General features: G+C 42.2%; 3 protein-coding genes and 1 long non-coding RNA gene across 17 annotated transcripts in view; 2 read left to right on the plus strand and 2 right to left on the minus strand.

Annotated features, from left to right (window-relative positions):
- Positions 1 to 3,198: 3,198 nt before the first annotated feature.
- On the minus strand, positions 3,199 to 7,754 carry LOC310686776. The gene is made up of 2 exons (XR_014516106.1): positions 7,072 to 7,754; positions 3,199 to 3,330 (listed from the first exon to the last, which is right to left on the minus strand). It is a non-coding gene; the product is annotated as an uncharacterized lncRNA (long non-coding RNA).
- Positions 7,755 to 12,546: 4,792 nt separating this feature from the next.
- LCORL (ligand dependent nuclear receptor corepressor like) lies at positions 12,547 to 73,125 on the plus strand. Of its 10 annotated transcripts, XM_083520508.1 has the most exons (9): positions 12,547 to 12,746; positions 31,659 to 31,724; positions 35,762 to 35,841; positions 36,048 to 36,177; positions 38,889 to 39,143; positions 43,034 to 43,124; positions 53,221 to 57,950; positions 60,865 to 60,911; positions 61,685 to 63,514. In XM_083520508.1, the coding sequence occupies exons 1-9, from the start codon at positions 12,626 to 12,628 to the stop codon at positions 61,742 to 61,744; spliced, it is 5,580 nt and encodes a 1,859-aa protein (XP_083376634.1). In that variant the 5' UTR covers positions 12,547 to 12,625; the 3' UTR covers positions 61,745 to 63,514. The 10 variants fall into 10 exon arrangements, with proteins under 10 accessions (XP_083376634.1, XP_083376631.1, XP_083376633.1 ...); XM_083520505.1 differs by lacking the exons at positions 60,865 to 60,911; positions 61,685 to 63,514 and adding an exon at positions 66,326 to 73,125; XM_083520507.1 differs by lacking the exons at positions 60,865 to 60,911; positions 61,685 to 63,514 and adding an exon at positions 66,326 to 73,125 and having other exon boundaries at positions 43,037 to 43,124.
- A 755-nt stretch (positions 73,126 to 73,880) lies between these two features.
- On the minus strand, positions 73,881 to 114,182 carry LOC310686772 (condensin complex subunit 3-like). 3 transcript variants are annotated; one of them, XM_083520520.1, is made up of 23 exons: positions 114,018 to 114,182; positions 111,603 to 111,709; positions 109,213 to 109,422; positions 108,095 to 108,323; positions 106,632 to 106,777; positions 99,202 to 99,286; positions 97,998 to 98,190; positions 96,516 to 96,656; positions 95,724 to 95,864; positions 93,660 to 93,783; positions 90,913 to 91,002; positions 88,650 to 88,829; positions 88,193 to 88,303; positions 86,403 to 86,522; positions 85,211 to 85,343; positions 85,065 to 85,165; positions 83,660 to 83,841; positions 82,602 to 82,776; positions 80,805 to 80,966; positions 80,053 to 80,248; positions 77,849 to 77,935; positions 75,802 to 75,874; positions 73,881 to 74,448 (listed from the first exon to the last, which is right to left on the minus strand). In XM_083520520.1, exons 2-23 carry the CDS (start codon positions 111,705 to 111,707, stop codon positions 74,343 to 74,345), a joined length of 3,090 nt encoding a protein of 1,029 aa, XP_083376646.1. In that variant the 5' UTR covers positions 111,708 to 111,709; positions 114,018 to 114,182; the 3' UTR covers positions 73,881 to 74,342. The 3 variants fall into 3 exon arrangements, with proteins under 3 accessions (XP_083376646.1, XP_083376645.1, XP_083376644.1); XM_083520519.1 differs by having other exon boundaries at positions 77,849 to 77,932; positions 85,065 to 85,343; XM_083520518.1 differs by having other exon boundaries at positions 85,065 to 85,343.
- Positions 114,183 to 124,929: 10,747 nt separating this feature from the next.
- The window catches only part of LOC310686770 (protein FAM184B-like), an 82,924-nt gene continuing 63,674 nt past the window's right edge, over positions 124,930 to 144,179 (plus strand). For all 3 annotated transcript variants that reach the window (XM_083520515.1, XM_083520516.1, XM_083520517.1), the window contains exon 1: positions 124,930 to 125,266. In XM_083520515.1, coding sequence (XP_083376641.1) covers positions 125,126 to 125,266 — 141 coding nt within the window. In that variant the 5' untranslated portion in view covers positions 124,930 to 125,125. The remainder of the gene's footprint in view (positions 125,267 to 144,179) is intronic.

Consider the following 144,179-nt stretch of genomic DNA (forward strand, 5'->3'; position numbering starts at 1 on the left):
TTTACTTGGTCAATATTGAAATCATCGCAATGAACCAAGAGGATTAGAAAGACATCTTCACACCAACTTGGAGGCTGTATGCTCGCCTAAACAGGCAAATCCATGTACAAATCCCCATCTAGATAAGGAACCGTGTGAATGGCAGACATGGAGTTCCTCTGCATAATCCAGTTGATGGGGCTACACGAATGGATCCCTTTTTAAAAGCCGCAAGAGCTGTTGAGCAGCTGTGGGTTTCCCTCCCCAGCACTGCTGCAAACAACAGAAAGGATGTTTGGGTGTGCCTACTCCCATCTTCTTCCTTCTCTTCTCAACCTGGTTTTGCTTACGGTATTTTTCGCTCCATAAGATGCACTTTTCCCCTCTTAAAATCTAAGGGGAAATGTCTGTGCATCTTATGGAGCGAATGTATGGTCCCTGGGGCTGGGGGGCGACCCAGGCTTCCCTCACCAGCCCCACAAGCTCGGGGAGCAGTGGAAAGGCTGCACACAGCCTTTCCGCTGCTCCCTGACCTGCTCTTTGGGTCGAGCAGCTCTGGGGTAGCCCGCAAACCCTCCGCAGAGCAGGGGGGAGCCTTCATCCCGCTGCCCTGGGGAGGCTTCGCGCAGCTATCCCTGGCTTTTGCGGGAGGTGGGGGAAGGGACAGAGTGAGGCTCTCTCACTTCCCCCACCTCCTGCAAAAGCCCCCAAGAACCGCATATATTTTTTTCTTGAATCCCCCCCCCCAAAAGCCTTATGGAGCGAAAAATACGGTAGCTACTCCTTGGAGGAATTCCAGTCCTTGCATACAGTCTCTCCTCTTGCACATGCCCTATACCAGCCTCCAGAGTCTAGCACAGGGGTCTGCAACCTTTAAGACAAAAAGAGCCACTTGGACCCGTTTCTGAAGAAAAAACAACAACTGGGAGCCGCAAAACCATTGCGACATTTAAAACAAATATATCTCCGGAGCCACGATCTGACAGCGGGCGGGAAGGTGACGTTGGGACGGTGCATAACTAACGCACGCACCGCCTCCATGCGACGTCACAGCCAGTACAGCGCCAGCCACAGTGAGGAGTGTTGGGGCGCAAAATGCACCTCCTCCCCTCGCTAGTATCCGCCCCGGAGCCGCAGCAAAGATGTAAAAGAGCCACATGCGGCTCCGGAGCCGCAGGTTGCAGACCCCTGGTCTAGCAGGAGCATGCTTCTGCTGCCATAACAACTGACTCATGTACCATGGGTCATTGCTTCACTGGCCCTTCTTTCACCAGAGCCACTGTTTGCTCCCATTGGCCCTGCACACAAGCACTAATCAAGCCCATTGGCCAACCAGGAAGTACAGACTGAATTATCCTTTCTACTGAGTAGCTTATTGGATCTGCATTACTATCATTTGAAGAGGGCTCTGTGCATATTAGCCCCAGATGCTATAAACATGCAAGTTGGATCTGGGTATCTGTCATTTATCCAGGACACTCAGTAATAAATGGGATTTACTAGTAAATGTCATCACTGAACATGTTATTTGGTTGAATTTGGAAATTATCCCATCTGGCTAAGTAAATGTCAACATTTACTGGGAGTACAAGTACTTTTCTAGTTACTAGTAGTAAATGACAGAATGTTCTGACATTTCCCCCTCTCCTTGTAAATGCTATGATTTGCTAATAAATGCTAGCTTTTGTTAACCTTTGGACATTCGCTGCAGTAGATATCATAAACATGTGTAATATAATATGGAAAGTTGTTTCCTTTGATTCCAAATACTGCAGGGCACATTAAGTACATGCCCAGTTCTGCACACTTACGATTCACTCTACTAATAAAGCTATATTGTAATTGAGTAGAAAGATAAATTATATAGATTTGCAATTGCAGTCTCACACTCAAAAACTGGGGGCAAAATGTCACAATTTTACCAAACATATCAGCCAGGAAATATGGACTGTTCCTAGGAAGAAAGGCCATCTGGAATCTTAGGAGAAACAGTGGATCCATTTTGAGATTAAACATGTTTTCTTTTTTTAAAAAGAAACTGTTATGGCCAGTTTAAACACACACACTTTCAGTGTAAGTCAGAGCAGAACAAGCTGTTGCAGAATAAAATGAATGCAATGCAGAGCCTTTAGTTGCAGCAGGAACAGAGTTTGGGCAGTGATCCTTGGGGTTAGGATAGGTGTTACAAATGCAAATGTCCCTATTGGAGGCTATATTATTCCAAGACTCCTCCACTTGACTTATTTAGACCAGTCACATCCAAAGCGTTATGAAGAATGCTGAAGCACGTGGCCATTTCACATGGGAAAATGGAGTTCAAGCACCCTGGTCCTAAACAATTCAGCATTGTATTATGTATATGTTTGTGTATATATGTGTACACAGGTAATTTGCAACTTATGCACATTTAACTTGCATACATTCAGCTTTATGTGCTCAGCAAATTTAGAAAAATAATAAAGTGTGAGCAGAAAAAGGATAGTTGTCCACGGAAAAAGGACTTTGGCAATCCTACCTGCCATTGAACCCAATGCGTTTTTTACATGCTATCCCTGGAATGAAACTCCCACATAAGTTGAGAATCACCTGTATCTCTCTCTCTCTCTCTCTCTCTCTCTCTCTCTCACACACACACACACACACACAAAATGTATATTCTATTTTTCCTCCCCGTGAAGGAAAATAATGACCCAGTACCTTAAATTGTGCCTGGAAATGTACTGGTAACCAATGCACTGGTTAATATGCAGTTTATTTATTTGCCTACCTATCTGTATTCTGCTCTTCAGTATATGTATTTCCAGAGCAGCTTGCAAAACACCTGGGGACGGGGCTTAAATGAATGGTCATATTAAATGCCCTATTCTCATATATACACATGCTTTCCACTAGAACATATATTAATCTATGAGAACCCTTAAAAAACAAAAAGACTGTTTCCTCTAAGACAATAGACCTCTCTGTTCAGGAGTCCACAGCAGATACTAAAACCTGGACAATTTTTAAACTATTGGGACTGCTCTGCTCCAAGTGAGAATACATCTATTGAGAAAGAGCAGGTGCTAAAGCCAGCCTGTTCCAAAGGTACAGGTGCACTGGAAAACATCTGGTTATAGCAGGCTAAATCCCACAACATGATGATGTAACTGTTGCATTTGATAACTCTGTAAAGGTAACCTGATTCCTCTACCCGCTTCTCTACCAAAATAAAATGAATGAGACTGTAAACTGTCCATTTACTTTGCCGGCTACAATGCAGATTTACTTTACAAAAAAGTAGGTCTGGTTGATTTCTGCAATTGTTCTGGAGCAGGTATACCATTAGCCTCTTATCTATTCCGTTCTCTTGGCCTATATAAAAAAAAACAAAGGCAGTGAGCAAGCTTACATCAGTGCCATGGTGAATCTTGAACTACAGACCTTCTGGGAGCTGGAGTTTATCCATTATTCCCGCCTCAGAAATGGGCACCCTAGCTCCTAAGCAGCTTAATCCATAAATATTGTTTTAAAAGAAAGAGGTAAGAGCAGCCAGAATTGTTTTGCATTAAATGGAGATATGCCATCAGCTGTAATGCTCTATCACTCAGGGGGGAATTGCTCTATCAATTCATCTCCAGTAAAACCCCATATACCATGCAATGAGTTAATTAGCATTGCAGCAAGTTAATTTAAAACTGAAAATGTCAATTAGTATTGGAGAAGGACAACTCTGATCCTAAACCTCCACTGACTTGCAGCTATACTCATTCCTGAGAATGGCTTCGGGGTTAAACCCCAAGGAACAAGCCGTACCTGCTACCTTGTGGGACATCTTTGGAAGAATAAAAAGCTAAGGAGTAAACCCTACACAAATCCTGAGTGGAGTCCCTAACATGGTTGGATAGTGTCTTGTAAGCCTCCTTTTGGCAACTCCTGTAGCCAAGCTGGTGCCACACCTATTGCTCTGCTTTCCTTTAGACCACATCAATGAGGTCTTGTCATCTCAGCAGCCCAGGGCCTCCACACACACTGCCCAGGCTTGGCCCCAGAGATGTCCCTTCGGTGCTGCTAACACAGCAAAAACAATGCAGAAGGCAGCAGTTACAAGTTACCGGTCTCTGCACAGTAGGTGCTGTGATTCTCCAGCGGTCTGACTTCACCCCTGGAGGCGCATTCCATTCTCTCTTGAGACAGATGAATGCCAACAACAATTAGTATTGGACTGAAACTGTACCCCCTTGATTTCACCACTCTGCACCTTGCACCACTTGTCTCCCCTCGGATTGGTCACTGAACTTTTCTTTTTTTTAAAAAAAAATAAAATTAACAATTTCAACATAACAAAATATCAAAACATCTCATATTCATCATTCCCCCCACCTCCCCATCAAACCCTCCCTCCCCCCCAAGACTTCGCTCAGCTCACTTGATTTCTCAACTCATATTGTTCTCTGCATACTGTAAAATTGTATAAATCCTTATATTATCTATCTACTACGTTAACAATCAATAGATTGGTGTATGTTTATTCAAAACTTGCCAAGGAGTCCAATTCGTTTTGTCGTCTTTTTAAGTAATATGTGAAAATTTCCCATTCTTCTTTAAAGTCACAGTTGTCCTTATCTCTCAGATTGTATGTTAATTTAGCCATTTCTGCATAGTTCATCAATTTCACTGAACTTTTCTGTCCTTGTATAGCTTTCCCTTTCTAGCTGCAAGCTTGCAAGCCTATGTGTCCTTGCTCTGCTAAGATTCCTGTAACTCACCTTGGCTTAGCTCTCTTTATGCCATTCCTTCAAACTAGCTACCTTGGCCTGATTTTCTTCCTCTGGAAGATCCAGTTGTTGCCTAATCCTTAGATGGTTCTGATCCTGCAGTGAAATACGGGACTCTCCAAAGTGTGATAGCTGTAGGCTTGGGCTTCTGGGAATATAGGTGGCTAGGTAAGTGATACTAAAGTCTGAATTAATTGCTATTCTAAAATGGGCAAGATCCTGCCAGGCTTTTAATTACAGGAGTCTGTGAAATAGTCTGATGATGAAATATCCATTGTCAAATAGTCAATAATGCTACATTACTCTTGTTGACTAATTTGACATTTCCTTTATGTATTGGTAGGGATGCGGGTGGCGCTGTGGGTTAAACCATAGAGCCTAGGGCTTGCCGATCAGAAGGTCGGTGGTTTGAATCCCCATGATGGGGTGAGCTCCTGTTGCTCGGTACCTGCTCCTGCCAACCTAGCAGTTCGAAAGCACAAAGTGCAAGTAGATAAATAGGTACTGCTCCGGCGGGAAGGTAAACGGCGTTTCCAGGTGCTGCTCTGGTTTGCCAGAAGCGGCTTAGTCATGCTGGCCACATGACTCGGAAGCTGTCTGCAGACAAGTGCCGGCTCCCTTGGCCAGTAAAGCGAGATGAGCACCGCAATCCCACAGTTGTCCGTGACTGGACCTAACGGTCAGGGGTCCCTTTACCTTATGTATTGGTAATTGTTGCTGAAACAAGCAGCATGTATAGACAGCCTAAACAAGAGCCCCAGTACATATTGGTCTGATCATGCTCTGGACTGGCTGTTAGCTTTGCTGTCAAACTGGCTGCTGTAGGGAAGAAAGGCTACTCCCTGGGTGCTCTACTCCCATATTTGAGAGTTTTTTCCCCTGGGGCTGGGGGCGGGGGATGATCAATAAGAAGGCTCTTATATCCATTACTTCTATTTATTTTGTAATTTTTTCCCCAAGCACTTTAACACAAAATGCTTCCAGGGCAGCTCAGGAGAATTAAAAATAATATCTGGCTATCTAGCTATCAAACATGCCTCCTGTGCACAGATTCATGTTTCTCTGCTTTGGGTCCTGTTTGGATATCTAATATTAAAGTGCAATTAGTAGTGTATCCTCTGTAGGGCTTGCCTCAATATATTTTCTGCAGCCGAGTTGCTGTGGTGATGACATACTTAGTTATATAGCCCCTCTGCAAGAACCATATAGTGGTCCTATTTCAAACCATATTGTTTGAAATGAACTAAATCTACCACCAGTACCAAATGCCACGAATGGTGCTATCATCTGAACTGACATTTACCATGGTGTACATAACTGTAAGATACTAAACCTGTGACTCACATTGGACTACATTATCACAAAGTTGTAGGAGGCATAATTGTACTACAAATTTATATGTTAAACAATGGTACATCGCAAGACAAATGCCTCGCAAGACAAAAAACTCGCTAGACGAAAGGGTTTTTTGTTTTTTGAGCTGCTTCGCAAGACGATTTTCCCTATGGGCTTGCTTCGCAAGATGGAAACGTCTTGCAAGTTTGTTTCCTTTTTCTTAACACTGTTAATACAGTTGCAACTCATAGAACGCGGTGTGGTAGCCTTTTTTGAGGTTTTTAAAGACTTTGGTATTTTTGAAGCTTTTCCAAAACTTTCCCGACACCGTGCTTCGCAAGACGAAAAAAATCGCAAGACGACAAAACTCGCAGAACGAATTAATTTCGTCTTGCGAGGCACCACTGTACCAGATTTGCTATCCTGATTCTTCTCTCTTCGTTCACACCCTCCCCAAAGAATCCTAGTTTACAGTGATGAGAACTGTCTCGAATCCCTAGTTCCCCTCCCAGACCCCAGGGTGCCCTAGAGGTATGAGATATATTCAGGCATTCAGTCCATATAGTGAGGAATTTCAGAAGCGAAGAGCTAGACCATGACTGCAAACCCAATCTCTCCCCATTCTCATGTTGGGGGAACACCTGCAGATAGGCTCCCCTTGTGATGTGGAACATAAGGGAGTGTGAAAATCCTATATGCATACCTGCTTCTATAGATCCCCCCCATGGGTGGTAGGCGTGGGTGGCAAGTCTAATAGGAATATGATGGTAGGAAAGAACCAGCTGACATGTCTCTCTCCCCCTCCTCGCCCTCCTGTACACATTTAGACTTACACGGCAGAAATTCCTCAACAGGTCTACGGAATAGTTATAAAGCCCGTTTTAAGTTTGTAGTACAGATGCACCCATAGTGTAGGCCTTGTCTATGAAAACATTGCTAAAGGAACATGCTGACAGAATACTGCCCTTGAGTGTTCTATATAGAGAGGGTAGGATACACATACTTTTAGGTGAGCTCTTCAGGTTTGCAAGCGTGCCATGGGCCCCCAAAGGCTGATGGCTCCTGCTTTTAAAAAAGACATAGTCAAATGTGTAGTTACAAACCTGTATATAAGGTCCAATTACTAGAATGAGGAGGTAGGTAGCAGGGAAGGATAGCAGCGCTTCAACTCCTCCACAGCATGTGAAATAACAACAAGCACACTAGCTGGTTAATTTAGTATTCAGGCTTGTGAACCAGAAAGGAAATGTACCTTCCCCCTTCCACCAAGGTAGAGACTGGAATGGGGAAGAGGAGACTAAAACAGGGATTGAGATAGTAAGGGTAGCAATTCTCATAACAAAACTTTTTAAAAAAAACTTCCATAATCTCCTCCAAAGTAGGTAGAGGTACCGAAAAATGGGGCAGTTTTTGATTAAAAAAAGAAAAGAAATAATTGGCCAATTAATGCTAACAAATAGCAGAAGAACTGGCTCAGTCCTAGGTTTCAGTAGCTACCAAATGTGGTAACTGATATTCCTCTTGGGATTAGATCTTGTGATCTTCTCACTGCCCTTTTTAATTCATATAGTATAATATTTATATAGCATCACCAACATGCACTAGATGTAGTATAGAATGATCATGCAGAATCTATGAGACACAAAATCAACTAACCTACTTGCAACGTGCAAAGCTGTTCTTGTTCATCAAATCATCTTTAAAGGAAGAATGGGTTGAAATGCAATGCTGAGACAAAGGTCAGTAGATTACTAAGGCTGAATCCCATATATCGGGAATGAGGCACATCCCATTGTAAACTGTGGTGTTTTCTTCCAAGTCAGGCTACAGGATTACTGTATGTGCCTCAAACAGCTTTCTACAGTAACAGGCAGCTAGTATCTGGCTGCTGCTAATCCCCTGCTATAACCACAGTAAAGTTTGAAGGTGGGGGGAGAGAAAAGCCATTGTATATGGTTATACTAGCATAATTCACGAGGCATGCATCTGGAGCAGTGACAAGCCATGGTTCCTGCGACAGGTAGATGGACTTCGAGAGCAAAGGGGGAAACGTCAGGTAAGTAAACAGGAAAAAGTAATTTGTACTTGTCAATGAATAATCCCGAGAGTCAACCACTGATGTATGCAAACTAAAAACAATAGTATTTAATCTTATTAGGCAGTTTGATTGAACATCTGTGTCTTTGTGTTGCCTTTTCCCTAGCATAACATAGTAGTCATAAACAGTCTTTACAACATCTGCCTGGTAAGGGTTTTAAGCAAGATCTTGAGTAGCCTCTTCAAATGAACAAGTTAGAAATTGGGTTGTAAGAGGATCTCTTATAACACTTGACCCCCTAACATGCTGTTATGAGTACTAGAAGAAACTAAAATTGATTAAGTTGGTGGTTCCTGGAAGGAATATCTATCCCTGTATATTTCATTGAAAACTGACGATGTGTGCACATTACTAGCTTAAAACACAGCGAGGTCATTCTTTTTCTCAATTCAGGTCAAAACTGGTTTGGGGAAAACTGCATCAAAACACTGTGTTTCCAAAGAAACAACAGAATATATATGGATTGCAGCCAACGTTGTGTGCACACCACTTCCCAAACCATACCACATGGAAGTATTCTACTATGAATCTTCGGTACATTGTTGCAAAGCAGGAGTATTTGCTTCCAAATCCTGGAGGAATATGAAGCTCAACTTGTAAAAAAAGTTTAGTGGCCTAAATGTAAGTGGAGAAGACCTGCATAATGTGTAGGTATCACAGCAAATCCTGTTTCCCTCATTGCAATCTAATGGCCATTAATGCCTAGCTGGTAGGATGATGTTTTCTCCATGAAGGGGTGGGGTGGTGCTTGCTGAATTTCTGCCTACATCCAGCTGTTAAAGATACTTGCTCTGCTTTGCAAACAACACAGTTAACCTTACTATTGACTATGAGTTGAATCACTACAGCAGAGCTGACATATACTGGGATAAATATTATGAGCCATGGCCATTTCTAAAACATTTGTTTGAAGGAAGAGGGGCTTGTGGTACTCAGGGGAACTGTGATGTGCTGCAGCCACTTGCAGCAAAGCCCAGAACCACTCTGAGAAAATGAAGACGGTGTCTGTAGTCTCACCCAGCACTCTACTGATCAGGGCTGGACTGCGTACTTACAGTCTAGTAAAATAGCACTCATTTCCACTTTGCTCAAGGAGTGTCTGATTCCTTATGTCCTACCTTGATCACCAAGGCCCCTTATGGGGGACTTCTGGCAGTTCTCAAAGTCCCTGAGATTTGGCTGGCCATCACTAGGGACCAAGGCTATACAGTGGTACCTCAGGTTACATACGCTTCAGGTTACAGACTCCGCTAACCCAGAAATAGTACCTCAGGTTAAGAACTTTGCTTCAGGATGAGAACAGAAATCGTGCTCTGGCAGCACAGCAGCAGCAGGAGGCCCCATTAGCTAAAGTAGTGCTTCAGGTTAAGAACAGTTTCAGGTTAAGAACGGACCTCCGGAACGAATTAAGTACTTAACCCGAGGTACCATTGTAGTGTGTCAGACCCTACCCTATGGAACTCCTTATTTGCAGTTCAGCGGGAACCATTCCTCCCTTTAGTCACATACCTCTTGACGACTGTCTTGCTCAGACAGGCCCTTGTAACACGAATTTCTTTTTAACCCAATCACTATTTGATGCTTCAAATGATGTTTTAATGTTGTTTTATGTATCTTTGTTTTTGTTGTTAAATATTGTATAACAGCTTGATATGTTTTTTAATGAGAGTGCTCTTTATAAATTTGTTAATAAAAATCTTATTTAAAAGGCAGGTAGGGATGTTCATTTCTGCTGTTACCACTGCCACTACTTAATAAGCTTATGTGAGCATGGAATGGCATTAGGACTGTACTGAGGGTGGGGACTGGAGGGCATCTTGCCCAGAGTGATGGCACTGATCCGCACAGTCTGTTGAGAATTGAATTTTCAACTTGCTTCTATTCTTTATTTTATTTGAAAACTCTACTAAGTATTTTTTTGTAATATGAACTGAGATAACTGCATTGCAAACTTTTGTTTCACCGGTACTCATGGCAAAAGGGTACTCTAGCAATTCTCCCCTGGTCGGTCCCTGCTGACCTCCCATAACATAACTGAGGATGTTATTAGTAGGAGGATCTTGTGTCCTTGATTGTAGCTGGCTGGAACTGATAACTACTCCACAGCATATGTCAGGTGTTCGTTGTGATCAACTGTCCAATAAGATAATGCAGAAAATCACAGCCACATGTGATGCACCTTATATTTGTGATTGTCAGTTGTTTAATTGTTGTAACCTTAGGGTAAAAGGTGGGTAATAATTTACTATTATTAGTGATAGTACAATGCTTTGGTTTAAGAAAAGGATTGGTTAACATCCTTCCTAGAGAGGAATAAGTATGTCTGGACAGAATGTGGTATTGGCCTCCAAACTACACTTTCCTACCACAGTATCTGTTAATGAACAGCTGCTACACAGCACAAAAGATTCTGGGACATTTTCTTAGGTGTGCACTCACTTCACATTTCACACATATCACCATGAAAATACCCCCCAGAAGTCGGAATGTTCCTCTTTTGTCAGTACACTGCAATGAAGATCATTAGTGCATTTATAAGTTATGTTTCATGGCGCTCACTGAGATGATTTTAAGGACCCCCTTCTGCCTTCAAGTGTCCCTTGGAATGCTATTTGAAAACTATTGACAACTCCTACAGCTGTGGAAAAAAAAGATTAAGGTACTTCTCGTTTATAATGCATTTGAAATGAATCCACATTTTTCAATCAACTAAACATAAATTGGGACGCAGGTGGCGCTGTGGGTTAAACCACAGAGCCTAGGACTTGCTGACCAGAAGGTCAGTGGTTCGAATCCCCGCAATGGGGTGAGCTCCTGTTGCTCGGTCCCTGCTCCTGCCAACCTAGCAATTTGAAAGCATGCCAAAGTGCAAGTAGATAAATAGGTACCGCTCCGGCAGGAAGGTAAACGGTGTTTCCGTGCGCTGCTCTGGTTTGCCAGAAGTGGCATAGTCATGCTGGCCACATGATCCGGAAACTGTCTGTGGCCAAATGCCAGCTCCCTCGGCCAATAAAGTGAGATGAGCGTCGCAACCCCAGAGTCAGGACCCCTGACCATTAGGTCCAGTCGTGACCTTTACCTTTACCTAAACATAAATGGGGGGGGGGGGGAGGATAGCAATGAAGCTCCTAGTTTCATTAGTTTTGTATTGTTCTTTCCCCCCTTCCTACTGAATTGTCCTCTATTGTGTGCTGTTAATTTTCCAGTAGCTTTGGTTATGTTTTTTTTAATTGTTTTTGCATTTTTCTTACAAAATTGTACATGCATAAATAATGATGCATGACATGAGTAAGAAAAAGCTGGTCACTGGGGGACGAGTAAAATACTAGCACTTTGGGTACAAATTTGTGGGCAGCTGAATGTCTGTAATTTGTGTTGATCAACTGGTTTGTTTTATTTCTACACTACTTAATATTATGGTGAGATCATGGTAGATTGGTGTGAGCGTGTGCAAAATAGTACCCAGATCCCGTGATCATAATCTGAGCCCCTTCTTTGTGTGCCTCCTCCACAAAAGGACTGGAGGGTGGCACACAGGAATTGGCCTTTTCTGCAGTGTTTCCCCATTTTTTGGAATCCTCTCCCCAGGAAGGCTCACCTGGTGGCTTCACTACATATATTTTAGGCTCCAGGTGAAAACTTTTTTCTTCTCCAAAGCCTTTGGCTATTCAAACAATCTAAGGCCTTTAAAAATTTGTGGGAGGGATGGGGGTCATTGGTTTGTGTTTTATTCTGGCTTTTATTACGTAATTTGCGTTTTTATCTTGTATTTTTATGAGCCTTGTTTTTATAGATGCTGAAAGCTGCCCAGAGTGTCTGGGGAAACCCAGCCGGATGGACAGGGTATAAATAATGAAATTATTATTATTATTATTATTATTAATCGCTGAGATGCACAGACGAAGGGCGGTATACAAATGTAATAATTTGAAGAGCAGCAAACAGCAACCAGATTTATGCAGTTCGCGAAGCTGACAAGGCTCGCGAACCTCTAGGTCCGCCCATCTCGCAGCTGCTACAGGCAGGAGGCCCGCCCTTTGGCGCAAGGGCTTCTGGGGTTTGTAGTCCGCAGGGAGGAGGCCCGCCCTTCTGTTTAACGGCTTTCCACACAGCGCATTACCGGCCCGGGACCCGCTCGCCCGCCGCTGGCAGTACGGAACGGCTGTACCTCCTGCCTCTCTCCGATACTATCCGCTCAGGCGCTTTGCTTCTCCCCGTCCTCCTCTTCGTTCTCGCGGGTTCGGAAACCTGAGCGAGGAAAAGGCAGCCGCGAGCGAAGGAGCCTGAGGAGAATCTGAGGGGAGCGAGAGAGAGTAGGCGTGGCGAGCGCGCGCTCCCTCGTATGCAAATGAGCGGGCGTGCCGCGTCGGGCGCCCTCCCGCTCGCGCGGGCTCCCTCCCTCCCGTATGCAAATGAGCGGGCGTGAGGTCAGAGGCAGACGGGAAAGGGAAGAGGCAGAATGGCCGCCGCGGCTCCCGCTCCTGGCGCCTCGCAGTGCCGGAGCCCCCGCTGCACGGCGGAGCGCAGGGGAGTCCGCCGCGAACTCGACTCCTGGCGGCACCGGCTCATGCACTGTGTGGGTAAGGAAGGCGGAGGGGAAAGGGGCTGAGGGAGGGGGGTGTGGTGTGCGCGGGGCGGGGGGTCGGCCGGTGGAGAGGAGCCGCCGCCGTGAGGGAAGCGCCGTGAGGGAAGCACGGCCAGCGCCGAGTGCCGGCCGCCAACTCCCCCTCAGGGAAAGGCCTGGAGGGGCGGGGTGGGGCACTTGCCCGCCGATTTAGGCTCCGCCACAGCCGCGCTGAGGAGGGCGGATGAGCGGCGGCTCCTTTTGTCCCGGGTTCCCTCCTCAGAGGGTCCGTCCCTGTGCGCGCCCGCCCCTTTAAGAGGGGAAGCCGCTCGTGCGTTGACGGTTGGGATTTGAAGTTTCCCCCTCCCTCCCTCCCTCGCTCGCTCGCGCTGGCCTGCGCCCGCCAGCCTCCCTCCCTCCCGGGGTTGTCATAACAACGGCAGTTCTCGCTCCTTTCTCCCCCTCCTCCTCCTCTCCCCCATCCCCGGCTATCCTGTGTCCAGGGCGGCTTATAGGGTCGGGTCGGACACCGTTGTTCTTCTCTCTCTCTCCCTCTCCGCTCTTGGAAAACTTTTCGACAGCTCCGTTGGCTGCAAAAACCACGTATTAGCTGTGGATTTGGTGGCCGGGTGTGTGTACATGTGTTCACATAGAGATTTTCGTGTAGCGTGGGTTGGTGGCGCGACTCTCGATTTCTCGATCCTTAGGGTTGCTTTTTCCTGCAGACCTTTATCCAGGTGTTGGCCTTATCCCATTCGGGTGGAACTGTTAACATAAGATGAGCAGATCGTACCCAAGGGGAAGTTGTACAAGCACTATCAAAATGTGCAGCTCCCGTTTCTTGCAGGGACATTTCCAAGTGGGTCGTGCCACATGTTAGAGATGGGGAGGGAGGAAGGAAATGCCATTTGATTTTTATACAGTGCCGTAGTTCCAGTAGCAAAGTGATTTGGGTTGGTCTTTCCTCTGCCTAGTGCTGCTACTTAAAGATCTTTGGATATGATTGTTGAACTACCTCCAGATAGCATTTTTGTTCAGAACTGTGTCTTCCAGTTTTAGGCTTCAAGAAGGCATTTTCTCTCTGACAGTGTGGGGCATCTAGGTTGGCATCATTTAAATTTACATGAAGCACATTGTCTTGCAATTATCAGTTGAATCTCTTGAAGTCAGTACTATGCTGGCTTCTGTTCATTATGTGGCTAAGAATAAAATGAAAGTGGTTTGGAGCAGTGTTGGAAACTCAAGATATATAAGCTAGGTGCAAAATGGCTCCTTAACCCAAGGTTACAGTCGCCAAAACAGAATGTCTGGTTGGCATTTTCGTGCAAGATGCTCTAAAGACTTGTTTGTCAAATGATGGACTGACTGATTGATTCTCAGTTAAACATCTGGCTAGTTCAGATCATAACCTTCAGCTAGGTTAAGAGCTTTGAGAGCTTAAGAAAAGTCAGTCACATACATACATACACATACACACATACACAGTCACATACATTGGCCTATTTCAACCTCTTATTCTTAATGTTGGCTGCTCCTGCTCAGGCTGCACAGGAAAAGCATTTTGGTTCCAGAAATTCATTCCAATTGTGCATCTAAAATATAACAGAATTCTACAGGATGTGGTTTTAGTGTGTGAAAACAGTCAAGATCCAATGATCCCAAGGCATCCACCTCCAGATGGCAGAGATTGTCAGGTTCCCTCCTGGCACTCGGGCATCTTCACTTGGTCTCAAGTGGCCAAAAGCCTGCCCCCTGGCTAATTTCAAACACTTGTTTGGAGAGATACTGATGTATGAATTATGTTTGGATAGCATTAAGCTGAAGGATTGCTTTTTATTATTTGGGGCCTCTGTCAAATGGACTTTAGCCATTCTGCTAGCTTTATGCAGTGTTTGAGTTTCGTGTTTTAATTTGTTCGAAGCAGCCCAGAGTGTCTGAGGTAAACCAATTAGATGGGTGGCATATAAATAATAAATTATGATTATGATTATTATTATTACTATTATTTGTGTGGAGTAGCATAAGCAGCTGAGAACTTGCAAATTCTGGCACCTCATTATTTTCCACTACATTGCTGCTTGCAGATCGAAAGCTCTTTCACTCAGATAAGAAAAATGATGGGGAAGCAAAAATAAAGTATGGACATTCATATGATCTAGTACAGGTGGTGGTTTCATATTCAAAGGTACTCTTGAAAGTGGGGGACTTTAATTGTCTATGGAGCCTACTTAAAAATGGTAGAAGCGCAGTCTTCAGGTTGCCCCGCTTCTGTCTAATCTATTGGCAATACAACTTTTATAGTTGGGCATCCTTCCTTCCACCCTTTATCCCTAGAAATGACATATTATTTCTAGTTTACAAAAATGTGGAGAATTCAGAAGCAGTGCTTATTGTTTGTAGAGCAATTGCTATGTCTTGATTAAGAACAGAAGAGCCTGCTGGATAAGGCAAGTGGCATCCTGTTCTCACAGTAGCTGAATAAATGTAGGAAACCTGGAAGCAGGACTTAAGCACAAAAGTTCTCTCCCCTTCTATGGTTTCCAGCAATGGTATTCAGAAGGATTATTGCCTCTGAGTCCATGGAGAACGATCATTGCCATCATGGCTAGTAGCCCTCTCCTCAATGGCTCATGACTCACATGTTGGCTATTTTTACCTGACAAACATTTCTCCCTCCTCCACACTTTCATTCAATATTTTTGGAAGCGCAGAATCAATATTTTAATATCCAACTACTGTGTTGCCCAACTGCCATATGTATTTGAAAGATAACATGGACAAGATCCTGGTGAATCATTAGAACCATTACACCATCTTTCATGTAGTACTGGGTACCTTGGTTGTAAACTTAATGGAACAAGTAACTTGGAATATGTCTCTTGCAGGACCAGTCAGTAATGTGCACAAAAAGCCAAACTTTTGGAGTTGGCCTGCAGAATTTATGTGACAGGAAGTTATGAGAGCAGAAAACTTGAATTCAGAAAGAAGTAAAGTTCACTGTGTGTCACATAAATTTGAATAGTTAATGATGTGCAATTGAGGATGTTGTTCTGAAATTTTCTTACTGTTAGAAAACTGGTTCCAGGTAGGGCTGGGTGATATCTAGATTTCAACTGTACGATATATCACCAGCTAAATATCACAATATCTTTATTACAATATGTATCGGCTGTGGCGGAGGGCCTTGCTGGGCCTCCCTGCAGGGACAGAGGGTCCCCCCCGTACCTCCCCGCAGCAGTGGAGGGTGTGGCACTCTTCCCTGTGGCAGCGGAGGGTACCGCGGGGCCCTCCTCCACCAAAGGGAGGTCTGGCAAGGCCCTCCGCCACCACAGATATATATTATGATATATCAAGATATTGTGATGTTTAGCTGGTGATACATCATGATATTGAAAACCAGATATCGCCCAGCCCTAGTCTAGTGTGTTCTCTGTATGACCTGTTTTGCTGTGGCTGGTTGCAACCCTCCAGATACCAAAAATTGCAAAAAGAACCAAATAAATTCTGTCTGTAAAGTTGTTCACAAGTTTATAAAGATACAGGTTTTGGCAAACTACCCCCTCTAGTTGAGTAAAAGAGGTTTGGTTCTGTAATGAAACTGCAGTCACATCTCTTCTAGACAGCTTTTCTACTTGATTGCTTTTGTGTGTGTGTTTTAAAAAAGTTGTCATTTGTGCACAGCATTTATCCATCTTTAGCTAGATCCCCCATCTTGTCTTCATGTGCTTTGTAATCGTGTTAAAAAGTTCCTGGACTGAAATCTAGGTTTAAGGTACCATTTGGCTCCTAGCTTTTATCAGCTTCTAACACTGATCTTCTCAGTCTCCTCTTTTTCAGGCTAAACATGCCCAACTCACTCAACTGTTCCTTATCAGCTTGGTTTCCAGACCATTGATCACCTTGGTCTCTCTCCTGTTCACATGTTCCAGCTTCTTTATATTCTTCTTAAATTGTGGCCCCCAGAACTGAAAACAGTACTCCAGGTGTGGTCTCACCAAGGCAGAATAGTGTGGTACTATTACTTCCCTTGACTGGGACAGTTGATGAAGTCTAAAATCAGGGTAGATTTGATTTAAATCAATTCGATTTAAACCACTAGTCAGTAAGACTTGATTTAAATCAATTTTTTTACAGAAATACTCATTCTTGCTGGTATAATCTTAATATTTACAACCAGATAGTTTTATTTTTGGAATAATAAATTTTCAGAGTACTTTTTACAGTTATATAAAAAATTACTGATTTTGTTATACTATTAGAAATACATAGACAGATAATTTTGAAATTATTGTGAGGTTTAATAAGTTAACTGTTTATATTTGGACAACTTTTCTGCTGTACTTTATTGGAAGGAAAAAAATAACTTCCTTAATAACAATTTAAACAACTAAAACAGTTAACATTATAGCGTATGTATCCATGTTTGTTAACTGATGTGGTTAAACAAACAAAAACTTAGACTGAGTTTTAGCACACATGAAAAACTTACAACAAATCCTGATTTCCTGATGAATAGCCTTTGTACTGTAATGTAACTTAAATAGAAAACTATCTTTAGAAAGATTTTTCTTCCAAAAGCGTTTTAAAAATCCAATTTAAATTAAAAAATGATTTCTTTAATTAATTTTTTAAAAAGTCATTGATTTTTGTCCACTCTGCCTAGCATAACATTAGCTTTTGTTGTTGTTATTGTGGACTCGTGTTAAGCTTATGGTCTACTAAGGTTCCCTAGATTCTTTTCACATTTAGGTCTGGCAAGCCACGTGTCCTCCATCTTATATTTGTGCAGCTGATTATTCCTGCTTAAATGCAGAACCTTAAATTTGTCCCTATTGACATTCATTTTCTTAGTTCTGGCCCAGTTCTCCAATCTGTTAAGGTTGTCTTGAATCCTGTTTCTGTATTTTGTGGCATTGACTACCCCTTCCAGTTTGGGGTCATTTGAGATTTGATGAGTATCCCCTCAATTCCTTCATCTAAGTCATTATGGGCCTGGAAGGGAACCCTGTGGCATCCCACTTGTCACTTATTTCTAGGATGACGAGAAATCAGTAGTGAGAACTCTGGGTTTGGTCAGTCAACCAGCTACGAATCCACCTCACAGTTATCTCGTCCAGTCCACATTTTAGTTATCTCCCGCTTGGACTACTGCAATGCACTCTATGTGAGGCTACCTTTGAAGGTGACCCGGAAACTACAACTAATCCAGAACGTGGCGGCTAGACTGGTGACTGGGAGTGGCCGCCGAGACCACATAACACTGATCCTGAAAGACCTACATTGGCTCCCAGTATGTTTCTGAGCACAATTCAAAGTATTGGTGCTGACCTTTAAAGCCCTAAACAGCCTCAGCCCAGTATACCTGAAGGAGTGTCTCCACCCCCATCGTTCAACCCAGACACTGAGGTCCAGCGGCGGTTCCCTCACTGCAGGAAGTGAAGTTACAGGGAACCAGACAGAGGGCCTTCTGAGTAGTGGCACCCGCTTTTGTGGATGTCAAGGAAATAAGCAACTTCCTGACTTTTAGAAGACATCTGAAGGCAGCCCTGTTTACGGAAGTTTTTAATGGTTGATTTTTAAAAAATTGTATTTTTAATGTTTTGTTGGAAGCTGCCCAGAGTGGCTGGGGAAACCTAGCCAAATGGGCGGGGTATAAATAAATTGTTGTTGTTCTACCGGCTTTTTAGCAAGAATAACATGGTAGACTTTGTCACAAGCCTTACTGAAATCAAGATATACTACATCCACAGCATTCCCTGATCCATCAAGCTTGTATCTCTGTAAAAAAAAATGAGATTCATGTCATGTTTTTGAAAAACCCTTGCTGGCTCTTAGTAATCATAACATCCTTTTCTAAGTGCTCACAGTCCGACTACTTAATTATAACTTGAAATTGTTAGCCTCGAAGTAAATATTCCACAAATGAAGAATTACGCTCTTTCTTCTCTGCATCACTGCAGGGTTTGTTTGTGTGTGTTTTTTTAAAAACCCTCTAAATTAAATCCTTTCTCCCTCTGATCCGGAGTGTTTTCTCTGTACCATGTAGTACATCCCCCCCCTTTTTTTTTACTGCATCCCCATCACACACCTCCAGCCTTTAGGCTGAGTGGCAGATGCTTGGGGCATGGAACAGACAGAGCTATGTGTGCCAAGCAATCTGCCCTGCATCTCCTAAGCTAGTTTACTGTCCCAGAGTGTAGTGGAGGATGCCTAGCTAGCAGACCAGGGGTCAGGGATGATGGGAACTGCAGTCCAAAAACAGCTGGAGACCCAAGTTTGGGAAACACTGACCTGCCAACCTGTGCTTCTGAGATCTGCAAAAGAAGCCTTGATGGTGGTGCCCCCAACAAGAACTGTGTGTAGATAGATGACTCAAGAGATTATCTTCTTTGCAGTGGTGCCCCATGTGTAGAACTTTCCCCAGGCAGGTAATTCTGTCCCCTACATTATCGGCACTAGAGTAAAGATATTTTTGTTTACCCAAGCCACCTGGTCTTCAAGTGACAGTTTGGAATTAAGAAATACCCACAAGCTACATACCTGCTTCTTTGGGGCAGTGCAACTGCTCCAAGAACAGGTAGGCTTTCTAATTCCCAGACATGCATATATATGCTTTAAAGTTCTTGAACGTTGCCTGTTTCTTAATGTAAGTAGCTTGGGGGGGTTGGTCGGGGGGGGGATAGATAGAAGCTGTGTTGTTGAGTTCCACTTATCTTGGGGAAAGTGGATAAAACATTTGTGGGCAGGGATGATAGCATTTGGAAGAATACGCAACTATTCAGATACTTACTACTTCACTTTAACACTGGCTTTTTTATTTATTTTTCAAGCCATGCAATTCTGTCAGAAAGCTGAAAGTGTAATATTAAAAGAAAAGACAAAAATAAAGTAAAAAAATAAAATTTGTCATATTTGGTGTCTTGTAATAGGTGCTACTCCACTCTTATCAAAATCTGTATTTTGTCTGCTTTTATTGAACTGTTGTACTCGGCTATAGTATTCTATTTCAAGTAACAGTAATTTTGTTAAAGACTGTTCTGTTTTGTTTTAATTGTGAGATAACTGTCAGGTATATCAAACTATTCCTGTTAGGAAAAGAAGTCTTGGGCTGTGTTTTGGAATTCATTCACTGGTGTGGTTTGCTGGTAAAGCGCTTGAGGAATGTGAAGATCTGGGAGATTTGGAGCGTTTCTTACTGTATTTACCTCTGAAATTGGATATGGAAAATGAGTTTCACATTGCAAAGCCAACATTTTCAGGTATCTAATCTGGCAATGTGCCAGGCTTGCTGCTCATGGGTTTTGTTTTTGGAGGTGGATGGGGATAACCATGAGCATTGGTTTGCACATAATGCAAACAAAGTCTCTTGTTTCCTCCCCAGCATGTCAACAGCAGGAGCAGGACAAGAGTGAAGCAGAGATTTTTGAGCAGCATACTGCAGCACACTGCTGATTCATTTTAAATCATAGTTTATTTTTAACTAATTTAACCAAATACAGTACCCCAGCTTCCATTCCCCCCCCCCCATTATATTTGCAGCAAGGCTGGATATTTGTCATCCTCTTGGTTGAGAATGTAACAACATTTTATACCCTTAATATTATCTTTGCTATCTTTCACAGTTTGCCTGGCATAAATATCCTTTGTTTATTTGGAATCTAAATTGATTAATAATACTTAAAAATTAAAATTAATTCTGCAGAAATCGAAGGATCTTTGCAAAATAGTAATTAAACCATTCAGAATGTATTAAAAGTGTGTAGGTAGAAGCTCTTCACTTCTTGATCTTCTCTCCTTTCCAGCTTGCCTGCTCTAGGTTTTTCTACCTACTTACTCTCATTCTGCTCCCTCCTCCTTTTCTTACCATTTTTGTGCCTGGATCCTAGGGAAAAGGAAGTCACTTGCTTGTTGAAGTCCGACTTCAGCGGAACTTGCTGCTAAGTAAGTGTACATAGATTACAGCCCAAGCCCCTCAATTTTCCTCCACTCCCAAATCTATAATTTTGGTTACGGAATGTCGTTCAAGTTAATTTCAACTCTCCCCACCCCCGCCAAAAAACAAATTCCCCTTGCCACCCTCTTTGGAACTCACCTGTGTGCTCTTCTTTCCTGCTGAGGTGTATCTCACTTATTTCCTATCAGCCTATTCAAGTTTCTAACTTTGCAGGGTACTGTTGTCCCAAGTCCAGTCGGCCGCTGAAAGGATCCCAGGGAGAAAATTGAAGTCACTCCTGCCACTGAAAGAGTTCTGGATAAGTGTATTAAGCTTAGAGCACTGGTTCCCACTTAGCTAAGTGCTGTTGACCCCCTTTTTCAAAAGCCAAGCCATGGCCTCAATACTTCTGAAAATTTTGATAGCTCTGTGGTAGGGCTGGGCGATGTTGGTTAAACTGTGATTTTGGAAAAAAAAACTGCATTGGCCCCAGCCGGCAGGGTGCCGGGTGAAACTGCCGCAGCTTTCACCATGGGAGAGCTGCGCCTTGCAGGTTGTGGCCAATACTTGTGTATGACCGGCAAGGGACTCTGGGCTCCTTAGGCAGGCTCCGTGTGTTTAACTACCTTAGCCTTTACCCGTGCGGGTGCACTGCCTCTTACTTTCACCCCAGGAGGAAAGACACAGCCCACCCTCCCGGGTGAAGTCTGCAAGGAGTGGGGTCAGGGCTCTCTCAGCTGGGAAGGACAGGCTTCACGTTTCCCAGCTAAGCAGCCCCAATCCCACTCCTACTCTTGTGCAAGCAGGAGTGGAGGTGGGACTCTCAGCTGAGGAGGTGGAACATTTTAACAGAGCCCCCATTCTGCCTCTGGCTCCTGCGAACCGGTGGCGGGTCAAGGGCTCCGTAAAGTGCTTTGCTGAAGGGAGGGCAACAGCACGCTCCTCAGCCAAGCAGTTTAAGGAAGTGGAGGGAAGAACAAGCTTTATCGGCAATTCGCCAGTGCAGCTTGTTTCTCCCTTTGCCTGTGCTGAGTGCGATGGCGGTTTCACCAGCAGTATATCACTGGTGAAACTGCCACTGCTTGGGTCCCTCTGCCTCCAGCTCCTGGCTAGTTTGTTTCTCCCTCAGCACACTGGGCGCTGGAGGCAGAGGGACTTGAGCGGTGACTGTTCCACCAGCGATGGAGTGAAGCTGTCATCATGGTCTCCCCTCCATACTGATCCTGGGTGATATATTGATATAACACCCAGGCATACTCTATGGTCGTTTTTGTTATGTGAATGGTACCACGCACCCCCTGGGTGAGTTACAGAGATCCCCTGACGTTTGGGGACCTCTGGCTTAGAGGATGTGTAGGTCAGAGTGTGCATACACCTTGTCCAAAAGTTGACCTTTGATCTCTTTTCATTATTTCCTGACTGTGTATAGGTACCATAATAAGCTAGATGAGCTCCGAGTTTTGCGCAAAAATTTTGGGGCGCTGTATGTCTTCTATAAACAAATAAAGGCTCTTGCTCTTTTGGTGTTCCTTGCTAATCTAAGCCTCAACCCTTCTGCTGTGTTCTGTCACTCTTCTGAGTGACCATGTCCAGCATCTTCACTACAGACACACCAGGACCTGTAGACCTATAAAAGATTAATTAGGTGCTGGCAAAAAGAATGCTGGCATGTTTGTCAATACTATATGGAACTGGAAAACCAGTCAGATAGAGTGACAGACATGAGAAGACATGATGATGTCAAAGATCTTCCATGAACTTGGATTTACATTTGTTATGTATTGGGGGTTGAGTAGGGAGTCCAGCCCATGAAACCATTAGTGGGAAGATCCTGCCAATGCATCTAATGAGTCTAATGCCTTGAGCAGGATTTCAGCTGCTGATTTTACTTAGGAAACATATTCAGTCGCTGCCCAGGAGAGGCTGCGCAGCGATCCCGCTTGCTTTTCCTGGCTTATGGGATAGCCGCGCGCAGCCTCCCCCGGCCAAGGGGAGTCTTCATCCCCTGCCCAGGAGAGGCTGTGCGTGGCTAAGGCTCCCCCCAAGAGCTGTGCTCCCTTTAAAGAGCACACGGGAGGGCTGCCCTTCTCCCTCAGAGAAAAGCCCCAAAGAGCCGCACACACACTCCACGCGGCTCTTTAAAGGGAGCCCTGAGCAGAGCCTCCCACCTGCATTCGCTCCATAAGACGCCCACACATTTCCCCTTACTTTTTAGGAGGGGGGAAGTGCATCTTATAGAGCGAAAAATATGGTACACGGTAAAGGTACCCCTGACTGTTAGGTCCAGTTGTGGATGACTCTGGGATTGCGTACTCATCTCGCTCTATATGCTGAGGGAGCCGGTGTTTATCCGCAGACAGCTTCCGGGTCATGTGGCCAGCATGACTAAGCCGCTTCTGGCGAACCAGAGCAGCGCACGGAAACGCCGTTTACCTTACCCCCGGAGCGGTACCTATTTATCTACTTGCACTTTGACGTGCTTTCAAACGGCTAGGTTGGCAAGAGCAGGGACCGAGCAACAGGAGCTCACCCTGTCGCGGGGATTTGAACTGCCGACCTTCTGATCGGCAAGCCCTAGGCTCTGTGGTTTAACCCACAGCGCCACCCGTGTCCCCTATATAATAAATAGATATGGGTAAAAGAGGCCAGTCCTAGGCTCTGTAAACAGATTTAATACACAAACAGATGTTTCCGCTTTCGTTAACAGTGCATGACACTTTTTCAAGGCTTTCAGTTGTTTTCTTGAATGTTGCTGAGGGGTATCAAAAAAGACTTCGTGAGCCACATGTGGCCTGTGGGCTGCATGTTGGACCACCCTGGGCTATGCTCTGCCTCCACTGTCAGAGGCAGTATGCTTCTAAATACAAGTTGCTGGAAACAGGAGAGGAGAGTGTTCTTGTTCTTGGGTCCTGCTTGTGGGACTCCATCAGTCTGCGTGGCCATTGTGGGAAACAGGATGCTGAACTGATGGATCACTGGCCTGATCCAGCAGGCTGTTATTATATTCTTAATAGTAATATGTTCCATAGCTTGAGAATCATTGGCTCACTATTCCTAAATTGGGCTTGCTGCTGAAAGCTCTCTGGCTCAAGTTTTCTGCACATAAAACTTACACATTTCCCTGAGCATTGGAGCAGGTAGCTCTTCCTAAGCAGTGGAGGGTTAGAGTTTTGTCATCCTTACCATTCAGATCCGTTTTGGGTATTGGTTGTGCTTCATCCCTCTGCTGGTCTGATTGCCATTTGGTGTGCTGTCCTGCTGGTAGACATCTTGTGTCATTATAGATGATCATACAGGTGGCTACTTAATTCAAATTAAACTGCTGCAAAGGCCTGCAGCATTAAAAAAGTATTTGAGACACCTGAAAGTAAAAAAAAAAAATGAGGATGCCTGCCAAATCTTTGCTGGAATAGTGCTCCACAGCATAGGACACTGCAGACAGTACCCCTATGGTCCCGCTGCCCCCGGACCTCTTTTGAAGCAAGGGGCTGCGGGGAGATCGCTTCTCCCGGTGCTCCGAAGCCGGGCGGGGGGGGGGAAGACCTGCCCCAGCCGCCCTGCTTCGGAACGCTGCTCCGAAGCGGGGCGGGGGGCGGGAAGACCTGCCCCAGCCGCCCCGCTTCGGAACGCTGCTCTGAAGCGGGGCGGGAAGACCTGCCCCAGCCGTCCCGCTTCGGAACGCTGCTCCGAAGCGGGGCGGGGGGGCGGGAAGACCTGCCCCAGCCGCCCCGCTTCGGAACGCTGCTCCGAAGCGGGGCGGGGGGGCGGGAACACCTTCTGAAGGCGGGCGGGGGGCGAAAGTCTTTGTCCCCCCTGCCTGCCTTCCCAGGGGCTTTTAAATCGCCCCGGACAGCGGAGAAGTCCTCCGCTGTCCCGGGGCGATTTTAAAATGCCGCCCGCCAGCATTTTAAGATCGCCCGGACAGCGGAGAAGTCCTCCGCTGTCCCGGGGTTTTTTAAAATGCTGGGGGTGGGAAGAAAAGCCCCCCCCCCAGCCTTCAGAAGAGGTCCGGGGACAGACTGTCCCCGGACCTGGTCTGAAGGCAGTTTCCCTAGGAACGCATTAATTGATTTTCAATGCATTCCTATGGGAAATCGTGCATCGCAAGACGAAAAACTCGCAAGACGTAGAGACTTGCGGAACGAATTAATTTCGTCTTGCGAGGCACCACTGTATTATTAACCCATGCTACTTGTTTTCCAAGTCAAACAGAAAATGAATGTCCCTATAATTAACATGTCACAGAACTGAGATATAATACTTTAGGTTGTTTATTGGTAATTCAGCCAGACATTATAAGAGTTTTCTTATAGTATCATAATCACCCTGTTCATACTTCATGGGTACCCAATTTCTATATCATAGTTAGCAGACTGGAATGTGCTTCCTGCTTCCTGCTTACCTTTTCTGTCTCCTGCCATGGGCCATAGCCAATACTGTAATCTGTGCAGAAATGTACTGATTCAGATTGACGCTACAAGTTGAAACAGTAGCCATAGCTCAACATTTTTCCATATGTGTATGTAATATACAGAGGAGTCACTGCTTCAGATTTATATCTTCATGAACTTTACGTCTTGGAAATGTATGTGTGGTGTATTTCCAATACATTGGCAAGTTTCTTTCATAATACGCAGAAGATGGAGGAATCTGTAGCAGAGGAGGAGAAATCTGAGGCCGTGTGTGACCTTGCCATTGTTTTACAGCCGTAAGAAATCTACGTGGCAGATTTCCAGATTACATTCTTAGACCTGAAGATGTTCTATATTCTTTTAATATTTGAAAGTACTTTTATGACTTTGAGGGAACCAGAAAAGAAAACTCTGTATTTAAACTTTTCTTGAATTTGGTGGTGAGGGCATTTGAATATCTTAAAACAAGCCTTTACATCTTCTAGTGTTACTCTAGCGCCACCATGAACTCAAAACAAGATAATGTGCTGAACATTCGGTATTGGGTGCATAACTAAGTTGATGTGCAATGTTACCTTAATTTTCTTCTGCATACTATATAGCATTATTATTTCTGTGATGAGATATTCTCAGAAACTGAAAGATGTGATGGAGCCACGTTGATGTTTAGATCACTGAGTCCACAGAATATGACTTTATGGCACAACAAGCTTTAAAAGTTCTTTGGCACTTCCTCCATTAGTATAACTCTTTTAAAAAAAGAAGTCCAAATATCTCTTCCACACCATCTCAAAAATAAAACTACATTTGAAGTCGCCACTCTGTATTCTTTCTTTCTTTCTTTCTTTCTTTCTTTCTTTCTTTCTTTCTTTCTTTCTTTCTTTCATATGTCTTCTACATCTTTCATTGGGGAGTAGAAGTTGGCAAATACAGGTGGAGTGCATGTGAACACTTTATGATCTTATAAAGTTAGTTAGAGTTGGCACAATTGTCAAATACGGACAATTGATTGCTTAGTATTTGATCTTGGTCAAATATGGTTAAATATTCAAAGAACGAAATAGCATACCTTTTTGAAAACTCATTAATGGTAAAATTCGTTAGTAAGAGTGGGAGTGAGGGCAGCAAAGGCATGAGAATGCAAATCCTGCAACAGTCCAAGGCAGATCTGCTACTGTCTCACTGATAAAGCTGGAGCCATCTTTACACAGGAACATAAGCATTCATCAGTGGCCATGTTGAGTACACAGTGTGTCTTATCTAGGATCACAGAAACTTTGGTTTAGAGCAGTGTTTCTCAAACTTGGTCCCTGACTGCTGTTGGACTACAACTCCCATCCCTGACCACTGGCCTTGCTAGTTAGGGATGATGGGAGTTGTAGCCCAACAACAGTTAGGTACCCAAGCTTGAGAAACATTGGTTTAGAGTTTGATTTGGCCAAGAAGATCATTATGTGATGTTGGCCTCTGCTTTCCTCCACCAGACCCTTCTGCCCTCTGCTTTGTTAAAAATCCAGTTCAGCACTGAATGATACGTTCGAAAAATGTGAGACAGAACAAAAATCAATATTCATTTTGAAACCTGCTGCTTTATTTCAGTAATGAGAAGTCTGTGTCCTTCCAGACATTTTTGGGCTCCTCCCATCATCTGCAGTTAGTGTTAGAAACAGAGATGGAAAAGCTAGGAGCCAAAGGATCCCAGAACCTGGGTTACAGGCACAAAACCAAAATGGCTAGTCACCCCCCCCCCAATGCAGCAACACTTTCTGTTTATTTTTTTGAAACACATGAACTAATACACAATTTACATCAGTGACAGTTTGCTATTATCATATTTTTAAGAGCAGCTCTTAGTTGGATACCACAAACATCAATGGGGGTCAGCCTCAGCAATAGTTGTCAGCCATAAGTATATAAATGTGGGGGTGGGGGGGTGTCCGTCTGTATTAACTCAATATGTTATGTTGCAGCTTCAGCAAGTACCGCAGTCACAGTTAAATATGTCTCTAACAGTATATCAAACTTATTAGAAGAACAGGCCTAACAACACAACCCTAACCATAACCCTAACACAGAAATAGATCCTACTGAAATACAGTAGTGCCTCGCAAGACGAAATTAATTGGTTCCGCAAGTTTTTTCTTCTTGCGAGTTTTTTGTCTTGCGAAGCACGGTTTCCCACAGGAATGCATTGAAAATCAATCAATGCGTCCCTATGGAGACCGTCCGGGGGCAGAGGGGAAGCGCCGCGGGCCTTCCCCTCTGTCCCCGGACCTGTTTTAAAGCAAGGGAAGGGGCAGCGGGGAGAATCGCTTCTCCCCGTTGCCGCCCCTTGGTTCAAAAGGGGTCCGGGGAGAGGGGAAGGCGCGGGCGCCTTCCCCTCTGTCCCCTCTTTTGAAGCAAGGGGCGGAGGGGAGAAGATCGCTTCTCCCTGTTGCCACCCCTTGGTTCAAAAGAGGTCCGGGGTGCGGGGGCAAGCTTCGTTTTGCGAAGCAAGCCCATAAGGAAATTCGTCTTGTGAAGCAACTCGAAAACGAAAAAACCTTTCGTCTTGCGAGTTTTTCGTCTCGCGGGGCATTCGTTTTGCGGGGCACCACTGTATATCAAGGCAAATGGGATTGGGGTTGCAACCTAATTTACTATTTTTGAGCAGTAACTCTCCACTTGCAAGAATCTTTTTTTTTGCAGGACTGCCTGTACAGCTGAGCCTTCAGAATCCTGTTACATGAAAGGTTCTGGGTACCTGGGATGCCACATTTACCATGGCAAACCAAATATGTAAATGTTACTGCATTTTGCAGGCCTTTTAATATACAGAATTTGAGAATCTCACTAAAAGATTAATGTTAGCACCATCCCCTCCTTCTCCCTTCCTTGAAGGCTGCCATGTCCTCTCGAGTGTTTTCTTGTCCCAGCCAATGTGAGTCCAATATTATGAGATTCATTACAATAAAACAACGAGGTGGCAGACTTACAAAGTGGGTTCAAATGAGTCTTTAAAATGCCATAATATTCATCCTAAATATTATTCCATAGTATTCCTTTGAAACATTGGGGGTTGGGGGAAGAGAGAAGGTCCCAAACATCTCCAAAGCATCCTTCCAGCAGCTCATTATGTAAACCAGAAAGGAATGCCCACAAATGGAGGAAATAAACTTGTTGCTAAAATAACAACAAAGCAACCTCCCATTCTTCCTTGATTCCCCCCCCCCCCAGCAAAGCTCATTTTGCTTAAAGAATGTCCATACAAACCCCTTCTAAAATAAGGGGGTGGGGGAAGATAACCACCTGGAGGAGAAAGAAGAAGGGGAGACAGACCAAATCATGCCTTTCCTACCTGGGAGCAAAGAACAGAAAGCAAACTGAAAAATGTGTGCCTCATTAACAACAGACAGCTTTTGGAATCCTCAGGAGGCTGGGAGCAACCCAGGCAGTTTGCTTTGTCTCCTGTAAAGTTGGATTCAAAGCTTCCCTCCTACCCACAAGAGATAAGTAACCCATTTAAACACGTGAAATAGCTTCACAGGTGGATTGTTTACTTATGCAAACAGTTCCACAATGCAGTGTCTCTAGCACCGGGGTCAGCAGACTTTTTCAGCAGGGGGTCGGTCCACTGTCCCTCAGACTTTGTGGTGAGCCGGACTATATTTTGGGGGTGGGATGGGAAATGAACGAATTCCTATGCCCCACAAATAACCCAGAGATGCATTTTAAATAAAAGGACACATTCTACTCATGTAAAAACACGGGCCTTAGTTTGCCTACCCATGCTAGGCTAGCATATCAACAATAGTTGTTAACATCTGCCCTTGCTATCCTGCAGTGGAGATTACTTTCATGGGCAAATGAGGTGACTGCAATTCTTAACTTGGTCACTAGATGGTGATCTTAAGTTGCAAAAAAACCCGAAAAGTGGCCAGTAATTTCGGACTGTGTGCAGTTGGCATGGCCAGTGGTCAGGAATGATGGGAGTTGTAGTCTAGCAACATCTGAAGATCCACAAGTCCCCCTGCCCCCAATTCATTCCAAACTGGTAACAAAAAATGATCCTGGCCATTGCTGCCACCTGCTACTCAGGTGGAGCAGCATCCAGTAATGTCCCCAACTTAAGCTGCAAACCTTCAGAGGATGTGTGACACCATCAAAGACCAGATTTATTGAAACTGGTCATGAATTTATTGAGTAAGTTTCTGTTAGTTTACCATCATGTATCCCAAAATGCCTCTTTTCTATGGGTAGCTAGCTAGAAGGGAAGGTTAGTAAAACTATGCAAATGTTAAAGATGCTTTCTGTTTTAAAACATTTACTGTATGTATATAATAAAACTGTAAGCAGTTGTGTGCTAAAAGACTTGCCCTTTAAACTCTTTTCAGTCTAGGTCTACTTTCAAACAAAGTTATAGTTGTGTTCTCTGCAACAAGCAGCATATGAATGGAAATTGGAGCTTTTGAAATTTTGCCTACCTCTTCAATGTTTACTGTCTTGCATATATCATTCTAGTATGGGAAGGGGCAGTATCTCTGGTGTGGGACATGTGTTCCTTCTGGGTAGTTTGTGCGCTCAGCTCTGGGCTCCAAGAAGCAAAATAGAGGAATGGTATTTGACTACTGAATGACATTTATATTTTCCTTTCCTGGTGTGGTTAATGCTGCCTTCTAGATTGCCTCCATTTTGGGCAAGCTGTACACTTCTTTGATTTGGCTTCCTGTTGTCTTTATAAACCATGCAAATGATGGCTGTCTCAAGAGGCTAGGTTATCATAACAGTAGTTTGTAAATAAAACTACCTTTACAATGTGTTATGACCATACATAGTAGCAAAGGTATATCAGAAGGGGAGCTCTGGATTCCTCCATTCATTAGGCTTTTAGCATATGCAATATAGGTAATGTTTGGTGATCCAAAACGTATGTGCAGCGTAAATATATGCTATACACCAGGGTTTCACAAACTTGGATCTCCAGCTGTTTTTGGACTATAACACCCATTATCCCTAGCTAGCAGGAGCAGTGGTCAAGGATGATAATTGTAGTCCAAAAATAGCTGGAGACCCAGGTTTGGGGAAGCCCTGCTTTGCACATTCTGCACATGTAAAATAGGAAGGTAGCTACTGGCCTTTCACTTATATACCAAGCCAGTGACAGTTGTGTTTTAAACTTACTGTATATGGCAACAATCACAGAGCTCCTGAGCTGGAGAAGAAGCTATTTGTGTAACATAGGATCTTCCTCATCCAGTTTCGTACCTTGCCCAAATCAGCTATTAAACCATGTTCCAAAATACTTAAATCTTAGAGGTGGAATGAGTAACAGCATAGCCTTGGTGTGTCCACAATTTAACTATCATTTGAGGGAAGAACAAAAAGGAGGCAGAATTCATTCCACTCTGTATATAAATCGTAGCTGTCATACTAACTTTGATCTTGCAAACTTTGCCGAACATTATCAAATAAATAATATAGATATCCAGTTAACACATAATATTAAACCAAACTGGTTGCGAATTCTTAAGAGTATTAAAATGTAAAATACACAGAAGAGAGATAATGTAGTACTGCAGTAAGACAGGGTTGGGTTGTAATTTTACTTCAGAGAAATATAGACATAAACTTTGTAAATATTGAAGAATTGAACAATAAAGAGATCCTCTTATTAACCAACAATCCATATAATATGTTAATCCTAGCAGTACTATCTTTTAGGATGTGCCCAGTGCTGCCTGGATATTTTTAGAAACCAACAAATATTGTGAATTTTAAATGGATAGTGCAATTTGTGAGTTTGGACCCATCATGCCAAAAATTATGTCTAGTTACTCCAAAAGCATGTTTCAGTCCACCATCTTGATTAAATATGAATCAAACATCCGAATGGCATCTTGGTGGTGATGAAGTCTTCCATCCCCACCACTGGAGTACAAGGACTGGGTTTGGTGATGATATCTCAAGACGCAAGCAAAACTATGTCAAATAAAGGGCAAAGACAAGTTTCATTGACATCCAGACTTCGACAAACAGCACTGTCCCCACCTTAGAAACCCTCTACCAAGTATGGCAGTGTTACCTACACAGGTATCTAAACGTATAGTGAACAAACAAATGGACAGACAAAGCTTTCCCCAAAATATCTAGTAGATATCTTGGGAACAAAGCTCTGGAAATTCTATTTCTTGATCCTACAAGCCACAACATTGTGTGAAGGGATTTCAGAGATTTGGTGGGCTGGGACACACAATTTTAAGGGGGTGCAATTCACTGGAGTTCTCACACAAGCCATGATCTCTCCCCCCACACACCCTAAATGCTCTATTCGGAGATGCATTTGTGGGCTGGGGGAGATTATGTACAAGGTTATCAATAATGTGGATGGTGCCATTCTATCAATAACTCTACTCCCCCCAAAAATACCACTTGGAAGAAGACATTGGAAGGGAAAAAGAAGATACCCACTAGCCAATTAGCACTGAGAAGAAACTCCATTTAGTGTCTTGTCCCCAAATGTAATTATATACTTTTCCCACTGCTACATTTGTGTAAATAACTTTTTGATGTAATTGTAAAATGTTTTAATTTTTCTTTTTGGTAGGTTTTGAAAGTATTTTAGAAGGGCTTTATGGACCAAGGCTACGAAGAGACCTCAGTTTATTTGAAGGTAAAAAAAAGTTTGAAGTGCTTAAAGGCTACCTTTAAATAATGTGACAATTTGAAGCATGTTTTTGAAAAATAAGGAATTGTGCTGGGGAATTTTAGTGTGTGTTCTCTTCTCTACAAGTGCTTTTCTATTTCTTTTAACCTTGATTTAAGAGTAGTTTAACGTCCTTGATTTAACATAAGTGTTCCTGATATTTTGTTCACCTTAGAATATTGACACTGTTGAGTTTCTTTTTGGGCTGTTACCTAATGAAAGGAAAAATAGGAATCGGTGTACTGCTAAGATTATTTTTGAACTAATTAAATATGATAACAGTAATGATTTTGCACCATTGTTATCATAACTGAATAAAGTCTCACTTTTCTGAATCCTGTGCAAATGTATATTTGTAAAAATATATTTCTTTTAATAAATTATTGTTTAATTAAAAAAAACTTTTTAAAAGAGAGTTGGTGCAGTGGCTGAGGACTAGATTCCAGAGTCAGCAGAATCAAGCAGTAAAGCTTTCCCCATGTTATGGCTTCAACCCTATCGCTTCTGCCATGAAAAAAGATGTTAGCAGGGAAAATAACAAGAGACTTCAAAGAAGTCAGGAAAACTACTTTTTGGGTGCCTTGTACATCAGTCTACTTGTTCTCTGTGTTGGGATTTATTGGTTTTTCTCTACTGTGATTGGGAACTGCTTGGAAATGAGTTGTCTGGACAGGGCAGAGAGGAATAGAAGTGGCCATGGTATGCATATTCCAAGGCAGGAGCAGATAGGGCTGGGGCAGAGAGATAGGCTTATGGGCAGAATGCTGGTAGACGTTTGAGGGTTAAATCCCCTTCCCCATCTCATTGTCCTAGCAGCACCCCTTTTGTTTTTAAGCTTCTGTTTCTCAATTCAGGTCCATTAATAGATTTCATTCTTGATTAACATACTAAGCTAGTGTTTTATCACAGAAGCCTGGTCAGATGATGCTGAGTTAAAAGTCAGCTTTATCCACTGGATTTTTCTGTGTTGCAGTATCTTAAACCTAGAAGATGGGTAGTGGAGATTCTGTTGCAATTTCACCATTTAAAAATTCTCTGGCAGTCATTTTGAATGTTCTTAAGGGTCAGTGTTAGAGATAAAACTGGGCTTCTGGTGGATGTATCACCCAATCTGCAGTCCAGCAGTCTTCCTACCTAAGTTAGCTGGACGGTCTTAGTTTCCCAGGATTGTTTTCTGAGGGATTTCATCTATGCTGAGATCTACCGGTACTTGTCATGATAGTATTTCATGATCTCCATGACAGCTATGAGTCTGTCTGTTAATATCTGTCACCACTCAAGTGTCTGGACACGGTCTTGCTTTCATGTTTTGTGTTGATTGGGATGACAGTGATCCGAAGGTGGAATAACTTGTTATGGTTCCTTTGTCATGGCTGCAACACTACTTGGTAGGGTTTAGGCTTAGTGGACTTCCCCTCCTCTGTAGATATGGTTACCTACCTAAATACGCCACCTGCGGAGACAGACAAATCAAACTGGTTTCCTAAAAGTTGTAGGGGATTTTCATGCCGCTACAGCTGACATTCCTCTTGAAACATAGTGATTTTTGGAATTAGGAAATGGTCCAAGATGCTGTATTACTCCTGAGTATCCTTTCCTGTTGGAAAACACAATGACAGGAACAATCAAGGAAAATTTGTGAAGCATTTCACCAAAGACAGACTAAAGCCATTTCAAGTCTCCTCTCATTTTATAAGTTGTTTGTTTAATTTAAATATTGATAGACAGCATTTTCACATCTTGGTTGTGAAGTCAAGACAGTACCTCCACTTATCTTCATCTTGAACAGCAATATGAAGAACATAATAGTGACCTAACTTAGAAGATTGGAAAGGTTCTCTGAGATAATGTATATGAGGATGGCAAACATGCCTTCCCCCCTCCAGCTCCAGAGGATGCTGAACTACAGTCCTCATTATCCCATTATGACCATGCCGGCTAAGGCTGATAGGAGTTGTAGTTCAGCAAAATGCAGAACTCATTGGTTCAGCATACCTGATGTTTGCGGAACTCAACACTCATAAAAAGCATTATAAATGCTAAGCATTATTATTACTTTCATATAGTTTCACTGACATTCTTCTTGAGGGAAAGGAAGATATTAATTGGCCAGTACACAGTGGTCATCTGTCAATACCCATTTTACAAATGGAATGGCTGGCCTCTTTGAAATGCCGTCCTGGTGAGATATGCCTAATGCCAACTTTGTTTTCTTTTAGGCACCAGGCAGAAATTAGATTGATGACCCAATCATTTAAAACATTTTTACTATCTTGAATAGCAACCCTCATTTGCTCACATTTTAAACACTCAATTTATTGCACTTCTACCTGCCGTTTATTTTTTTTAATTGTTGTTTATATGCTGAATAGTTTATTGTTCTTTGTGTTGTTTTTAGTCTTTGTAAACTGCATTGAAAGGCAATATATAAATGTTTTAAATAAATAAATATAAAAAGAAAAAATATAAAAAGAAAAAAAATCTGTAAATATTTGCTTAAGAGAGAATACATTTTACTTTACGTACCAGCCTAGCAAGATATACAATCCTGCCATCTAAACATTTTAGAGCCCCATTTATTTCAGTGAAAAATATTTAAGAGATAAATGAGGTATCAAAATGTTTACGTTTCATAAATCAGGATGATTTTATATGGAGAGATCTTGAAAAATTTGACATGATAGAATTTAGTGTTATTATGAGTTTTCTCCTGCTACTAATTAAAGACAATAAGGTATAGTTCAGTTGGAACTAATTTATGGTGACACAATTATTTTCTTTAATTAAATTGCCCATCCTAATTTAGATACAGTATGGGAATTTCTAGTTTGGTGCTTTTCCACCATATATACCTGTTGAATTTAGTCCCTTTGGGATTTCTATAGATTAATAGGTGCTAGAAAGTGTTGTTTTATTTATTGGAGTGCAGATTCCAGCCAAGAAAATACACAGTGCTGAGTTCATTTGTTTAGATCTTTAAAAAGCCAACATTTTCTCGAGTAGCAACTCAATTGCATTGCCCTACCAGCATCTGCTGCTATCTTGCTTATGCTGTCATGCCCCTTGTATTCCCCCAATTGGTTGACTAAGCAGGAGCTGACAATGGCATTTTCATCACCTCCTTAACAGAGTACTAGTCTGCCTTCTAGGTACTAGAAAAAAATCCTAGTGTTAGAAACAGAATTAGCTGGTGCTAGACTCTTAGTCTTTATGCTAGTGTGTTAAATTTTGTAAACAAACACAACCCAATCTGAATGAAGTATGGAGAAATATTCAAAGTTCCTTAAAGCAAATACAGTGGTACCTCGAGTTACAAATGCTTCAGGTTACAAACTCCGCTAACCTGGAAGAGTTACCTTGAGTTGAGAACTTTGCCCCAGGATGAGAACGGAAATTGTGTGCCAGCAGCGCAGCAGCAGCAAGAGGCCCCATTAGCGAAAGCACGCCTCTAGTTAAGAACAGTTTCAGGTTAAGAACGGACCTCTGGAACAATTTAAGCTCGTAACTACAGGTACCACTGTAACTTGTGTTTCACATATCCAATATTAGAGGGGAGAATACATCTCAGTGGGTTCAATAGAGAGTGTTATATTGGAATCCTATGCATGTTTATTCAAAAATAAGTTTCATGGGGCATACTCCCAAGTTAGGTAGAGGTAGCAGAGGTAGCCAACATGAGGGCATCCTGGGGTTTGGGATTGCAGCCTTAGTCATTCTTAGTTCCCACTGAAATCTGGAATTTAAGTTTTGTCATAGTTACTTGCACTTAGGCTCCATTGAATTAAACAGAAAAAGTCACTAATCTGCTTGGGCTCCAAACTAATACAGTATATCTTTTTGAAAACAATGTACTGTGTACATATGCAATCTTCTCATGGTGACAGCTCATTGTAAAAGTATCTCTTCTTAAGAATAGTTAAACAGATAATTGCCTTTGGTAGTAGTCAATTATAAGTTTCTTTAACACTTTATTTTTATAATTTTCTTTTAATTTCCCCCTCTAGACTGTGAACCAGAAGAAGTGGCTGACTGGTCTATGGAGGAAAAATGTTCCTTTTGTAATTTACATAAAGACGCAGTCAGTGTGAGTATGTGTGTTATAAATTGTTGAAAGAGATGGTTTCTAATATATTTATTAAAATCTTATTTGAATTCAAATTATTTTACAGTATAAAAGATCTGATGAATGCATATTTTTAAAATGGAAAGCCTTCTTAATCTTAGTCACTATTTGCAAACTTTTAGAGCCATAATTTACCCATATTTAGAAGTGTTCTTTATACCTTTCAGGATCATACAACAATTATTGGTTCTTTGCAGTCAACACCTACAGAGGAACTATCATCTCAGGGCCAGTCCAACACTGATAAAATTGAGTGCCAAGCAGAGAATTACCTAAATGCACTCTTTCGCAAGAAAGGTAATATTACTTCAATTGATGTCATAATTGATTGTATTTGTCTAGTAATTCTTTTGAATCACTTTCTTTTTTATTTTTATTAAGTACAAATGTACAAAACATACATATTTACAACAAAAGAAAATACAAAAGAAAAAGAAAATACACATAACCAAGGAAAAAAATTAGAGAATCACTTTCAACACGCAACCCTGCAATTGGATATTGCCATCCCTTCGCAATTTTCATATGTTCTGTTTGCCATTGCCAGTCTGTCCCAGTGTAGCTTTATATTCTTCTTTATTTTTCTTTTTAAAAATTTAAAACCTTTTCTAATGGTAAGCATTTCTGATTCACTTACCTTATGAAAGCTACTTTAAGGGGGAACTGGTTATGGGGTGGACCTCCCTTTGGGTTGGCATAGAACTGTATGTAGGATGGTTCTGTATCTATGCTGGAGCTACTTGTGGAGAGCAAAGGGAGAGTAGTTTGCAGTAGTCAGCCGCTGGAACACATACCCTTCATAGAATGCATGACTGTGACTGTTTCCATAATTTCTTGCCTTTTTGAGCAAATACAGTGGTGCCTCGCAAGACGAAATTAATCCGTTCCGCGAGTCTCTTCGTCTAGCGGTTTTTTCGTCTTGCGAAGCAACCCTCTTAGTGGATTAGCACTATTAGCGGTTTAGCGGCTATTAAAGGCTTAGCGGCTATTAAAGGCTAAGCGGATTAGCGGCTAAAAGGCTATTAGCGGATTAGCGGCTTAGAAAAAGGGGGGAAGGCGGGGGGGAAACGGAACACTCGCAAGACGTTTTCGTCTTGCAAAGCAAGCCCATAGGGAAAATCGTCTTGCGAAGCAGCTCAAAAACGGAAAACCCTTTCGTCTAGCGGGTTTTCCGTCTTGCGAGGCATTCGTCTTGCGGGGCACCACTGTATACACTAGGCTTTTCAGTCAAGGGCATGGATGGTGGTGTACACCTCTGCTTTCCAGGCATTGTTTATTTAGCACATAATATATAACTGCAATATTTCCACGTACATGATTTTCTGCCTGAGAATCCAAGAGTAATGGCAGCTTCTGGAGCATACCAAAATTATGCATCAGATCTTGTAGGGCTAAACAAAAGCCAATCAAGTGTGGGTACCTCATTTACTTTGCAGGAATTTCTAGATCTAATAATCTTCATGTTGTCTTCAATTTTAGTTTGTCACCTTTCATGTAATATATGCATGACTGTATACTCTTGTGCCAATTAGAGCTGGGCAATGTATCAATACATTGTCAAAAATCAGTTTGAAGTTCACATTGTGGTAACACTTTCATAATATTCAACATGGCGATATATCGCGAATCACAATGTGTGTGTGTGCTATGTAAAAAATTGTGATGTGGGGAAAACCGTGAAGCCAGTTATCACGGTGCCTTCTGCCCCTGTTACTCTGTACCATAAAATAACAGTTGTAAAAATATGTTAATGGTAAGTAAACATGTATCCATTTTATAACCCTAAGTCAGTGATGGCCAAACTTGGCCCTCTAGCTGTTTTGGGACTACAATTCCCATCATCCCTGACCACTGGTCCTGTTAGCTAGGTATGATGGGAGTTGTTGTCCCAAAACAGCTGGAGGGCCAAGTTTGGCCATCCCTGCCCTAAGTAATAGCAGTTTCCAGGACATTACCCCGTTCACCTCTACATAGTTACATCCTTAGTTCAGACATCGTGTTATATTGGTATATCACAATGTTGAAAGCCAGACATGGTTCAGCCCTAGTGACAATTAAGCGTTTCCTACTACAGTATTACATGTTTCTGCCTATTTTTGCAGTAGCAAACATTAATCCTTAAAATCAGTTTGCAAGTGGGGCAGGGATATATTAATACCTTTTTTTTTTGTAAGCTACATTGAATGGAAAAAATGGTGGGATATAAATACTTTTTGAAAAGTAAATGTCTTGCTCACATGATAGCAGTAATTCAGAATGCATGGGCAAAGTACTTTCTGCTGGGTACGAGGGTAGGGGGTGAAGGTTGTCTATTCATGGAAGTTTCTCGTGCAAGATTCCTGCAATGCAGGGGGTTGGGCTAGCCGACTCTTGGGGTTCCTTGCAATTCTATACAGTTGAGGACTTTCTAGCCCAGATTTTCTGTATTTTGAGAGCTGAAGAAGCAGCTGCCTCTTCGGCATTGAAGATCTTAGAGCAAAAACTAGATAAATATTTGACTACAAGTGCGATTCTCTTGTGTATATTTGTATTCTTTCTTTGGGATTTTAGCCCTTGAGTGTGTTGAGCTGACAGGACTTACAGAAAATATTGAATTAACTGCTATTATTTAAATAAGTGAAATCTGTAGAGTATAGGCCAAGGGTCAGCAAACTTTTTCAGCAGGGGGCCGGTCTACTGTCCCTCAGACCTTGGGGGGTGGACTATATGGGGGGGGGGAATGAACGAATTTCTGTGCCCCACAAATAACCCCAGAGATGCATTTTAAACAAAAGGACACATTCTACTCATGTAAAAACACGCTGATTCCTGGACCGTCTGCGGGCCTGATTTAGAAGGCGATGGGGCCGAATCCGGCCCCCGGGCCTTAGTTTGCCTACCCATGGCATAGACCGACAACTTTATAAATGTTCCATTGGAGTATTAAGTCTTGATGCAGACGGATAAAGCAAATGCAGTAAATGTGTTTATTCTAATTCATATGTTTATTTGCTATTATTTTCCTACAGATCTTCCTCAGAACTGTGATCCTAACATTCCCTTAGTTGCTCAGGAATTAATGAAAAAGATGATCCGTCAATTTGCAATTGAATACATTTCAAAAAGTAGTAAAATGCAAGAAAATAGAAACGGTTCGTCATATGAAACAAGTCTGATATGTAAAGGTATCCAAATGAACCAAACAGAAAATTCATTTCAGGAAGAACAGGATAGCCCTCTAGACCTCACTGTGAATCGAATACAAGAGCAGAATACTCAGCAAGGTAAATTTCTTTTTTGTTGTTTGTTTGATGTGATTAGAAATGAAATTCTTGGAGTTTTATGATAAATAAGAAAGCTATCTTGAATACAGTTTCACTTACTATTATCTATACAAAACAATTTGTAAAGATAGGTGCCACAATCCACAGATCATACATGATTCTCTTGCACGTATGACTGCACCATATTTAAATGAGCAGATTTTAAACACACCTGTTCACATTGAGTTTTTTAAAATGAATTGAGAACCTCTTGGAATATATCTCTCAAGTAGTTGCTGGAGTAGGGCATTTAAAATGTAACCAGTTTGTAACCAGTTGCTGTGGGAGTCATCCACTTCCTTCCTTTGCCACCAGCACTTCCCGTAGACTCTGAATCCAAGTGAAAGCAAGCAAGAGGGAAACGAGATTACAGTGGTGCCTCGCAAGACGGAAAACTCGCTAGACGAAAGAGTTTTCCGTTTTGGAGGTGCTTTGCAAAACGAATCTCCTATGGGCTTGCTTCGCAAGACGAAAATGTCTTGCGAGTTCCTGCGGGGGTTTTTTCCTTTCCTCCCCTTTTTCTAAGCCGCTAAGCTGCTTATCAGCTGATCTGATAAGCAGATAAGCCGCTAAAAGCTGCTAATAGCGCTAATCCGCTAATCCGTCAATGGGCTTGCTTCGCAAGACGAAAAAACCGCTAGACGAAGAGAATCACAGAACGGATTCTTTTCGTCTTGCGAGGCACCACTGTACTGTGCTTATTGTCCCACACACAGCATAAGAAAAGCACTGATTTTTCTTCGCTGCTGCAGCTCCTAGATACAAAGGCCCAGTGAGAAAGTCCAGTGAGAGAATCACAGCCACTGTATCAGGTTCTGTGGCATTTGCCTTTAAAAACCAGTAAAAAGAGAAAACAAATTGATGGGAGGGTAGCCAGCCCTAGCTTACTGCCCCTGAAATCGCATGTGCTGGCTACACCTGCAGTGAAAATTGCAGAGGACAATATAATTTGCCACTTGGGTGCTTACCCATGGAAAGCTGCCAGCTACTTAGTGCAGGCAAGTGGCAAATTACAAGACTGAATTGCGTTATTTCTGCTAAATGTGCTGTCAGCCACAAATGAAGATTGAAAGTATAGTTAGTTGGGCATAATGATTAACCTTGATGTTCTTTCAGAGTTGTAGGCATTGTTCTCTGTTTTTGTTTTTTAAAATATCCCTCTTAAGTTGACCATATATCCAAATCAAACCAGGAAGGGGCAGCTCACATGAAGTTCATTTGTAATTTAGTTCTAACCAAGACTTCATGAAAGAAATAAGGAGATAGTTCTTCCAAAGTCAAGTCACTGATTTCAGTGAAAGGGAGTTAAGTATTGCAGCTTCTCCATGTAAATTAGTGCATCTTTAAAGTTATTTATTTAAAAATGCAGAACAAAGAGTTAGTAGTAACCGTTTTACTTTTCAAAATGCCATTAAAGAGAATTAATACTGAGCAAGTTAGCATCCTTAGGTCTTAATTATCCTTTGTTGGATGGATTAATATATGGACTTTTGCAGACACAAAATAAATTGTTGGTAGTATATAAATGTCTTGTCCTTATTCCATTGCTATAACCTCTTTAAATAGAAGGAATAAGACTGTTCACAGACATATACTTATTTAGTGAAAATTTATTTTGTTGTATAAATTTGCCTCTTTTTGACTTTCAACATTGGGGGTGGAGGTTTGTAGTAGGAGTCATACTTACCTGTGTTAATGCATCTTCTCTACAGCTGCTGTTTTCATTTTCAGAAAATGCCCTTTCTGAAAATGTGGTTTTATTCCAAGCAGCATGATGGGGTTGGGGATTGCAGCAGCTGTACGAATGGGCCATGAAGCAGGGGATTTCTCTTTAGCCTAAATTTTAGATATCTTAATGAGTAGAAGAGGAGTAGGACTGCATTGAGCAATGAAGATTGAGGGAGTAAAACTTAATACCCTCCGGGTGTGTACAATGCCAAAGAGCTGGCCCTTTTGAGCAGTGAAATGGGTTGTAAGCATGTTATTGATACTTCCATTGTACAATAGAACAAAGTCAAATGGCTGAAAATGCTGACAGGTATAAATTTTATATATCATATTAGCAATGGCTGTTATAAAAAGTAGTTATTAAAGACACTTATTGAAATAATAGCTTGCACCTCAGCCAGGCAGATGAAGATGATATCCTATAGGCCTCAGGAGTGGGGATTTGGTCCAACTATCGTACTGGATCCTTAATTTCCTATCTGGCTCTGGGTCAACTTTGACAGGTGCCCAGAATTGCAAATACACCTGTTCACCACTTGCTTTGGTCAGACCTTGCTATTCCCCCACATTGCCTATCAAATACCTGAAGAGTACTAATGACCAGGCACTTCTCAGGATGGGTTACACTTATACTCATTTCTGATATCTGAAATTTAGGCTAAAGAGAAATCCCCCATTTCCAACCCATTTGTTCAACCTACACTTTGAAATGGCTGAGTATCTGTAACTATCTGCCAAGATATTCTCTTTAAAGCTATATAATTAAGGATATGCCTCCCAGTGCTTTTCTGCTAAGCTGCAGCATTTTTCCTAAGTTAAACATGGCATGCACCCAGGGGCGTCTTACCCATAGAGGGGCACCAGGGCGCCAAGTTCTGGAGGGCACCAGGGAGGAGGCAGAGGCTGGACGTGGCACCTCCCGGCATCAGCTCGTCGCCCTCGCCTACCTCCTCCATGCCGCGCCAAAGCTGCACCCATAGCCTCCGTCTGCCGTGGCCACTGTGACATGAAGCAGCCAGTTGAGCCGGGAGATGCCACGTCCAGCCTTCGCCTCTTCCCCGCTGGAGGAGCCGCCCTCCAGCTGCTGCCCGGCTCCTCCAACCCCGTCAGCAGCACCGTCCTCCCTTAAAAACTCTGGGGAACGGGGAGGGGGGTACGCCACCAGAGGGAGCTTTGCATCACGGCGCCGGATTAAAGCTACCAACTATTGTGCCACTGCCATGTAATTATGAATATGGCAATATGAGAAGTAGCTTTCTGTCATCTCATTATGTAGCTCATTTACTCATCTTAATGGTATATATTCTAATTGCATAATTTATATATATCTGCCATCAGTTGAATGTAAAACATATATGTAGCAGAATGAGATGGTAGGATGGGCAGTATCATTTCAGGTTGCTGGTGGGCAATCACATTTTTAAATGTTCCTGTGTGCAAAATCTTCTTGCTATTAGAAGGTTAGCATATTATGAAACAGACTGGATTAGTACCTTTCTCTCTGGTATGCTAGGCTTTAACTTGCTGAAAATCTTTAAACATGGATAGGTAAAGGTAAAGGGACCCCTGACAGTTAAGTCCAGTTGCGAACGACTCTGGGGTTGCGGTGCTCATCTCGCTTTACTGGCTGTGGGAGCCGGCGTTTGTCCGCAGACAGCTTCCAGGTCATGTGGCATGGATAGGGGACAGTGGTGTAGCGTGGGTTGTCAGCACCCGGGGCAAGGCAAGTAATTTGCGCCCCCTAACCCGTGGATTTGCACCCCCTAACCCCCAGATGTTGCGCCCGGTGCAGCCGGCCCCCCTGCACCCCCCACGCTACGCCACTGATAGGGGAGCATTAAAAAAGCATTCTTCATCTCCAGGCATTCTCATTCTGCTGCATGTATAGATCAGGCTTGTATGTGGAACTTGGAACCCTATTTGGCCCTGGGGCTGGGGACATATATGACCTGCACCATAGGTCACCAACCTTTCTAGATCTGTGAGCACATTTTGAAAACCCTAGAAACTGTCATGGGCCCTATTAGAGATAGCTTTTTGATGAAAAGGAACATTAAAATGAATTTTGTTACTGTAAAGGAAACCTATTACCTAAGTAATCCTTATACTGTTTGCTCTTACAATAGGGGATGGAGTGCTAGATCTTTCTACAAAGAAAACAAGCTTGGAACAGTCAGCATATGATGGATCTTGTTCTGAAAATTCTGTGTCTGGGTAAGCAAATAAGCATTATTTTTGTTTTGTTAAACGTAATAAATGGAAATTAAATTTTAAGCTTGAAAACATATTTCTTTTGTAACCAATTTCTGTAAAATGTTTACTGACACATGTTTTGCTTTTGCCAAAGAGTTTCACTCATAATTGTGTGTTCATATATAACTCATATGTTTCATTTTGTGTTTTTCACATTTTTCTGTTAAAGAAAAGTTATCAGAACAATCACCAAACTTTACTGAATGCTTACATACATAAGGAAACTAGGCTATTGAAGAAAATTTATTCTTCATGATTTAGAGACAAAGAAAAATATTTACATTTTAATAGTAGAAAGTTTTTTTAAAAAACAGCTATACTCCTTATTATTTCCTAATGAAAGAGAGAGCTCTTGATGGCCATTCTTGCATTTTGAAACTATCACTCGTGTCATGCTGCTGAGAGACCCATTTATTATTAGATGTTTAATGTGCTGAAATGTACTATTTACTGAAATAATAGTTAAATAACAGATTTTATAATTTTAGCATCCTTCCATCAATAGCAGGCTCTTTTTGTCAATTGTGCTTTTTGCAAACTTTTTTTTAAAAAAGACTAACAGTTCAATAGAATTATTCCATGTTGTTTTAAAATTGCTTGTTTTTTCAGATAGTCGTGGAAAAAAATAGATCATTTTATTAGCAATTAGGATGTAAGATTAGGACTTAATTGCAAAACTGAAAAAATAGTTGGATGTCTTAATATGTTTTCTGTTAGTAGTTGCAACGAAGTTTCTATGAGGGGGTTGACTCTTTTATTACTTGTTTAGCGGTAACGTCACGTTTCTACTAACAAAACTCCTTTTGGATGGGGGCATTCAATGGATGTTAAATTGTGTAAAGTTTTTAAGTGTTACTCTGCAAGCATCTGTCAAAAGGGAATTGCAAGCAGATACGAAAGTTATCAAATACTGAGCTAGGATTTAAAGTTCTTGGAAGGGCTGCTGTAGAAGCTGGGGTATCATTTTTGACACATGGTCCTACCAGAACTGTAGCTTTTGCTATGGTAATCAATAGCTACCACATCTCAAAGACTTAAAAGTATCAGAAGCAGTGATGTTACCTAAGCAAGGAGTATAATAAAGGAGTGGACCCTTCCCTTCCATAGCTGTGTGAGAGTCTCTCATGCATCAGTTCACCATCGTTTCATTCCATCCATCCAGGAGACTCCACAGACACAGAGAGGACTATGTGGAAAGAAGTGCTGAGTTTGCAGATGGTTTGCTCTCAAAAGCGTTGAAAGACATTCAGTCCGGAGCACTGGACATTAATAAAGCAGGCATACTTTATGGCATACCTCAAAAAACTTTACTTCTCCACTTAGAAGCCTTACCAGCAGGAAAGCCTGCACCCTTTAGAAACAAAACTCGAGATTTCAATGACAGTTACTCTTACAAAGACAGTAGAGAAACTTGTGCAGTGCTGCAAAAAGTAGCCTTGTGGGCAAAAGCTCAAGCAGAGCGCACAGAAAAAAGTAAACTCACTCTACTTGAAACCTCAGAATTAAGATTCCCAACAGCTTCCAGTTACCTCCATCAGTTAACTCTACAAAGAATGGTCACTCAGTTTAAAGAAAAAAATGAAAATGTACAATATGAAACTTCAGCTCCAACAGTACAGTTAAAAATTCCTCAGCTAAGAATCAATGCTGTGCCCAAACAACAGCCTGATAGTGCTGGACTTCTGGATGTTATGTACCATGTTTCCAAAACCCCATCAGTCTTAGAAGGATCAGCTCTTCAAAAATTGAAAAATATACTCCCAAAACAGAACAAAATCGAATGTTCTGCAGCTGTAACTCAGTCAAGTGTTGATTCATACTTTCTGCATGGGGACCTCTCTCCTTTGTGTCTTAATGCTAAGAATGGAATTGTTGATGGCACCTCTGAATCCACAGAAGATGGTTTAGATCGCAAGGATAACAAACAGCCAAGGAAAAAGCGTGGTCGCTACCGACAATATGATCATGAAATAATGGAGGAAGCTATCACAATGGTAATGAGTGGAAAAATGAGTGTTTCCAAAGCACAAGGAATATATGGGGTACCTCACAGCACTTTAGAATACAAAGTTAAAGAAAGATCTGGAACGCTGAAGACTCCGCCGAAAAAGAAACTCCGATTGCAAGACACTGGGTTATTTAACATAACGGATTCAGGGACTGGCACCTGCAAAAATAGCAGCAAGCCTATATAGTTTCATTTGTTAGAAACCTCTGTGTGCGTGCGTGTGTGTGTGCGTGTGTGTGTATGCGGCTGTGTTCAACATACACACATGAGAAACAGAAAAATTCACTTAGACAGAAGACAAATTTTACAGTTCAGAAACCACATACATGCCTTTTTGAAGAATAACTTTATTCAGGGTTTTCACTGTGGACAAAATGATAGAATCGATCACAATTGTGATAGTTTGTATTTAATATAATCCTTGTACAAATAAGTGAAAAAGATTCAGGTTTTATTCAGTAGTCAATAGCATAAAATGTTTGGAATAATATGTATTTGTCATGTGAAACATTTTTTTTACTGATGAAGAGTGACCCTAGCCATTCAATAATCCATCTTATTAAGGAAATACATGATTAATACTTTGAAGACATTTATGCCTCAGAATTTTTCAGAAGTTGCAAGTAGCTGAAAATAATACAAATCAAGGGAAATTTAGGGGACAGTGCTAGTTTCTTAACTTGGAAACTGATGTGAAGTATTAGCTGAATATAGAATTTTCTATGGAAGAGAAACTACATAAAGGCTAAACATCTGATATAGATAAAGTTTCATTTTAAAAAGCGTGTGTTAGGTATAAAACTTGGTTCTTTTCATTTTATTGTTGGTTTAGCAAGAAATTGGTGTTTACAAAATATATACTTGTGAAAACTGACAAATTTAGTGTAGCTATAGAATGATTAACTATTAAATAAGATGGAATACTAAAGGCATAAAATTAACTGTTTTCCTTTAGTGTGGAAAATAAGCTAACTTGTAAGGGTTAAAGATGAAAGTTGGAATGCAGATTAGAGCATGTTCATAATGTGCACAGAATGAGCTTGAGAATGGTTATTTTGGTTTAAGTGTGCTGATTAGTTAGTTGGTGTTATGACTACTTACATTTTATTTAAGGATTGTGTAACACTCCTACTGAAAAACCTCACTTGTAACAGTAATGTATTTGCTGCTGTGACATTTCAGAACTTTTTACTTTATCAAAATGAACATCAGGTTTTCATTTTGGTGGGCCGATACATCATCACTTTGCTAATAACCAAATTTACAGTTCAGGGTCTTATAGAATTACAGATATGAAACAGTGAAACTGTTTTGAATCTTCAGTAACTAGAGATTATTTGTATATTTACTGTTTGGAAGCCGGGCAGTTCATTTTAAATATATAACTTTTCATAGAATCTCAGAGGACCAGTTACCTTTAGATTACAGTTTTTTAAATGAATTTCAGAGTATTCGTACTGGGCATGATCCTTCCCTGCAAGAAGAATCCCTTTGTGTTCACAGATTTACCATGCTCCACTTGGCTCTCCCAGCAAGCACGCAAGCAGTGCACTAAGGCAGCCTGGGAGATGGGATCCCTGTGTGCACCTCCAATTTTTGCAAGCACCAGAGCTTATGTAACTTGACCAAGTGGGGCTGTGTGAACGTCTGGGACACACGTACACATCCAGTCCCTGAAAACCATCCACTGTGCTACCTGTGAATTCACGTGGGCTCAGGGCGTAAGCAGAGCAACAGAGTTGCTTTTGAGCCCTATGGAAATTCCTTATGTGTTGGCAATGTGCCCCCTAAGGGAAGGATCATAGCCACTAGATTTTATACTATGTAACCTGGGTATACTGTCAAATCATATCTCATATTAATGGAGACACCCATGGCCTTTTTCATTGAAAAACTAGATTTTTATGGGAAAGCTTACAATTTTCAGACACTGTATTTTGCCATGCATGTGTGACTGAACACGTTCTAAGCAACATTTTGTGTAAGGTAATATTATTTCGACTCTGTGAATTATACCATCTGAATTCACATGCCGTTATATTTTAAAAGTATGCTATCCACCTCAGTTGGTAACATTTCATAATAAACTATTGAGAGGGGAATCAGCCCTTTCTTATTGATATTTTAAAAACTGGAGTGACAATATAAAATAAAGGTAACAAAACTGGCCTCTTAGTTCCGTGCTGAATCTTCTTCAGCTCTGTTGCGTATTAGGAAATCTTTTCAAAGCAAAATTCTGTATTAGAGAAATTAAGAGACCGTCAAACATCAGGTGTCCAGGTCATCTTTCGTTTTGAAGAACTAAGCCATATTTTTGTCAGGATTAAGATGATTGATTTCTTGTGTCTTTCCCAGTAGAAAAAAAAGATTACAGGTTTCACTGTCTTTTCTAGAACATTTTACTTGGAGAGCTTATTGGGACTTAGTTTACTGCTTAATACATGAGCTGGGATCCTTCTTAGACACCATCATTTCCATCCTTCTCACTACAGTTCCTTGCTCCCCCTGAAAAATGGTTCCTGAGGGTCAAGACCTTCTGGACCACTGTGTTACGTGACATAAGGGGGGATTCCACTGTGAGAGGATTTCCTACTGATGCACAACTTCTTAGATCTCAGCTTTTTTTTTTTTTTTTAGTTTCTCAGACAATATTAGACTTTAGTCAGAGATATATATATCAAAGACATTACAGTACACTTTTAATATCATTTTAAAAGGTGGCCTGACCAAAAAAGTAACAGGATTCATAAAATCAGGGATCATTTTTGCTATTGACTTTTAACAGTGGTAGTTTTATATGTAATATTAATTTTCAGCATTTTAGTACTTGTATTTATTTTTGGTCAGAAATAGTATATTAAAATATTTTTTGATAGTTTGTAGATAATGCTCAACCTGTACGTTTTAAAAAAGAAATGTAATTATTTCTAATGAATGGTCTGAACCTTTGATTATACAACTGAGGAAAGGCAGGGAAATGCATAGACTCCCCTTATCCATCCCTAATGTGTTCTTTTAAAAAGGTTGTTTAAGTTATAATTTTGAAGTACTTTTAAATTCAGTTACCAGATGCTACTAAGAAATTGACAAGTCTCTGAAAATACATATTTCAGCAGACTTTTAAATGAAGGTGAAAGCAAGCCCTACATGCTTTCTACTTATTTGAATGTTTCTCAAGTATTTTATATTAAAAAAAAAACAGTGCCTCTGTTTTTAGAACTACTGCTCAGTAAAGTTGTTTAAACCATTTCTGGTAGCTAATGACTATTTTATATTAAATTAAATTGTATATTAACTTTAGTAATACTGTTTTTTTAGTTGTTTACAGTACAAATACCTGTATTTGTGTGTTTTTTTTAATTGCAGTATTTCCATTGTTGCAGTAATTTAGTAAAACTCTGTGGCTGCCTTGATTTTTGACAGATTTTGTTAATAACTGATTTCTAGGCAATTAGTTCTATTTATGCATAAATCAATTGCACTATAATTCATGAATTATTTATTACAATATTTTCTAATGAATTCCATGTATTTGTCTTGTGTTGTAAATGTACTGTAATTCTGTTTCCTCTTTGTGTTGTTATATTTCTAAATCTGATTGTATGAATTTGTTAATGTGTTTCTATGTTGTAATTTTTAGTAAAGCACTTCAATGCTTTTGCACATAAATTTACAAAACTGATGTGTCATTGATTTGCTCATTCAGTAAAAAGAAAAATACTTTTATGTTGCCTCATTTGATTTAATCCATGGGCAAGACAACAGTGGTATAACAAGAGCAAAGTTGCAATAAGTTACAATTTCACTTTTTACACACTTAGCACAAACATTGACACAGGGCAATATTTTTCATATATGGGCCACTGCCTTTTTGCGCAGATTCCATTTATTTAAATGGGACGTGTGCAGGAGAACTTCTTGCTGGATTTTCCCCCATAGTTAGGGAAACCGATCAGTTCTGATCTGCAAATTTTACAAATTCGTTCACATTTATAATCAGTTTCAATTTCCAGTATCTTGTAAAGACCTGTATTTTAATTGTAGACCAGATGAGGAAATCCATATTATTATAACATGCTCTTTTAAATGCCCATTTAAAGCCAACAGATAGCTTTTAAACTTTTCTTCACTTTGTGGTAAAACAAAATGCATAGGACTAGTGGTAAATCTCATTGCAATTTCCCCTTTAGTGTCAAAACAAGAGTAAAATACAGTGGTGCCTCGCAAGACGAAATTAATTCGTTCCGCGAAAAATTCGTCAAGCGAATTTTTCGTCTTGCGAAGCACGGTGTCGGAAAAGTTTTGGAAAAGCTTCAAAAATCACCAAAAACCTCAAAAAAGGCTACCACACCGCGTTCTATGAGTTGCTCCTCGAAGTCAAGTCGCAACTGTATTAACGGTGTTAAGAAAAAGGAAACAAACTTGCAAGACGTTTTCGTCTTGCAAAGCAAGCCCATAGGGAAATTCGTCTTGCGAAGCAGCTCAAAAACTGCAAAACCCTTTCGTCTAACGAGTTTTTCGTCTTGCGAGGCATTCGTCTTGCGGGGCACCACTGTACTGTTAACTGTGTAGCCTAATCTATGCATGGCACTATATGTGCAGCGAGAAACAGTATTGGAAATTCAGTAGAGAAGCTAAGCTATTCTATGTATGTATATGTGTCCTCAGGGTATATGTATGTACCACCTCTTGTTTCCTTTTCTACAGTCTTTTTCACTGATGGGAATCATACCTTTAGATACATTTATAGTTTATTTCTCTGCCATTCTTGGTGCCCTAATAACATGAAGCATGTCATTCTTTCACAATTAGGGGCTGACATTTATATTTGAAGTGGAAAGGTCTGAGAAATTCATACAAACATTTTTAATGCATACATTTACTTGCAGAGATGATTTACTTTGTAAAAGCGAATGACTGGTATCATGCCAATCTAAATTATTGTGCTTGACTCTTCAAGTTTATAGAACACATTCTGAAACTGAATAGTTTTGCAAGATGACATTTTTCTTGTTGTAACCTGGCTGTTAGGAAGCATGGCCTGACTTTTTCCATGGCCTTTTCAGTAGGAGGTAATCTTGCACATAAATTGATAGTTTTAAGGGAAGAACTGCAGGGGGGGCGGGTAAACAAATTACCCAGGATAATGGGGATGCAGGAGCAGAGGCAGCAGAAGGGAGGGCCAGCAAATGGCCCCTCAGTTCCACCTAACAAATCCCCCCCCCCATATTTTTGCTAAATTAAGCCTGATTGCAGTTTTGGATATGAACCCTCTGTCCATTAGTTCTCCCATTCAAATACCCCTACATTAGCATTGTGATAGAAACATGGTGTTGGGAATTATGTTTCCTTTGCAGTACTTACTTATACTGTGAATCCACCCTTAGGACAGCTTCTTGAGGGAAACCTATCTACATTTCCTGAACACGGGTCTTCTGTAACCCAGTGCAAATCTTGGGTTTTTCTTATATCAGTCGCTTACTGACCTCTAGAGATCGTCTCCATTCATAGATGGATAGACTATGGCTGCTGAAGGGATTTAAAGCCCCATCTAAATCATTGAAAAGTCAGAGTACTGTGAGACTTTTATATATGATCAATAACAGGAAGTTTTATTGTTTCTGTGTCACACTTATTTGATAAGAAGTCAATTGTACCAAACCCACTTTGCATCACCGACACTACAATCAACGCACTACAGTTGTACATAAACATAAATGAGCTTCGATTGTAAAGATTTAGCTTATTGGTCCTTTTAGGCCACCATTACATAACCTGACCAGCAGTGGTTTTCCAAAGTCTCAAATGGAGGTCTTTTCCAGCCCTACAGCCTCAGTTATTTTAGCTAAAGACATAAAATGTTGTATTTTATGTACGCTTCTAGGTATGTTCTCTATCACTGGGCTTTGGGTCTTCCTTTCTTTGGGACTACTTCACAATTGTTATTCAGAGCTACTTGAGCCATCAAAAGAATATACTCTTGGTAACCTAGGAACACTTGACATGTAAATTTGGAGCTTTTAATCTGGTAACAGGGACTGGAATAGTGTAAATCTAGAGAAATTCTATATTTTTAGACAAGAGCAAGACTATGCTTTACAACTTCTGAATCAACAGCAATACTAATGCTACATGTGATCTGATAAGGTATATCTAAAAAAAAACATTCTATAAGGTTAAAGCTATAAACACTAAATTTTAGAAAACAAAAATGGACAGCTAGTGTCATGTTCAGAGTTTGGTGATATGTTTGAATACATACTTTTCTGAAACAGAATTATAGTAATATAAGTTAACTTCTCTTAATCAGTACTTTTAAAAATATTGATAGATGTTAATGATTGAGGTTGCAATTCAGGAATGTTGTTCTTAAATCTGTATTTACTTTCTGCTATGAGCTATTAGCTTTTCAGTTTGAATTAATGATTAGGTAAGTAGTAACAGTTTTAAATATTATGTAGTTAGAGAAAATATTTAACTGATTATTTTAGTTGAAGCCCTACTTAGATCCATATAGATTTACTCTAAACTATAAAAACTACATTGATTCCCATAGATAGATAGACTTGTCCTATAAATTGAAATATATGTGCACTTGGTTCCTTTTCATTGACTCAGTTGTACAGTGACTTTAAAAATGGTACCCACTACACACAGTTGTCATGTTGTGGGCACACATAAGGGCTTTTCCATTTATTTAAATGAAGGACAACATACCGTATTTTTCGCTCTATAACACGCACCCGACCATAACACGCACGTAGTTTTTAGAGGAGGAAAATCCGTAGGCATGCCACCCGTAGGCATTCACTCCATAACACACACAGACATTTCCCCTTACTTTTTAGGAGGAAAAAAGTGAGTGTTATGGTGCAAAAAATGCGGTAGTTCTAAAAGACCAAGAGTTGACTCTGCCCTTGAAAGGAATGAGGAAAACCATTCATGTAAAGTTTTGAGTGAACTAAAGCAACACAGGGTCCAAATTCATATATGCAGGGCAGACTTTAAAAGAAAAGCCAGCGTTTTTACACAGTATCCATTCAATTTTATTTTATTTATTTTTTTATGTTTAGCAGACTGCTGCCTGTTTAGAAAGAGATTGGAAATAGTAAAGTAAAACTTTTTAAAATAATACTGATTTCTTAAATTCAAGATATAAAACGAAATACCACATTTCTCACTTAACCTAAATAAGCGTCACATGAAATTTAATATTAGTGTTTTACTTCCAGAACACATTTTTTTCAGAGTAAGGGTTGCTTACCAAATGGCTAATTTCCTGTATGGAAATATGACATTCTTGTAGGAAGCTCATTACATCTTGAATATATTATTATTTATGGAATTTATATACCACCCTATACCCGGAGGTCTCAGGGTGGTTCACAGAACAAAATCAAAATATAAAACCACAAAATATATAATCAAAATAAAAACAAATATACAGTCATGTCTGATAAATTTAAATGTGTATGTTTTGCTCCATGTACTAGTAGGGGAAACCATCAACCAACTGAGGGTTTTTTCCCTGCGCTGTGTGCTTTTGTAGCACAAAATGTACTTTTAGAACTCACGAAATTTGCTATTAAGACATGATATTTGTATTAGAAGTTGGCCATGTGTGAAGCGGCCCAGAGTCCTATTGATTTAAATGTAATTTACTTATAGTTAAAATGTGATTAGGATGACAACCATATCGTGACTATTGTTTAAATTAAAATATTATCTCACTGGAGTAAATGAAGGCTTATTATTTCTGTGGTTAGACTATTTTATGGAAGGTGCAGTTGCATATTTTATATTGGAGAATCTATCTGACTAAGAAAACAATTTATTAGCCAAGCTTGAGTTTTTCTTACTGTTGTATCACATAATGTTAGCAGATTCATTAATGTTGTATGTGTTCCATACAACGTATATGCAGAACCTCAGTGGAAGTGTAACTTTTGAAATAAGAGTTTTGGTACCTTATCAGAATTAATCTTCAGTCATATTGTGCCATATTTAACTGCAATTTCCTTTTTGTTTTGATCTGCTTTTCGTTTTCAGTTCAAGTGCAACAGATGGTGCAAAATCAGAGGAAACATCTAAATTGGAAAGAGGAAATTCTGCTCTAAGCAAAGTTTTGGAATCGTTGTGCTCTTATCACGGGCATCAGATTTTAGCTATGTTGAAATTTTTAATCCAAGAATCGTGTATTCATTCTGTTGGCAGTTGCCAGCTGCCGCAAACTATACATTCAGAAGCATCTGAAGATGATGTGCACATTCCAGTCTGCAGTTGTGATGGCAACATGCAAATGAAAAGGTGCTGTTTACAAAATCAAAGACCAAATACCTGTTTGCCACCTCTGTCAGTCTCTGTGAAAGACTTAGATCGTTTGTCGTGCCAGTCTGTGACCGTTGGATATGTTAACACAGTGGTAAACAAAGGGAATCCTGTGCCTTCTAGTCCTCCTAGGTGCTGCCTCAAACAGTTAAAGGAGTGTAAGAGCCACGCGGCAAGAACAGCACTTTGTACAAATCTCATTTCAGCAGGGCAAAAGATTAACAAAGCTAGCAGAGGCCACAGCCCTTCGCCACCTACACTATCACCTGTGGAAGCTGACGAATATGATTATTTGGAGGAATCAGTTGAAGGATCTCTAAATAGACTTGAAATGAATCATAATCAGCCTCCTTCCCTGTCGCGAGCTGAAAGACGTTGTTCTGTGTGTGAACCGAAAAATAAATTATGCATTGCAGAAGTGGCCGGTAACGTGGATAAGACTTTTCTAAGTGCAAATCAAGAAACTAGCCTTATAAATTCTGATAAGCTTGAAAAAATTGAAAATGCTGCCGCCTTTCAGGACTTAATGGATAGAATTAATGAGAAATTAAAATCAATTGAAACTACTGATACAGCAAATCTTGCAAAATTATCTAAGAGTGATGGGAGAACAGAATCTGATCTTAAATTACAGAGCTTCATAACCTCTCTCTTACATGATGCTAAGGCAAATGATTATAATTTTATGGAGTTGTTGAGCCAGCATGACAAAGAAGCAGAAAATAAAATTATCCAAACACGATTTCGCAAACGGCAAGAAACCTTACTTGCACTGCATAATTCCCCCGATTCATCACTGTTTAAAAGACAATCGTTGCAAATTAAGAGAGAGATAGCCAGTCTGGATGAAACCTTCATAAGGAAAAAGGCAAATTCAAAAAGAAATGTGAGAAAAAATTACAAACTATCACCAAACAAAAATGAAAATCATAGCACATCAAAAGATCATTCTTTACAAATTAATGAAAATAAATATCAGCTATTTTCTCCCATTAAATCAAAGTCTTTGCCAATAGGTCAAGAAGAGACAGTAGAACTACTTCTGAATAATTCAGAGACCAATTCTGGTTTAGTAGCATTTTCAGAAAATACTTCTACAGCATCCCAAAGCAGCTTGGCTAAAATACATGGAAATTGTGAACTACATATGGATCCAGTCTCTCTGAAGGGAGATGATGATAGGATGTTGGACAGGACCAAACATAATGTTATTCCTCCTGTGTGGTGCTCTGTGTATGTGACAAACAATTTTTTATTTCAAAAATCCTCAAACGGGAAAAAACCTAACTGCATGGAAAGAGAAAAAATGCTTAAAGATTTACAGGCCCAAACGTGCAGCAATGAAGATATAAACAAGATTGTTCGAAACACAAATCTACATGTTGTTGTAGAGCGTTTGGAAGACACAATAAATATGGCTCAAAAGACTAAAAAGCCATTGTTTAATAGTTATAAAATATCCAGCAAACTGAAAGATACGCACAAGTATGAAGCCAACAAGAATGCTAAAAACGGTCTTCTTATTAGCATGAGTGAAAGTGGAAGTACGGGACAATATGTACTGTCACAGGCTCATGTTCCATGTAGCAATAATAGCAAACAGGAATGTCTGCCAACAAAAGAAGAAAAAGTGTCTGATGAAGGATATAAAAGCCTTTTGAAATCATCAGCATTCAATTCAGATACGTTGACTTACCATAATGAGGACTTGCAATCAAGTTCTGATGTGGGAGATAATTCTCCAGCACTAAATTACACTAGTCCTATAAAACTTATGTTCCTTTCAGAGATTAATAGTAGCGAAGGAGTGAAATACACACTAACCTCTGTAAATGATTCTGCTAAATTAAACATTGACCTTTATTCTCTTCAGCGGAAAACAAGTGTGCTGGCAGAAAAACAATTGGAAGCTGTGGATCCTGGTAAAACTGTTTCTCTTGAAAACAGCCCTAAAAATGAAGTAAATTCTGTTTTTCCTTCAGTAATTGCTCATGAAACAAACATTGGTGAGCACAAGCCAAATGAAGATCCTGTAGAACAAAGTGGCAATGGATCCTCTCTGAAAAGAAAACCGGGCCGACCAAAAAAATTAGGTCCTCAAGTTGTGAAGCAGATTAAGCGTCCAATTGGCCGACCGCCAAAGCCTAAGGTAGATGCTGAAAATGCCAATAATATAAGTGATTCCATCAGTGCTAGGAAAAAAAGCGTGAGCTCCAATGCAGAAGTTCTAGAGGACAGTAATATTAACAAGAACATTACTGTGACAGTGGTCTTTGGAAGGTCACGAAGGACTAAGAGGTGTGTTTCTGAAAGTAGTTTAAATGTAGTCAGTTTGGTACCAAGTCCTCACAATCATGTTGTATGTGAATCTGATCAAGTGAAGCAAAACTCAGAAACAAGGAATAGTTTGCCAAAAAACAGAAGTATGCAAAGCTCTATTGAACGCAAGACCTCTGCATCTGGCTATGAGTATGTTAGACCTTTAGAGAGCAGCCCAGTGCTACCATCCCATTGTAGCAATATCGTAAGACCAAAACAGAAGCCTTTAAATATAATTCGAAAACCTGGTAGACCAGCAAAAGTAAAAATATCTGGCATATCAGTGACTGTTAACCAGATTTCATCTCAGGAAAGAATAGTGAGTATTAACAGCTGCCTGCCTCCTTTAGAACAAGAGACTGTGTTAGAAAAACATGGGTCTCCTAAGAAGGTTGATCAACAATGCAATAAGTTGGATGTATCAAAAAGCTATTGGAATGATAAAAGTAAGGATTTTGCAGATGAAATTATTACAATAGCGCCAAGTAAACCTGAAATCCCTTTGAGACAATCTCTTAGAGATAGAAGACCATCGCTGCCTTTCTTACAGTCCTTAGCATCCTCTAACTCGCTGTCTTGTAGACGTGCCTTTCTACACAAATCCTATAAGCTCTGTTTGAAAAATGCTAAGAATCAAAAAATAAAACATTCAAACATGGCACCCAAAGATACCTCAGGAAATAAGGCCCCAGAAAAAGCAAAAAAAAGTTCAGAGAATAATAAGTTTAGATTTGTTAATGAAATGTCGTCAGATCCCACCATTTCATCAAATTCTTCCCTCAGATGGTGGGATCCTTCCATTTCTAATGATTCCTTGTTAAAAGAACTAAATAGTAGATATGAACAGATAACAAATACTTGGTTGCACGTGAACGGAGAAGAATTTGAAAAATGCCTCTATGATGAGCGGTGTCATATTGAACAAGACTATAGCATTAAAGTATCAAAGCCTTTGGACTCCTGCGTGTTACAGCTTGAAAACTCTCCTATAAAAATGCTTTTCCAGAAAAAGTGTAATATAGATGAACTGTGCACATGGTTTATGCAAACTACGGAAACACAGTCACTGGCATTAGTGAGAAAGGCGAATGCTCGCAATCCTGTTGAAGTAATCAGTACACGGCAATTTAAAATTGGAACAAGACAATGCGATTGTAATACTAGTCCTTTGAGAAAGCACTTTAAAAAATTTGCACTATCCACGCCATCGAAATCGGCGGGAAAGATACAAATCCTCCATAAAATAGTCAGGTCTCGAGTCTTAAAGAGGAAACGTAACTTCACTTTAGCGAAATTAAGAAGAACCAAATTTGAGAATTTACAGCACGATCGGTGGAGACAAGTGAAAAAGCTGTACAATCATGGAACAAGTGACTGGAAATCGAAAAAGCAGCATTTGCGATTCTTCTGCCAAAGCCAGCGTTTTGCTAACACAAGTCAGGAAATTAACAACAAAACGAGCACAAGCCACGAGAATGGTACAGTAGACACTAAATCGCCCGCAATTCTTGTAGACTCTCAGAGTAGCACTTCAACTGGAAATGAAATCACAGGTGCATTTTATCAACAGAAAACACAATTGACAGACCTCAGCACAAAGCCTGGCTTGACAAATAATTGTAGACCAAGCGCACAATCCGTAGATCACAACCAAAAAAATATCGGGAAAGCACATGCCTTTGGTGAAGATGACTGGAAAGACAAAACCTTTAAGGATTGTAGAATATTTTTGAAGAAAATCAACCCATCTGAAGAGCAGCATTCTTTCAGTAGCACTGTTGTTTGCACTCCGGAATCTGTCGATCGTAGTGCCAGTGACGGCTACTTTCAGGGGAAAAGGCACTGTACTTTAAGGTCCCATTCTGCTAAGCAGAGAACGTCTGACAGATGTGAGAAGGATGCTGAGGAAGCTAAGAATTTCAGCTTGGTTGAAGACCTGCATATTGAGCAAGACTGCAAGAAACCAAGCAAGCGTGTCACTTTTGAAGATGGTCCTGCCGAGGTCCCTAAGAAGACAAGCAAGAGGAGGAAGACGCAGTACAAGCTTACCAACCTGAATATCAGAGAAAGGAATACGAGGCAATTATGCAGCACTGGCCAAGTATCAAGTTGTTACTCAAAGTACCAACTGGGTAAGTTGTATTTCATCTCCCCCTCACCCCTATACAAAATCTGTATTAACTTTCCATTAAAATGAGACAAGTGAAAATGCTCAGTACAGAAGAGCATTCTTACTATTTTTACAAAAGTCAGGAATCTACCATTTTAAACGATGCAATGCTAAAAGTGTTTAGCACTGCTTAATGTTTCGCTGTATAAAATTGAATTTCCCATTTGCTTTGAGAGTGCATTATTTTCAAGCAGGAATTCCCAAACTGGTCTGCAAATTACAAGCTTCATTGAGGTCTGCGTTCTGTCTGTGGATTTGTGGTTGAAGGATGAGAGATGGCCTATCCGTCACCTTAAATATACTGATTTATAATTGTGTTAATTGCTTCTTTTATTTCTTCAATTGTATTCTTATTGTGTTGCAATTTGAATTCTGTGGAATATAATAAAAATACAATATATAAGTGATATAAGAAGCATTACTAATGCAATTACTAACCATACAACATCTCACACACTGCAGTTGAAAAGCTACAACAGGCAGGAAAAGCATTAAGTGGTCTGCCAAGACCCTCTGCAATTTTCAAGTTGGATGTTTTAAAGCATTTTGAGCACAGTCTTGAAAAAGTTAGGCATATACTAAATTCTGCTTCCTTTCAATAAAGTTTAAAGCACACAGTCTTCCTGAACCAGGAAGCTTGATGTATGTGCAGCAATGAGACTTCCTTACACAGATACTATGGGAAAAGCATCCACTGGGATACAACTATATCCCCTCCCTACTCTGATAGAGCCCAGTATTATGAAAATAGACTGCTGACCACTTTAGCAGCTGTGCATGTCCATTCTTGGAAAAAGCACTACTTGGTGTAATAGTCTAAGGAATCTGAATTCAGACAGAGAACTAACAGTACAGAGCTGAAATCTTTTCGTTATAAAGGCATAGTTAGAAAAGAAGGTTGGGTGTGTAATTAAAAATAACATTTAATATGGGTATATAAGAAACCAAAGAAGATAAAATTTAAATCTTGACTAATTGGGGGGGGGCTAGTTTCCAGTTATTCAGAATCAGAATGGCAAATTGTAAATTGCAGGGAGGGGAGACACAACCAAATTATATTTAAAAATGCAGAATTGTGCTAAATTGGGGAAGAGGCTAAAATGTTTAATTGCTTAGCTTATGTCCCTTTTCATTTATCTGTATTATTTCCAAGCCTATATAAACATACTGGGTGGGGGCGGTGGAGGGATAACGTGCATATTTTGATTTCTTGAGGACTCTATCTTGAATGTGTCCTTATGCAATCATTTTGAACCACACTGGTGGGGGGGGGGCGGGTTAGGTAAATGAACTGACTATAGCATGAAGTCATTGTTATAAAATGAGCTGCCCATTTTTATATTAATGTATGTATAAAGAGCTCTCTCATGGCTGCCAGTTTTCTTGGTAGGCTAGAGTTTGCCAGATTGCAACCCCCCCAAATCTTGCCTGTTTATTTAAATCCTAAAACAGGATTCAACGCCCATCCCCTTTACCTATTACAGCAGCTATGGGGAAAATGAAGGAACCAGGAACGAGGCAAAACGATATTGTAGCCACATACTCTGCATTTAAAGGGGCCGGCAGGACCTCATGTTGTAATCTGGCAACTTTAGATATATATATTCTTGTGGTGGGGTGGAAATTCAAATTACATAGAAAGCACAGGTGTGTTAAAATTGGCAGCGGCAACAAAATTCTGCTTACTATAATAGCTACTTTTTCAGGCATAGCTTTGTGATATCCTTTTTAAGAAAAAGAAACTGATAACTTTTTCATAGTCTTTCATTATTTCACTTGAGACTTCTGTTGTGTTGTTTTTGTTCTTTCTCTGTTGTTCATGGTTTTCCATACTTACTAGCATGTAAAGGAAACAAACCATTGCTCGCTGGACAGTGCTGTAACCAGAGCAGACATCATGTCAAATCTGCCTCCGTTTGTAATCCAAAGCTCTGATGGTATTAATTTTAGGCACATAATTAGATTCCACGTGCCCTCTTCTAATGACCGTAAGAAAATGCCTCACTTTAATGTACATAGTCCTGTATTTAGAATATTCATGCTCTTTCCAGTATTATTATTTTTTAAGTACCAAATCGGTGAATAATAAAACTAATTCAGAACCAAGCAACAATTCTGAAACAATTTAATATTCAATAAAACCCCATATTACAATTACCAAGACCAGGAATCATTGAACTTGCATCAGAGGCCCAGGGAAATGTGAGTAATTAGATAGGCTTTAACAGCTGGCAGAAGCTCTCCAGAAGCCATATCTCGGTGGGGAACTTATTCCACAGGCTGAGAGGTCACATAGAGAAGACCCTCCTCCAAGTTGCCACAAATGAAGGTCTGTAAGGCCTCCTCTGAAGATATTAATCAATGGGCAGAATGGGAGAATGACATAGATGTACAATAGCATTAATGTGAAACTTCAGTAATACAACTTAAAGTATCTGTATTGCAGTGCCAAAGTTCTAGTATCAGATTTTCACCAACTGTTTCATGCAGTGGTACTTTTAGGAAAGGGGAGTGTTTCGGTGCAATTATTTTTCAGGGCACCTGTATTTTTGAACAGTTGATTGCTGCTATGCAATTAATGTCTATTTTTTATAAGGAATTAACAATGCAAGCCTCTATATTTTTTACTTAGAAGCAATTCCCATTGACCTCAGTGAACTCTGAATTGCCATTCCGCTTCATTTGATGACCCCATTTTTTCTAGTATTATCTATTTTCTTCACCCCATGTATAAAGAAAGCTATAAAGCCCTTCTCGTTATCCTTTACTCGCCTTATTAAAAATAGAAAGGGCCAAATGTAAATAACCTTTCCTCATAGAAGTGTTTGTTCCAGCCCCCTGATCATTTTAGGTGCCCTTTTCTGCACCTTTTCCAGCTCTACAATATTCTTTTAGAGATGCAACTATATCCAGTATTTTGAAGGTGAGTGCACCATTGATTTGTTTAAAGAAATGACATTGTTAGCAGTTTTATTTCTAAACCCTTTTCTAATGATCCCTAGCATATGGAATTTACATTTTTCAGGGCTGCTCAACCTTTTAATTCAGCTGCCCACCACACCCCCAAGAGCTGTTTCTCAGTTCAGATCTTGTCAGTGTGCATCATGTTAAACTTATTTACAATGAATTGCCTTTGCTGTATTCATTCTGTTTGGATAGATCTTTTTGGAGCTTGAAAACCCCCTTTCATCTTTACCACCCCAAATAAATTTGGTGTTTTCAGGAAATGTCATCATCTCACCTAACTAGATAATCTGGGTCTGGGTGGTGCTGTGGATTAAACCACAGAGCCTAGGACTTGCCGATCAGAAGGTCAGCAGTTTGAATCCCCACAACAGAGTGAGCTCCCGTTGCTCGGTCCCTGCTCCTGCCAACCTAGCAGTTCGAAAGCACGTCATAGTGCAAGTAGATAAATAGGTATCGCTCTGGCGGGAAGGTAAACGGCGTTTCTATGTGCTGCTCTGGTTCGCCAGAAGTGGCTTAGTCATGCTGGCCACATGACCCGGAAGTTGTACGCCGGCTCCCTCGGCCAATAAAGCGAGATGAGCGCCGCAACTCCAGAGTCCAGCCACGACTGGACCTAATGGTCAGGGGTCCCTTTACCTTTACTATAGCTCCTGAGGGAACCCAACTTCTCTCTCCAATGTGAGAACTGAACATTTATTCCTACTCTTTTGCTTCCTGTTCTTTATCCAGCTACTGTTTCATCCGACGGCTTGCCCTCTTGTCACATTGGGGTCACAAAGGAGTCTTTGAGGAGGAACTATCAAAAGAGTATTCAAAGTCCAAGTTCGTAGTCTGTATGGCATTCTCCCTGTCCATATGCTAAATGACATCTTCTTTACTTGATCTCTTTTAAAAATGTATGTTACATTTGGCCGTTTTCCAGTCTTCAGGTATGGAGCTGGTATTTTAGGGAAAAGTTGCATAGTTTTGTTAGCAGACCAGCAATAATAACATTTGAGTTCTTGAAAAAAACTCAGGAGGGATAACATTTGCACCTGGTGAATAGTTAATTTTTAATGGGCCAATAAGATCTAGAACTCCTCGTTGCCACTAATTGTCTTATTTTAATTTTATTATTTTTATTAAATTTGTATACCACCCTTCATCTGTAGATGCATATAGATCTCAGCCTTAGCTGTTCACACTTTCTTTGTGAACATACCAGTTTGGAGCTGGTGCTGTTGTACATCTTCCACAGTGAAGATGTACACAAAGAGTCAATTCAGTCTCTCTGCAGTCTCTTTTTCTTCTTTCGGCACCCCTTTCACTCCCTTGTGATCCAGCAGTCCAACCACCTTTGTGGCTGGTTTCCTAGTTCTGATGGTAGTTAACTACATTTTCTTAATGTTTATAGCAATGTGCTGCCCAGATTCTTCTTTCGGCTCTCTTGTTTGCCTGCATTTCTTTTGCCAGTGTTTGTGCTCCTTTTTTGTCTTCCTATGGGCAAGGCTTCCATCTTCTGAAATAAGGCTTCTGTAATAGCTTCCTTGATTCTGCTCATTAACCACACTGACATCCTGACATCCTCAAGGATTTGATGCTACCGTTCCTGATCTATGTGAGCTTCTATTCTTGCAGTTGTTTTGGAAAGAGTTAACACTTTTGAAGGTGCCTTTCAACTTCATTTTTACTCCCCCTTTTATCTCCCCCTTTTACCATTTACCAATCTGCTCCCTAAATCTCTAGCAAATAAAACAAGTCTTAGCCTCTTCCCTGACATCCCATCTACAAGATATCTGGAGTAGGGCTGGGTGATATATCAATATATCGTCCAACACCGGTTTGAAATTCACATCTTGATAATTGTTTCATCATAATTGAGCTGGCAATATATCACGATTCACAATGTGTGTAAGGGTTAGGCGATATCTGGTTTTCAACATCACAGTAACTCATCAGCTAAACACTGCAATGTTATCACCAGCTAAATATTGCAGTCTACCACAATGTCAGAAATAAGGAACTACACAGCGGCAAACAGGACAATGTCCTGGCAACTGCTACTACTTAAGGGTCTAAAACGGATAAATGACAATATTATCAATCATCAACACTCAGTTTCATCAGCAGACAAGCCAAGATTCATCCCAACTGGACTTTTGGTTTTGGGCTTGGCTACCAAATGGTGATATTCAGGACAATCAGGACAATCCAGAGTACGGTGATGATAATCTGGGACTGCCAGCAGACCTGCTGGGAGGCAGAAACAGCAGTGGCAGAAACAGCTTGCCATGACCGCAGTACGTGTTGACAGAAGCAACGACAACCTGCAAGGCCTGGCAATGGCAGCACAATCAGTGGTGGCCTGCGAGTCCTCGTGGCTTCTGCCACCATTTCCTGCCACCACTGCCATGACGATGCTTCGCAGGCTGATTATTGTGCCCCTGCTGCCAGTGCTTCTGCTGCTGCCAGGCTGCTGCCGTTTGAGCTGCCTCGTTGGCCTGCTGGCCAGATGATTTGTATTCACTGTCATCATTTATCAGTTTTAGACCCTTAAGTAGTAGCAGTTGCCAGGACATTGCGTACGGCATTGGCCAAAATAAAAGCCGCAGCTTTAAAATTCAAGGGTTATTTGCTGGTGCGGCCCATCTCCTGGTACTATCGCCCTGAACTGGCGGCTGGTTCCAAGCACGCTGCGCACCTGCTTCCCGACACTACCGCCTCCTGGCACTACCTCCCCAGGCTGGCGCCGGGGGAGGCTTGAGAGTGGCGGGCAGGCTATGTGCCATTGCCCCGTGCTCCCAGGCACGATTTGCCTGTAGCCTCCCTCCCTTCCTTCTAGTGTAACATGCATTAGAATCCCAGCTCATATGCAGAGTTTTAGATAAGACTTGCAAAAGAAAGCTACAGGCATCCCTAACTGGATTATTTGCCTTGTCTACTGTTTCGCTTTTCATCTCATTCTATTTTTATTTTTTTTTCCTCGTTCTGTTTTTTGTTAGCTGGGAACTTGAATCTGCCCCGGATGCTCTTGCTGAACTGGGGACAAAAATCTTTTTCAAAAGTTTCAATGCCAGCTATTTTTCTGCAGCTGTAGGAAAAGATAGAAGCAATTGGCCTTATTTCAAATACGTTAGCTTAGAGTGTGAAATATTGGAACTTACTTAAGATGAGATACTAAAACAAACACTGGTATATTAAGATGAAATACTAAAACTACATAATTTCTGTTAACTCTGATACCCTTTGTGGGGGGACTAAATAGGCTACATACAAAATCAAGTGGAAAGGGAACAATCAAGCCAAAGTTACTCAGTGGGCAGTATAATCAGAGAATTGTAGGGACCGTGAGGGTCATCTAGTCCAAACTCCTGCAACGCAGGAATCTTGCTCAACATGGGGCTTGAACCCGTGACCTTGAGATTAAGAGTCTCGTGCTCTACCAACTGAGCCATGTTAGTAAATCCATAGGATTTTGAAATGCTTGCTTTTAGCGATACAATGCCCTGAATAGTTACATTTTGCCTATCTAAACTAGGAGCAGATTTGACTGTCTCTTTAACTGGTCACCATACATTGATCTGTGTAGCTAAAGACCTCCAGGTCCATCCTTGCTTGGCTCCCTTCATTCCAGCAGCCTCACTTAGGTGGTGGAAATGATTTTCTTGCTGCTCTTGTTAAACAATTGGGAATCAGGAACACTTGGCAATCTCCTGCAAATCACCCTGAGATCTATCTGTATACAGTGGTACCTCAGGTTACAGACGCTTCAGGTTACAGACTCCGCTAGCCCAGAAATAGTACCTCGGGTTAAGAACTTTGCTTCAGGATGAGAACAGAAATTGTGCAGCAGCGGTGTGGCGGCAGCGGGAGGCCCCATTAGCTAACGTGGTACCTCAGGTTAAGAACGGACCTCCAGAATAAATTAAGTTCTTACCCCAAGGTACCACTGTACAGTTCTGGAGGTCCATTCTTAACCTGAAACTGTTCTTAACCTGAAGCACCACTTTAGCTAATGGGGCCTTCTGCTGCTGCTGCGCCGCCAGAGCACAATTTCTGTTCTCATCCTGAAGCAAAGTTCTTAACCCGAGGTACTATTTCTGGGTTAGCGGAGTCTGTAACCTGAAGCGTATGTAACCCGAGGTACCACTGTACAAATGGGAAGGCAGGTTTATCGGAAGTGGAGGAAGAACTATGACTTGAAAAGTTTGCTTTCTTAATTTTGGTAGTCAGCGCTGTGTTTTTTGTGGCTTACCTTACGGGCAATGAAGCCTGATAAAATGTTCAAAAATGGATTAGTGGACAAAGATGTTATTAAGGTGAATTTAGGGGCTACCACAGCTGATGCTCAAGGAAGACGCTTCTCTGTTCATCAGCTGTGGAAGCTGGAAGGGCAGCAGGGCTTTGTTGAGCCGCTGACCTGATATATGGGGAAACTTTCCCACACATCTGCTAAGCAGCCGCAAAAAGCCTCTGGCTTGCAAGAAGGCCCTCCTTGGAACCTAAAGGGGACAACCAACCTCTTTGGGCTCCGGGGAAGGTCTCATTGGGAGGAGGTGCAACAGGGCTTTGCTGAGGCTCTTCAGCCTTCTGGCTAACAGCTGACACATGGGAAAGTGGCTACTGTTAGCTGGAAAGCCCCACTGCACCTCCAACTCGGAAGGAGTCCTCTTTGGGCCCTAGGAAGGGTCGTCTCGTGAGCCAGAGGTTTGTTGAGGCTGCTCGGATCAGCTGCTCTCCAGATCACACTTTGTTGTGTGTGAGCTGTGCAAACCCCCATGTGTCTCCAGCTCCTACAAGCCGGAGGCACAACGGGGAGCCTTGACCAGCTCGGCTGAGGTGCAGGGAAGCTTTCAACAAGTATCCGGCTTGCGAGGAGGGAGCAATCTCCAGGGGTGCTCCCCATTTCGCTGATGCACACAGGGGTTCAGAACATAACCCCTGTGTAAGTGGCTATCTCAAAACAGAGATATTCATTAGATGATGTAAATACCTTAAATTGATAATTTAGGTAATAATATAATTGAGGCAATAATATAAAGGCTTACAACACTATGTAGGTGGCTCCCTTGCAAATCACTGACAGACAAATCCTGAATTTGTAAGCTTTGGACAAAGGCCGGGCCTTACATCCCATTGACTTCAATGGAAAAGATTGAAGAGCATGCATGCTTAACTTTTCCATTGAAATTACTAAGGCCGAATTATTTAATTTAGCTGAACTATAAAGAAAAACAACATTTGACAAAAATTGCAAAGAATATATTTGTACTGATTAAATGGGTTTTTGTACCATCAGAACCTTCTGCTAAATCTGTGAATATTCTGAACGCACACACCATTCATACGAAAATGTGTGAAGTCCGGGTCTTAATTTTCTCTTTTTTATAGGACCTCTTAAACCTGTTGGACTGCCTTTGCTGGGAGGATTTGCAAGCAGAGCTGTTGAATACTCCATGATCCCATTTCAGTTGCCTCTTCATGGAAGCTCCCAAGTCTAACAGCAAAACCCATGAATCATCAAGATGAGTCCGTCTGTCTTGTAGTCCCTGATAAGCATGCAATACTGTGAATGATTGTAAAAACTGAGCAAGCCATTGCTGTAATAACTAAGCAAAACTGCTTTAAAGAGCTAGACACTACCTTTCTGGGGGCTGTTTGGGTTGCTGCCTGGGGTAAGAGCTTCTTCTGATGGTCAGGCATAGTCTTCACAGAAAGTGGCCTGGGGGACTGTGCCTATTCGTAAGCTTCTTATGACTGACTTCTGAACATGCATGCCAAAATCTCTTTAAAATGGTTAGCCATTCGGTCGTGGTACCCAGAAGTTGCATGCTGGGCAAACTGGCTTCCTAAAATTCCAACACCCCCCCCCCAATGCAGAGTAAAATTGCATTGCTGTGTTTTTATGTGACATTTTGTGCGTATCTTAAGATCTATGTGCGTGGTGTTTTTTTTTTCAAAAGAACTTTGGAAGCAACCCTGCCGAAAATAGCAGCTTCAGAAACCTCTCTCTGACGAAGTTGAGATTGCTGTAATGAGCCCTATTTTTATGTATATTTTTTCTTGGTGTTAAACTTAGCTTTTTTTTTATCTGCAGAGCTTCCTTAAAACTGTCCCTTTGGCAGACAACTTGGTTGACAAGTTGTTTGGTTGGTAAGGGATCTTTACTGGATACTTGGACTTCTGCACTGTTACCTCACCTGAGACAGACTAGCGGGAATGTAACTGTGGAAGCTATGGACTTTAACTAGATGTCATGTGGAGGACTGGGGTTAACATTGTTGTGTCCTTATTTACCTTAGGGTCGAAAAGGTTTCCCCCAATCTCTGACCCAATCCAGCTCATTAAGCTGGACTCAGGTGAGCATCAAAATAGGTGCACACCTGCATTGGCCTTGCTAGTAGACGCTTGCTTCTCTGCACAGATTCCCCCAGTCCAGGACTACATACTGAGTGCAGAGGGAACTGGGAGTGACTTGAAACAGTTTTGTTCTCGATCAGGACTGATGCTACCCCACGGTGATGACGTTTGTGTAGCTTGAAATGTGTAGGGTCCCTAGATATTATTCCAGTAAGAAATCTACCTCTGCACCGAGCTGTCAATTATTTTCATGTACTTTTGATGGATTTCAAAAGTCTCCAGGTTCATAGCTTGGGGGGGGGCAAGTTCTGTAGATTCAGTGGGGGGAAAAGATATACTTCCATGGAGGCTAAAATATTTCCCTCTCTCGCCCCTCCCCAGAGCTAGACCTGCCAGGCTTTCATCAAGCAGAACAGACAATCATGTATAGCTTGGTTCATATTGTAGTCTGCAGCTCTGCTCTTTCTTCCCAGTCTGAGGTATCTGCATGGAAGCACCAAGAAACAGTGTAGCAAGGAGTTTGTGCACATGTATATTATTTGGATGGTGTTTCTTTAGTACTTGAGCATCGCAGTTTATGGTTTAGCTTTGCTTGATAAGTTCAGATTTTTCGGGGGGGAGAGGGGACGTTCAATCCAACATTGTATAATCGCAGTAGGCATTTCTTTTTTAAAAAAATAATAATAATCATGTGTTTCAGCTACTCATCTTGCAGATTATATTTTAAATAAATGTATAAAAATGCCAGAACATTTTAACATTTTGTAATGATTCAACCTGAGTAGAATTAGGATTGTTAGATTTGGCAAGAGTAACTATAGGGTTAATCCATCACAGGCTGCTTTTTACAGTATCTGTTTCCGCAGAGTTACGTAAACCTTTGCACTAGAAGGTATAGTTATGCCATCTATAGTGAAAAGGGCACTTATATACCTTTTGTCAGTCCCATTGTGTCTTTGCCCTGGTATTTCTGCTCAGACGGCCCAAGTTATAAATCTTCAAGTACAGTTATGTTCACCAATTACATTATTTCCCTCACCAGCCCAATGGGGAGAAGGAAATTCTTTTTCCCCAGCAGAGGTTGATGGAGGGATTCCATGAGCAGAGTATGCACAGATCCCTGAATGTGCATGGCTGATAGATATAGGGGACATCATTCCCCCAAAGCAGCCATTTGATACAGTAGAATGGTCTGCACAGTGCACATAGAAACCTGTCCACAAATTATCCTGTTCAGGACTATGCCATCTTTTTTAGAAGTCAGGTACTGCCTAAGATAGAGGTTAAATCTAGTTCATATTTACAGACCAGGATGCGCATGCTTATATATAGGCTCTAGAAGTATGCATTGGGTGGAATGCAGTTACCGTATTTTTTGCTCTATAAGACTCACTTTTTCCCTCCTAAAAAGTAAGGGGAAATGTGTGTGCGTCTTATGGAGCGAATGCAGGCTGCGCAGCTATCCCAGAAGCCAGAACAGCAAGAGGGATTGCTGCTTTCACTGCCCAGCGATCCCTTTTGCTGTTCTGGCTTCTGAGATTCAGAATATTTTTTTTCTTGTTTTCCTCCTCCCAAAACTAGGTGCGTCTTGTGGTCTGGTGCGTCTTATAGAGCGAAAAATACGGTACTTTACTCAGTGTAGTCCTATGGAAATGAAAGGAAGTGACTTAAGTTAGGTCACTTAATTTCACTGGATCTTCTCAAGAGTAAAATGAAGTTGGATAACACCCTGTGCATTTGGCCATGCAAGAGCTTAAAGTGGCCTACAAGGATGCATTGAAAGCACAAAGCTCAAATATAGAGTAATACATATGTTTGGAGATTAGTAATACAGCTTGCACTTATGTATTTTTGTAAATAAGCTGATTTGGCCATAAAGGATTCTTGCTTTCCATGGGATCTTTAGGTTAGGATTGTCATGAATGTTAATTAGAGCAGGATATTATGCAGTTACAAACCATGGCTTTCTGGGTCTTGGTGTTGGCAACTACGCTCTGAATTATTATTATTATTATTAATAGTAGTAGTAGGTACTACCTATCCTTCACCCTAAGGTTTCAGGGTGGGTCACAACCATTAAAACACAGTTCTTAAAATAGTTTAAAACTCTCTGCAATCACAGAAATAAGATGGATCCTAAAAATATACATATTGGGTATCAAAAGAGGTGTTTACAGCATTTGCTAGAGCGGTATGATTTAGATGTGTGGGGATGGAATTCCACAACTTAGGAGCTGCAATAGAAGATGCCCTCTCCCGGGCTGTCGCCACCCCCAAGCTTCTGAGGGTAGTGGAATAACAAAAAAGGCCCCCTCTGCTGACCTTAACACCTGAGAGGGTCTGTAGAGAAGTAAATGATATTTCAGGTATTTGGGACCTGAGTAGTTTAGGGCTTTTAAACACCTTGCACCTTGGATTGGGCCTAGAAATGAACTGGCAACCAGTGCAACTGTTTTAAATCGGGGTAGTATGAGATCTGAACTGGTAGCACTGCATTTAGACCAATTGAAGTTTCCATGTTGTCTTCAGGGACAGCCCCACATTTTGCAATAATCCAATCTGGAAGTTACCAGAGCATGGAGTACAGTGGCCAAGTCATTTCCAACCCAACAGAACCTTAACTGGTGAACCAGCCAAAACTAGAAAAAAAACACCCCACACCTAGTCCTCCTAAATCCCAAGCCTCCAGTGCCACCATTCAATTCATGAGTACCTGGTACCCCATCCAAGACTTTTGAATGTAGGCCACCGTTTTTAAAAGTTGGATTTTAATGGTTGGAATTAACTGATGGTCCCCTTTGGCCTTTTTCTCAACGGCAGACATGCACTCATTCCTGTAAGACTTGTGCAGTTATATTAGACATCTGGATGCTTCCACCAGCCCAGTTCCTATACTGTTTGATCTGAATCTGTTCTGAGCATGTACACAGTTTTAGGTGTAGCAGCTAGCATAGGACTTATATGAGTTAAAATCTCAGTGATGTCACTGGCTTACTTACGAGTAGTCTTGTTCATAACCTGTCGCACCAGTGGTGTATAGCTAGTGACCCATCCTGTAGATTCACGACACAGCAGCCTATACTATAGTTGTCCCCAAATGCAACTCTTGACATTTCTCCATAAAAAAGAAACAGCCACTCATTTATAGGAGAAAATAATATGTAGTGTAACTATACCTTTCAACATATGTGCAACTTAACATACTAAGTAAAATAGATCTTGCTGCTGAATTGCACAGAAAAGCCAGGCTCTTTATAAGGGAATGTCATGGCCTGGAATCAGTGTTCAATGGCTAGGGGCATTCCTTCATTCTTCTTTTTGAGCTAAAATTATGCAACTGGTAGTAAGTTCATCTGAAAGGTGCTAAACCTGGGCACTTCATCCAGTTACCTAACAAAATATTTCTGTATTTTGTGTGGGTTTTAGTGAAACATTGAAAATGTTTGCTGGCAGATGTACAGGTGTGTTTAAAAATACTGTTGAGTATAGCATCTGGAGCCTGTACAAACAGCTTAGTTCCAGTTGAGTTTCAGTTACCCAAGTCTATTGGAAATATAGTAAGTGTGCAGAGGTACCAAAGTCCTTCCCACATACCCTTTGAAATATTTGCAGAAATCACTTTCAAGCACTGCACTCTCAGACCATCAATCCATGCTACTTAGATTAGCTGCAAAGAAGTCTAATAGTTGCCTGCCTCTTCCATCTACTACTGCCACCAGAGAATAAACATGATATAGAAAGTATAATAATTTGAAGTGTACAGGACGGGCTCTACATTAAAAGCAAGAAAATACCCTAATGTATAATTGCAAAACAAAAATGGGGTTGGAACTCATTAACTGTAAGTGTAAGCCAGGGGTCTGCAACCTTTAAGACAAAAAGAGCCACTTGGACCCGTTTCCGAAGAAAAAAAACCTGGGAGCCGCAAAACCATTGCGACATTTAAAACAAATATAACACTGCATATATTGTTTCTTACCTTAATGTCCGATCTGACAGCGGGCGGGAAGGTGACGTCGGGACGGTGCGTGACTAACGCACGCACCGCCCCCATGCGACGTCACAGCCAGTACAGCGCCCACCACAGTGGGGAGTGCCGGGGCGCACAATTTGCCTCCTCCCCTCGCTAGTATCCGCCCCGGAGCCGCGGCAAGGTGTAAAAGAGCCACATGTGGCTCCGGAGCCACGGGTTGCAGACCCCTGGTGTAAGCAATCCCTCAAATCCTATACGAAAGGGTTCCCCAACCCTCAGAAGCTTTTGTTTTTTTGTGGGGGTGGAGAAGAGAAGTTCTGCAAAAGTCATTCTGCTTGTGGCTCTCAGGATCCAACCAAATGTATTCCAGAATTGTCCTCATCTCCCCGATTACTGGGAGAGGGTTATGCAAGAGCATACATACATCTGTGCCTTACTACAAGCCAGAGAGCCATGTGTTGTGCAATTTGCAGCAGACTTGAGAAAGTTGTAGCTTTTCCTAAACAGAGATTCACACCCATGACTGCACTAGACGTCTGCACTAGAAGGCAGAATAGACATGTATTGCAGTTCCAATACATGCACTGAGAAGCCCAAACAATTTTACCATTGTTAAGTTATTTTATATACATGTCTCTAGGTGTACTGAGTAGTAGAATAAGTCCGTAGCTTGTAGAGTATTCCAGCGCTGGAAGCAGACAGTTTCTGCCTCTGCAAAGCCCAAGAGGTTTCAACGTTTTCCATTTTTAGAAGCGTTAATTAAAACTTTGCTCGAAACCACTACACCCTCGTGACGTTTTCCAGATAGAGAAGTAGGACACTGCTAATCACTTTGGAGACTCCTGTTCCTGATTGGGAAATCCAATTTCATAGTAGTTGTCAGATGGGATCTGTGTATGCTCAAATAGCTCAATCCAATAGGACAGGGCAGCACTTGGAAAGCCAATGAAACCTGATATTCTGGACAGTGCAATAAAATTCAGGTTGCTGCATCTACTTTAGATGATAGTTTCAATTTTTAATCTAAATTTAATTCCTGTCCTCCCTCTAGCCAGTTTCTACATATGAAAAAAAACAGAAAACTGGAACATATTTGACACAAGATAAGTACCCAACCTGTGAAAATAATGATGTGCCTTAAATCTACCCATGGAGTAGAAGCTAAGTTTCACAACAGCATCTCTGGTCAGCTGTATAGTTTTTAACCAAAAGCTCAAAGATGAAGAGAACAAGGAGTTTGCAGCTCTTCTTGCACTATTGTTTTGTACATTGTGTGCAATTGTTTTTTTCTGCCGAATAAGCATTTTTGATCATGAGATGACATGCTGGGGTTGTGGCTTCATAGTAAACCATGAATATTGTTAGTTGGCTGTGACTCTTTGCATGTAAATACGAAACAACTTCAGTATAGGTCATAAGAATGAGAGACTGTCTTTTTTACAGTATGCTGTATTTCTTTCTATTCTTTTGCCGCTAATGATATATTCTCTGGTTTTATTTCGTGCACAGATGTTAATATATTTATGTAACGTGATGTGTAAAAGTTATTCATACATTCAGTAGATAGTTTACCTTGGTGCAAAGCTGTATAAAAATGCAAAGGGTTTTAAAAATCTTACAGATTATAATTATTAAAATGTATGGTATGCTTTCTAAATCATAATTTTCACCTATTTCATCTATGAAATGTATGTCATTTTTTTAAAAAATAATAATCTGAAGGGCCATTGATTGTAGAGAAAACAGACTCAGTCATTTCCTAAGCCTTCATTTTATCAACATTTTGCTAAGTGTTTGGTGATGGGGGTGAAAACTTGTAGAAATTACATCAAACTAAGATTAAAATGGTTATAAACTACATTCTGGATTTTCTGTCTTAAAATGGTTACATTGTCTATAGTTTGTTTTAAAAATAGATTACTTGATACTTCTAGCACACACACAGAAGGCAGTCCTGGCACCATGTTTTCAAATATGGAGCATGTTATATCCTACAGCCAGTTTAAACAATCAATCAATATAATAAATCAACCATTCAATATTCACTCTACAACCAAGATTTCAAAGAAACCCACCTCTTTTCCAAAATACTGCTAATAAATTACAGCCGCATTTTATGCCTTTACACAGCTTTAAGTATCATGAGCACTAACTTTTTTTCCACCGAAACGTGACAGTTAGTGGATGAGAATTCTAGCACACAAGGTGTACGTACCCAGGACTAATGGATCAGCCATCTCTATCACTACTCCCACCACCAATGATTTCTTTTTAATAACAACAGTATGAGACACCAGAAGGCAGCCCTGTATAAAGAAGCTTTTAAAGGTTTGATGTCCTACTATGTTTTTATATATGCTGGAAGACACCAAGAGTGGCTGGGGCAACCTAAGTCAGAGGGGCGGGATAAATATAATAATAATAGCAAGGTACAGTGGGCAACTTGAACTGACCTATGTTTCAGATACATCTCAAATATAAAGGCAATAAGTCTAAAATGTTAAGGTTTCAGACTTCTAGAATTTTATGCCAGTCCGATCTACCAAAATTCTGCATATTATGTTTATAATCCCACTTTTACCACCACCTTTGAAGCCAAAATAATCTTACAGGTAAAGATGAGCAACATCCAGTAAATGTCCTTTATTTCATCTGTTAAAAGAGTAACTTCAACAGTACATTTATACATTTTGCATGGTAAAAAAAAACTGACCTATAATCCATAAATAGGTTAGCACCTGCACCATATGCAAAAAACAGGATACAGCTTGCAATTAAGCCAGATATGCAATGTAACCTCATTAGGTGGTACTATTCGCAAATCATCCACATTGTGCACTACTGTCAAATCTTTAAAAAAAAAATGCAAGTCAGAAAAAAACTCTTCCAAAATTAAAGAAGAAAGTATTTGTCTTTGCATACCCAAGTCTAACCATTTACTGCATGTGCACACACAAAAAGGATTAAGCAGAAAATGAGTTACCGAGCAGGTATGCTTTGCTTTGTTTTTTACATACAATTATTTAAAAGTGGGTTTACATCCAGCTGCACTGGTCTACTTTTCGGTCTGTTGAATTATTTGTCCAGAAGCTTGGAGAGATTCATTCTGGTTTTTTCAAGAGCTGTTGCTTTTGCTCGGCGTGATGGTCTTGCCAGTGAAACAGATTGTTGATCATCTTCACTGCAAAGTAACAGGGTTTAGGAATCATTAATCCACCATTTTAAACTAGAAGCAGCACTCATTTATTTGTGTTATTGCAAATTATTGTGTGAAATTCAGCCTTCTTTACCTCTGTTCTGGGTCATATGCACCTCTGCTTTATCTGCCCATTCCCACCCCCAGCTGGGGTGAAACTACAGAAATGGCCATATCTTGCATCACCACACAAGCAGCACTCGCCTGGGACCAGCATGAAAGTATCCCAATAAAGCCTAGGCAGGCTGGTACTGGTAGAGGCCATACAGACCCTAGACCCTAAATTGTTCCGGACTTTCTAAGTGGGTCTGATAACATGCACAAGCTCTTTTGGGAAGAAGGGCAGGTTGCAAAACAAATTAACAATATATAATATAAGCCGCAAGTGTGGATCCTGCAAGATCAGTACAGTGGTGCCCCGCAAGACGAATGCCTCGCAAGACGGAAAACTCGCTAGACGAAAGAGTTTTCCGTTTTGGAGGTGCTTTGCAAAACGAATTTCCTATGGGCTTGCTTCGCAAGACGACAATGTCTTGCGAGTTCCTGCTGGTTTTTTCCCTCCCCCCCCCCTTTTTCTAAGCCGCTAAGCCGCTTATCAGCTGATCCGATCAGCAGATGAGCCGCTAAAAGCCGCTAATAGCGCTAATCCGTCAATGGGCTTGCTTTGCAAGACGAAAAAACCGCTAGACGAAGAGAATCACAGAACGGATTCTTTTCGTCTTGCGAGGCACCACTGTACACGGTTACGTAACACCTACCGTATTTTTCACTCCATGAGACGAACTTTTTCCCTCCTAAAAAGTAAGGGGAAATGTCTGTGTGTCTTATGGAGCGAATGCACTGGATGGCAGAGGGATCCCTCGGCTGCCACTGCAGTCGCGAGCTGAGGGATGCCTCCGCAGCCGGAGCCATGGCTCCCGTCCGTCACTCGCTGAACGACAGCCGCTGACACACTCTGCGCAGCTCTCGCTTTTCTTGCTTTAGAGCAAGAGCCGTGGAGAGCGTATCACCGGCCCTTGCTTTGCTGGCTTTACAGCGAGGTCTCGCCTACATAATGGTGACCCAAAGTCCCAAATGATGGCAGCACCAAACAGCTTCCTATACATGTTTCAAAGCACTGAGGGAACTTTGTAGCCCCTGCAGGGTCCCACAGCTCACTGCCACAGGGTCAAGTCACCCAAAGCTGCAGTCCTGTTGTATATATGTAAATCAGCAAATGACTAAACAGATCAATTTAGCTGAATGTCTGCTGGTGGGGAGATGAGTGAGAATTATAAATGTTTGTCCAATTGAAACAGGAGTTGCTGCATAAACATTCCATGTTTGCACACAAATTACCTTTCACTTTCGGACTCCACAATTCTGTTATTTCCTCTTCTCAGCACAGACTTCTCTTCCGTTTTTCTCAGACCTAAAAGAACACAAATTACTTTTTTCTCCCTCAAAGACTGCCTTTAAAATTGTAGAACTAGTTTCTCTACCCATTTTCACTGCTCCACCCGCAGAGTCCCTGCAAGCACATTCACTGTACTGGCAGTTCCTGACACAAAGTCTCTTTAGCATGCCCGGCTTCTAGCAGGTTGTAAGACTACAGCTCCATCAACACTCAAAGGCTGAACAGGGTCAAAATGAAATCTTCTCTAATCTAAGGGACAGTTCTGTAAGCCAATATTAGAGGGCTTGTAAAGGCCTTAAGGACTATAAAGCCACAAATGTATCTTATCCAATATGTGTTACAGTAATAGCAAAATTATGTGAATGTCTCCGTACATTTTGAGTCACTTACAGACTCATTGTTAAAACTGTGTTTATGGAAGACAATCCTACTCGGCTACAAGTGATCACCAAAGAAGAAGACATTTTGATCATACAGCAACACAGTAACAGCAGCTTAGATGTACAGGCAGCAACAAGGAGGATCAGAATTTGAAAATAATGTAAATATATAAAAATATTAGAATGGGAGACTAAAGATGAACTCATCAAATGGGCAATGACAAAATGAGCAATAGACACTGGGCATATCATTGAAATCTTAGCTTGGGGGAAAATATGGAATAAAGCAATGAACTTTTCTCACCGTTATCAGATAAGAGAAAACATGCAAAAGATGCATTACAGGTGGTATTTGATGCCTGGCAAATTGGTCAAAATGTGTAAAAGAGGTTCCACACTCTGCTGGAAATGCTTAGAAGCAGAGGGATCATTTCTCCACCTGTGGTGGCAGTGCAAATACACCTGGAAATTTTGAGTTAAAAAAGATCTTTAAATTTACTTTCCCTAAGAAACCAGAAGCATTCCTTCTGGACATAACTGGAGATGAAGTGATAATAATAATAATAATAATAATAATAATAATAATAATAATAATAATAATAATAATTTTTTATTTGTACCCCGCCCATCTGGCTGGGTTTCCCCAGCCACTCTGGGCGGCTTCCAATAAAGATGAAAAATACACTAAAATGTCACATATTAAAAACTTCCCTGAACAGGGCTGCCTGACTATGCAGATTTAGCGAGCATAAAATATGAAATCAAAATAAAAAACAGACAATGAGTGGGAAAACTTCGGGGAATATCTACAAAGATATGGCATTAAATTTAACGTTCAAGTAGGGGTAATCTTACGATCAACAGTTGATAACAATGATATGGAAGGGGGGCGAAAGAGGATGGGTAAATTAATGGATATCCAGGTAGATAAGATGTACCTGAACTGCCATGGAAAGCTGGGTGGTGAAGTCTATGTGAATTATTGTACAAGGATGAAAATATGATCTGTAAATATAAAACTGGAAAAAGCCCATAAACAAACAAATAAAATATTTCTGCCCACAGCAGCAAAATAAAATGATGATGATGATAAATGTACAGGCAGCAACTGTTTTAGGCGAGTCCGATATGCGCGTGACCACACAAATGTGCTGAACCCGGAAATGACCTCAAAACGTCACAAAAAGGGGCACGGCGGAACAGGGTGAGATAGGCTTACACTTGTAAGACCTGTGTAAATTGCTTGCTGCCTGTATAATTAAAAGAGACAATAGGAATGATTGTATACTCATGAGGGTGTGGTAGAGGGTTGATGGAGGACCCTGTGAGAGAGACAAGGAAATGTTGATCTCCAGGGTAAGAGGCAGGTAGGAGAAAGGAAAGATCCCAGGTGAGAGCTGGGAGGAGCCACTGTCCTCTGTGGGTTATATGAGCCAATAATTACTTTTAAGAGAGAACTTTATATTTTACTTATTCGGTTTGTATCTTCTGTAGTTCTACTTTTACTGTATTATGGGGAAATCTTAAGTAAAAAAAATATTTTAAAAAATGTTTCTAAGCCCTCACAAAACAAATACTATTCATATATTTACAGGAGAATATTAAATACCTTTTGTGGTTTTCTTTCTTGAAGATCTTGACACTGCAGTTGTGCTTTCTCTCTCTTCAGTTATTTGAGTGGTTTCTTTATTTTCTACTTAACACAAAGAACATCAAAATCGGAAATTAGTATCCAAGCATCCCTAAACGCATTTCTGAGATTTGAAGTCCTTTTCACACAAAAAAATGTTTAGGATCACAGGCCCTAAATTTAGGGGGCAAAAATCCAATTGAAAGTTTTACTGCACATGTCCCCCCTAAAATGGCACGGTGCCCTCTGGGGGAGCCCTGAATCAGCCCCATCACTCCATGCCACCCTCGTGCTCCCAAGCGAGCTTACGAGACAGTAGCCAGTAGGTACCCCTTCCTTCCTTCATTTCTTCCTTAATTTTTATTAAAGATTTTCTCTGGTTACAAAAGTATGCACTTTGTCTCTCTTTCAGGTTGTAACATCTTTTATACAGATCAGTTACATTTGATGTGAAACATTAGTGTTGTATACAATACAGTGGTACCTCGGGATGCGAACGGGATCCGTTCCGGAGCCCCGTTCGCATCCAGAAGCAAAAGTAACTAGCGATGGCACATCTGCACACGCACACGTCGCTTTTCGCCGCTTCTGCGCATGACGTCCTTTTGAGCGCATGCTCGAACACGCTCAACATGAAGCATATTCAACCTGAGCTATGAGTGTATAAGGTTGGGGGAGAAGAGAGGGGGAAAGGGGTGGGTGTGATGGTAAAACTTAACATTCTTTTAGTTTGCCAGTGTCACCTGGATAGGTTCTTTTTCCATTCATTTATTATTTTTCCTTGGCAGTGAGAAAGGCTCAGGGGCAAGGGCACAGTTGGTTGTCTTTTTCACAGTAGTGATGTATGGAAGTGAGAGCTGGACCATAAAGAAGGCTGATCGCCGAAGAATTGATGCTTTTGAATTCTGGTGCTGGAGGAGACTCTTGAGAGTCCCATGGACTGCAAGAAGATCAAATCTCTCCATTCTGAAGGAAATCAGCCCTGAGTGCTCACTGGAAGGACAGATCCTGAAGCCGAGGCTCCAATACTTTGGCCACCTCATGAGAAGAGAAGACTCCCTGGAAAAGACCCTGATGTTGGGAAAGATGGAGGGCGCAAGGAGAAGGGGACGACAGAGGACGAGATGGTCGGACAGTGTTCTCGAAGCTACCAGCATGAGTTTGACCAAACTGCGGGAGGCAGTGGAAGACAGGAGTGCCTGGCATGCGCTGGTCCATGGGGTCACAAAGAGTCGGACACGACTGAACAACAACAACATTTGACTGCAGCGAGAGTTCTTTGCGTATGTGCTGGAAGAGAGAGAGCTTGTTGGGTCAAGTTAGCCATATCAATCCGTATGCTTTCGAGAGCAGCTGCCTTGCAAAGCAAAGTCAAGGCTGGCGACTTCCAGGAAGATGGCAGGCACCTGCAGCCTCAACCAGAATTTTGCTGCACATCGCCATGTAAAAATGTGGAGGGGGGGTGGATGTTGGCACTGTTGAGGTTCAAATCCTCACTCATTTGTGATGCTCAATGAGGTAACCTTGGAACAATCATCATCTCTGAAGCCAAGCTATCCAACAAGGGGAGAGAAGAACCATGTAGTCATACCTCATGTTATGTCCGCTTCGTGTTGCATCCTGCGGCAACCCGGAAGTACCGGAACAGGTTACTTCCGGGTTTCGCCGCTCATGCATGTGCAGAAGTGCTAAATCGCATCGCGCATGTGCGCAGATGCGGCCCTTTGGCTCGCGTCAGTTCCGTGTTACGGGTGGGGCTCCGGAACAGATCCTGTCGGTAACACGAGGTTCCACTGTATTCCGCCTTGCGTTCATTGACGGAAAGGCAAGATATAAATATAGCAAAATACAAAAATATTTAAAGGATGTACAGATAATAAATGCCTCCCCACTCATTTCAGTGGCTCTTGTGCAGAAAAACCTTATTGGACGCTCTCCTTGATGCAGAGGCAATACAGAATCAGGCATAAAGTTGAACAGTTTTCTCACAGGTTAACTTGATTTATATTGCAATCTTGCATATGTCTACTTAGAAATATGCCTCAATGATTTATTTCCACATAAGTGGGTACAGGGTTGCAGCATTAGACAGCAGACACTCTTTACATTAGACAGCTATTCTAGAGAGAAGAATTAAAAAACAACAACCAGAGGTCTTTTTTAGTTTATTGTTTTTACATTACCTTCTCCATTCTGGTCAGCGGAATTAGATATTCTGTCATTATAGTGGTGTTTGTCGGGGCTAGCAGTGTCTTGAGTTACTTGAGAAAGGTCCGTTTCCTGTACCTCTTCAGAGATGCCTCCATTAATTCTGTTTTCCCCGTTTATGTTGCTCTTCACTTTTTCTATCATTCGTAAACACATTTTATCGTTCAATTTCTACAGTGAAGGATAATGGTGAATATTAATACAACCTTAAATGGTGGGAATTAATTATAAAGTAATTGTGCAATGGGCATATATCAACATAACAACACATGCATCTTTTTCTCCATCTTAGATGTGAAGCAGTTTAAATTAACTTCAGCTTTAACTTCACACAAAGAAGCCCAAGTTAATAACTGCCAATAATCAAACAGCAACATGAGAGATATAGGAATGTGCTGGAAAACATTTATACCAAGGTTTAAAGTCACTCATTTTAATTCTATGGGTTTTTTTAGAATCGGCAGAATAAAAGCAAATAAAGGCTTATCATCAACAATACGTGTTTTCCAAAATGAAGTTCTCCAGGGTCATTTATTAATTACTTGACTCAGAGGCAACTTGCACCATAAAAACCAAAGTTATCTCACATGGTCAGGAAGTTCTTGTTTTAAAGGATCTCTCCTATTCAGTTAAGTTCTACTTATGGCAAATGAAGCTAAGGGGCTACCATTTAAGCACTATTCCACACACACACACTCCAAATTTAATTTAAAAAGTGATTACCTACCCCAAGGATCTCATCTAATAAAACCAGCAGGTCTTTTGTGAAGTCTTTATTAAGTTCTAAGGAACTCAGAGCTTTTACATAGATACGGACATCAGGCGCACTTGGATCCATCAAGATTTCATGGCATATTTTCACTGCCAAATTATCATGAACTGTCAACCCCTGGAAAAGGTAATAGTACGTCATAATATCTGACTGCATATTGTTTAAGAATTTCCTTTTTAAAATAATTTTTGAGTTTTTGAAAAACTTGTATACGTATAAAACAAAACGATTTCCAACATTAAAACAGAGTTCTTTCGAACCCTCAGACCTCCTCCCCTTCCTCCATGCATTCCATCTTTAAGATTAAATTAACTGCCTCTTTTACCCTTATCTATTTATTATATAGGGGACACAGGTGGCGCTGTGGGTTAAACCACAGAGCCTAGGGCTTGCCGATCGGAAGGTCGGCAGTTCAAATCCCCGCGACAGGGTGAGCTCCTGTTGCTCGGTCCCTGCTCTTGCCAACCTAGCCGTTTGAAAGCACGTCAAAGTGCAAGTAGATAAATAGGTACCGCTCCGGTGGGAAGGTAAACGGCGTTTCTGTGCGCTGCTCTGGTTCGCCAGAAGCGGCTTAGTCATGCTGGCCACATGACCCGGAAGCTGTAAGCCGGCTCTCTCGGCCAATAAAGCGAGATGAGCGCCGCAACCCCAGAGCTGTCCGCGACTGAACCTAATGGTCAGTTTACCTTTCCCTTTACCTATTTATTATATAACCATAATGACCAAAAAATAAATTTAAAAAATCCACATTACAAGTGTCTTTATGGTTTAAGAATTTTCTGCAGTTACCGTATTGGCCCGAATATAAGCCACACCTTTAAAATTCAAGGAGGGGAAAAGAAAAAAAAGTCTGGTGGCCTTCCCCCCTTCTTTTCGGCAGCTTGGGGGAGGCTTGGCACAGGGTAACAGGCAGGTTCCAGCAAGCAGCAATGTTGCTCCCGCTACCTGGGGCAGGGTCCTGCAGCCTTTTATCTCTGACGGGCTAACGGCCGGTCCTGATCCCCCGGTGACTCACTTCCCTGTCTCACCTGAAGGCGAGCACTCCTCCTGCGTGTACTCAGGGCTCTCCTTCTCTCAGACCTCAGTCTCCGCAGCTCGGGAGACGTCGGTGGGTTACTAGACCCAGAGGCCGCCTCAGCCCCCCCCTGACCTAATTGGTAGTGGAGCAGCTGTAAGTGATGGCCCAGCTGAAGGCAACAAGGTAATCCCCGCATCTGGAGCCAGGGCAGACTCAGGCCCCTGACTTGGCCCAGCTGGTGCTTGTTGCAGGGGAACCTGTGCAGACTGGGGCTATTCAGAATTGGGCCCCAGACTAGGTTCAGATGCCGCCTGGGGCAAAGGATCCGGTGCAGACTGAGACTCCTCTGGCTCCGAGTCAGAGTCCCAGGCCATCACAGGTACCCGTCCTGTCCGCAGCTCCCAAGCCACCGAAAAGACGGGGGAAGGTAGCCAGCAAAGCGACATGGCTCCTTCTCCCCAAAGCAGCACAACCTTACAAAAATTGGCCTTGCCTTCCAAGGCCGGAATGGAGAGCACCCCCTCCCCAGATGCCACCACAAGGGCCGTCGGGGGTGTGGGACAACGGCGCCCCTCCCAACTGCGGCTCCCAAGCTGCCGAAAAGGGGGAAGGCTGATGGGGAAAGAATCAAATATTGAAAATTCCTGTGCCACAATCATCTTGTAGCATTTACCAGGTATCAGGAGGCACTGCTCAACCTCAGCTTCAGCAAAATAGGATAGGACTCTGCATACCTGGTAGTTCCGTGAATTCTTAGCGCTGTGATCCAGCCCACTTGGTCTTGTCAGGTCCACAAACAACTCAGAAACATTTGCTGCATCAACTTCAGACAATGGTGAAGATGCAGGAGCGTTAAACAATATTTTTAAAGTTGGAAGAAAAGCTTCTCCGAAGCATTCCTGATTTGTCCTGGATTTTTAAAATGGAGATGTTAATATAATGCATTACAAGAAACATTCCAGAAAGTATGTCCAGATCTTGTAATACACATTCAAGGGAACTTGTTTCATTGTCTTGTAATTTCTAGGCTTTAATGGAGGACAAAGTCATCTATGCCTCCCCCATGCACATTCCCAATACAGTGGTACCTCGGGTTAAGTTCTTAATTCGTTCTGGAGGTCTGTTCTTAACCTGAAACTCTTCTTAACTTGAAGCACCACTTTAGCTAATGGGGCCTCCTGCTGCTGCCACGCCGCCAGAGCACGATTTCTGTTCTCATCCTGAAGCAAAGTTCTTAACCCAAGGTATTATTTCTGGGTTAGCGGTGTCTGTAACCTGAAGCATATGTAACCTGACGCGTATGTAACCCGAGGTACCACTGTACAGAAGAAAATATACCTTTATAGTCCTGTAAAACTGGGCTCTTTGTTATCAAAATTCTACTTCTAGAAACTGTAGGAAGCTCTTCCAAACTCAAGTGAGGAATAAATGAAATATTGGGTTCTGCCCAAGCAAATTGGATAGGGAGGTACAGTTAAAAATGTAGAGTGGCCTTGCCCAGCACACTAAACCAAGATAAGCTACTCACGGCAGCTAGGCATCTGGAGGACAAGGTTAGAAAGAATGAGATGAGACTGCAATCCTATGCACACTTACCTGGGAATAAATCCCACTAAACTCAGTGGGCCTTACTTAGGAATAGGCATGTATAGGAGTGCACTACACTGTCAGGCAACTTTTCTCATAAAAGCATGAAAACAAACTTTTTTCCTCCTGTTGTCCAATTATGTTAAATTGAAACTGGTTAAAATGTAGAAAAAGGAGGGGGAAAGTGGAGTGGCGAGAGTCGTACCTATTTGAGTAAGCAAATAAAGGGAAGAAAACGCCTAGGGAATGTCGGAGACAGGTATCTTCTTCAGTCACCGGATTATACCACAACAAAACAAGTCGAGAAAGCAGCTTAGCACTAATCAGTCGCCCAGAGAACATGAGTTTGGCTAGGCCCTCAGCAGATACGGTCCTGAGTTCTGAAATCTAGAAAAAGGTTTTACTTAGGGTTGCATTTGTTCATTTAGCCTAGAAAGGAAAAAGAGCGAGCTATTTGGGTTTCGTTCAGTAAGATTAATACAACAGCACTTGACAGCCCTCAATCATCTGTGGTCTGGGATCACTCATACAGTAGATATATCAGCTCTATAAAAAGCAACAGTGTAAAGAAGAAACCATAAATTGTGACACCCTAGCACATCTTCAAAAGTAAAACGTCTCACACGTATTACACAGCCTCTAAAACAGAGTTTAAAGGGGATGGAGGCAATTGCACTGGGTGACCCTTTGTAATGTTTTTTCTCTCTCCAGAGATGGTGAACACCCAACATGGTGGGTTATGCTGCCCTCCTGTGGCTAAAGATGGGGAAAGCAGACTGGTATTTGTCCATCGGACAGGTATTGCTCAGAGGTGTTGAAGAGACAGCATAGATAGGAGAAAAAATAGAAAGGCAGCCAACTGGGTGGACCTATGTGTTTGCTGCAATGCCCTTTTTACTAAGTTTCTGTAGTTTGGTTGATTGTTTTACTGCTTTTCAGGCACTAATTTCCTTACACGAGTGTAGTCTGATCCATTCAAATGACTGAGGTGATGGAGGCATGGCCAATGGACAAAGGCCAGTCTGCATTTCCTGCCTTCAGCCACAAGATGGCAGCATAACGCACCATACCATGTGTTCAACACCTCCAAGACAACACCTGTCAGACAAGAACCAATTGTTCTTTCTCACTACCTCGGAAAGGGCTGCCCCACTGCAAACTACATTATCTTCCCCAGAGAAGGTCCATTATCATTTATTCTAACTTTCTTCATCTCCACTGACCTAAATTAGTTCACAGAGAAAATATATAAAATCAATTTTTTCCCCTAATGCTAATTCCAAACTATGAGGTCTTTCCACCTTTTATCTTGGAAGCAAAAGTCTTTAACGTACTAATGTTATCTAGGACTGTGAGCTCCTCCTGCTGCCTGTCCTGGACCCAAGAAATAAGGAAAAGTAGTGAATCTATGTAAACAAACATGTAGCAGCAACAAAAATGTCTTTTCTAAGTCAGTTTTACATACTTAGCTCTGTTGAAATAATAAGCTGCAAGAATATAAACATACCAGTTGTTGCTTTCATATTTAATAGCCAACATACTTCTATCCTTTTGTTAAAAAAATACAATAAAACCCCATGTATTAATATTAGCTGATTTCATGACCTTACCTCACTGTCTAAGAACCCAGAAAGAAGCTGAAGGAGATTGTGGGTAGTTGCAGTTTCTTCTTCAGTTTCCTTAGTCACCTCATTTTCATTCTCTTCATTTCCATTCTTTTCATTTTCATTCTCTTCATTTCCATTCTTTTCATTTTCATTCTCTTCATTTTCACTTTGGGCACATTTTCCCTTTTTTGCTTTGAAAGGTTCCATCCCAAACATCATCAGTTGGTCAAAGACAGCCTTTAAAGCACTTAGTTTTACCTTTATTTCATCAATTTGCAAGACCTGGCATTAGAAAGATGAACAGGATATCTGAATTCATAAATGTGACCAATTTAATCCCCTTGCCTTCAGTGTCAGTTTTGCACACTATTGTCTCTTAATCCCCCCTCCCTGAAAATGCTAATAAAGGCAAAGGTAAAGGGGCCCCTGACCATTAGGTCCAGTCGTGACCGACTCTGGGGTTGCGGTGCTCATCTTGCTTTATTGGCCGAGGAAGCCGGATTACAGCTTCCGGGTCATGTGGCCAGCATGACTAAGCCGCTTCTGGCGAACCAGAGCAGTGCATGGAAACGCTGTTTACCTTCCCGCCGCAGCGGTACCTATTTATCTACTTGCACTTTTTACGTGCTTTCGAACTGCTAGGTTGGCAGGAGCAGGGACCGAGCAACGGGCGCTCACCCTGTCGCGGGGATTCGAACCGTCAACCTTATGATCGGCAAGTCCTAGGCTCTGTGGTTTAACCCACAGCGCCACCCGCATCCCGAAAATGCTAATAACCCCAAGTTATAAAAAGATTAAAAAGCAATATGAAAAGCTCTACATTCTCAGGTAATAATGAACGGTTGGGGGTTTGTTGTTTTTCACTTGGTTAATAGCTGTACACAACTCCCAAATTTGGAGATACTGCAAGCTCATCTCTAATTTGTTTTTGCGGTCCTTCAACATGAAGTGGTGCCAAGGTTGGAGATCCATTCTTAACTCCACTGATATGTGGAAAACTACAGCTCTGCAGCTCTCTTTCTCACTAGGGTATAAAAGTAACAACCAATCACCTCTTAATCATCCAATTGGAAGGAAAGATTTCAATATGCAAGAGAACTTGCCTCATCATGACACAGTAAGAGGCTCGTACTGAGCCAAAAAAGCAAGTCCAAGTTTACTAATATGGGGGTCAATTGTTGATATGCCAGGTTCATCAATTAGCAAATCGCTTCCCATTGCACCTTTCCATGGAAAGATATGCAAGTTAAACGAGTCTTTACACCCCACCACTTTTCAAAGCAATAAAGTTTCTTAATTTAAACGAGATAATGTAGAAAGGGCACAATGTAGAATATTTACCTGCAACAACAATGCAAGGTGCTGGCTTGCAAATTCTTCGCTCTGCAAACCACAGCCACCCAAACATAAAACTGCCAAATTTCTTACAGCTGGATGGATATTAGTAACTCCTGGAATTATCTAAACAAACAGTAATGCACATTTCATGTAAAGCTTGACATAATCTTCCAGTCAGTCATTAAATTGCTTATCTGGGGCGAGTAAGAATCTCCTTCAGACAACTAAACAGGAAAATGAAAGGTGATACTCGTTTACACCTGACTTCCACCCTTTCAGAACTTATCATAGGAATATTCAAACAGGCAATCTGTCTAGTTAACACCTCACTCCCACCCCGGAATAGTAATTTTTGCATTTATTTGAAAGCGCAGCAGAAAGAACAGAACTAATTCTTCATAAGTTTTACATTAGAAATGGAATCACTTTTCTTCCTCCCTGAAATTTTCACTGCTCTATCTTTTCAGTGGTTGGTAGCAGCAAGGAAAATGGGCTGTCAGGCATTCCAGGCTAAGCAGAACTGACCAACAAGCGCCTTAAGGATGGAGATTGGCTGTGTGTACCAAAGCAAATCCAACCTCCCATATCACTACTCTGAGATGATTCGAAATGTAATCTAAGTTGAAGGATAATTGGCCATAAATCTCAGCTGTAAGGATGAAAAGAAACTGTGGGCTGTGGGGGGGAAAGGGATGCAGAGGTCTTGGGAGTTCAAAAGGAGAACTGAATCATCTAGACATTTGAAAATAGCCCACTCTTCTCAGGCTGAGGGGGGGAAATGGCGAAGATCTGAGACAGTTTAATCAGTGGGACAGAGTGGATTTTAGTTCTCTTTTGAAACATTGAATCAAGGCGTTGAGAGATACAGTTCTGCCCCAAGCCATGATGGGAGACAACAGCCAAAAAAGTGGATGATACACCATATATCAGGGGTAGGCAACCTAAGGCCCAGGGGCTGGATGCAGCCCAATCGCCTTCTCAATCCGGCCTGACGGCCCAGGAATCAGCCTGTTTTTACATGAGTAGAATGTGTCCTTTTATTTAAAATGCATCTCTGGGTTATTTATGGGTCATAGGAATTTGTTCATTATTTTTTCCCCAAAATATAGCCCGGCCCCCTACATGGTCTGAGGGATGGTGGACCGGCCCACGGCTGAAATAGGTTGCTGACCCCTGCCAAATATGATCAGAAGGAATCTCCATGGACATAACAGTTTTCACACGCAGGACAGAAGAATGAGAGCAGTTACAGCTCCTCACTTGAAGTTTTATAAAGTTAAATAATATCATAACACAATTAGAAACCATTAAGAATGCAGTTGTCGTATAAAGTATTACTGTACTATTTTAACTGTAATGTAAGTGAAATTAATAAGATTACGGAATGCAACAATATATTATCAGGAATGCATTAAATCCACTGTGCGGGGAACCACTTTAACCAAAATGTATTAACTGGGAAATAATTGGTATTTGAACAATTGTATTAACTGATATTGTTATTACTGGACTATTATTGGGGAATTATTGGGAAATTAATTTTTAAAATTGGCACAAAAAAGTGATGCTTAGCAATCTTTGTTGGGTCTGGAGTAGATGGTTTCATCCTCCATATTCTATTGTTCTGCAAAGAGATGAGGTGAGAGTCTCTGAGGCCCAGCCTAACCCTCTGATTTCTGTCCTTGGTTGTCCAAATATGCATTTACAAAGTTCAGAAATGGAATATTAATATTCAAGCAGCTCAGAATACATATTCTCAACCCCCAGGTATGTCTTCTTTTGTTGTCACCTACCAAAGATTCAATTATTGCATCCATTGTTGGGCCTAATCCTTTCGAAAGGGACAGCTGCTTGAGAAGTTCGTTGCACATCATCAGACATTTCAGTAATGTTTCAGGATCACTCTTTTTTTAAAAAAAAAGGGGGGGGAGAAAATAATAATTATTTGAACACACTGTAGAATGCCACCTTCACATCCCACAAACTATCTCCAATTCCATCCCTTTAAGATACTAGGGAGGTCCAAGAAGGTTTCTCTAGTCCTTCATAATTGAGAAATAGACACTGTGTACAAAGCCTAAATAATCACACAGAAACTGTTATTTGATGTCAGCATTACAACACATCAACATGAGAAGTATACTTCTTTAAGGTTTACTTCGTACCAATTTAAAAAAACCACACAAATACATTCATGCTTATTTAAAAACGATGTAACTGAACCCGAGTAGCTGGTGTAAAGGTCAGCACCTTTTCCATGCATATTTCTTTGGCTGGAGGCGCCTCGGCCTCTTTTAGCAGGTCACTTTTAATGCTTTCCAGTTCCATTATTCTCTCTTTCAACAGGGATGCCTGGCTGAAATCCTGCAAAGCCACACTTTTCTCCAATGCATCTTTTGCTTCCATAAGTTTCACTTTAATTTCAGCCAGCTGGAAGGAAAACCAGAAATTATAATACAAAAGTAGTTTTTATTATTTCTAAAATTGATTTTACAGCCTCGCCTTCAACTTGTCACATCTAAGGTGAGGGACTAATGCCTAACTTGTGACCGCTTTGGAACTGAAGTTTACTTAATAATTGACAGGTACACCTATCCTGACAGAATCATAGAATCTTAAGAGTTGGAAGGGACCCTCAAGGGCCATCTAGTCCAACTCCCTGAAATGCAGGAATCTCAGCTAAACCATCCATGACAGATGGCCATCCAACCTGTTTAAAAACTTCCAAGGAAGGAGAATCCACCACTTCTAGTGGAAGTCTGTTCCACTGCCAAACAGCTCTTACCGCCAGAAATTTTTTCTGAATGCTTAGTTGTAATCTCCTTTCTTGTAACTTGAAAAGGAAGAGTTTGGATTTGATATCCCGCCTTTCACTCCCCTTCAGGAGTCTCCAAGCAGCTAACAATCTCCTTTCCCTTCCTCCCCCACAACAAACCCTCTGTGAGGTGAGTGGGGCTGAGACTTCAGAGAAGTGTGACTAGCCCAAGGTCACCCAGCAGCTGCATGTGGAGGAGCGGAGACGCGAACCCGGTTCCCCAGATTACGAGACTACCGCTCTTAACCATTACACCACACTGGCCCACTACACTACACCATAGCCTTGAGTCCTACCCTCCAGAGCAGGACTCTGAGGGTCATCTAGTCCTGTAATGCAAACCCTCTGCAATGCAGGAATGTCAACTAAAGCATCCAAGACAGGTGGCCATCCAATCTCTGCTTAAAAACCTCTAGTGAAGGAGAGCCCACAACCTCCCGAAGGAGAACATTCCACTGTCAAACAGCTCTTACTGTCAGAAAGTTCTCCCTGATGTTTAGTGGGAATCTCCTTTCTTGGAACTTGAAGCTATTGGTTCAGGCCCTACCCACCTGAGGAGAAAACAAGTTTCCTCCCTCTTCCATGTGACAGCCCTTGAGATATTTGAAGATGGCTATCATATCTCCTCTTGATTGTTCTCCTCTGTACACATTCCAGCTTGTCAACATCCTTCTTAAATTATGGTGACCAGAATTGGACACAGGATTCCAGGTGAGGTCTGACCAAGGCAGAATAAAAAGGTAAAGGGACCCCTGACCATTAGGTCCAGTCGTGACTGACTCTGGGGTTGCGGCGCTCATCTCACTTTATTGGCTGAGGGAGCCGGCGTACAGCTTCCAGGTCATGTGGCCAGCAGGACTAAGCCGCTTCTGGCAAACCAGAGCAGCGCACGGAAACGCTGTTTACCTTCCCGCCGCAGCGGTACCTGCACTCTGACGTATTTTCAAACTGCTAGGTTGGCAGGTGCTGGGACAGAGCAATGGGAGCTCACCCCATCACGGGGATTCAAACCGCTGACCTTCTGATCGGCAAGCCCTAGGCTCTTTGGTTTAACCCACAGCACCACCCATGTCCCCTAAGGCAGAACAGAGTGGTACTATTACTTCCCTTGATCTGGACACTATACTTCTGTTGATGCAGCCTAGAATAGCATTAACTTTTTTTTTACTGCTGCATCACACTGTTGACTCATGTTAAGCTTGTGATCTACCAAGTCCCTTAAATCCTTTTCACATGTAATACTAGTAAGCCAGGTGTCTCCCATCCTATATTTGTGCATTTGGTTCTTCCTGTCTAAGTGCAGAACCTTACATTTGTCTCTATTGAAATTCATTTTGTTAGCTTGCGCCCAGTTCTCCAATCTGTTAAGGTCATTTTGAATTCTATCTTCTGCGTCATTAGCTACCCCTCCTAGTTTGGTGCCATCGTGGTCTCTTCCAACTCTGCAGTTCTATGATTCTATGTCACACAACACCGACAATACTGCATTAGTAGCTCTACTGCAATTTGGACTGTCTTGCAACAACTTGCAACTGTCTTGCAATAGCTCAAAGCTGTTGAAGGTTTGACCCCTCTCCCTTCCTAGTAATTCTGTTTGTATAGTAAAGCTGGGGAGGGCTGGTAAAATATTCAAGCGGTGCTACAGTTACATTAAACTACAAATCTTTAAAACAAAGATGTAGTGCAATCACCACTTACTTTAAGCTGTTGCTTTCTTATTTCAGTTGCATCTGGGGGCTTGTCTACTGTAATAATTTCATCACGAACCTCGGTTATGATTTCAGCGACCTGGTGATGCAAAGAAAGTTAGTACTCAGCTCAAATTTTGAAAAATTTTGCAAATATTTTCTATCTCCCCCCCCCCCCAAAAAAAATCCATCCCGCCTTTTCAGTTACTTTTGGAAGGATGCAAAATAGTTTACAGCGCTAGACCATCCATTCATTAAGCCCCTAACCCTCCAAACTTAACAGTGAAGTAAAGCTTCGGATGGAGGATTCTTAACATTCCTAAATGCTGCTGCTTACCATAATTTCACTCCCAAACCTGTCTTCTTTCTAGCATAACCAAGTAAACAAGCACATGTGAGATTTTAGGGACCATTTATTTTCCCCTAAAGCCTGTTTTTCATAAATATAAATATAAATAACCCTAACCCTAAATATATCCTTAACATCACCCCCCCCCCAAAAAAAGTTCACATGCCACTAGATAAACACTAAGGCTATAGAAGATAATATGCTGCCTTTTTCATATCATGATTAGGATGAACCGCTGTATTACTTTCTGCATAAAGGCCAAGTGCCTGATCAAACTGCTTTAATAAATAAAAATGCCATCTTCCTGCAAGCAAGGATACAGTACTGCATTTGAAACAAACAAACAAAAAATTATCTGCTCCTATACAGTGGTGCCCCGCAAGAAGAATGCCTCGCAAGACAAAAAACTCGCTAGACGAAAGGTTTTTCCGTTCGCGATTTGCCTCGCAAGACGAATTTCCCCTATGGGCTTGCTTCGCAAGACGAAAACGTCTCGCGACTTTTTTTCTTTGACTAAAAACAAAGACATGTTTTGTTTATAAAGTTAATTTATTTTCCCTTAAATTTTCGAACTGCTCTTTACAGTATGTGTGACTTTAAAGAGCAGTTAATAAACTGTTGTTGTACCAAATTTGGCTTTGTTTGGACTTTTTTTGACCATAGGAACGCATTAATTGATTTTCAATGCATTCCTATGGGATTTCGTGCTTCGCAAGACGAAAAATTCGTTAGACAACAAAAATTGCGGAACGAATTAATTTCGTCTTGCGGGGCACCACTGTACTGAGCTATCAAGTGCAATTATATTAGGTTTCTTTGTAATGTGTGAAAAAAAATACTTAATGAGGGCTTCCGGTCCCGCCTGTCTTAATAGAGGCAGCCCCCATGACAACAGGGGATTGTCGGCAAACTCCCCCTTGCAAATTCCCCCTAGGGATGGGGGGTGGGGGTGGGAAATGGGCTTCACTTGAAGTTTGTCTTGGTACCTGGCTCTCACTCCGGCATTGAATGTGGGAGGCAAGGAGGTGCTGAGTGCAAAAGCACTTCATCTGGCATGTTGGAAATGTCCAAATTTTTGAAGCTTCGGGGATTTTTAAAAAAAGAAATATATAAATGTGCAATACTTATCAAAGCAAAATTTTATCAAGCCAGAATTTATCTTTCTGCTTTAACAACATAAATTTATTTATCTTAGTTCATAGGTCACCGAAAGGCCATCCCTGACAGGATCCTCTACTCTGCCCCAAATCCCACTGGAAATAGGTTTGAAAAAAGCACCGTAATATTGTGGTATATACAGTGGTACCTCGGGTTACATACACTTCAGGTTACATATAGTTCAGGTTACAGACTCCGCTAACCCAGAAATAGTGCTTCAGGTTAAGAACTTTGCTTCAGGATGAGAACAGAAATTGTGCTCCGGCGGCGCGGCCGCAGAAGGAGGCCCCATTAGCTAAAGTGGTGCTTCAGGTTAAGAACAGTTTCATGTTAAGTGCAGACCTCCGGAATGAATTATGTACTTAACCCAAGGTACCACTGTACTTGATTGAAGTGGCAGGGGAAGGTGTGTCTACAAGTTTATTTACAAATGTGGCAATTGGTCCAAAAAGTTTGGTAACCCCTAACTTAGTACAATTTTATAGCCTACTTAGTATGTTTATTAAATCTGTACAATTTGTACAAACAAAATTGTGAATACGAGTTGCAGCCCACTTCCATCTGTTCATCTTGCTTAAAACTCAGTTCTCACAAAACCTTTCAGATTTTTCCTCTGAAGTTTTGGCGGCCACAAAAGGTCTTTTGAAGTTTCTGTCCCAACTTCTTTTAACCTTTTTATCCTACAGCAAGGCAGGGCAAGATGCTATTTGTTTCCCAGTCAGTAGCAGGGTGTTCCTGTTGTTGTTTGCGGGAGGATAGTGAAAAGGCTGACCAAGAGGAAAGTAGAAAGAAAGCACAAACACGATACTTCTAGTATCTCCAAACTAAAACAAAGGTCATAAAAAGCCTTTAGAATGTATTTTTCCAGTCTATAACTGTATTGGATTTGAAATAGATTTCATTGCAAAATTGTTTTATATATGCTTTTGTTAAATCGCTTTGAGATATCTCATAGGAAGCGATTGGATGAAAAAATGGATCTGAGTGTTGCATGCGTCAGAATTATTCTCTAATATTGCAGAATGTCTGAGATAAAAATATATTTGAAGGCACTACACTCATTCTAGATGAGAAAATTTTCATGAGGCTTTTTCAGTGTTCCCTGAAATCTCTGATTTTTTCAAAGTTTTTGGGACGTAGCAGGGAGTGATATTCTCTCTCTCTCTCTCTCTCACACACACACACACACACACACATTTTTAATGGCTTTTTTCCTGGAATATAAACTGACAAGAGCAATTAGAACTTACAGTCTGGATTCTTCTGTCATCATCTTTGAGAATGCGGAGTAGATTCTCTGTAAGTGATGATACAAGGGATGCTGAAGTAGTGGGCATCATAAGGATTTTTTGTAACACTGTCAGCAGTCTCTTCCTTAAGAATAATAATAACACTGATGAAATAATAATAAAATGATCCCTAAACAATGAGTAATATCTATTCTCGTTTAAAATCCAAGAACTGGCAACTAACTGCTACTTCAGAAGTGAGGCAGTTTCTTTGAATAAGCTATGTTGGTGTTTCCAACGTGTAAATGTTTAAGTGCCTCTCTTCCCAGCCATCACACTTGCAGAACCTGATTATTACAACTGGAATCTCTTTAAAATCTCTTCCACAGTGGAAAGCAAAGCACAACTTTTACTAACATTTCTGATGGGGAACAAAACATTCAAACATGACCAGAGTCAAGTATGGCAGAGATGGAAATCTAGAACACCAACCAACATGGCAAAAATAATTTTTTAAAAATATATTTTTATTAAAGATTTCTTGGTTTACAAAAGTATGTGCAATGTCTCTTTTTTCAAGGTACACTTTCTACAGATCAGTTTCATTTGTTGAGACATTAGTGTTATATTAGGAAGAAAAGGGGAAAAGAGAGGGAGGGGGAAATGGTGAGTAGGGTGGGGTCAGCTGGCAATGCTTCAATTCTACTTACTGTATGTGTGGGGTTTTGTGTCAGCGTCACTTGTGTGGGTTCTCTTTACTATTTGCTTGTATTCCTTTGGTGGTGAGAGGTTGGGGTTGGCATAGGGCATGGGTAGGTAAACTAAGGCCTGGGGGCCAGATCCGGCCCAATTGCCTTCTGGATCCGGCCCGCGGATGGTCCGGGAATCACTGCGTGGATCTGATTCTGATTGTTCAGGCAGCACCATTTCCTCCCTCTCCCTCACACACACTGCGGCGCCACCTCCTCCCTCCCTCCTCCTGGCTTCTCCCCGCCCTGCCTACAGGAGTAAGGGGGCTGGGCTTTGTTGCTGCCAGCCCCACTCCGGAGTCCTTTCACGCGCCACTCATCCTGCCGCTGCCACCAGCCCCTGCCACTCGCAACACACAGGACCCGCGATTGGCTGAACGCCCATCTCGAGCGGCCACCATTTAAAGCAGCACCTCTCCGGAGCCCTTTCACACGCCGCTCATCGTCCCTCGTTCATTTCCCCCCAAAAAATATAGTCTGCCCCCCCCATAAGATCTGAGGGACGGTGGACCAGCCCCCTGCTGAAAAAAAATTGTCAACCCGTGGCCTAGGGTTTGGTTGGTTGGTTGTGATTGGCTGTGGTGAACTTTGTTTTCATGTGAGTGTGGTGTGTGTGTGTGTGTGTGTGTGTGGATCAGATTAGCCATACTGATTTGAATGCTGTTGGTGGGTTCTTCTTGTCTTGTTGGGCTCTGTATGTGATAACGGGGAACCGAACTGGGGTGAAGACATCTTCTTCTATCTGTCCCCGTGTTAGTTTCAGTTTGTTGGTTAGTTTTTCTAATAAGGCCGTTTCCCATACTATTTGATACCATTGGTCTATGTTTACTCCTGGCAGGTCTCTCCAGTGTCTGGCTATTATGTTTCTGGCTGCTGAGAGTAGGTGGGTTATGAGCTCTTTGTGTTGTGAGTAGGCATTATTGTCTTGAAACATAGCAAATTATTTATCCTGGAACTAGAGAGGAACCTGAAAGGATCTATGGGGGAAACCTGGATGGACAGTAAAGTAGTAAGTCCCATCCTATCCAGGCCTGTATAAAGCACTACACTGTTTCATTGCAGGCCCAGGACAAGAAACATATTCTGGTTTCAGTGTGCTGAAGGATGGAAAGAGAAAGAAAAATGTTCAAAACAAGCTATTTAAGTGAATTTGACCATTAAACCAAGTCACTTGGTGCTGTACTGATGAATATTAATGTTGGAACTTTGACATGAAACCAAGTGACTAGAATGCTGAATAAAATGGACTGAGCTACTGAAACATTTCCTAGTCAAATCAAAGTCAACAGAATAACATATACATCAAAAATCTCTTTGTTGCTAAACTAAGTCTTACCTTCCTCCTTCTTCGGTGGTATCCATGCAGCCTATCATAAGGATCAGCTGCTGACCTATAAACTCTTTCGTCATCAGTTGCTCAACACAAGCCATGTCTTCTTTCTCTTCTTGACTGAGAACTGGCATATTCTGAAGGTAACTTAATTAAAAACAAATGGTTATTCGGTATGATGCAAGCAACATCTTGATATTTATTTGAATTTTATGTTACTGTACCAGTTAAAGGGCTTACAAATATAATTTGACTGAGTCTATCTACAGACAACAATGCTGCCTCGTCGATCTTCACAATACTATGCATTTATCACTGCTTTTATTTTATTCCTTTGCTGGGCCTTACATGAAGAAAAACGGGCAGTTAGAAGGTATCTAGTTGAGCCTCCCAAGAGCATGTCCTACTTTCCAGTGCTAAAAGATTATTTTTCACACAGACCTGTTTTAGCCGACATAGCTACTTCTGCACACTCTACAAGGAGTCGGGAACATAAATTAGTAATCTTTATGTTCCAGCAAACCAGTTTAATTATTGTTTTGTGAACAACACAGAAGTAAGTCCAAATCCAGTAACTGGAGATGAAGAGAAGAATAACTGTGAGAACCAAAAGCAGTATAAATTAAACTAATGCCAGTGATTTTTTTTCAGGGGGCACTCAAGGGTACGCAACTACTGGCACCTCTTTTTGTTGTTAAAATGTGTACCACTTACTGTAACAACTTCATGGTGAGTACAGGCACCTCTTTTTCTGGAAAAAAGCACTGACTAATGCTTTAACTTTCTTGTTTACTTTACCTTTGCAAATAATCTGCATATATGGCAGGTTCTGGCAGAATGTTCTCTAAGAATTCTTCCCCTTCAGATTTCAAGTACTCACAAAGGGTCTTCCAATACAAAGCATTCTCAGCGGTTAGTTTTTCTATTGGAATTACTTTCCTTGAAAACAAATATATACACGTTACATTTTCAACGGGGGGGGGGGGTGCTTTGTCAATTAAGAAGGCAATCACAGTATTTGACAAATATACAAGCTGGCATTCACATTTTAAGCCACACACATTAAAAGCTGAAAAGACAGAGCAGCTGTTACAAGAATTATGTTGTAGACAATTTCATTGATTTTAAAAATGACTTAAGGATCATTATCTCATGGTAACCAGCAGGAATGCCTCACTGAAGTAAAATATTATTATTATTATTATTATTATTATTATTATTATTATTATTATTACCCCGCTCTCCCCAGCCAAGGCCGGGCTCAGAGCGGCTTACAAGCAATAATAAAAACAAATTGAATGATTACAACTTAAAAACAAAATTAAAATACAACATTAAAATATTGAAACATTAAAATGTAGCCTCATCGCAGGAGGAGAAGGAAAGGAAAAAAGAAAGAGAGGGAGGGAGGGAATCAAATTAGCTCCAAGCCAAAGGCCAGGCGGAACAACTCTGTCTTACAGGCCCTGCGGAAAGAAATCAGATCCTGCAGGGCCCTGGTCTCATAATTATGTTCCATGCAAAATGTTATTCCATAGTTAAGTTGCTAGACAAATACTAGTAAGCAGAGCGCTATCTTTATCCTAAATTAATGCAATCTCTGTATATGAAAGTTGATTCCTAGTATCACTCTTTAGCATTATTAAGAGACTAACCCCAGTTTCATGGAATTGCATTGCATTTTACTGAACAAAATAAAAGGGCTGCCATTTGCGCCCAGGTTGAGCGAGGGGTAATATCTTCCGAAGTATTACTGCTGGGGGGGGGGGGGAGAGTGCATATACCCTACCACCTCTCATCTGTTATTTTAATGGACATTTCTCTTCTCATACGTACAACCAATTCTGACTAAACCTTTAGGGGTTGTTGGGGGGAGCCTAAAAACTCTGTCTGCAAACACTCAGCATGCGCACTACAAACAGCCTCTTTAGCGGTGCTACTTTGCCCACTAATAAATTGATGGCTTTTCCAAAAAGTATCCCTCACTAGTTAATAGGATGCCTTTTAGTAGGTGCTTTTTTGATTTGCCTAAAAACGGGAAGTTCTGGCTGCTACTTACAGATATTTACTTTTTAGCTATTTTAGCAAATATGAGTTCAAGTTTATTATTTTCAGAAAGTAGTATGTCATAGAAATGTTCAGAAACAAACATAGTTATTTCACTAGTCCTTGGAATAAAGTTTAGGTAAGTAATGAGGCAGAAACCTTTAACTTACTTTCCCAAGTTCAACTCTCAAGTATACAGTTTTTTAAAAAACAAACAAACACATACGTACGTACCTTTCATCAAGGTCTGAGAAGTTTTTAATCAAGTCATTGACTGGTGACAGCGAAAACATGGCATTAAGCGCTGGAATACCCACTTCAGGACAACTTTCCACATCCAGCCGATGAAGGAGTTCTAGCACATTTCCCTCAACCAGCCGTAGCCAGGCCTGAAGAAGTTTCTTCTGCACCACTTCTTTTACAGATTCTATTAAGCCGGGAAATTTAAACTGAGATATAATTTCTCTGAATAAATATTTTGTAAAAAACCCTTTACAGAATAGTTACTATGAGATACACACACACATAGTGATTAAGCTGACTGTCTCTACCATATCACATTCAACAGTATATAAGCTACCTACATATGGCAGTGTTCACATTATCAACTCCTGACTTGATAAGCCAAGATTTTGTACACACCTTCATTTCTGCTTCGCTTCTGCCTTCACTTGAGTCAAGATTCAAGTTGGGAAGCTAGTTAACAACAGCTTCTTGTTACATGCAAAATGAGTTATGGTAAATGGCTTCCAAACAAGCCAGGATTCAGACACCAACTTTTCCTACTTGCAAGAGAGGAATGAAGGCACTTTGCATTAGTGTGTCTATGTTGACTCACTAAATCAGGATTTTCTTATGAAAGCTGTGCTACTATAAACAATGAGGGCTTCCCAGAAAGAATACTTTAGATGCAATGTATTTTAGTATATTCTTCTATTATATTTATACTGTCTCTTCACATCACTGTGAAGTTTATTTGTAGATCCTAGCTGTCAGACAAATTTCTCCAACAGAGCAACATGCATATACTTGCATAAGGCTATCCCTTGTTACTGCCTAACTCCTCCTTTACCTTTTTAGAGGGCTCCTTTACCTTTTTAGAGAGCTAATGTGGGAAGCAGAGATATGTCTGTTAAAGCCTGGCAGAAGAGATGGAGCCTGTCACCAACATGAGAACTACATATGTTGTCACACATGAGGAGCAGAAGAACCAGATTGCCCACTGTTACAATATAAGCCTTTACTTGCTTATTCAAAAGTATGTCCCACTAGTTTGCAATGGGACTTACTCCCAAGAATGCCTAGGACTGCAGCCTTCGTTTACCATTGTTAGCAAGTTGGCTCTCAGGCATTTCGCTAGCAATGAAAAAATAAGGAATTGGCACACTGAACAAGTACACAATATAGGCAACTATAAAATAAAATAAAAATGTCTTACCTGATCTATCATTAAGCCCTTGCTGAACAAGCTTTACTCGTTGGGCTATTGTCAAAGCTTTCATATGAACTTTTTCTGCCAAAACCTTTTAAAGAGCACACAGATTTTAGGGCTTTACTAATAATGATTTTTGACAAATTGGTGCAAGCAACTTTATGTGCCTATCACAACAGATACATACTGGGAATCTTGCCATAATAAGTAATAAAACAGCAAGAAGGGAAACTTGAGTTTTGTGAGTTGATCTCAAATTCTGTGTCTAAAACACACTTTAAAAGCTCAGAATACATGAACTAGGGCAGGTGGAATGAGAGATATAATTTGACATTTTAATTCCATCATAAAATGTAATGGATTGATTCGTAAGTAACCAGGCTGAAAATTAAGAGCCACTGTATTTGTTTTGTTTATATATTGTTTTCCTTCTAAAAGGAAACCCATGAAAACTTCCAAATAGTCACTATGCTTTTGTCCCAGAACTAAACTCTTAAGACTTTCAAAGAGACATTCACTGCACTGACATAGAACCCGTTATGGCCACAAGAGCAGGTGATATGTTTTATCGACACAAATCCCAGTCCAGCAATGAATACCCATGTATAAAAAGCATACTTCAGTGGTTAATATGGATACAAATGCACATCTGCTGTGGCATCTGAATATAGACTGCATTTTTAATCAAGGCATATATTGGCTTATATCTTGATCAGGTTCTTAAATTAAATGGGCTTAGATTTTCAAATGTTTCATGCCAGCTGTTCAGAGAACACTGGCAATGTTTTCCTAGACAAGGGGCCCCTTTGATAGATAGCAGAAAACAATTCTCAAAGTCATAAAAGCTGGAATTACAGGCTGAAGACCAAGGTTACACAGACCCTACATAATTAAGAGTTTGGTAAACAGTAAAATAAAACCGTGTGCTTTAAACTTGAGCCTAAGGTCAAAAGGCCAAGAGCACATGGAAAACAAACCGGCTGGAGAAGGGGGGAAGTGTGAAGAGGGGAAGAGGTTTTTTTTCCTATTTTATTTTGAGGCTGTAAACTGTTCCTTCCTTTTTACTTTGAGGAAGTTTAAATATGCTGGCTTAAATGTAATTATGCAAAGGATTTAAGAAATGCTAGATTTATCCTGAAATTAAGTCAGCCAGCCCAGCCCCCTGTCAGACAAGAAGACGCCAATCGAGCACTTATGACAAATGGCTGTCAGACCTTTGTTTAAAGACCTCTAAAAGGAGATATTTCATTGATGATGCATGAGAATATGAACCCGAGGTCTCTGACATCTGTTCAAGATAACAATTTAAAATTATTAACCATCTGTTTTGGAGGGCAAGGAAGGCAAGAGGTGAGCTGGTAATTAAGATTCCTTGTTGAGACACATGTAAGATATATTACTACTTATTTGTCATTTATAGATGTAACAATATATAGCTCTTTGTGTTCCATATAAGGACAGTAGGATATGAGTGTATTTTTGTGATTGGTTATACCAATCAGCCAATAAGAATTTCAACCAGGCTGATGGGACAGAGGCAGCCATAGGAGGAGCAAAGGGGGCTGGATTAAGGAAATATAAGTGCTGGCCATAATGGCAGGAGGCCAGGCCAGAGCTTGGTAACCATATACCACTGTGCCTCTTATTTATTTGTCTGACAAATAAATTATTTTTTTAATTTCTCTGTTGCTGCGTTGAATATTTCATTCCAGCTAAGCGTTAACCACAAGCAGGATGCTACATTTTATGGTGCCTGCGACTCGGATCAGTGGTCTGCTGGAACGCAGCCCCTTCGCCTCACTGGACGGGGTACAAGAGAGAGGACAACTGTGCCTACCCAGCGCGCACTGGAAAAATTTTTTCCAGGGGAACGCAGCAGTCTCGTCTGTCTGATACCCTGCCCACTGACGGCGACGGACCGGGGGGACCAGAGAAATAAACAGGGAACCAGCTAAGGGTAAGTGCACTAAGGGGTTTTGGCCCTCCAATTAATTGGGAGGAAGAGAAGTCCTGATCAAACTTCTGCGTCTCAGTAAAGGGGAACTGAGTACGCTAGGTGGCTGGGTACATCAGATGGTGGTCTGGTGGGGGAAAAGGGAAGAATGGGAGGTAGTGTGTGGTGAAGTATCTGGCGCATTGCATGTGTGAGAAAGTACAATGTGTAGCTGACCTAAGTGTGGAGTGAGTACTACTTCGTTTCCCAGTAAGGTGTGTGTGTGAGTGACTGAGTGGATACTTCACAGGGCCATACAATGGGAGTTGGGGGTTCAAAGGGGGGAAATACACCTCTTGAATGTATGTTAAATAATTTTAAGAAAGCCTTCTCAGGGGCATATGGAGTCAAAATGACGCCAGAACGCTTGAGAACGTTATGTGAACTAGAGTGGCCAAAAGAAAATACTGAATGGCCATCTCAAGGAACCTTTGATATAAATTTAGTAAGCAAACTTTGGTCTAACATCGCCAAAGAAACTGGAGGGTGCCCAGAACAATTTTCATATATAGATTCTTGGCTGAGCACATTAAATAAAAATCCTCCATGGATAAGGGAATGCAAAGTTCAACGATGCAAATTATTGGCTGTAAAAGCCAAAGCTAGGAAAGGAATCTTGCCAAATAAATCCAAACCCTCCACCAGTTGTAACCCCAAGGCAAGAAAGTGGAATGAATAATGGGGGTGGAGTCACAGAACTTGATTCCTTGATAGATTATGAAAAATATCTTCAGGAGGCATTGGAGTCCTATAATGAAGCCCAAGCAGAAGTGGTTATTCCACCTGTGAGTCCCAGTAGAACTCCATCTACAGTCTCCTTTAGTGGAACAACTGATTGCCTACCCCAAACCCCTGTACATCCAAGTCCTAGAGAATTATTACAGAAGTTACAGGGAGACCTTAATCGGTCAGCAAGCAATACAGCCAGGCGTATAAAGCTGCTAAAAGAACGCCTTGGGACAGATACCATCCCCTATGATTTGAGGTCCCTAGAGCAAAGCGAAGAAAAAGGTCACGTAGTAGCCCCTCTTAGAAGAGTATTTGATGCACTTGAGGATCCTCCAGTATATTCCATTCACAACTACGGATCTGATGAATTGGAAAACACCCCATCTTTCGCAGAAAAACCTCAGGCTATGATGGACTTGGTGACTTCAATAGTAAATACTAATAGTCCTACTTGGACAGGTTGTCGCCAGCTCCTGAATACTCTCTTCACCACTGAGGAAAGGAGAGACATAATTGAAAAGGCACAGATATATTTGCGTGAGCAGGCCAGAGTGGGAAATATTTATAATATTGACTGTCATCTCCAGGACAACTTTCCCTTGGAAGATCCTAATTGGGATCTAAACAATGCAATTCACCTGGCCAGGCTTACCACCTATCGCCAGACGCTTGTGCAAGGTATCGGCAGGGCATGCCAGAAGCCCACTAATATGTCTAAAGTCTCAGGAGGGTAGACGTGTTACCCATAACACTGTTTCGTGTTCGGTGCACACCCACAAAAAGACTTAAGTTGTCACCTTTTGAGCTCCTGTATGGGAGGCCGCCCTCCTTTGTTCAGGATATCCCAACTGACCTCAAACAAATAGGAGAACATGTGACACAGGGACAAGTGCAATCTCTCTCCCGTGTTTTTGTCTCTCTCCCGTGTTTGTTTGTTTTGTTTTGTTTTTTATCTTAACAGGTGGGCCCTCGAGCGCACGCCGTGCAGCATTGCCAAGCCGATTTATCAGCTCCAGGCTGGCATAGCATATGGGTGAAAGAGTGGAAACGTGATCCACTTGCACCTAAGTGGCGTGGACCTTACACCGTCCTGCTCTCTATTCCAACAGCGGTGAAGGTAGCTGAGGTGACCCCCTGGATTCATCACTCCCGTTTGAAGAAGTCCGAAGGCAGTTGGACGTGCAAAGGTGACCCCTCTAATCCTTTAAAACTGACTCTCTCCAAAAACCCCTGTACCTAGCCCTACGGGGAACGGGCTAGGTCACGGGCAACATTAGACGACCGGCCTGCTGCAGCCACAAACCTGGAAGCTGGCTGACCTGCGCACGCCTGAAGCTTGAGGAGCGTCTGAACCAGAGACTGTGAGCGGGAAGATTCTCTTATACAATTGATTGACTGCCCCCTTGTGGAACAATTATCAGAGATATTACACATTGGGGATCCTTGGGATATATGTTTTGGTCTTGGTGGTTCCCCATTCCTGTCACTGGGGGAATTATATTGGGACTAATATTTATGCTATCACTATTACCAATACCATTAAATGCCATTGGTATGGTAAGCGAAATGCCACACCAAACAGGAGTACAGAATTTCCCCGGATGGAACTCAACTAAACCATTACGAGTTATACCTGTACAAGGGGAATTCTGTGTACATAAATCATCAGATGCAGCTGATTCTCCCATGATAGGCTCTTCTCATTGTCCCTATACTTGGGATTATATTAAGAATACCTGGGCACACGGTACTACCTATCGAACTCGGAATACCTTGCCCTGTGCACCTCCTTTTATTCATGCATGGAAAGTGGTATGGAACATAACTGTGACAGAAGAAAGGCAATCTAACATACTGCACTGTGAACTCTATACCTCTTGTGATATTTCGCCTTATGCACTCCACATACCAAAAACCTCAGACCCGATGGTTGTGGTGGATATGTGAAGAATGGGCATACAAGAAACTCCCTTCCAAATGGAGTGGGACTTGTTTCCTGGGATGGGTATTACCACCAATGTGGATTTTGCCCACTAGGATATTTCTCATATAGCAGGAGGAAGTACCCAAAGTTGGAGCGGTACTGATGATTGGCCACCAGAGCGCATTATAGCCTATTATGATCTTGCCTCCTGGAATCCTGGTGAGCTCATACAAGGGGCACGGGATCCTATTTATAATCTAAACAGAATAATTCGATTGCAAGCAGTAGTGGAACTTGTAACCAATGCAACGGCCCAGAGTTTGAGACTTATTGCACAACAGTTGGATGAAAGTAGAGCCCCATTTTACAGCTGAAAATGGGAATGGATTATGTACTTGCCAAACAGGGAGGCCTATGTGGAGTCTTGAACTTGACAGGGAATGCCTGTTGCTTTAACATTTCTGATAATGGTGAGGCAATCCGTGTGTTGGCCACAGAGATGGAGAGTATAGCACATGTCAAAGGGATATTATTGTCTTGCTTGTTTTTCTTGACAGTAGTAGTGATGGTTTTATGTATGATGCCATGTATCATCTCATGTTTTAGGAGTACAATTAGCAAGATGATTTCGAATGAAACTCTACCTCATATCATGGCACTATATAGAGCTTTAACTCAGGAAGATCAAGCTATCAAGGACGCTTGGTAGCAAGGTCCTTGAGCTTGAAAGGGGGGATTGTGGCATCTGAATATAGACTGCATTTTTAATCAAGGCATATATTGGCTTATATCTTGATCAGGTTCTTAAATTAAATGGGCTTAGATTTTCAAATGTTTCATGCCAGCTGTTCAGAGAACACTGGCAATGTTTTCCTAGACAAGGGGCCCCTTTGATAGATAGCAGAAAACAATTCTCAAAGTCATAAAAGCTGGAATTACAGGCTGAAGACCAAGGTTACACAGACCCTACATAATTAAGAGTTTGGTAAACAGTAAAATAAAACCGTGTGCTTTAAACTTGAGCCTAAGGTCAAAAGGCCAAGAGCACATGGAAAACAAACCGGCTGGAGAAGGGGGGAAGTGTGAAGAGGGGAAGAGGTTTTTTTTCCTATTTTATTTTGAGGCTGTAAACTGTTCCTTCCTTTTTACTTTGAGGAAGTTTAAATATGCTGGCTTAAATGTAATTATGCAAAGGATTTAAGAAATGCTAGATTTATCCTGAAATTAAGTCAGCCAGCCCAGCCCCCTGTCAGACAAGAAGACGCCAATCGAGCACTTATGACAAATGGCTGTCAGACCTTTGTTTAAAGACCTCTAAAAGGAGATATTTCATTGATGATGCATGAGAATATGAACCCGAGGTCTCTGACATCTGTTCAAGATAACAATTTAAAATTATTAACCATCTGTTTTGGAGGGCAAGGAAGGCAAGAGGTGAGCTGGTAATTAAGATTCCTTGTTGAGACACATGTAAGATATATTACTACTTATTTGTCATTTATAGATGTAACAATATATAGCTCTTTGTGTTCCATATAAGGACAGTAGGATATGAGTGTATTTTTGTGATTGGTTATACCAATCAGCCAATAAGAATTTCAACCAGGCTGATGGGACAGAGGCAGCCATAGGAGGAGCAAAGGGGGCTGGATTAAGGAAATATAAGTGCTGGCCATAATGGCAGGAGGGCAGGCCAGAGCTTGGTAACCATATACCACTGTGCCTCTTATTTATTTGTCTGACAAATAAATTATTTTTTTAATTTCTCTGTTGCTGCGTTGAATATTTCATTCCAGCTAAGCGTTAACCACAAGCAGGATGCTACACTGCATCATGCTCCTCCAGACCTCTGAACTGGCTGCACCCATTATTTGATGCAACTGTGCAGCTCATTACTTCTTATGGCAAGCTGAATGCTATAAGAGCTGAGCCACAATATTTAACAGTTAACATAATGCACTTTACTAACATTTACATTAGTTACACTAAACACTGAACCAGAGCTTGAAACAAAATTCAACCATATAATCCTCAATAAAAAGCTGTATTAAAATGGACCAAAAACTGTGCCTGGCATATCCCAATGGTCCTCTGCAGTTCAATTCTGCTCATGTTTTGAACAGGCTCGGACAGATTTAGAGAATAATAATAATAATAATAATAATAATAATAATAATAATAATAATAATACTTTTATTATTAATTGCCATGTACATTCATTGCTTCTGGACCATCCTGATGAAAAACACTTGGCAGCCAGAATACAGTAGATTAATTGGAAAAACTGCTATGATGCAGTTTGAACTGACTTCCTTGGCACAATGATCAGAACCAGCAATATTTATAACAGAAGTTTAAAAAACACTGCAAATACACCTATACATAAGTTTATACCTGTACAGTGGTGCCCCACAAGATGAATACCTCACAAGACGAAAAACTCACTAGACGAAAGAGTTTTCCGTTTTTTGAGTCGTTCTGCAAGACGAATTTCCCTATGGGCTTGCTTCGCAAGACGAAACGTCTTGCGAGTTCTTGCGAGTTTGTTTCCTTTTTCTTAAAGCCGCTAAGCCGTTAATAGTCGCTAAGCCGCTAATAGCCGTGCTTCGCAAGACGAAAAAACCGCAAGACAAAGAGACTCGCGGAACGGATTAATTTCATCTTGCGAGGCACCACTGTACCCCAAACATAATTTTGCTCCCCAGAGAGAATAAAATTGAGTTCTCCAAATGTTTACACCATATATTACTAACAAGCAATGTAAGTAATTGTAGTAAGATCTTGACTTACCTGGTATGCCAATTTCCTAACCGTCTCTTTTACATCCATAGTACGACCTATAATTTTTGGCAGGGTTTCAGCTGATGGACCAATACATGACAGCACAGTGCGCCTGACTTCCGGATTGGAGTCGTTCTCAATTAAATTACTGTAAACTAAACAAAAAACAGTATTACACAGAGTATGTTAATGACCAGAAAATGTACATAAAGAAAATGTACATGAATAACAAGTGACCAACACCCTTTGCATTAAGATTTTATGATGCTCATGTTAGATGCACAACTTCTACATTTTTGGCAGACGTTTAGTTGATGGGCCAATATATGACAATCTTTTTCCACACCAGATGTAAATACTCAGGGAAATAGGCTGGAATTGACAACAAGCGAAGGGCTTCCTAGCACATGCCCGATTCTTAAAAGGCAGAGCACATGTCAGTCACACTTCACATATTTGCTACAGGAAACATTAAGTTACACTACTGTAGCAAACTTGACACAAACCAAGGCAAACATGATACAGCTTGCAGAAACTAGTAGCCTTTGACCTAACCACAGTAGGAAGAGCTGTTTTGGATTAATGCCCTCTTCCTCTTCCCCTCCAGTTCCCCATGCTTCTTCGAAATCCATTCTGGAGGATTTGTTGGCATGTAGAGGGACGGGAAGTAAACAGAAATCCTGCTATACCAGGAGAACCCCATTGCCACAGCATTGGATATAAACCATTGACTGGAGTATTGACTCAAGAACTGACCGCAGATATCAAATGATTTAGGCATAACACAGGAGTACAAAGTCACCCTTTTGTGGATGACACCTGTGTTAACTTTCCAGTCCCTGGAACTCAGTAACAAGTCATAATAAACTGACACAAACAACTGCAGTTTGATGACTGATGAAAACTCCCCCCCCCCCCCGAAAAAAATATTGTTATCACTGCAAATAAAGCAACCTTTTTATAAGAGGGTCATAAAATCAGTCTTAAGATATTGTCTGCATTATATTCAGATATCATTTTAAACCAGGTTATTTCCCCCAAAAATGTATCGTTTAAAACTTTTTTTAAAAATAAAGAAAATCAGATTTTAAAAATTGGATTTTGAAACAAATGGTTATTCAGTAGATTTCAGTTTCATGAAGGGGGAAGGCAAGCAAGACTATACCATAACAAGCCAGGAAAAGTACGGTACTTCCAAACCAGGCCAGTTTTCTAACTTTTTCTTTTCCCCAACTAGGCCATTACCATAAACTGTTCTTGTCCCCTATGTCCTATATTCATACATATCTATTTTCCAATATTATAAAGTATCAACTACTTTACAGTTGCTTGAATAATTACATTCAAGTCTCCCAGGCAGAATTCAATACTAATGTTAATGTCTTAACTATTATAGCCAGTTTTTAAGAACTGAAAAGATAAAAATACATCTTTAAATTAAAATAAATATCATTGATACAGTAACAACGTACCATTAACCACAGGACAATCACTGTCCTTTGGATCTTGAAGTCTAGACAATGCCAGCACAGCTTGAATTCTCACATTTGGAACTTTATCTTTCACTCTGAGCAACATGGCATTGCTAATTTGATCAAATAGCTCATCTTCAATCTGAGCATTCTCCGGCAGGCTTACCAGAAGCTTATTAATAATTTGGCACACTCGAAATCGTACTGCACTGCTGTTTGCATCGTGAGACTTAAAAAGAAGCAAGGAGTTAATTTTTAGTGTTCCAGCATTATTGTTCTTATGTATAAAAAATATGAATAGTTTCAAGTATTTACATATAAAAATCTCATAAATTCACACAATATGAATGTATTTAAGTACCAAATGTATTCTTTGGTATAACAAAACACCCCCTTCATTTATTCTTACAATCCTGGAATCTTAAATTATTTGTTTTTCCATTTAAAGGATCTTTAACCCATGAATGAATGACACCAGATTTAAACCAGAACGCTGTGCAAAATAAACTTGGTGCTTAAGACAGCAATTATGAAGCTGGTCTTCAGCTGTGGCTGAATGCAAGACTATAGAACATAAACACAGACTGTAATTATAACCAAAACACAGCCACAGCCCATAGAAATCCCATAGAAAGCAAACTGGAGCCTAAGCAACTGCATATCCAAGACCCCTGTAATTGCACTTCAGAAATTCTGGCCTTAGGTGAATATTGGTTAGCAGCAGATTGTTCAGACAAAAGCTAAGCCCACTTATCATTGCTTTATGTCAGGCATAGGAAAATGCGGCCCTCCAGATGTTTTGAGACTACAACTCCCGTCATCCCTGACCACTGATCCTGTTAACTAGGGATGATGGGAGCTGTAGTCCCAAAACATCTGGAGGGCCGAGTATGCCTGCTTTATGTCTTTAAGAGCAGGAAAGATAACACAGCCCTTGCATTCAATGTGATTTCTACCCAATATAACAAGATTGATTTTACATCACCATTAAGAAAATAGCATAGGAATATACACCCCATTTATATGCAGATTCATACGGTGTCCATTAGATCATACTATAAAGAGGAGCATTATGCATCCAATGTTATTTTTTCACCATTACATTATTGCTAAGGTACCTCAAGCAGAAACTTGAACAAATAATTCAGAAGAGAATTTTCCACTTGCTCCTCTTCTTCAGTGTCATCTTTTTCTGGCTCATAAAATGAAACAACAAACTTGGCCGCAAAATTTATCACTTGTTCTACTGCAGGTTCTCTTTTGTAGACAATCAGGGCAAATTTAAGGTAATGAACAAATTCCTCATGAAAAGAGATTTTGTCCTGCAACTAGAACGTTACACAGTAAGTAATGCAATTTCAGTATCAAAATTCATCAATGGTGGAACAGACCTTTATTTAAAAAACGGGCAGACCCAATGACATGTTAAAATCCTTTCCACTGAGAACTGGTTCTTTGGACAGAGCTTGAAAATTCCAGATTAAGACTTGAAATCTGAAATACTGGTCATAATCTATGTTTTGTTGATACTTAAAGTCTTCTCATGTCACAGTACAGTGGAACCTTGGTTTTCAAACTTAATCCTTTGGACTCCTGAAACCATTTGAAAACCAAGGTGTAGCTTCTGATTGGCTGAAGGAGCTTTCTGCGCTCAAGCGGAAGCCACATCGGACATTCAGCTTCTGAAAAACGGAAAACTTACTTCTAGGTTTTTGACGTTCGGGAGCCGATTGGTTCATCAACTAAGCTGTTCAAGAACCAAGGTTCCACTGTACTGTACTGTGACATGAGAAGACTGTAAGTATTGTTATAAGAATTTTAAGGTCTTATATATATATATATATAAAATGTTCATAAATGTACCAAGCAAATGCATGTAAACCACATGTGTGAAACCCACAGAAAAGTCCTGAAACCACTTTCTCTCCCAAAATGACTTCAAATATTTCTCTGCAAGGTTGAAGGAAATGGGAAATCTCCCCATTGTCTCTGTGCTCACAAATCCTGCCAAGGGCACATTTAAGGTGTGAACATGGTTAGCCTGTGACCTGGATTCAGGAATTAAGTGCAGGAGGCTGCGGGAGGCAGTGGAAGACAGAAGTGCCTGGCGTGCTCTGGTCCATGGGGTCATGAAGAGTCGGACATGACTAAACAACAAAACAATAACAAAGAGTGGCCAAAACCCAGATAATGCAATCAGGTAAATGGTAAATGGCAGACAGGAGATAAACAACACACTCAGGATTCTGTTTTAGACCTCCCCCTGTGATGTATGTATGATGTATTTGGGAAGGTGGTCTGGAGTTTGAGAGTGGGCAATTTCAAAGTCTATATAAGGGCAGGCACACATTTGTTCTGGGTCCCTTCCCCCCTTGTGTGTGTGTGGGAGCACCCTGTTGCAACAGCTTTAATAAAGATCAGGCTTACTAGCTGCTTCACTTCTCAATATTCTCTGGTTGGTCTCTGTTATTTTCTCCTACCAATAGAGAACCTACAAAAGGACTCTATATGGGCTCTTGCGTACCCCATAAGGAAAAAGGAGTTTTTTCTTATAACAGTATCAACAAAACATATATGATGACAGTATGGGTGATATCTGGTTTTCCGTATCACGATATATATCACCAGCTAAACACTGTGATATCTCAATATATCACAATGTCTGAAATAAGGCTGGAGCTTATAATAATCTGGGGAAATATAACATATTAAGAACATAGCAATTGATTACAATATCATTCCCTGCAAAAGAATGACTTAATGTTTCTTATAGTTAATAGTTTCATGGATTCATTGACAAATGTCACCTCTCCTGAACTCAATAGGTGACCATAAGTAGGCCCCTTTCAATCCTTGCTTTCCTCCTCCACTTAGGCAATACAATAATACTACAAGGGTTCTGTACCAACATAACATGAAGCACTTTGAGAACTGTTATATGGAAGTGAAGCACTGTTTATTGCTACAAAATATACTGTTGTAAACTGAACATGGTTCACTACAGTGGTACCTCGGGTTACATACGCTTCAGGTTATATACGCTTCAGGTTACAGACTCCACTAACCCAGAAATAGTGCTTCAGGTTAAGAACTTTGCTTTAGGATGAGAACAGAAATCGTGCTCCAGCGGCGCAGCAGCAGGAGGAGGCCCTATTAGCTAAAGTGGTGCTTCAGGTTAAGTACGGACCTCCGGAACAAATTAAGTACTTAACCCGAAGTACCACTGTACTTGCAAATCCATATGGATATTCTGCAGTTGTATTTATTTAGGGAAGGCAGGCAAGTGAAGGTACTTTCACATGCCTGTTAGATATGCTCAGTTGCCCAAGCTTTCCTGTTACATATTCTGTTACATATTCTACTTCCCACCCAGTATCTTTCTTGAAGCAACCATCGCATGGTTTTGATGTGTAAAGGGTAAGGTTTTCAGTGAGACCAATGTATTTTATGAATGTGTTAGCCACCCTTGGGGGTTAAAGTCAAAAAGCATGAAATTAATAATATTTACCTCATTGTACATGTGCTTCAAGGATGCCACAAGTTTTGCATGATTTTGGTGAGCTTTTTGAGCTTTTTCAAAGGTCTCCTTAATATTGAACGTCTTCCCTTTCATAGCTGCAAAGAAATGGGTCATTTTAAAAACTTAACTGAATCTTGTACATTCATGGAACCCACTTCACTAGGTGTTCGCATCACCATGGATCAACCATTATGCCTAGTTATCAGTTTTCCAAGTTTCTTCAACTTGCCTAAACACAAGCTTCTACCTGTATTACTTTGCAAACCCTTTTATTCTTAGTCTTATATGAAAGCTAGTTCTAAATTATTTCATATTTCACTTATATTCTGCCTTCCCACCAAAGGTCTCCATAGTAGTTAACAAGCAAGATTAGAACGACAAAACTTCAGAAAAACCACCTGCAGTTTCCACAGGTGGAATATATTCAAAATCAATGTCACTTTTTTATTTTAGCACATGCCCTCTCATTTCTTTAGGGCACACAAGTGAGAAATATGCAGCCCATTTTCAGAAGCCCTATGCAAGTGATCAGTTCAGGCCTCAGGTAAAAATTACTGGACTTCCCATACCTGGCAGTATGGGGTAATGGAGGCTGAGAGTAAAGGAGGTACCATGCCAAACAGTGGCTTCTGTGCCACCCACGGTCAGTATGCAGCCCTTGGGAAAATGCCCTCAAAGGGGAGCAGAAAGGTTATGTGCTTTTGCCTCAGAAGATAGTAGAGCCACTTACAAGAGCCACTAATACTACACATACTGATGCCTAATCTAAAGAACATAAAGAGCAAACTGTCAGTTTCTATCATTTCAGACTACTTGTCATTCTAAACCAATGACTTCTCTGATGTGCCACACCTGTCCAGGTTTTAGATAGGAAGCTTTCTCTTCCATATCTGGGAGTGTGAGATGCCAGGGATTGAACCTAGAACAGGGGTTCCCAAACTGTGGTTCATGGACCAACAATGGTCCACAAACATCATTCCAGTGGTTCATGATGTGTCTGTGGATTTGCGGTTGAATACAGGAGTCAGCATATCTATTGCAATAAATATCCATGTTGATTTTTGACTATTTTATTGAGGTACAGTGGTACCCTGAATGCGAACGGGATCCATTCCGGAACCCCATTCTCATCCAGAAGTGAACACAACCTGCGTCCGCGTGTGATGTCAATTCGGCGTCTGCACGTGATGTCATTTTGAGCGTCTGCGCATGCGGTGAAACGGAGCCCGTTACTTCCGGGTCGCTGCGGAGCGCAACCCGAAAATATTCATCCCAAAAGTACTTCAACCTGAGGTATGACTGTAATTTTAATCTGTTTTAGTATGGCTGTGAATTTTTCTCTGTTTTATTTTTATTTTTGTAAACTGCTTGATGGCCCAGCTGCATTCCTATCTGGGTAAATTCCTTCCAGTAGCACCTTAAAGACCAACTAAGTTAGTTCTTGGTATGAGCTTTCGTGTGCATGCACACTTCTTCAGATACACTGAAACAGAAGTTGCCAGATCCTTCTATAAGGTGCTACTGGAAGGAATTTTTTTATTTTGACTATGGCAGACCAACACGGCTACCTATCTGTAACTGTATCGGGATAAAGATAGCCTAACATCTGGTAACCTCATTATGTTTATTAAAATTGAATGGACAGTGGTACCTCTGGCTGCGAACGGGATCCGTTCCGGAGGCCCGTGCGCAACATGCATAGAACGCAACCCACAGTGACACATCTGCACACGTGTGGGTTGCGATTCACCGCTTCTGCGCATGATGTCATTTTGCACATCTGCGCATACGGCGAAACCCGGAAGTAACCCTTTCCGGTACTTCAGGGTCGTAACCTGAAAAAACGTATCATGAAGCAAACATAACATGAGGTATGACTGTATTTCAAAGCGACAGCATTTCAACCGGTCCTTGGCCGCGTCTGCCATTCGCTTTCCCCCCTCTCCTCTGCCCGATTCCTGTAAGAACTTGCGGGAGAAGAAACCGCTTAAAAAGCAGCTTCATCCCAAACCCGTGTCGCGATATATTCATTTATGGGTCATAAATTCATTTACGGGTGCCTATATTCTTGTATATTGACTTTGCAGGCCGCCTTGTCTCGCCCAAGGCGGCTTACAATCTCATTCCTCTCCTGCAGGTAATAATAGACTTGGCACGCCGTTCTCTATCGCAGGAAACTGATGAACGTATGCATTTATTTCCTTTAATTTCGTAAAGCTTCATACACCGCTCGGTTGTGGAAAAACCTCAAAGCGGTTTGCAAAAGATAAAGCAGTATAAACGTCATAATAATAACAATAATCCCAATAAAAACCCCACCCAGAGGGAACGTGGCGGCGGGGGGGCGGCGCCGCCCTCCCAAGCCAGCCCTCTCCTCACATGCCCTCAAAAGACCCGTGTCACCTGAACTACTCAGCGCAGGCCACCAGAAGCCGACCCGGCCGCTACGACGCTCCAACTGCCGCGCGCCTCCCTCTTCCCGCCGTCGCCTTCAAAATGTAGACACGCCCACAGTGGCAAGGGGCGGGGCCGAGCTCGAGCGCTCTCTCTTTCGCGCGCTCTCTTTCCCCACCCTATTCTCGCGAGATCCCGGCGTGAAGGACGCCGCCGCGAGAGCCAACCGCAAGCTTAAGACTTCAAAATCTTTTATCGCGCGTCCACGGAGGAAGCGCGAGGTTGGGAAGGCGGAGCTCGTGCGCTCTCTCTCCGCTTCAAATCTCGCGAGATCCTGGCGGAAGAGGAGCGCGGCGGAGAAAGGAACGGAGAAAGGAGGGGCGCGGTTAAGACTCCCCGGTTGTGACTGGGGGATGGAAAAGGGGCGGGGCAAATAAACGACGTCAGCGCTAACGGTACCTCAGGTTGTCCGTTGGCCCTTTCGCGCCATGGTGACTGACGCTGCCTGCATAAATGTCTTCCAGGGTCGAAACGGCGCCAGCCCTTCGCCATGAGGAAAAGTTGCTGCGGTTGTGGGCCTTTCAGTTACACGCAGCCTTTCCTCCCCCCCCAACTCTGGTGGGAGGGGGCGGAATGCTCAGGTTATGTTGGACTACAACTCCCATCGTGCCTTGCTAGCAGGTTCAGCAGTCGAGGATGATGGGAGTTGTAGTCCAGCAAATACGTGGCGGCTGCTCCCTCCCGGCTGAGAAAGACTGGTTTAGATTCGTATGCTTCCTCAACCTTGGCCCTCCAGATGTTTTCGGCCTACAACTCCCATGATCCCTAGCTAGCAGGACCAGCAGTCAGGGATGATGGGAATTGTAGTCTCAAAGCATCTGGAGGTCGAGGAAGCCTGGTTTAGAGGAAAGGCGAACAGAAGAGGCTGCGGCGCATGAGTTTGCAGAAACCTTGGAGGCTTTTCAGCAGAAGTTGAGCGAGTGGATCTTTTCCTTGAGTTTCCTGCAGTGCAGGGGGTTGGACTAGATGACCCTCAGGGTGCCTTCCAAACTCATTGAGTCTAAAAAGTACACAGCCATGGAGAAAGAGCGGAGACAGAGTTTTTCTCCCTTCTCACAACACCAGAATTCATGGGCACCCGATGAAGCTGAACGTTGGAAGAGTTAGGACAGAAAAAGCACTTCTTCACAACAGAATAATAATAATAATAAATAATAAAATTAATAATAATTTATTATTTATACCACGCCCATCTGGCTGAGTTTCCCCAGCCACCCCGGGCAGCTCCCAATCAAGTGTTAAAAACAATACAACATAAAATATTAAAAACTTCCCTAAATAGCTACTTATTTCCTTCACATCTGGTGGGAGGGCGTTGTCTGAAAGACAAGCCCCATTGAATGTTGAGGATTTGCTTCTAAGTAAACAGGCTGCACTTATAACAACAACCACCCCTCAAGTACTTGCAATGGTATTATAAATGAATATTTTTATTTATCTTTCTTCTTATTATTATTATTTAGCATTACCTGACATTTTCAGAAGATAAATTTAAAATAGTTTCGTGTACCAAAAGCAGTTTATGTGCTTCTTCATCAGATGTAGACTTACCAAGCTAAAAGTTGTCCAGTCACAAAAATAATATTTTTAAGACTCCTCAGTGAAGTAATTAGTTTCACCTCCTAAAATGACATGCCCTGTGCCTGGAATATGTGACTGTTTATTACATGTGATAGTGTTGCTGACACCCTCATTCCAAACAGACTAATGCAAGAGAGATACCCAGCAACCAGTTTAGTAACATTTAAGTGCTGCACAAATCGTAGGCATGTTTATAGTGCAATCCTATGCATGTCAAACAAGACATGTCAAATCCAATTTCAGGTATTCTGTGTTGTGTGTGTGTCTCATGCTCCAACTGTAATATATTAACACTCTGGTAAGATGCTTCTGAAATTCAGAATGAAAGCAAAGCAAGAGAAGAAGATGATCATGCATTAGAATCATAGAATCATAGAGTTGGAAGAGACCACAAGGGCCATCGAGTCCAACCCCCTGCCAAGCAGGAAACACCATCAGAGCACTCCTGACATATGGTTGTCAAGCCTCTGCTTAAAGACCTCCAAAGTAGGAGACTCCACCACACTCCTTGGCAGCAAATTCCACTTGGCAGCAAATTCCACTTGGCAGCAAATTCCACTTGGCAGCAAATTCCACTTGGCAGCAAATTCCACAGCAAATTCCATTAGATGCTGTGTCAGTCCATTTTCTTATGTGGAAAAGATTCTAAGCTTTGAGGGAATGTATTTTAAACATATTTTAAGAACTAGCCGCTAGGGGACAATCAAGTTGCAGATTTGCATTGCTCCTGTGGTCAAAACACCACTATTATTTGTGTGTTGCAGCACTGAAAGATTTGGCTATATGCAGAACTGCCTTTAATGCATAAAGAAAAACACTTAAAGTATGTGAATACATAAATCTGGCAAGACTCACAGCTTACATAAGGGGACAATCGGACCAGAAATTATTAAAAGAATGGGGTTGTGCTAAAGAGTATATGAAAAAACATTGTTCTGGAGTTAGTATATTGGTATGTAATGAATGATGCTTTACAGGGTTAAAGAAAAAGAAAAATGGTGTTTAAAAAAAAAAGTACCAAGGTGGAAGTAATCTAATTAGACACAACAATACAGTAAGAGTAAATTTTTTGAGGTCTTAGAACAAAGGAAGGAAGTCAATTTGTGTTTATGTACGTAATGATATGGTTTTTTTTCTGTAGATGTGTGCTTTTTCGTTTTTGTTTAGTTTAGTTTTGTTTCCTTTGTTTTTTCCCCCTTTCCTTTTCTGTTTTTTTTTTTTTATATGTTCCGGGGATTTTTGTTTGTATAGCATTATTTTGGATTCAATGTTTGTAATTTTTGTTATGATTTTGCATTGAAAATAAAAAAATTCTTAAAAAAAAGAAAGAAAAACACTTAAAGTAAGCAATTCAACTTGCTTTTTATATATATCATAAAAGGGCAGGAAGTATGTGGCATGTCATACACATACTTATTTTTTGTAACCATTTGTTGTCAAAACACATGCAAAATGTGATGTTCCATTGAATTCCACACCATTAATCCAAGTGTCTACAAATCCTGAAGAATTATACAAAACCCCACCATTCAGGTCATTTACATATATACACAAGGGTAGCGGGTGGAGCTGTGGTGTGGTCTAAATCATTGAGCCTCTTGGGTTTGCCAATTGGAAGGTTGGCGGTTCGAATCTGCATGATGGAGTGAGCTCCCATTGGTCTGTGCCAGCTTCTGCCAACCTAGCAGTTCGAAAGCATGCCAGTGCAGGTAGATAAATAGGTACCACTGCGGCGGGAAGGTAAACAGCATTTCCATGCGCTCTGGTTTCTATCATGGTGTTCTGTTGTGCCAGAAGCAGTTTAGTCAGGGAAGGAGCTCCTGTGCCGCTCCTGTGGATCCCGCCACCTGAGGTAGTTGCCTCACTTTGCCTCATGGGTGGACCGGCTTCTCCCACTGGTGCTGGCCTGCCTGCAGGGGAAAAAACCAACCACTCTTGAATAGCCACTAGACCCCAGTGTTCCCAATTTCGCTGAGGGGCAATTCTGCTATGTTGACATATTAAGCCAATCTACTGATTTGTGATGTGTAACGGATGTGATATTATTGATTTTATGCTGTTCGCCATTGCAAAAATATGTTGGTTAACATGCCGCAGGATTCTCCTCACACAGCCCTGGATGGGGGAATGCAGGAATTTCCCTGTATATACTCTTAGTTTCAATTGATCAGTCAACTCCTTGGCTGCAGCCTTCAAGAAGCATTGATTAGAGTGTCTTCAGAAGATTTACATCCAGTGCATTGCCTGCTAGAAAGTAGTGTTTGCTGACTTCTTAATCAAGTCAGGTAGACAAAATAGCTGTGGATCAAAGCAAGGCTTACAGAATAGTGCAATATATCTCCTGGTGCACTCTTTCCCCCTGTCTTTTTTTAGATACAGCATTTCCAAATGGATGGTTCATATATGCATTAGGAAGCAATCCAGGCAAATTACATACATGCACAAATAATATTTATGCTATGTTAAGAATTCTCAATCAGGCATATTTGGATCACATCAAATAAGTATCATTGCTTTGTGGCAAACTTCCTATCAAAAGTACAAATCTATACATATATTATTTTAACTTAACTAATTGGGACGTGGGTGGCGCAGTGGTCTAAACCACTGGACCTAGGGCTTGCCGATCAGAAGGTCGGCAGTTCGAATCCCTGCGACGGGGTGAGCTCCCATTGCTCAGTCCCTGCTCCTGCCAACCTAGCAGTTTGAAAGCACGTCAAAGTGCAAGTAGATAAATAGGTACCACTCCGGTGGGAAGGTAAACAGCGTTTCCGTGCGGTGCTCTGGTTTCGCCAGAAGTGGCTTAGTCATGCTGGCCACATGACCCGGAAGCTGTACGCCGGCTCCCTCGGCCAGTAAAGCGAGATGAGCGCCACAACCCCAGAATCGTCTGCTACTGGACCAAATGGACAGGGGTCCCTTTACCTTTAACTAACTGATTAATGTATATACCACTAATGCCCAGATGGCTCCTAAGCAGTTTACAAAAACATAAAACCAATGGCACAACATTGTTAAAATACAGAATAACAACAAAATACACCATAATTATAATACATGATTAAACAAACAAAATGTAAACTTCTGTGATTAAAATATGCAATAAAACATTCCCATTAAAAAGAACATAGCAATTAAAGCAGGAACGTTGGGTCAGTAGACTGAGCAAATGCTTGTGTAAAAGAGTGCACTTTCAAAACTATTGCAGTTCTATGCAGATGGGGGCTCTTGGATTTCAGCAGACAAACATCAATGAAAAAGGCTCTTGTCACTACAAGGTGATCAGGTAAAAAAAAAAAAAAAAGGTAAAGGACCCCTGGATGGTTAAGTCCAGTCAAAGGTGATTATGGGGTTACAGCACTCATCTCGCTTTCAGGCCGATCCAGCGTTTGTCCGCAGACAGCTTTCTGGGTCATGTGGCCAGCATGACTAAACCACTTCTGGCAAAATGGGACACCATGATGGAAACCAGAGCGCACGGAAATGCCGTTTACCTTCCTGCCAGTATTTATCTACTTGGATTTTGATGCGCTTTCAAACTGCTAGGTTGGCAGGAGCTGGGACAGAGCAACAGGAGCTCACCCCATCACGGGGATTTGAACCACTGACCTTCTGATTGGCAAGCCCAAGTGGCTCAGTGGTTCAGACCACAGCCTGTAGCAAGACTAACTAAGTTATTTTTGATGGTCTTAAGGTCCTTACTGGGCAATGAAAGGGAGATCAGTCAGGTGCCACCCAATTCACCCACTCAGGTCTGTTATGCAAGCCAGCTCCTTCATCTGCAATTACAGTGGTACCTCAGGTTAAGTACTTAATTCGTTCTGGAGGTCCGTTCTTAACCTGAAACTGTTCTTAACCTGAAGCACCACTTTAGCTAATGGGGCCTCCCGCTGCCACCGCGCCGTCAGAGCACGATTTCTGTTCTCATCCTGAAGCAAAGTTCTTAACCCAAGGTAATATTTATGGGTTAGCGGAGTCTGTAACCTGAAGCGTATGTAACCCGAGGTACCACTGTAAATCGTGGGTTTGGGTGGTCCTATTATGTACTGACCTGACGCTGAGCATCAGCATCAGCAGGCTTGCAGCCTCTGTAGCCACCAGTCACTTGCAAATTTGGATCAGTAGATAGAATGGCCTGCAGCTACCCCCCCCCCCGGTTTTTCTGATCCCTGCCATTCACCATGCTGCAACTTCCCCTCCCAGAAATAACTTGCAACATGATACCAATACCCCCACACCACGCTCATCCTATACCACAAATGTTCAGTTATCAGAGTATATAATCTCAGAACAGCTGAACCAAACTGCCACCACAGTAAACTATTTCCCCCTCCACTCCCCCTCTCATTGAGGGGCTGAGATGCAAACACTCCCCACGTGCTCTGTTAATCTCTTAGGAGTGACCCCTCTGTCAAAAACTCCCAGAATTTTCTTACTTCCTCGCTGCAGCTTACCTCTTTCTTACGCCTCCTTTGCCAGTCTCCCTTTCATTATTTCTCCATCCTTCCCGTCTTAACATTATTTAAATTCCTTATGGAACAGTGGTAGCTTTATGCCTGTCCTAATGTTAATCAGTTAATGGGAAACTTTATGAAATGTAATTTTCTACTCTTTAATCAAACTGGGTTTCCATTACAGTTATTGAGCCATAATTTTCAGGAATGTATATGTGCCTCTGATACTAAGATATGGCAAACTGCTGCCAACATTCCTTCGACTCTGGTTATCTGCTATATTTATTCTTTCCACTGTTGCAGATGCATGCAGCAGCCGAAGTCTCCTTAGTATTCAAAATAAACTTTGGATCTTGTAATCACCTGGATTCCCATTGAAGCTAATTGGGATCCAGTTTGGATTTCACATACAGTGGTACCTCGGGTTAAGTACTTAATTCGTTCCGGAGGTCCGTACTTAACCTGAAACTGTTCTTAACCTGAAGACCACTTTAGCTAATGGGGCCTCCTGCTGCTGCCGTGCCGCCGGAGCACAATTTCTGTTCTCATCCTGAAGCAAAGTTCTTAACCTGAAGCTGGGTTAGCGGAGTCTGTAACCTGAAGTGTATGTAACCTGAAGCGTATGTAACCCGAGGTACCACTGTGGTTTTGCAAGAATTAATGCATTTTGCAACCCACGGTGAGTGAGTAAATCTAGCCAAGGACAGAGTGGTGTGGGAGTATCACTACAAGCTACAAACTTACAAGTTTTAAATAATATTTTAGATTGCATTCACAGAACACTGTCAAATACATGCGAAGCCAAAAAGCAGAACAGTATGGGGCTATGTGCTCTGAAATAAAACCTTGCCTGGTCATTCAAAGAATGCAGAGGTCAGTTACTCAGCACTGAGGTGTAAATATTTGGAGATTTGTAAATATTTGGAGGAAAATGTTGTAATGGTTAAAAGAGCTGAGGTGTGAAGCTGTAAACCAAAGCAAACAGGAATAAAGTGGAAAGGGAAGAACTAATTTGGCCAGAGATTCAAAAAACAAGGAAGCCAACTTCCAGAGGGATAGTTTATGGATTCAAATGCACTGCCCATCATATTTCAGCAAAAAGTCATTCTCAGGGGCCTCTAATAACAGTAAATTAAGAATACAACACAGTGTGGAAGCAACAAGGGTGCCAGACATTAGAGACCGAGATGCCGCTTACACTGCTCACTGGCTAAAAGTTAATTCTATTTGAAAAGGTGGTTCCTTGTTTTATTCAGTTTCTATTTTGATTGCAAGGAACTCAGGACATCATCCAGACTGACCCCCCTCAAAACTTTTGACAATAGTTTTGGACTTAGGAAATAATATAAATGGTTATTATGGTATAACTTCATAAAATAATTGAAATATTGTTTCCGACTTATAAACTGGCATTCGTTTGGTCACCAGTGGGGAATAGGATGGGGGAAATTCATAGTGACTATTATACATGCATGTAGGCAGGCTTACAAAAGTGTTGTTGCAATTATCATGGGCATTTGCAAGGCTGTGCTACTATTTATTGCAAAGCGGTTCACCGCTTCTCAGTCGTACCTCTGATTTGCTAAACACCCCACTTTACCCACCCCACTGACCAATTTTCTCGTTCTTTCTGCAACATGGTGATCACCTTTGAAGGTGACGTTCTGTGCACATTTACTACAGCATGTGTTCAATGAACTCAGAAACTATTTCTGAGAAAATTTATATGACGTGGGTGCATGGGTGTACAGGTCTGCTACTATGCCACCCCATCCTACGTGTGTATAGTGGGAATAAGTTGTACAGTGGTACCTCGGGTTACATACGCTTCAGGTTACAGACTCCGCTAACCCAGAAATATTACCTCGGGTTAAGAACTTTGCTTCAGGATGAGAACAGAAATCGTGTTCAAGTGGCGCAGCGGCAGCAGGAGGCCCCATTAGCTAAAGTGGTGCTCCAGGTTAAGAACAGTTTCAGGTTAAGAACAGACCTCCAGAACGAATTAAGTTCTTAACCCAAGGTACCACTGTACTGAGGTCACTGCAGTTGATGGCCCACGCAGATGCACAGCGGACTGCAACCGTCCACAATGCTGGTAAGAACTTGACAATGTGGCAGCCGTGGATTGGACAGCCCATTTTTCATTCTGTTGGAATCCATTGACTGCTGAACAATTGCAGACAAAAGTGATGCATGGACCTTCACATCCTCCAGTCTTGGTGGTGGGGGTGTGTGGGTGTGGGGGGGTGTTTTTCCAACACACCTGAGTTCCTTATTGTGGAAAATCCAGCCTGCCCCTAAAAATATTAAGAATAAAAATAAATAAAGTGCTTTTTGCTTAAAAAGGCAGTTGACATTTTTATTTTTTAGAAGAGTTAAATTCTCAAACACATGCAACCTTCTCTCTTTTTCTAAACAACATTCATTTCCAAGGTAGCTCAGTTGGTTTTGGGTTCAAGCAAAAGACTCCTGCATAGGCAGGGGGCTAGACTAGATGACCCTCAGGGTCCCTTCAACACCACAATTGTATGCTGGGCAATATATCAATATATCGTCCAACACCGGTTTGAAGTTCATATCGTGATAACTGATTCATAATATTTGAGCTGGCAATATATCGCGCATCACAATGTGTGTAAGGGCTAGGCGATATCTGGGTTTCAACATCCCGGTAACTCACCAGCTAAACACTGCAATGTTATCACCAGCTAAATACAGTATTGCAATCTATCACAATGTCTGAAATAAGGATGGAACTATACAGAAGCGAACAGGACAATGTCCTGGCAACTGCTACTATTTAGGGGTCTAAAACGGATAAATGACAATATTATCAATCACCACACACTCAGTTTCACAAACAGGCAAGCCAAAACGCATCAAAACAGGACTTTGCTTTGGGCTTGGCTACCAAATGGTAAGGGGCGCGGGTGGTGCTGTGGGTTAAACCACAGAGCCTAGGACTTGCCGATCAGAAGGTCGGCGGTTCGAATCCCCGCGACAGGGTGAGCTCCCGTCGCTTGGTCCCAGCTCCTGCCAGCCTAGCAGTTCGAACGCATGTCAAAGTGCAAGTAGATAAATAGGTACCGCTCCGGTGGGAAGGTAAACGGCATTTCCGTGCGCTGCTCTGGTTCGCCAGAAGCGGCTTAGTCATGCTGGCCACATGACCCAGAAGCTGTACACCGGCTCCCTCGGCCAGTAAAGCAAGATGAGCGCCGCAACCCCAGAGTTGGCCACGACTGGACCTAATGGTCAGGGGTCCCTTTACCTTTCCTCTACCTTTACCAAAAGGTGGTGTTCAGGACAATCCAAAGGACAGCGATAAGCCAGAGTGAATAGAAATAATCTGGGACTGCCAGGCAGAAGCCTGCTAGGATGCAGAAGCAGTAGTGGTAGAAGCAGCTTGCCATAACCGCAGTAGCGCCAACAAGCTGCAAGGCCTGCAAGTCCTCCTGGCAGCAACAGGAGGGGCAGCAGTAGCGGTGGCAGCCTGCGAGGCTGTAACGGCACCCTGCAAGGTGTTGTGGAGATGGCGGTAAAGGACCCCTGGGTCCATTCAAAGGCAACTATGGGATGTGGTGTTCCATCTTGCTGCAGGCTGAGGGAGCCGGCATTTGTCCACAGACAGCTTTCCAGGTCATGTGGCCAGCATGACTAGACCAGTTCTGGCACAATGGAACACCATGACAGAAGCCAGAGCGCATAAAAACGCTGTTTACCTTCCCGCCACAGTGGTACCTATTTATCTATTTGCACGGGCGTGCTTTCTAACTGCTAGGTTGGCAGGAGCTGGGACAGAGCAATGGAAGCTCACTCCGTCGCAGGGATTTGAACTGCCAACCTTCCCATCAGCAAGCCCAAGAGGCTCAGTGGTTTAGACCACAGCACCACCCGCTCCCTTATATTGTCCTTATATTGTCAATTGTACCACCAATTGGTAAAGGTAAATGTAAAGGGACCCCTGATCATTAGATCCACTCGTGACTGACTCTGGGGTTGTGGCGCTCATCTCGCTTTACTGGCCGAGGGAGCCGGCGTACAGCTTCCGGGTCATGTGGCTAGCATGACTAAGCCGCTTCTGGCGAACTAGAGCAGTGCACGGAAACACTGTTTACCTTCCCGCCGGAGTGGTACCTATTTATCTACTTGCACTTTGACGTGCTTTTGAACTGCTAGGTGGGCAGGAGCAGGGACAGAGCAACGGGAGCTCACCCATTGCGGGGATCCAAACCTACGACCTTCTGATCGGCCAGTCCTAGGCTCTGTGGTTTAACCCACGGTGCCACCCGCGTCCCATCCACCAATTGGTAGCCAAGCCCCAAACCCAAAGTCTCATTTGGCTGCATTTTGCCTTGTCTGCTGCTGAAAGTGTCTCTCCCCTCGCTATTAAGCGATGGGATCATTTGCTGCCAGAAGTTGCCCAGCAGCTTCCGAGGAGGCAGAAAAGGCCGAGATCCAGGGCGCGCATCAGCAACCTCGGCGAGCGGAGGCGTTGAAGGAGAGGTGCTGCTGGGAACCCAGGCGGGGTGGGCACGATCCTGGCTTGCCTTGGACGTCTCCAGCCAGTCACCGTCGAAGCGGGACGCTGCGCCAGACAAACTCACTCACTCTCTCCAGGTTTAATCCGGCGCGGCTGCATCCTTTTTTCGCTCCTTCTTCTCCGGGGGCGGGCAAGCGGCTCGGCGTCTCCGCCAGGGAATGCGCAGCATCCCACCCGCGTGGTCTCATCTCTCGGGGGCGGAGGCCGATCCCTTCGCCGAGAGGGGAGGGCCACGATCAACGGGCGGAGGAGTGGGCGGGCGCGCGCGCGCGTGGGGTTCTCGCCTTCTCCTTGCGCGCGGCTTCCTTGGGTTGTGGATCGGGCGCAGCAGGGAAGCTTAGCCGGCATGCGAGGCGCAATTGGAAATTGAGAGCTCCCCGTGTTTCTTCTATTTTCTAGCTAGCGAGGAAAGGCTGTGTGTGTGTGTGTGTGTGTGTGTGGCACGACAAGGCGATCGCAGCACGCGGAGATATTTTTTCCCGATGGCTTCCGGCGCCAGCCAAATCCCCCAGCCCCGGACTTGCAACGGGACTCCGGGAGCGCGTCCTGCGCGCAGCGCGTCGGAGGAAAGCGACCCGGACCTGCAGGTGAAAATGTGCAAGAAGATCGCCCAGCTCACCAAGGTAAAAATAAATAAATACAATACAATACGGGGTGTGGGTGTGTTGAGGGTCGCTGGCAGCTGCTGCTGCAGGCAAGGAGAAGTTTACGCGTGTGCTTCCCATCTCCCAAGGAAGGGAAACGCCTAGAAACTTTCGTTTCCGTCGGGAGAGCGCGAGACTCTCCATCGCAGGGTCGTGGGTTCGAGAGACAGATCCTTGCATGGCAGCGGGTTGGACTAGATGACCCTAGGGGTACCCCGCAACTCTCTCCAAGAGTCTAGTGATTTCCCCCTCGGGATGGAAAAGATCGGCCGTCTTGGACGCCTGACCGCCTCCATCCTCTCTAGTCTAGCGATTTAAAACAATGGGGGGGGGGGAGCAGCAGCCAGCGCTGGTTGCAGGTTGCATGGTGAAATTAGCCCTGCTTTTAACGACGTGGTGGAGTCGATCTTCAACAAACCGCCAGGGAAGTTTTGCTTTTCCTTTTCCTTTTTTTTTTTGCAGTGCTGATATTGGATGTTGCCTGTAGCTGTCGTGGAGAGAACGGAGAACTTGTCCTTTCAGTCAGGATAAGGGCGCAAATGAGAAAATAGAATGTTTAATAGAAATACAGTGGTACCTCGGGTTAAGTACTTAATTCGTTCCGGAGGTCCGTTCTTAACCTGAAACTGTTCTTAACCTGAAGCACCACTTTAGCTAATGGGGCCTCCTGCTGCCGCCGTGCCGCCGGAGCCTGATTTCTGTTCTCATCCTGAAGCAAAGTACTTAATCCGAGGTAATATTTCTGGGTTAGCGGAGTCTGTAACCTGAAGCGTATGTAACCTGAAGCGTATGTAACCTGAGGTACCACTGTACTGGAATGCTGCTTAGCTGCATCTTGTACAGAGGTACCTCAGGTTACATACGCTTCAGATTACAGACTCTGCTAACCCAGAAATAGTACCTCAGGTTAAGAACTTTGCTTCAGGATGAGAACAGAAATCAGGCTCCGGCGGCACGGCGACAGCAGGAGGCCCCATTAGCTACAGTGGTGCTTCAGGTTAAGAACAGTTTCAGGTTAAGAACAGACCTCTAGAATGAATTAAGTTCTCAACCCGAGGTACCACTATATTCTGTTTCAGGAGGCAGCAACGGAGTAGGTTTTCAAGGTGGCCACAGGGCCGGCCCACCCAAGGGGCCCGGTGAGGTGACCGCTTCAGGCGGCAGGACCCCTAGGAGCAGCAGATCCCAACATCGGTCTTTCTTGTCCACTTGTTCCTAATGTAGAGATTTACTCATCCCTTTCTCCCTGGCAGGGAGGGGGCACCATTTTTGGGGTTGTTGCCTCAGGCGCCAAAATGTCTTGGACCAGCCCTTGTGGCAGATGATAGCAGCGAGCTTTCTCAGAGGCTTTGTGAGGGCAGCAGGACAGGCAAAGTGATGCAGCTGTATCTTCTTATTGGCCCAATGCTTGCAGCCTAACACAGTAAAGCACATCAAGAAGTGAATCTTGCGGTGGTGGAGAAGAAAACTTGAGAATCAAAAATAACAGGGTTTTCTCTTGGTGTTTTGGATCTGCAATATATCATAGCGGTCAGATCTTGTCGTCTCCACAGCAACAGTTCTGGTTCTTGGTGGAGAAGAATTGGTCCTGGGCATAAGGTAAAGGTAAAGGGACCCCTGACTGTTAGGTCCAGTCGTGGCCGACTCTGGGGTTGTGGCACTCATCTCACTTTATTGGCCGAAGGAACCGGCGTACAGCTTCCAGGTCATGTGGCCAGCATGACTAAGCCGCTTCTGGCGAACCAGAGCAGCGCACGGAAACGCCATTTACCTTCCCACTGGAGCAGTGCCTAGTTATCTACTTGCACTTTGATGTGCTTTCGAACTGCTACGTAGGTAGGAGCAGGGACCGAGCAGTGGGAGCTCACCCTGTTGTGGGGATTCGAACCACCGACCTTCTAATCAACAAGTCCTAGGCTCTGTGGTTTAACCCACAGCGCCACCTGCGTCCCTTCTGGTCCTGGGCATAGACACCACTAAATAAATAAATTGCCTCACCTTATGTGAACAAAATATGCTATTTTAACACAGGGATTTGGGAGTGTCCTGAAGGAGATGCTACCATTTTAATATGTTGCACATCTTGAAGAACTTGCAAGACATTTGTGAACTGAAAATAGTCATTCAGTTTTTTACTGGACATAATATAGTATATTATAGTGGATAGCCTTCCTCTCTCCCATCATTTTATTTGTCACCTAGTTCAATGCAAAGTATAATTAATATATCAGTTGTAAAAAAAAATTGTGTTTTCTATCTTTTTTTGCACTGCCCCTCAAATTTATCTACGGTTTTATTTTTTAAAAAAATCTTGCTTAGCCTTGCTTTTTCTGTTTAGGATAATAGTGCCTCATTATAGTCCATGCTAATTAACCTAATAGATCTGGTTTGTGGGTGGTAGTTTCTGTCTGAATATGGAACTGAACAATATCAGTATATTTTAAATATTTTGTCAGCCTGTCCTTTAATTCTACGCTTACTTGTGGGTTCTAACTCCCGTAAGTGAAATTCAACTGCTCAGTGAACCAGACTAAAGGATACATTTACCATTTGAGATTCCCTAGGGCTTCTTGCATTTTAATAGAAATAGCATTTGTGAGGATGAATATCAGGATTTCAGCATGAAGGAAGAGTGGTTTGACCTTTTCATCCCATACCATCTCCTCTCCAAAAATCCCACATGGGTGCCATTGAAACCTTGTCCTTCATCTCAGTAGAAAATAAAACATACCTGTCAATTAATTCAGCCATGGATACACAATCTTGCTAACAGCAACCTTGTAGCATGCAAGTGTTTTTATATACCACATAGCTCTGACCTCCCTACTGAATACAGTCGTACCTTGGAAGTCAAATGGAATCTGTTCTGGAAGTCCATTCAACTTCCAAAACATTTGGAAACCAAAGAGCAGCTTCTGATTGGCTGCAAGAAGCTCCGGCAGCCAATCAGAAGCCACGGAAGCCCCGTCGGGCGTACGGCTTCCAAAAATAGTTTGCAAACCGGAACAGTCACTTCTGGGTTTGCGGCATTCGGGAGCCAAAATGTTCGAGAACTAAGCTGTTTTAAAACCGAGGTATGACTATACTGATTTTGGTCTGGGTGTGCTAGAAATGGGGCTTAAAATATTGTTACACTTCTGTAGGCATTTTGATATTCATGCCTGCTTAGTTACTTTCCCCCACACCCTAAGAACCATACCCCATACTCTGCAATTGATGGAACATAGGAAGGTTTTCAGTTATGTTACACAACATTTAATTATATATGCAACATATAATTTAGCTGCTTGTGATCAGTTTTAAAAGGAGCTTTTTACTATTGATGGTCTGTAGGTAGTATGTGACCTGTAATTTTCAGGAGGCTTTTATGTATGCACACTCAAAAATGGAGGTTCCAGTTTCCACACAAGCAACTCTATTCTTAAGTTTAGATTTTTATCATGAATATACAAAAGCGAAAACAACAACCCTATTTAGATGCTTACAGCTCAGGGATGTGAACATTACATACTTCTGCGATCTGCTTGTGATTTCCACTCAGGCCTTAATAATGACAAACCATGTGTTTTGTGCATGGATAATACACAGTACGTAGAAATGTATACACGAGTGAGTTTTTATACGTTTTCAGAAGACCAAGTACCGTATTTTTTGCTCTATAAGACTCACTTTTTCCCTCCTAAAAAGTAAGAGGAAATGTGTGTGCGTCTTATGGAGCGAATGCAGGCTGCGCAGCTATCCCAGAAGCCAGAACAGCAAGAGGGATCACTGCTTTCGCTGCGCAGCAGTCCCTCTTGCTGTTCTGGCTTCTGGGATTCAGAATATTTTTTTTCTTGTTTTGCTCCTCCAAAAACTAAGTGCGTCTTGTAGTCTGGTGCGTCTTATAGAGCGAAAAATACGGTATGTGTTTTGTAATAGTTCCATCTATATGCATGGATGCACAAACTTCACACATGAATAAACCTTGATTCTACAGGAAACATGAGCTAAATGGCCAAATACACGGTTAGTTAAAGTTTATAGGTCTGTAAAGAACACATCACCGTTCTAAGGGAAGCAGCGGGATGCGGTGCTTTAAAACACAGAGCTAGAAAGTGCCTAGAGTGTGTGGCCTTTTGCCCACCATGCAGCCCTTTCACCACATGCTGCGGTTAAACTAAAGGTTAAGGGACACGGTTGGTGCTGTGGGTTAAACCACAGATCCTAGGACTTGCTGACCAGAAGGTTGGCGGTTCGAATCCCCGCGACAGGGTGAGCTCCCATTGCTCGGTCCCTGCTCCTGCCAACCTAGCAGTTCGAAAGCATGTCAAAGTGCAAGTAGATAAATAGGTACCACTCTGGCAGGAAGGTAAACGGCATTTCCATGCGCTGCTCTGGTTCACCAGAAGCAGCTTAGTCATGCAGGCCACATGAGCCGGAAGCTGAATAAAGCGAGATGAGCGCCGCAACCCCAGAGTCGGCCATGACTGGACCTAATGGTCAGGGGTCCCTTTACCTTTAAAGGTAAAGGACCCCTGACAGTTAAGTCCAGTCGCAAATGACTCTGGGGTTGCGGCGCTCATCTCGCTTTGCTGACCGAGGGAGCCGACATTTGTCCACAGACAGTTTTTCTGGGTCATGTGGCCAGCATGACTAAACTGCTTCTGACAAAACCAGAGCAGCGCACGGAAACGCCGTTTACCTTCCCGCCGGAGCGGTACCTATTTATCTACTTGCACTTTGACGTGCTTTCGAACTGCTAGGTTGGCAGGAGCAGGGACCGAGCAACGGGAGCTCACCCCGTCGTGGGGATTCGAACCGCTGACCTTCTGATCGGCAAGTCCTAGGCTCTGTGGTTTAACCCACAGCGCCACCCTCATCCCAATGAAACTTTAAGCAATGCATTTGGGAGGGGAACTTCCTGCTTCCCTGATACTTGATGGGCTGGATACCTGCTGAGAGAGATCCCCAAAAGGAAGGCAATGTGTCCTTCTATGTAGGTTGCGCAGAACTGCGATGTACTTTGTAGGATCCTTGCAATATGCAAGCCTTCCCTCTGTAAAAAACGCACCTGCTAGGCATTTTGCTAGGATATATGTAAAGGCCTTTGAGATTCCAGGGGAGGAAGGCTGTAATCAGAAATGTCACACAGGATCAGTGACAGCTATTAATAACTACTGATGGGATATTTTAAAGGATGTCAGATTGGCCGGGTGAAGTATTAATTTCATTATAAACCTGCATGCTGGTGTCTCGTTCACCAGACTATAAGGCGAGTTTGCAAGTAGATAGCCTAACTCAATGCTTCCATCAGGATGAGTGTGTGTATAAGTTTAGCTAAAGTCATATTTTATTGTTGTTATGGAGGGATAAAATCTTGGCACTGAAGGCTGAGTAGGGCTGAGGCAGGTAGGGCACCCTTGCCCTGATCCAAATTCTTCACGACCACAGCTGCTTTAAAGGGAACAACAGCAGCAACCACACATAGAAAGGCAGTCACATTTGAAACAGCAACGCCATGCCCACCACAAATTATTCCAGAGTAATCAAAACTCTTCATTGCAGCATTTTTTTACCTTCACCTTTCTGAGATTTCCCATGTGATAAAATTTCTTTGTCGACATGGTGCTGGTGCAAAACGAAGTATGTTGTTGTTTAGTCATTTAGTCGTGTCCGACTTTGTGACCCCATGGACCAGAGCACGCCAGGCACTCCTGTCTTCCACTGCCTCCCGCAGTTTGGTCAAACTCATGTTGGTAGCTTCGAGAACACTATCCAACCATCTCGTCCTCTGTCGCCCCCTTCTCCTTGTGCCCTCCATCTTTCCCAACATCAGGGTCTTTTCCAGGGAGTCTTCTCTTCTCATGAGGTGTCCAAAGTATTGGAGCCTCAGCTTCACGATCTGTCCTTCCAGTGAGCACTCAGGGCTGATTTCCTTCAGAATGGATAGGTTTGTTCTTCTTGCAGTCCATGGGACTCTCAAGAGACTCCTCCAGCACCTTAATTCAAAAGCATCAATTCTTCGGCGATCGGCCTTATTTATGGTCCAGCTCTCACTTCCATACATTACTACATTACTACTGGGAAAACCATAGCTTTAACTATATGGACCTTTGTTGGCAAGGTGATGTCTCTGCTTTTTAAGATGCTGTATAGGTTTGTCATTGCTTTTCTCCCAAGAAGCAGGCGTCTTTTAATTTCGTGGCTGCTGTCACCACCTGCAGTGTTCATGGAGCCCAAGAAAGTAAAATCTCTCACTGCCTCCATTTCTTCCCCTTCTATTTGCCAGGAGGTGATGGGAAGTATTCCCCTTCTATTTGCCAAGATCCAAGTTTTGGGCAAGAAGTCTTTGGTGAGAGAACTCCAGCAGAAATTTAAAACCCACAAAATATGCATCAAAGCAAAGCATGGAAATATAGGCTGTTAGACCTTTAGAATATGCCCTTCCAAGCTCCTTCCAAAGTTTCCTTTCTTCCCCAGCAAAGGAAAAGACCACAGATTTGATAAGTTAAAAGATGGGTTTACTTACAAACACTCCAAAGGTCAGGTTCATGTGCTTTTCCATGCATTAGTCAGAAAGGTTGCACAGGCAGTAAAATGTAGCTTAGTTGAACAGCATGGGTGTTGAACTGCCCTGAAACAGTAAGTCCCATGCTCAGGCAAGGAGACTACTGTATGGTGTGTGAGACTAACAGAATCCCTCTTCTGTCTCTTTGGCCCATCCTCAAGTGCAAATATCAAAAGCCAGCAAACTGCCAAGCAGAGCACCTGGGAAGAGAGTAGTAAATGTGTAAAATAAGCCAGTGTGTTGTAGTGGTTAAGAGCGGGGGACTCATAATCTGGTGAACCGGGTTTGATTCCCCGCTCTTCCACATGCAGCTGCTGGGTGACCTTGGGCTAGTCACACTTCTCTGAAGTCTCTCAGTCTCACTCACCTCATAGAGTGTTTGTTGTGGGGGAGGAAGGGAAAGGAGTTTGTTAGCCACTTTCACACTCCTTAGGGTAGTGATAAAGCAGGATATCAGATCCAAACTCTTCTTCTTCTTCTTCTTCTTCTAAACCAGAGCTCCCTGCCCATAATACAGTGGTACCTCAGGTTACAGATGCTTCAGGTTACAGACTCCGCTAACCCAGAAATAGTACCTCGGGTACTATTTGCTTCAGGATGAGAACAGAAATTGTGCTCTGGCGTCGCAGCAGCAGCAGCAGGAGGCCCCATTAGCTAAAGTGGTGCTTCAGGTTAAGAACAGTTTCAGATTAAGAACGGACCTCTGGAACGAATTAAGTTCTTAACCCGAGGTACCACTGTACCTAGTGGCACTTCCAGGCAGGTGTTTATTGGGAGACAGGTGCTCCTCACGCTTACAGCTTTATTAGTTAATTTGCAGTATCTCAATCCCCACCCCAATTTAGATCTCCTTTCCCTTGTCTGCTTTTCCTATACCTCCATCTGCCCAAGACTCATTCAGTAGAACTGTGCCACCTTCTGTGAACAACCATCTGTCCAACCTCCAAAACACATAACTGTTGTCAGCAAGCAAGGAAAGCTAAAACTTCTAAAGGAAATGCGCGCGCACACAGACACACACTGCAATTTTCAGGAATAAGCTAGTTAACACATAAAGCTATCAGTGCAGTAGTACAATATAATCAGTAGTGGAAATTGGGGCTGGGCAATAGCCCGTTTTCAACCTCACGATATATTACGGCTAAATATCTTGATATATCATGAGACACAAGACATACCCACCTTGGAAGAATGGCAGATGCAATTAATAGACTATATGGAGATGGCGGAATTGACTGGCAGAATCCGAGACCAGGGGGAAGAATCAGTGGAAGAAGATTGGAGAAAATTTAAAATTTATTTGCAGAAATACTGTAAAATTTATGAATGTTAAAGACATTGAAACGATTTCAGGGGCTTTAGCAACAAAGTAAAATGTAAGATTGAAATAATAATAGACAAATTGTTAGAATATGAATTTGCTGAATAAATTTCTAAAAAGGGATACAAGAACGGGAGACGTGAGGAAGTCGGGAAAATAAGTTAATTGAAGATGAAAATTAAGAACGAGGGAATTTTTGTTCTTTTAGCTTTTTTCTTTTTTCTTTTTTTTTCTTTTTTCTTCTCTCGCTGTGTTTAATGTTTGTATGTTTGTATTGTATTTTGTGACTTTGTATTTCTCTTGTCTTTGTATTTTTCTTGAAATTTCTTTTATTGTTAAAGCTTAATAAAATATTTATTTTTTAAAAAAAAAATCATGATATATATCTGTGATGGCAGAGGGCCTTGCTGGGCCTCCCTGAGGCAGCAGAAGATCCCACAGAAGCACTGACCAGGATATTCCTGGATGTTCTTCAATCTATGGGATTTTTAACCTACTCCAGGGCAGATTTCAGGACCAGGGCAGCTCCAAGAAATTACAGTGGTACCTCTGGTTGTGAATGGGATCCATTCTGGAGGCCCATTCTCAACAGAAAAAAGCGCAATCTGAAGCGCTGTATCTGCGCAGGTGCGTGGTGCAATTTGGTGCTGGTGCGCATCCGTGAGCGGTGAAGCATGTCAAAGTGCAAGTTGCTTCTGGGGAGGGAGAAAGGAGGGGAGGTTGACCCAACATGGTGGGTGGCGCAGAGGGTTAAACCCGACGCTACAAGTGCAAGACAAGACACGTACCATGCATTCACATGTTTCATGCCACACCTATTTTGACCCTGAGTAAATACCGTATTTTTCGCTCTATAGGACGCACCCAACCATAGGGCGCACCTTGTTTTAGAGGGGAGAGAACATGAAAAAAAATTCTACCCTTCTCCGCTCAGCGCCCTATTTCTCCTCCCACTTGGCTGAAGGGGCGCTGCGCAGCTCTCCCTCTCTGCTGAAGCCAGGAGAGTCTTGCTCTCCCAGCTTCAGCAAAAGGAACCCTTCAGGCAGCTATCCCTGAAACCTGGAGAGTGAGAGGGGTCAGTGCACACCGACCCCTCTCGCTCTCCAGGCTTCAGCGATAGCAACGTGAAGCCTCTGGAGCATGGAGGTAGCGCTGCCTCTGCGCTTCACAGGCTTTGCGTTGCTATCGCTGAAACCAAGGAGCCTGCATTTGCTCCATAGGACGCACACACATTCCCCCTTAATTTTTGGAGGGGAAAAAGTGCATCCTATAGAGCGAAAAATACGGTAGCAGCGGAAAGTGGTAGAAAGCGGAGACAGAGACACAGAGCAAGCAGAGATTAGAGAAAAGACAAGTGTGCTGGCAATATCCATGCACAGACAGGGCCTAGCAGCAGAAGTCTCTGTGAGTGCAGCTGTTTCGAAGGAGGAGCAGACAAATAAGGGAGCTAATGAAGCTTGAAGTAGCAGGCTGTGCGTTTCCTAGATGAACTGAATCTCAAAAGCAAGTTTTCTTTGCCTTTCTCCTGAGCTCTGAATTTCCTTGATTCTTTGGAATACATAATTTATGGACCCATTAGAGAAACCAGTACATGGATAATGAGATTATCGGTTTTTATTGTGGTTAGAGGAAGTTGTGTGTCAAACTTCGCATGCTGCGCTTGAAAAGCTAACCGAAAGCTTGGCACCTCAATTTGGCAAAGTGCACCAAGGACCACGACTAATCTCCTTTGCATAACACTTGGTGAGTTTAGGTCACAAACATAGAAAACCAAGCCGCACATCATTTACATTTTTGATTTCCCTTTGGTCTAGAATAATCGCGAAAATGTCAAGTTCTTCCATTTGTTGTGAAAATCCATCTTTTAAGTATCCATGCCCTTACATCCTAAGCCCATTTATTTGAAAACACAATTTGTTTATCTCACTGAATGTTATTTCCAGGTCCGTCAGTATCATAGCTGTCAACGTTTCCCCTTTTCAAAAGGAAATTCCCTTATTCCGAATAGGATTCCTTGCAAGAAAAGGGAAAAGTTGACAGCTATGGTCAGTATAATGCAGGATTGCCTTCCAAGGCCACAATTCTTTCCACACATGGGCTGCGTACACAACGCTGGCTTAAAATGCAACTAGGTCATTATTTTTTCCAATTCAGATCAAAGCTTGTTTGGGAGAAAACTCATCAAGACGCAGTATTTAATAATGTGTGTCTGAAAGCAGCAATCTAAATTTGCCAATTTGAGATTGAATCTCACCCCCCAAAAAACCAGTCCAGAAGTACGCCAAGTTTTATTTACTTAAGAATTTTAAATGCCACTTCATAATGTTTAGCTGAGAACAGTTTACAGTGTAAATTAAAACAGTAAGATATACAACAGAACAATAAAAACAATAATCAATTAACACTGTTGAAAGAGCACTGTGAAAACTTCATTTCCAGTGCTTGAAATTAGTTACAATTTCTCTAATTAATGATTGTTCTGTATTGTTAACTGTCCTGGATCCTTGGAGTGGGATTATTTATTCTTTAGAACAAACTGAATTTTCAGTGAAGTTAACATGTCCATCTCCCAAACCTTAAATTTCCACATATTTATTTTTTTGGTGTGTAGGACAACAAATGATTATCAATACATGTTCAGTTCATCATACAAAAAGGCTTGAAAGCTTCCCTAAGAATTCTTTTGTTCTGACTAAAGGGATGAGTAAAAATAAATAGGAAATCATCTGGTATTTGTTCTCTTCTAGGATCCTCCAAAAGTGCTTTCACATCATTTACTATATTGTAGTATATTGATCTTTTGAAAGGCTCCTGCAATTACACTTAGAGCCTTCAGTTACCCTTATAAATCAGATTTATGGTATCCGATACATTTCTACTTTGCTTCGTGGACCACTTTTGTTCAGTTAATTATACAGGAAATAGAGAATTAAATTAGTAAAGTTTGCGATCCTTTCTGCAGGTATTTTGTCATTCCAGTTTCAGTTTTGAGTACAAGAACACTAAAAGCTGAAGTCTCACCAAGATATGTGACATAGAATCTTCTTTTAGAAAGTTCAGCAGAGAGACTTCCATTTTTTGTACTCTAAGACTAGGGTTGCCATATGCCCGGAATTTCTCGGACATATCCGGAATACTGCTGTCTCTACCTGGGAGATCTTCCTTTCCCTGCCTCTAACATCAGCCATAAGGGACGCGGGTGGCGCTGTGGGTTAAACCACAGAGCCTAGGACTTGCTGATCAGAAGGTCGGCGGTTCGAATCCCTGCGATGGGGTGAGCTCCCGTTGCTCGGTCCCAGCTCCTGCCAACCTAGCAGTTCGAAAGCACGTCAAAGTGCAAGTACATAAATAGGTACCACTCCAGCGGGAAGGTAAACAGCATTTCCGTGTGCGGCTCTGGTTCGCCAGAAGCATCTTAGTCATGCTTGCCACATGACCTGGAAGCTGTCTGCGGACAAACGCCAGCTCCCTTGGCCAATAAAGCAAGATGAGCACTGCAACCCCAGAGTTGGTCACGACTGGACCTAATGGTCAGGGGTCCCTTTACCTTTACCTTTAACATCAGTCATTCATCAGCTTCCTGTGAGTATCCTCATTAATGGTTTCTTCATACAACAAGAGGCAGAAAGGAGAGGGAGTGTTGGACTAGATTGGCTCATGTTCAAATCCCCACTCAACAATGATGCGCTCTGAATGACAGGATGACGAGAGTGCCTGCGCCTTTACTTGTATAGAAAAGATGCATAGAATTCCTTCTTTTACACAACCTATTTCAGGGTAGAACACAACCCTCTTTTTTCATCTGACCTCCTCATGGGTGTCTGTGGCATACCTACGTCACAAAGGTTGATGAGAGGCTCAGCAAAAAGGATAGGTGATGGACAGCACAGCTTTCCAAACTGTGTGTAGTGACATGTTAGTGTGTTGGCTGCAGTGTTTAGGTGTGTTGTGTGACTCCTGCCTGCACTCCTTCCAGGGCTGGGAAGGGGTTAGTTTAACCTCCAGTTTGGTAGTAAAACTGAATGACTGTGTCACGAAATGATGCACATCTAAAAAGTGTGTCGCCAACAATGAAAGGTTTGGTTTATTTATTTATACCCCGCCACTCTGGGCGGCTTCCAACAAAACCTAAAATACAATAACATATTAAACATTAAAAGCTTCCCTAAACAGGGCTGCCTTCAGATGTCTTCTAAAGGTTTGGTAGTTATTTTTCTCTTTGACATCTGGTGGGAGGGTGTTCCACAGGGTGGGTGCCACTACGGAGAAGGCCCTCTGCCTGGTTCCCTGTAACTTGGCTTCTCACAGTGAGGGAACTGCCAGAAGGCCCTTGGCACTGGACCTCAGTGTCCAGGCAGAACGATGGAGATGGAGACGCTCCTTCAGGTATACTGGACTGAGGCTGTTTAGGGCTTTAAAGGTCAGCACCAACACTTTGAATTGTGCTCAGAAATGTACTGGGAGCCAGTGTAGGTCTTTCAAGACTGGTGTTATATGGGCTCGGCAGCCGCTCCCAGTCACCAGTCTAGCTTCCGCATTCTGGATCAGTTGTAGTTTTCGGGTCACCTTCAAAGGTAGCCCCACATAGAGCGCATTGCAGTAGTCCAAGCGAGAGATAACTAGAACATGCACCACTCTGGTGAGACAGTCTGCGGGCTGGTAGGGTCTCAGCCTGCGTACCAGATGGAGCTGTTAGACAGCTGCCCTGGACACAGAATTGACCTGTGCCTCCATTCAGGACCAGGGAGTCCTCCACATCTGCCTGTCTCCTGTCCCCCCAAAACAGTACTTCTGTCTTGTCAGGATTCAACCTCAATCTCTTAGCCGCGATCCATCCTCCAACCACCTCCAGACACTTATAAATTAACCTAAGCAAAACCTTCCTTTAAAAAAAACACACCAACATTTTTATTTGATTTTACAAATATAAATTTCTAACAATCCAAATGCATATCCATATATAGAGATTGCTGCTCTGAATCTCACGACTTCGCCCCACCCCTTCCATGGGTCCTGTTGTCATAATTTACAACTGCATATTGTTCCATAATCTATATCAGGCACCCCCAAACTCGGCCCTCCAGATGTTTTGGGACTACAACTCCCATCATCCCTAGCTAAGAGGACCAGTGGTCAGGGATGATGGGAATTGTAGTCCCAAAACATCTGGAGGGTCGAGTTTGAGAATGCCTGATCTATATTTTGCATCCATCCATATTATCTATAGTATTTGTTACATTGCAAGTGAGATTAAAATTCTGCTAATGTTTACATCTGCTTGCAGGGGTCTTTTAAATAATTTTTTTAAAAATCCCATTCTTTTTTGTCCTCTTGGTTCCTGAGCTTTCCAGTCAGCCTTGCCATTTTGGCATAGTCCCATCAGTTTAGCTTGCCATTCCTCTCTGGTAGGGAATCTTTTCTTCTTTCTATCTCTGGGCTACCTAAGCAAACCTTCCTGATATCACCGGTAAAATCTGCTTCCACTTCCAGCCATATTGACTTCACTATCCCTTAAATGGGGGGACGCGGGTGGCGCTGTGGGTTAAACCACAGAGCCTAGGGCTTGCCTATCAGAAAGTTGATGGTTCGAATCCCTGTGACGGGGTGAGCTCCCATTGTTCAGTCCCAGCTCCTGCCCACCTAGCAGTTCGAAAGCACGTCAAAGTGCAAGTAGATAAATAGGTACCACTCCGTCGGGAAGGTAAATGGCGTTTCCGTGCGCTGCTCTGGTTCGCCAGAAGCGGCTTAGTCTTGCTGGCCACATGACCCGGAAGCTGTACGCTGGCTCCCTTGGCCAATAAAGCGAGATGAGCGCCACAACCCTGGAATCTGCCATGACTGGACCTAATGGTCAGGGGTCCCTTTACCTTTATCCCTTAAATGGGCACTCCACTGAGGTTTAGTGCATGGGTAGGCAAACTAAGGCCCAGGGGCGAGGTCCGGCCCAATCACCTTCTATTCCTTTCATTTAAAATGCATCTCTGGGTTATTTGTGGGGCATAGGAATTCATTCATTTCCCCCCCCCCCCAAAAAAAATAGTCCAGCCCCCCACAAGGTCTGAGGGACAGTGGACCGGCCCCCTGCTGAAAAAGTTTGCTGACCCCTGGTTTAGTGCATCTATATATTTCACAGGACAGACATTCTGTTGCCCTACTTTTTATTCCTTTTGTGATTAGCCTCTTATTTGACCAGTAGAACAATGTTGGAAGTAAAACCTGAGCTTTGTGCATCTCTGGAATGCCAGGCCACGTAATCTTAGATAAGTGGGGTGAAAAGAAAGAAAGAAAAATCCAGTAATGGCTAAAAGAAGAGAAAAAGTGAAATGAGGTTGTTGTTTTTTAACTAGAGGATGTCATTTTTATAAAGGGCCACCAAAAACCCCCGCAAAGCTGGCATCTGAGCTCCAGTCTCTCCAACTATATTTAAAGAACCATCCAGGCACCGGGCAACAGAAAACTCAAGACAATGGTTACATTTTGGAAGGCTGAAAATGTCTTACTGAATCTCTTCCTGCTGTGTATATAGATCCAGAACAGGCGGGGAAAACGCATGGAATCTGCAGAAGTTTAAAGATTATTTATAAATCTTTAATGTGAATTTGTGTAATTGCTGCCAAGCTAGTAAATGAACATCAACCCCTGTATACTATGGTTATGGACAGCGCCTTTAAGAGCAGTCTGAACATGTAGGCAGATATTCAGTAGATGAAGCTTTCTCCATCAATTCATCTCGAGGTCAAGAAAGTCCATGTGGTTGCAGGTAGCAAGACCAGGAGGTTTGTGACTTCCAGGAGGTGAGTTACTTACTTGACATGGCCAATGGGCTGCATTTGACATGGTGCATAAAAAGAAGTTGTTCCTGTTTCCCACCAGGTACAGTGGTACCTCAGATTACAGATGCTTTAGGTTACAGACTCCGCTAGCCCAGAAATAGTACCTCTGGTTAAGAACTTTGCTTCAGGATGAGAACAGAAATCGTGGTGGCGGCAGTGGCAGCGGGAGGCTCCATTAGCTAAAGTGGTACCTTGGGTTAAGAACAGTTTCAGGTTAAGAACAGACCTCCAGAATGAATTAAGTTCTTAACCCGAGGTACCACTGTATTTATGCATTACAAATACGAGTATTTCCATCCTACCTTTCTACATTGAACTTTGAAGATGGATTTTAAAACAATGCAATACAATAAAAACTAACAGCACATTCCCACGTTGGGCAAAAGATCCCTGCATTGCAGGAGGTTGGATTAGATGATATTCATGGTCCCTTACAACTCTCCAATTCCATGATTCCATGAAATATACAGTGGTACCTCTACTTGCATTCACCTCCGGTTACGTATCCTTTGGGATACGTACGTGGCAAACCTGGAAGTATTTTTCCAGGTTTCGCCCCGTGCACATGCACAGAAGCACTCTACTGCCACACACGCATGTGCAGAAGCGGTCCCTCTGGTTGCGGAAGCCTTGGGATCCAACTGGAGCTCCAGAACGGATCCCATCTGCAATCGGAGGTACCACTGTATACTCAGAGGCAAGCCCCATTAAGTTCAATACAGTGGTACCTCAGGTTACAGACGCTTCAGGTTACATACGCTTCAGGTTACAGACTCCGCTAACCCAGAAATAGTGCTTCAGGTTAAGAACTTTGCTTCAGGATGAGAACAGAAATCGTGCTCTGGTGGTGCGGCGGCAGCAGGAGCCCCATTAGCTAAAGTGGTGCTTCAGGTTAAGAACAGTTTCAGGTTAAGAATGGACCTCTGGAACGAATTACCGTATTTTTTGCTCTATAAGTCACTTTTTCCCTCCTAAAAAGTAAGGGGAAATGTGTGTGTGTCTTATGGAGCGAATGCAGGCTGCGCAGCTATCCCAGAAGCCAGAAAAGCAAGAGGGATCGCTGCTTTCGCTGCGCAGCAATCTCTCTTGTTGTTCTGGCTTCTGAGATTCAGAATATTTTTTTCCTCCAAAAACTAGGTGCGTCTTGTAGTCTGGTGCGTCTTATAGAGCAAAAAATACGGTAAGTACGTAACCAGAGGTACCACTGTATGATTCTGGGTAAATGGTATATAAATGACTGCAATCCAGTTACTCAGTGGGGATTATTTCCAAGCAAACAAAAGTTGTTTCCATTTTTAAAAAGTCAGAAAAGGATAGTATAAATGTTTACACACAGAAACACGCATACACATACAAAAATTGCAACACATACAATGACAACTGTAATCTAGATGTTTCCCTTGAATTGCTATTAATCTCTTCCTCATATGTTGATTACTACTCATGCATGTTTGTCCTGCTGTTAGTTCCTGTTAGCTACTTTCCATATACGTATCTGGAGAGAAAGGTAGGGTATAAATAAAATAAATCTGCCTGCCCCCTTTCAGAAAGCTTTCTCATTCTTTGGGTTTTCTCCTCTATTTTCTATCCTCCCTCGCACCTTCTCATGACACCTTTTACACAGTTAATGAGTCTGGCTGCTGGAACAGCTCTTTTAGTGCTGACGGCAGATTCCTGCAAGACTAATGGGACAGGAGCAACAAACATAAATCAGGACATTTCTCCAAGAATCACTTAACATCTCTCTGCCCAGCCCCATCCACTGCATGTTTTATGCTGCCAAGACGAACACATAACTTTTAGTACACGATTTAGCATCAGGGAATGAACAGCCTCACCAAAGACTTTAAAGGTGTGTGCCTTTGCATGTGAGAGTTCAGGAAGATTCAGGTCTATCAGTGCTGGGTGCTTCTAGGCAGGATTTTAATCTGCACATGGGCCATTAGTTTTGGGGATTGTTGCTGTTTTACTTGCTGGATTTTCCCTAGATAAGGTCCAGTATCTGACCAGCCCTTTTCTCATATTCTCATTTTCTTTATACAGTCATAAGGTAAAGGGACCCCTGACCATTAGGTTTAGTCGTGACCGACTCTGGGGTTGTGGTGCTCATCTCGCTTTATTGGCTGAGGGAGCCGGCATACAGCTTCCGGGTCATGTGGCCAGCATGACTAAGCCTCTTCTGGCGAACCAGAGCAGCGCACAGAAACGCCATTTACCTTCCCGCCGGAGCGGTACCTATTTATCTACTTGCACTTTGATGTGCTTTCGAACTGCTAGGTTGGCAGGAGCAGGGACCGAGCAGCGGGAGCTCACCCCGTCGCGGGGATTCGAACCGCCAACCTTCTGACTGGCAAGTCCTAGGCTCTGGGATTTAACCCACAGCGCCACCCGTGTCCCAGTGTTGTTGTTTTTTACTTGCTGGATTTTCCCCAGATAAGGTCCAGTATCTGACCAGCCCTTTCCTCATATTATTATCCTCATCTTCTTTATATTTCCAGGTATATGGTGATGTTCAAAAGAGCCAGCCAAAGCATCAGAGCCTTCCCTGAAGTGTGACTTTGCCATTTGATAATGTGTCATATTACAAAAGTCAGGTGCCTGCAGTGGCGTAGCGTGGGGGGGTGCAGGGGGGGGCCGGCCGCACCGGGCGCAACATCTGGGGGTTAGGGTTAGGGGGCGCAAATCCACAGGTTAGGGGGCGCAAATTACTTGCCTTGCCCCGGGTGCTGACAACCCACGCTACGCCACTGGGTGCCTGCCCCTCTCTGCTGAGCCGTAGCAAGAACCATGAGGTCGCAGGCACCCACACAGGGTCCTTCTCCCTTTGGAGAATGGAATACACAGAGGAGACTGTCATGTTTTAAGAAATATGGTTTATTCACCTATTTATTCAGTCTGCATGGATCTTACAGCATAGTCATTTCAAGAGGGACTTGCCACCAGCTTCCCCCAAAATGGATCTCTGCTCTTCCTCCTGCTTCTCCTTCCCAGCACCCTTGCTCGAAAACTCCCTTTTCCTGTCCCCTCAAACATACACCCCATCACCTTGGTAACATCTGACTCCCCAGGCCAAAGGATTCCTCCTCAATGGCCTGTCAGCACCTTTTGCCATGTTAACAGGTATGCTCTTCACTAAGCCAGCCAGGCTGGTTTCCATAAACCAGCCCAGGAATTCCCTGTCTGACAGAGCTCTGCAGCTTGTATACCAGTGGCGTAGCGGGGAGTGAGGGCTGTCACCCCGGGCAGATTTGGGGGAGGTGGTGCCACCAGGTGCCCCCACAACAGGCTCCCCTTGGGCAGGCTCCAGCGTGTGAAGCTCTGATCCGGGAGCGCAGTGGAGAAGAGTCAGCAGCAGAGAGTGCTGCCCCTCTCCTTGGCTGGACTGTGGTGAGGGGCAACGGGCTCCGTCTCTGCCCTGCCCCCCTTGGGGATGTGCCATGCACATTTGCACCGGGCACTGGAAGCATGCGCTCCGCCACTGGCTTGTACTTAAATCCATATCCCCAAATCCTAGCATTTATTAATTTCTAGGGTTGGGGGGGTCCCCCTTAAGTCTATAACACCACTGTGTTTGTATAATGTGGTGTTTTAAAGATTTGTTTTTATATTGGCTGCGTATATATTTATTTCTGGGAGGGACGCGGGTGGCGCTGTGGGTTAAACCACAGAGCCCAGGACTTGCTGATCAGAAGGTCGGCGGTTCGAATCCCCGCGATGGGGTGAGCTCCCGTTGCTCTGTCCCTGCTCCTGCCAACCTAGCAGTTCAAAAGCACATCAAAGTGCAAATAGATAAATAGGTACCACTCCAGTGGGAAGGTAAACGGTATTTCCATGCGCTGCTCTGGTTCGCCAGAAGCGGCTTAGTCATGCTGGCCATATGACCCGGAAGCTGTACGCCGGCTCCCTCGGCCAATAAAGCGAGATGAGCGCCAAAACCCCAGAGTCGACCAAACAAGCAGGATGAGTGCATCCAGAACGTACATCCTACCTGGCCCTCAGTCCAGGCCAACACATCTTGAGGACTAGAGAGATAAACACAGCTCAGCAGTCATGTATTGTTGATGCCTAGGACTAGGAAAGCAGTAAAGTTCTTACATCACAATCTAGTATATGATTTATGAGTTGCATTCAACTGAGTGGGTTTGTGGACCTACCTTGGTTTCATCCTGGAGGTAATTCTTAAAACCACCA

Source organism: Podarcis liolepis (genome assembly GCF_965112155.1).
Source record: "Podarcis liolepis genome assembly, contig: SUPER_9_unloc_1, whole genome shotgun sequence".
NCBI classification, from domain to species: Eukaryota; Metazoa; Chordata; class Lepidosauria; order Squamata; family Lacertidae; genus Podarcis; species Podarcis liolepis.

Coding starts and splice junctions, on each gene's coding strand:
- LCORL (XM_083520505.1), top strand. CDS start 12,626: ATGGCCGCCGCGGCTCCCGCTCCTGGCGCCTCGCAGTGCCGGAGCCCC. Junction 31,725..35,761: donor AGACCTCAGTTTATTTGAAG/GTAAAAAAAAGT, acceptor TTCCCCCTCTAG/ACTGTGAACCAGAAGAAGTG. Junction 39,144..43,033: donor AGAGCAGAATACTCAGCAAG/GTAAATTTCTTT, acceptor TTGCTCTTACAA/TAGGGGATGGAGTGCTAGAT.
- LOC310686772 (XM_083520518.1), bottom strand. CDS start 111,707: ATGAAAGGGAAGACGTTCAATATTAAGGAGACCTTTGAAAAAGCTCAA. Junction 98,191..99,201: donor AGGGCTTAATGATAGATCAG/GTAAGACATTTT, acceptor CCGGCTTAATAG/AATCTGTAAAAGAAGTGGTG. Junction 95,865..96,515: donor TATGCAGATTATTTGCAAAG/GTAAAGTAAACA, acceptor TTTTTAATTAAG/TTACCTTCAGAATATGCCAG.